Source organism: Drosophila virilis, chromosome X, assembly GCF_030788295.1.
Source record: "Drosophila virilis strain 15010-1051.87 chromosome X, Dvir_AGI_RSII-ME, whole genome shotgun sequence".
In the NCBI taxonomy this organism is placed as follows: Eukaryota; Metazoa; Arthropoda; class Insecta; order Diptera; family Drosophilidae; genus Drosophila; species Drosophila virilis.
The window spans coordinates 220285-364463 of record NC_091543.1 but is presented as its reverse complement, the minus strand read 5'-3'; the positions used below and the strand labels follow the sequence as shown (position 1 = coordinate 364463).

Sequence of the window (144179 nt, the reverse complement as noted above, 5' to 3'; positions counted from 1 at the left end):
GCCAGGCTGCCAAGTCAATCAGCATCTGCTGCTCTAATGGCTGCTATTATAAAAGCGATCTTCCGACTGTACTTGCTTCCACTCGAGCGATGGAATATCCCAAGTTGCAGCAACCGAAATCAAACTAAATGCGCATCGGATTTGTATTACAGCGCGAAGAGCAGGTCCTTAACCCCTTTTCAGGGCAGTTATAAAAAAGGGTCATTCGAGATTCCTCGAGTATCTTAATTTCCCAATCCTGCATCTGCTTGTGTCTATTTTAACTATTTCAATTATTGTTGGTATATGCCATAAACCTCGGGAGTAGACCTCAAAATCTAGGGAAGCAGGAGAGCTGTCAACTTATTTAATATGCTCTATCTGGATTGGCCTACAAAATGTGCTGTCTCATTATACAAATTGATCGCTTTTGCGGGCTAGCTCTTGAAAAGATATTCTTCCTCAATGTTCTCTAGCTTTTTTTAAATACCAAGTTTAAGTTTCTGAGGTCGCAGTATGCCGTCTCCTCTTGCCACAATGTATTATAACCTTTTTATGCGTTTGCAATGGGCATGAGGATAAAAAACGGCCAAGCCCAGACTAAAGACTGGGTCTCTGGTGTTTGGCCTGTGCGTGTTGTGTTTTGTTTTGTTAGCACGGTTAACTGTTTATCATGTAAAACACCAAGGAAACATGTCTAACATGCCAAATATGTATGACCTACAAATTATGCGAATGCGACACCAGACAACAAGAATACAAAGAGAAGGAGAAAGGTAGAGAGGGGAGAGAGAGAGAGAGAGAGAGAGAGAGGGAGAGAGACTCGCAGATGCTGTTGCCAAGTTGAGTATTATGCTGACGAGACTGGTGCAAAAGCGTGGACTCGGATGAACAGCAAAAAATCAGGGATTACCCGCAAGAGTCGAGGTGGAGGAGACAGTACTGTCCTTGATGCTGCCAGCAGGGCTTTCCTTTGGTGTCAGACAACTCAATCTCAGTCTCGGCCAGGCCCAAGCAAACACTTAAGACGCACACGCAAAACCCAAACCAAAAACCCGACCAGAAGGCCACCCATAATAAAACCAAATGTGACCGTGAAGACCACTGGACCTGACCCACCCATCCCCCCCTGAAAATAACTTGTGGGCACCCTATGACCCGGCCCGAAGCGTTCGGGTGTGAAATACTTTTGCGGTTAAGCGTGTGTTGTCCTGGATCCTCCTCCACTTGTGCATGTGTGGAGGAAATATGTGAGCATTCAAATTAGACAGAATTCCTTCCAAATAGCCGACGAGTCTATTATAATATTATTATATTATATGGCTGACAAGCAGCTAGCTTGTGTCCACAAAAGGTTCTTCCTTTTTTTTCCGCACGGCGAAGGACGTCCAAGGAAATCATAATTGGAAATTACACACATAATCATCAGACAAACAAACACACACGCACACACACACACACACACACACATACACACAAACACACACACACACACAGTGAGACTCGTTTTTATAGCGTTTCCAAAGATGGTGCGCAGCCCTCGTCTGGAATTTATTCAGAAATTCAGGAGTGAAATTCTTGGATTTCCCAGCACGTCGTCGATTGAGTGACCCCCAAATGCGTTGAGGAAATGGGCTAAAGGGCGGCAGGGCAACAGGGAACGGATTCGGTTAGCTCTGGGATTATTGCCGGGACTCCAGAGAGAGAGTACGCCTGGCTGGCGTGCGTGTTGCGTGTTGCGCCAGGCGATTTCACTCGTGGGTAAGCTTCCCAATGTAGCGCATGATGGGGCCACGTCTCGCAGGTATTATGTAAATTAATTAGCAAAGGCGGCCATGCACACCGGCACACCCCTTTGCATTTTAATTGTACGCAAAGGAGCGAAACGCAAAACTATTGGATGCGGCTGTCAATCAGTGCAAGAAGAATGGAAAGGAAGCCAAAGTCCAATCACAGTTGCCAACCTTGAGCTATTCCTAATGATGGCCACTTAAGAAGTCGCTGGGACGGAAGACTTGGAGCTGGTCCTGGTCGGGCAGACGGAAGTCAACCCCAAAAAGATTTTAACACTTTTATGATACTTTTGTTGCCACTTCCACTCGTGGGCGCCACAAGACGCACCCTCTCTGTCTCTCTCTCTCTTACTCTCTCTATATCTTCCTCTTACCACCCTGCCACATGCGACGAGCTGTGCGACTGTGCGCCTCGGCACATTTATTGATATGGGCGACCGACCCTCCGACCCTCCGAACGACCGTCCTGCTCGGGCCTTTGTGTGTTTAGTTTAGTTTTATGGGGTGTCCGGTTGCCGTTACAGACAACACACAACACACACACACACACACACACACACACACACACACACACACACACACACACACACACACACACACACACACACACACACACACACACACACACACACACACACACACACACACACACACACACACACACACACACACACACACACACACACACAACACACGCACACACACAACACACGTACAGCAAGCAGCAGGCGGAAGGACCTGAATCGGAAGCCGAGTCAAACGAAGGCGGCTGTCCGCAAATTAGCATGATATGTGCCTGGGCCTGGGCGAGCTGCGGACTCTGTGTCCACGATTAGGCTCATCAAAGGATTAGGCAATGACGCCCATAAAATAGGCAGGCAGCACGCCAAACCTTGAGCAAGGGGTAGGCAAAGGGTGGCTGCGGCTGCTTGTGCTTCCTGCTGTTGTTTGCCCGTTGGCTGCTCGCAGGCAGGGAGGCGAGGTCAAAGGTTTAAAAGTTTTGACACGCAATTACTTGAGCACATGTGGGATAGGCCTGTCTGGGGAGGGCAACACAAGAACCCGGAACAGGACAAGCAAGGGCTAGGGCTAGGGCAGGGGCAAAGGGTTGTTAATATCATTTTAAGTGATTTTATGATGAATTTGTGCCCTAAAATTCCAACTCATTTGCACACACACACGCACACACATACACACATGCACACACTCGCACATCATCAACATCATAATCAGCTCCGCCCAATTTTGTGGGTTTGGGCAAAAGTTTTAGTGTGAAATTTCCACAGTAATTTTATAGGCGCACTTAAGCGGTTTTTGCCTCTTGGAAGCACTTCTTTCTAAGCCCTGTCAAGCCCCCCCTCTTCCCTTAGCTGTTAGCATATGTGTGCGTGTGTGTGCGGGGACGTGTTGATTTTGTGGCATTTTAGCCTTTTTGAACTTTGAACTTGTTTGGTAGTTTTAAGGATTGTTTCCCCGTTTCCCGCCTGCAGGCAGGCCTGATTATGGCCCATCATAGGCTAATTCCATTTCTGTGCCTGGGCTTGCGTGTGTGTGTGTGTGCGTATGTGCGTGTGAATGTGTGAACTTGTGTGCGTTATGTTATGTGCATGTGTTTATTAGCGTGCGACAAATCATTTAAATCCTTAATCGTTTGTTTTCTGACTCCATTTAATGGCATTCTAATTGGCCCGTGTAGAGGACAATAAAGTGGGAGGGAGGCACATTTAAATGCCCTATAAAATATTAGATAGTTTTCCATACGCTTAGTATATGATATATGTATCTAATAAAGCTTCCTTTTGGGCCGAATGTGAGTTTAAGTTTGTCTGATTAACTTTAGCAATGGAGCCATTTTATAGACAAGTTCCACTGGCAACATTTCTTACATTTTTTGCGAATCTAAACTGTTGCCTGTATGTTTTCCCCATTAGAAACCACATGTGTCATATTTGCAAAATATGTTGATATTCGCCTCGAGTTATTCGTCGATTTTGCGATGATTTATTGAATTCCGTAGCGATGTTTTGAAAAATATAAAAGTATCAATACCACAAACAAGTTGATATAGCAAAAAAAAAAAAAAAAAAAAAAAAAAATAGCAGAAGTCAAGCGATAAATTTGTATATTATAATTATGTAAAATTTAATTTTAAATTTAACAAATTCCACAATTTTTAACATTTATAAATTGGCCGAATCCCGCAAAAAGTCAACTGGAGTTCCTACTTTGAGACCGTATTATTTGACTTTTAAATCAAGGCGATCAGCTGTTTATTTAGAGAAACGCAACTTTCGCCACTCACATGTTATTCAAAGAAAAAGACAATTATACAAAATTGAACAACAAAGTAAAGATAAAGAGATTTAGCAATACATTGTGGCAATTGACGATTCGCGCGGTAACATGCCTAAAGTTGGGTCCACTTGCATTCACAATACAGTCAAATTGATTCGCGCAACGCTGGGTAATTTCTTCTAGTATATTTTTAATGGCTATCATACGTAAAGGTTTATGGCACCGGGCTGCCTTGAAGGCCGGCAAATCCATACATTTGCTCATTTTTGCGAGCTAAAAAGTTGCCTAGACGCTGGAAGAGGATCACCTTGAGCTTTGTTTGACTTTTGCAACCCAAAAAGGAGTGAGTGTATGCGTAAGTGTGTGTGTGTCTTATCTTAGTCATTTCGGTTTGGTATACACTTTTTATGTATACTGAACGCTTATTTTGTTTTCTTATATTTATTTTTGCACATTAATTGAAAGAACCCTCGGATTGCCTCGGATTGCTGAACTTTAAGTTGCACTCCACAAGACACATATATGAAAAAAAAGGGTTGTAGCTCGTTGCCAGCAATCATTTCTCAAATTGCAAGCGCATCGCACTCATAGAGAGAGTAGAAAAGAGCTCGAAAGATGAAGAGAGGACGGGTGCATTGATCCCAAAGTCGCAGCGGAGAGAGCCCCAAAATTCAATTTTGAAGGCAACATCTACGAAAAGCAAGATCAAACTAAACTGATGTCTGTGTGCGTGTGTGTGTGTGTGTTTGTGTGTGTGTGCGCCCGTGTATGTGTGTGTGTGTGTGTGTGCGCCCGTGTGTGTGTGTGTGAGTGTGTGTGTGTGTGTGAGTGTGTGTGTGTGTGTGTGTGTGTGTGTGTGTGTGTGTGTGTGTGTGTGTGTGTGTATGTGTGTATGTGTGTGCGTGTGCGTGTGTGTGTATGTGTGTGTGTGTGCGTGTATGTGCCCTTGTACAGTCAACCAGGGCCTCAATCGGCCCCTAAATTCTATGTGGGAGAGCAAAAAAGAGCTTTCCGTCAGATAACACTAAGCCTAACTTTACTGGAATGCGCCTTCCCCAAAAGGGGTTCATCACTTTTGTTATATACAAGTGTACATATATATATATATATATGTATATATATATAGATATATATATATATAAGGCTCCTAAATAGACGGGGAGCGCGAGCAGCCAAGCAAGACACCTAGCAAGGATGGCCAGCGGGGAGGGGGTGGGGGCGCTGCGGCAAAGCAAAGTCACGCTGCGGTTTTTTATTGCCGCCGCTCAAAATGCGGTCTTTGAACTACCAAAAAAATAATAATAATAAAAAACTGCAGGCTCTTTTTTTTCGGGGAGATGCCAAGCGATCTATGTAACGCCGCAGTCGCTGTCGCAGTCACTGTCGCAGTCGGCGTCGCAGTCGCAATAGGCGTCGTTGCAGTCCAGGGGGCATCTAAAGGGCTGCAGAAGTGTTGGTGAGCGCAACGAAAGCGAACAGAGAGAGAGAGAGAGAGAGAGAGAGAGGGAGCGAAAGAGAGAGCGAGATTGTGTAGGAAGGCGAGAGCGAGCCAACTTTTTGGAAAAAACAATATATTTTTGGCCAATTCACTCACTTTTTCGCTCTCTCCCTCACTGCTTCTCCCGCTCTCCCCCTCTGTCTACCACTCTCCACCTCTCTACTTTACTAACTCACTCTCAATTTTTGTCGGAGTGCAACGCGCTTATTTCGTGCTGTGTGAGAGAGGGGAAGATCGCTGTCCGTAGTTTGAAATATGCAAGCGCACACACACACACACACATATGCCGCTGCAAACAAAGCTTTGAACATACATATTGCGTCCCCACCTCCCCCTGCCCACCCCACCCTTTACCCAGTGGCCTGCAGCCCTGGCAAAGCAGGCATCTACTCGTCGCACTTCCTAAATTCTCAGCGTTGCCCTCGCTAGGTCGCTGCGCTGCGATCACAGTTGTCAGTGTGTGCGTGCGTGTGTGTGTGTGTGTGTGTGTGTGTGTGTGTAAATGTGTATGTGTGTGTGCGTTGAGAAACCTCAAAAAGTTGTACTAAAGCCGTTAACCTCGGCTGTGCGTTCGTCGTCCGAGTTTGTTTTTGGAAATTATCAACTCGCCGTATGGCTGCGGTCTTAGTGGATGCGTCGACTGTTTGTCGGGGCATGGCAGGGGGGCGGGTCGGTGGGGGGTGCAAGCAAAACGCGACATTGATGATGATCAACACAGGCGTCAGGAAGAGGGGAGGAGACGCTTAGCCACCATCAAGTAAATAAGTGAAGTCATTTGCTAAAATGTTGGCAGAGGCAGCGCCTTGCACATGTGTGGGGCAATAATAAAAAAGCAACAATTTTAGTCACATACAGTGCCTGCAAATGCACATACATACACTAAGATATATATATATATAATTAAGTTTTACACGTTAGGTTACTATAAAAAAATATATTTCAATTTATTATTTTCACTTAACGGCTACTTTTGTTGAGTACATTCAGATTTGCTTCCCGAATAAGAACTGATTTATCTAACTGTTGCGGTCGCTTAGCAAACTTCGCTTTGAGAGAGTTTGAGTCAAAATTGAGTGAAGTTTGAGCTGCGTCAGCAATTATGCGTGGGATAGTACTCTGATGGGAACATTGACAGTGGCGTGATATTTAGGGTGAATTGTTTATGTCTACCAAAGGGGGACAGTTTGATCTTGACCAATGTCGATGTTATCACCAGGCTCTTTGTTTACAATATTAGAAATGTTTATAATTGTGCTTATGCTTATGTGCTAAGTTATGTTAAAGGGTGGGTGCGACTATGGATATGTCACTCCCCCAACCATTAGAAAAGTGCCTGTCCTCAGGTGTTTAAGTTTGGATATAGTGTAACATTTTCTTCTTTTACAATTGGTATATCTCCTATTATTGTAGGTGTTTCTTCTACTTTGGGTTTTTTATATTTTATAATTAATTTCTTAGGTATGCTTTTGAACTTATATGTCAAATACAGTGTTAAACTTATTAATATGATTACAAATATGGTTATTGTAATTATCTGGAATACATTGTTAAATTTTGTATGTGCATTTATAATTTGTTTCGTTTGTACAAACGAAAGTGGTTCTAATTTTATAACATCATTGCTTACGTAAATGCTTTGAGTATAATCTAACATATTGTTTGAAATTGAAATTTCATTAATTTGCAATGAACAATTAAAGATTTTTATTATATTGTTTCCTTCTATTGTTATTTCGTTATTTATACAATTATGGTTTAATATAGTTTTTGGTAAATTCCAAGTTAAAATTATATTTGGTTCTATGTAGTTGATTTGAAAATTTTGCAAAATTTTAGTATAACTACATTCTGATGTTATTTGGTTTAAAATTCCTGTTAAACATTCATTATTAATTAATTTTTTTGTTTCTTTGCTATAAACTTTTTTATCTTGGGTAAAATATTTTTCATGAGCTATTTCTGTCAAAATATTATTATTTTCATCCGGGTATGGAATTATTTCGAATACCGGGCTTTTTATTATTTCTCGAGGAATATGGGATATTATCAGTATTTCGTTTGTATCTGATTTAAACCAAGTGGAAGTTTTTGTATTCAACAATTTCTCAGAATTAACATGCAACAAATAGTCATGTTTTAGTAATTTTGGGTTAAAAATTCCTAATCTTGTGAGCTGCATTCCCATCTCAATGTCTTCTATATATTCTGTAAAGTGTTGTAAGTTAAATATAAGGATATCTAATTTCTTTCCTTTTTGTTTCTCTTGATCTAGTTCGTTCATGATTTCTATTCCTTTGTTTATAGCTTCTATTATGTAGTTTAATTCGTTAACCTGGACGCTGTTTTCTGCTAAGTTGCTTATTTTTTGTTCAATTTCTGCTTTGTCTTCTTGATCTAATGTTCCAAATAAGTATTTATATGCTGTTCCTACTATGTTAACTAAACCTCTTTTGCTACGTTTGGCTATTTTTAAGCCGTTTATTTCTCTGTTTAATTTTTCTACTAGGTATTCGATTTGTATAAGGTTATTGAATTCTTTACTTTGTTCAATTAAATTGTTAAAAGTTTCTTCGGTTTTTGTTGAGGTTATTTATTAGTTTTTCTTTATTAGCTTGAGTGTCATACTCTGGTGTACCTGCATATATGAATATGTCCGCTGGTGTTCTGTTAGTCGTTTTGTGCTTTGTTTTATGATTGTACGTGTAGAGTATAGTTTCAAATTTTGTAAGTTTATTTTCGACGTCTGAGTCGCTGTTAATGATTCTTAGTTTTTCGTTAACTGTCTTATGAAATCGTTCTACGTCGGATATACCGTTTTTACTAGTGGTTATATTAATATTTACTGCTTCTGATTTTAGCCATAATTGTAAAGCTGTGCACATAAAAGCTGAGTCTTTGTCTGCCTTTATTTCGATGGGTTTACCCATTTGGTTGAACACTTGTAATATAGCTCGTTTGGTTTCTAGCCAGTCTCTACTTTTTATTTCTATTAATGATGCAAATTTTGAATAGATATCAATGCAAGATAAAAATTGTTTATCTCCTACTATGTAAAAATCCATTACATATTTTTCTCGGATATTAGCGATTTCCGGAGTTATTTCGAAAGTTAATTTTGTATCTCTGTGTTCTGTTTTTGCGATGTTGCAAATCTCACATTCATTTATTAGATTTTGAATTAAATTTTGATAATCTGGGAAATAGTGGGTTTCTTTGAACCAATTGATAGTTTTTTCAATTCCTGGATGTAATAATTCTTTGTGCTTTTTTAATATTAATTCTTTGAATTCTGCGTATGTTTGAAGGTCTATTAATTTTGTACTAGTTTTCATTGCCTTTGTTGAATTATTCGGACTTATTATTTCTAAGTAGGCTTCTTGAAAAATTGGAAAATCTGCTTCGTTGTGGAAGTATAGCACACTTTTCTTTGTGCATAAGTATTCTTTTATTAATTCTTTGGCATGCGTATTAGTCATGTCTTTGTACGTAATTTTTATGTTGGTTTTGTGAAAGTAATTCGTAACTTTTGTTTCGTTCTCGGTTCCTTTTTCAAATTCTATTTGTCGATTATAATAATTAAGTGGTCTTTCTGTGATTTGTAAATGGTTACTGTTGTCTTCTTGAGCACTATGTATTGTTGCTCTTGTGCTAATTGTATCTTCGCCTAAGAAGTTTTCGTTTAATTGAATTCTGGACAGAGCATCTGCCACATAATTTTCTTTTCCTGGGACGTATTTAATTTGGAAATCAAACTCATTTAGCTTGATCTTCCACCTTTGTAATTTCATGTTAGGTTCTTTCATATTATTTAACCAGACGAGTGGTCTGTGATCACTAAGGATTTGAAATTGTCGACCAAAGAGATAGGACCTAAAGTATTTAGTGGCCCAAACGATTGCTAATAATTCTTTTTCAATCGTTGAATAATTTAACTCATGCTCGTTGAGAGTTCTACTTGCATAGCATATAGGCTTATGCTCTTGCGAAAGGACGGCCCCTATTGCCATATTACTTGCGTCTGTAGTTAATGAAAATGGTTTTTCGAAGTTAGGGTATATTAAAATTGGGTCGGATGTTATGAGTACTTTTAGCTTTTCAAACGCTAGTTCGTAGTCTCTGTCTTTTATATTGATTTTTGCTCCCTTTTTTAATTTAAGTGTTAATGGTTTTACTATATTAGCGAAATTTGGTATAAATTTCCTATAGAAACCACATAATCCTAGAAATGATTTAATTTCTTTTGGGGTTTTTGGAATTGGGAATTTGACAATTGCTTGTATCTTGTTGGGATTTGGTTTTATACCCTCAGTTGTGATGATGTGACCGAGAAATTCAGTTTCTTTTCTCATAAACTCGCATTTATCCAACTGTAGTTTTAAGTTAGCTTCTCTAAGCTTCTTAAATACCTTTTGTAGCGACAAAATGTGTTCCTCCAATGAAGTGGAAAAAATAATAATGTCGTCTAAGTAGACCAGACAATCTTTAAAAATTAAATCTTCTAAGAGATTGTTCATACAACGTTGGAACGTTGCAGGTGCATTCTTAAGACCAAATGGCATGCGAGTGTACTCGTAATGGCCATGTTTAGTCGAAAATGCGGTCTTGGGTATTGAACCAGGATCCATTTGGATTTGGTGAAAGCCTTTGGCTAGATCAATGGTTGTGAAATATTGACATTTTCCAAGTTTGTCTAATATTTCATCCATGATCGGGATAGGGTATTTATCATTAATAGTTAGTTCATTGAGATTGCGGTAATCTATGACTAACCGGAACTTTTGCTTTCCAGATGCATCGTTTTTCTTTGGAACGATTATTACTGGTGAGCAGTAAGGGGATTTGGATTTACGTATGATATTTTGTTTTATCATATCGCTTATTTGTTTATTTACTTCCTCATCGTATATTTGAGGATATTTGTATGGACGCTTGTAAATTGGGTCCTCATGTTTTGTTAGAATTTTGTGTTTAATTGTACTAGTGAAAGTCAAATTGTCACCTTCATGGTACTGGATATCACGAAATTCATGTAAAACTTTTTTTATTTTTTCTTTTTCTTCTGAGTTTAGGTGCTCTAGCCTAAACTCATTGTTTTCTATTAATTCATTATTAATAGCGAAGTTAAATGGTCTGTCCTCTGTTGAGGGTGGATCAAGGCACTCTTGTGCGGTCATGTCCTCTTCGACCTCTTCGTCGTTATATCTAAAACAAAAGTTAAATTCTCCTAAGGTTACGGATCCTTGTGCATAGTCTATTTTTGCTTGACATGCCTCAAGGTATTCTCTCCCAATCAGAACATCATAATGCTCTGAGAAGTCGTGAATATAGAATTTTTGTTTGCTCGGACAAATTTTGCTTGCTCCTAAGCGTATACTTTGTTTTAATTCAATAACACCATTTATGGTGTGAACCTTTAATGTTTCGTTGTAAACTGGAAAATTTAAGCGGTTTGTTTTCATTAGATTTATGGTTGAACCTGTGTCGATGACACATTTTAGAACTTCGTCATTCATAATCAATTTTATGAATGGATTTCTTCTGTTTGTTCCGAGGCTTGCTGATGAAAATTTTCGGATGTATCCATTTTCATCTGCCCACTGTTACTATCTCTTTGACGTTTAGTCGGAGGGTTTGGTGCATTCAAGCGTGAATGGGACTGATTTTGGTAGTTTAAGGGATTTTGGTATCTACCTTGACTTAATTTCTGTTGGAACTCGTGGTGAGCTTTCTGATTGTCTTCGGACTTATTATGCTGTTTATTTTGTGCGTGATAACTCTGATTCGTGTTGGAATAACCACTTGAAATGGTGGTTGGGTTAGCATTTTGCTGATAATTTCCCATGTTCCTACGATTGTTATTTGGATTTCCCTGAACATTATTATTTTTAGGTTTTTCAGTAACGCTATTTTCATATAATCCCTCTCTTTGAGCTACTTGCTTTAGTTTTTGTGTCGACGTAATGTCGTGTCTGGCTAACATCATGAAAAGCCTATCTGGTAATTTTTTTGTAATAACATCTTTGATTGTGTTATTCATAGCATTTGTATAAAGGGTTGTATTGCTAGGTATATTTTCTAGTGCTAACTTATTTAAAATAACAAAAGATTTATTCTCGAGCTCCTCGATGAACTTACGGACGTTTCCTTGGTAATTCGTGTTGTATAAGCGTCGAAGGAGTTCTTCAAATGGTGTCTGCACTTTGTATTCTTCAATCAATGCGTTTCTCAGCTCCTGCCAAGTGTTGGCTGCTGTCCTTTGTGATATTCTCTGAGCATCTCCTGTGACTTGCAATTCGATGGCTCCGTATAAGATGCTATGTTGTCTAACATCTCGGGTTGGATACAGGTGTAGGATGTAATCTATCCTTTTAATGAAGGCGTTTAGTTGATCCGTTGATCCGTCAAAGCTTGGCACCTGTCTAAGTTGTGAAAGGGCCTGGTTGAGGTGTTGTTCTGATAATTCCATTGTCATCTTGGTGTAATACACTTTTTTTTGAATAGTTTTGAGTTTGTAGGTTTGAACTTTATTGTTCTTTGATTTTGCACTTTTATTTTAAGTTAAAGTTTGTGATGGATTATTGTGTAAATGTTTTTTTTTTTTTTGTGTGTGTGTCTTAAAAAGACTCAGTAATAACGTATTGCAGGGATCAAACGATATGCAAAGCCAGTCGTTATTAACTGTAGTAGCTTTATTGCCCAAAGGGTCAATATTATTAAGCTACTAATGACCCGAAGGTTCTTGTGCGGATACGTATTCGAGAAAATTTTTATTACACTCCGACAACACTTTCGGTCGCGATTGTGCGTTAGATCTGGGAATTAATTATCCTTTAGCGATCTTTAATTTTTCCCGACGTATCCTACCGGCTGCGCCAATTAAGTTTTACACGTTAGGTTACTATAAAAAAATATATTTCAATTTATTATTTTCACTTAACGGCTACTTTTGTTGAGTACATTCAGATTTGCTTCCCGAATAAGAACTGATTTATCTAACTGTTGCGGTCGCTTAGCAAACTTCGCTTTGAGAGAGTTTGAGTCAAAATTGAGTGAAGTTTGAGCTGCGTCAGCAATTATGCGTGGGATAGTACTCTGATGGGAACATTGACAGTGGCGTGATATTTAGGGTGAATTGTTTATGTCTACCAAAGGGGGACAGTTTGATCTTGACCAATGTCGATGTTATCACCAGGCTCTTTGTTTACAATATTAGAAATGTTTATAATTGTGCTTATGCTTATGTGCTAAGTTATGTTAAAGGGTGGGTGCGACTATGGATATGTCACTATATATATATTTATATATATATATATATGTATATCTTATATATATATAGTTGTGTGTGTGAATGCGCTTCACGAAAATTACACAAAAATTACGCAAAGCAAAGCAAAAGGAAAATCAAGAAATGCACACACTCGCACACACACACAGACATACACACACACTTTCAGAAACTTGTTGGAGATCTGAAGCTTTCGTGAAAGAGCAAGATTTGTGAGTTGCAATATTTTGCACACACAAACGAGTTCCGAACATGCAACTGCGCTGCACCCATCTCCCCTCCCCGCACCCCTTTGATATACTTATTTGGTTTTTTTTGGGCACAGCTTTCTATGGCTGGGCGCAGGGCGGAGGTGCAGATGATTTCCAATTGGCATCGCCCTTAAATCATGTAAGTCTTTCTGCCATGACAAAGATCGATGCGATCCGTTGCACACACACATACACACGCACACACACACCGTTAGCAGATGAGCCGCATTAAAGCTTGTGCTTTTTCAGTGCTTTATTTCTCTTTGCATGTTGCATTTGTTGGCCGCAGATTTGTTTGCTTTGTTGAATTTGTGAGCGATTTCTCCTTAGCAAATTGTTGTTTCTATTTATTTTTTTAGTGAATCGTTTTTTTATTTACACTCCGAGCGCATATTTAAAAACTACAAATAACATGCAATATTTAGTTTAATATTTATGACTAAATTTTAAAAAACTACTTAAAGAAACGTATAAAAAGGAGGAGAAAATCAAGGGGGAACGGATAGTTATGACGAAAAGATACCCTTCTTGCGGATCGGTAGATCTTGTAAAACTGGGGCTTACGGAGATGTAGATATTTGAGGAGAAGTACTCAGTTTAGTCAAGTCAAGTTTAGGAAATCTTGTTAAGCAATTAAGATATTCAAAGAATAACGTCATTATCGAACAAAAATCTTAGTTATGGCACCTATATTATATATCCGACATACTATGTACTAGCTGCAACAGTTTGAGACTTATTTTCAACGCCGAAATCTCAGCTGTTCTAGAATATATTTTATTTTATTTATTAAGAGTTTAAACTAAATGATATGTGAATTAGGGATGATCGGTAGTGTTATTTCTGAGCCACAGTGACTGTTATGATAGGTACAACAAAATATCAGTGACAAATCACACCGACTGTTACTTGACTTTAAGAAAAATTATATAAATAAATCAAATAAAATGTATATATTTTATCTTATGATATCTATCTTCGTGTAAAATGCGTTCTAAAATACGACAAATCCAATCATATTGCTTGTCTGTAAAATCCGTATCCCTTAGCGAAATTTTCGGTGTCACTGATAAAAGCATTAACTAGTTACTTTTAAATACTTGTTACTTGTTACGCGCATCCTTAAAGGGCGTCCAGCAGAACAAAAGTAGGAACTCAAATGTAAGTTGTATTACCACTTCATTACTTCACACATTGCATTGTTAAGGTATAGGGTTGCTGGTTCTAATTTATAGTAAACTAAATTGCATAACTGTTATGTGTTTATTTTTCACTTAACTTATTTAAATATAATTCTAAGTCACTAAGTCATATGGTAGCTATATTTATAGTAATGATTGGTCGAAATTTAAGTCGTTCTTTAGAAAACGACTATATCATATAGCTGACATAAGGACGATTGACCAAAAAGTATGTTCTTGTATGGAAAACCGGTTGTTTCTGAAAATATCTTAACCATACTCGACATTAATTATTTTCCCTCTGATAGATACGACCAAGCATTATGAAAGATTCCGCGTGCAAGGGTATTAATATAATTATTAATATGTATAGTTAAATTATATATATTTATTTATTTTGTGAGCTTTAGCTTGAAGGCCTGCCTGGAGAGGCGGCAGTTTGACTGTGCTCCTGGTCAAAGGGAGAAACGCCCAGGTATTTAGCCAAGAATTGCTGAGAGAATTTCGGGAAAATTTAAAAATTGTAGCCGTTAAAGAATTTTGCCTAGCTTCTCCTTTTTTTTTTTGAGTCCTGGCCGCAGCAATTAAATTGGCCTTTGTCAGGGCTCATTTTCTGACTGCGGTTGAGGTTGACGTGGGGGTGGGCGTTGGGGGTAGACTCTGGACTCAGGTGCTGCACGTGGGGCCGGTGCAGTGCAGCGGAATCAATTATAAATGTTTATGCTAATTTTTTGCGACGCATTTTTCATTAAAAGCAAAGTAAACACAACTGCATAAAAAAGAATGCGAGGGCGTGGCCGCGACGGCATATAAGTAGCCCCAGTCAACCCCTCTCCTCTCCCCTTCCGTTCCACCATATCAGCCACAAAACAAAAAAAAAGAAAACCTTTTCGCACGAAAAGGGCTAGTAAGTAATACATAATATTAAAAATATTTAAAAAAAAAAGGCCTTCTTTTTGCATAACAGAGAAGAGGGGGCTGGCAGCAAGACAGTGACAGGGGGAGGGGCAGGAGAGGAGGGGGGCTAGCTGTCAACAGAGGCACATGCACATAGAATACTTATGTACACACACACGCACACGCGCACGCTCACACACATGCAGATGGAAGCGCACATAAAAATTGATAAATGCACAAAAATATACAAAAAGTCAAATTGCATTAAAAAAAATAATAGAAAATAATAAAAATTTAAGTAAATAGCAGCGCGTAGGCACAACAATTTGTTGTTTATATAAGCCCCAAACAGGAAAAGGCCAGAACAGCAACAAAAAGCACACACACACCCGCACACACACGCCCACGCAGACTGGAGGCGAGTTTAACATAATCCAAAGTATGTGGAAAAACAACAATAACAACAACAATAACGACAAAGCGCGCAAGCACGTATACAAATATAATAGATAAATATACGCAGGACAGTCGAAAATGCAACCACCGTGTGTGTGGAGGGAGATGGTGGGATGTGGGGGAGGGTGCGGGGTAGGCCCTACGATCGCAGTTGTATTATATTCTTCAGACCCCCTTTGAAACTGGGCTTCACTGCACGCATTTTTATGTGCTAGTGTCCAGCCTGCTCATTCTCTATCTCTCTCCCTCTCTATATATCTTTTTGTCGCGCTTTCTCTCTCTCTGTCTCTCTCCCTCTCTGTCTCCCTCACACACGCACACCGATTAAAGTAGATGGGCACGCACTTTGTCTACGGTCCATCCGTCTATCCGGTCGTCCCGTCCCGTCCTGTCCCGCCCCGTCCGTGCGTCGAATGTGCATGCCATTTTCATAACACTCCGGCTTTGGCCGTGGCGTGGGGGTCGGACGGGGCGTATACGTAATTTGCCTGCCGACGCCTGTTGCCCACCCAACAAACGCAGCTGAAAATAAACCAAAACAAAAAGTAAAAACACAACAAAAAATAAGGCGAAAAAAATGATGTCAGTAGAGAAAACGAGCAAAACAACAGACGTCAGAATAAAAATGAACCAAATGGAAAATGCCCACATGCATGCATGCGTGTGCATGCGTATGCATGTGTGTTTGTATGTGTGAGGCTAACGAAAATGCAATGGCGGCCAGCATATCCGGCCCTCGCCCCCTTTCCGCCCCCTCTCTTAACGGCCGCTGCATTTGCATTTTATTTTCGTGCGTGTAATGCAATCGGCTGGACACATGCGACAGGGTGTACCGAGTGGACAGGGTGTGCGAGTATGTGCGTATATATGTACATGTGCCTGTACATATGTATATACATATGCAAAGTTTTGGACATGCTTTTTAATTCTTATGTTTTCAGCTTTTTTTTTGTCATATTTCTTGTTTTTTTTTTTTCTCTCATGCAGTTTTTAGCCACCTTTTTTTTGGTTGCATGTACATATGTGTACGGCATGCATGTATGCATGTACACAGCTATGTACGTCGCGTTGATGTTAATGTTAATGTAATACTTTAGCAGCCCACACAGTATTAACCGTTGTTTGTATTTAGTTGCTGCCGTTCATACATGCATACATGCATACTTACATACATGCATGCATGCATGCATACGTACATGCATGCATACGTACATACATGCATGCATTCATGTGTGCATGTACAGCGTACACACGTATATATGTGTACAAAGTTAACGCCTAAAGCCCCTTAACTATTGGATTTTTACTTTTTGTAATACTTTTTGTTTCACGCAGTTTGTTTACGCTGCCAATTGCATTATGTGTATGTGGGTATGTGTGTAGTGTACGTGTAGTGTGAGGACTGCATTTTTGTCAAGTTGTCTAACCGCAGGCACATATACCTCTTAGTTAATATCTCGTCGCAAGCTAATTGCAGGCTGCGTTAGGATCTCATGATGTGTCACCCTGTGTGACTAGATGCGTCACCCTGTCAGCGAACAAGAAGCACACAGTTCTCAGTGCGAGATGCAAAGCATTTCCCCCCAGCTACAAATTTGTGATGCATCTTTCCTGTTTTTCTTTCGCCCTCATAATGTGTGTACGTGCCCCTCTGTATGTGTGTGGGAGTGTGAGTGTATAAGTGTATAAGGGTATAAGTGTATAAGCTGCAATTCAGTTTAACATGGCTGCTGTCCCTTTTTTGGGGGCATCCAATTTGTCGCCTGCGCAGAGAACGTGTTATTAATGCGAATGCGAATGCGAGTGTCAGTGTGAATGTGCATGTATATGCGAGTGGGTGCATTTTATGAATGCACTTGAGAGACAAACCCCCCTCCCCCCCAAAATATTCGTGATTATTTTGTTGTTTTGCTGTTAAGTGCACTCGAAGCCCGAATTGTTGCCATTGTCAAATTTATAGATGTCCGGGAAATATATTTTTCTTCAGCTTATCCTATTGACAGCGATGTCTGTCACGTACGATAGCTGCCACCATGCAACAAGTTGCATCATTGCGTAATGGGAAAAATTATCACAAATTGTTAATGCACCAAAAATGAGCATCTATTGTTGGGTTCTCTTAATACGACTTAACATTAATTGACGAAGTCAACAATTTATTATATTATAGATTTATTTTTATGCTTTTGAATAAATGGAGCTGTTTTTCGGTAGATGAGTTAATTAAATGAGCTGTTTTTAAAGGGAATTAATTTAACCAGACTCACATACAAATTTGGCATTATCGTAAGCGAAATACATAAAGACATAAATAGTCAAAATGTTATTATTAAAATATTAATAATACTAATTAAAAAATTAAGTTTTTTTTATCTGCCCATACTTTCTCAAATAGTTAAAATTAGTAATATTATTAATAATAATAATACTACAATTTAATTATTTTTTTATTACATACTTTCTCAAATAATAATAATTTACAAATTAATTTTAACTTTATTTGCCCATACTTTCTCACTCTAACAATCAGATGATTATGCATTTGCATTTGCGTACAAACTGTACATTTACACGTATGTATAGCTATGCATGTGCGTGTACGTGTGTGTATTTGTGTTTGTGTGTGCGTGTGTGGCCTGTTCGATGGAGAATTATATATTACTGATGTATTTGCTGGAAATTTCATTATGCACACACACGCACGCACACACACATAATCGCATCGCAGCGCAACGCAGCGGCTTTAGGCCTATTAAGCAAACATATTACCAACACACACACATAAACAACTCTCCCCCCACCTTAATCCTAGTTGAAAGCAGAAACAAACACGCATACGCCACGTTGGCTGCCCGAAATTCGCTGCGACGCCCAAAAGCAGGCAGCACAAAGCACACACACGCACGCACTGTGTGTGGGTCTGTGTGTGTATGTCTGTCTGTCTATGTACTTCGTCTAAATGTCCATGAGTACGTGTATGTGTGCGCACATTTTAGCGCATTTTTATATAATTTCCACTTTGTTGCCCCGCGCTTAATATTTATTTTGGTTGTTTTGTTCGCCTTTTTTCCGCCTTTTTTTCAGTTTTTTTTTTTGTTTTTTTAATCGTTTTTTTTTTTTTTTTTTTTTTTTTTTTTTTTTGTGCTGCTACACGCCACGACCTTGCCGCACCACACCCGCCAACAGCCAGCATTAACTTTGACTGCGGTCCACAGCTGCAGCTGCAGTTGCAGTTGCAGCGCAGCCACTGCAACTGCATTTTATAACATTTGCTTTGTTTTTCTGTTTTTGGTTTTTTTGTGTAGGCGCCGCTCATAAAAAACGCCCATAACTGCCGCAGCGACTGGTTGAGTGTTCGTTCGGTCAGATAATCGTCGCTGCATGCGTGTGGATGCAATTTTGGGGTTGTTTTGCAGACACACTCACACACAACGCACACACACATACCGTACGCACACACACAGGCACACGCACACGCACAAAAAAGGTGCAACAAAATTTTAAAAATAGGGGAATACAATTTCTACATTTCACTTGGCATATTTTTTAACTTTTTTTTGTGGGCGCTAGCGCTGACGCCGCTTCCGACGTCGACGTCGACTGCGCGAGTGTGAGAGCACGCAATAGCCCGCCCGCAGCCCCAGCTCGGCCACGTCCTTCGAGTGCATCCTGCATCCTGGCTGGCAATTGCATTCAATGTCATTGCGGAGCTGCTGCGCCTGGGTATTGGGGCGTTTGATATTGGCATTGGTGGGGGGTTGTGGGAGGCGGGGGGTGGGCTTCTACGCTTTGCAATGCCTGCCTTTTTTTATGCCTTACTTTTTGTTGTTTTTATTATTATTTTTTTTGTTTTATGGCATTGCCCACTTTTTGTGGAGAGTTACTTTTGGTCGTTTTTTGGCATCAGCCTCTGCAACGGCAACGGCAGCGGCAGCGACGCATCCGGCGTTGAGTGCGTGCGCGCGTCCAACTCCTGCGCCAGAGCGAGCCGGATGCAGTGCATCATTTGGCATTTTTTTTTTTGCATTCGCTTTGTTTTTTTATTTTTTGGACTGCACTTTTTATTTAGTTTTTATTTATTTTTTTATTATTTTTTTTTTTAATTTTTTTATTTTGTGCGTTATTTATTATATGGCTCGCGAGTTTTTGATAGGCCTACTCACGCGGCTCATTTTCGGGAGGGATTTGAAAAGCTTGCCTATGTGCGTCTGAGTGTGTGTGAGTGTGCGTGTAGTCGTGTGTGTGTTTGTGTGTGCGTGTGTGTGTGTGTGTGTGTGTGTGTGTGTGTGTGTGTGTGTGTGTGTGCGTGTGTGTGTGTGCGTGCGTGTACAACAACAGCCCACCACCAACTGCGTATACTTAATTATTGCTGTTGCTTTGCTCTTGCACATTCAGTTGCCCCACAATCTGTGTGTGTGAGTCTATATATGTGTATGTGTGTGGTCGTCTCTGTGTGAGTGCGCGTACGTGCGTATTGTCCTTAACTAAGTAAATATAATGACTTGCACAGTGAAGCAAAAGTAGCCAGCATTATCTATTTAGAAATTAACGATAAATCAAAAAAAATAATTATACACATAAAACTGACCGACTGATTGATTGGTGATTTTTATTTAATCCTTTTTAGGTTCGAAAGTGAGCAAGTTTTGCAGATATGGTTTAGATACCGGGGCGTTAGAATAGCATGCGGTAGGTCGGCGGATCGAATCCAGCAACCGGAAAATTTTGCCAGCATGTTTTTTGAAATCGGTAAACTGGGATTTGGTAAAATTCTCGCATAGGTGCGAAAAGTTTGCGGTATAATCGATCGTTTTAGAAGTTAAGTTTTGGGGACTCCAGCTCTTATTATCTACCCAATTTGCTCGAAAAAACAGAATTTCGAGATCGATTTTTATCGATTGCTTGGAAACGGAGTAAGTTACCAATTATCGGAAACAAACTCGATCTGTGCAGGCACCTAAAATTTCAGGACTCTAGCTCTTATAGGTTCTGAGAACCTTGCGTTCATACGTACGGCAAGACGGACGAACGGACAGATGGACAGACAGACAGACAGACAGACGGACATGGCTAGATCGACTCGGCTATTGATGCTGATCAAGAATATATATACTTTATGGGGTCGGAGACGCTTCCTTTTGCCTGTTGCACACATTTACATTTTGCACAAATACAATATACCCTTTTTACCCATTTTCAATGGGTTCAGGGTATACAAATATTTAGCTCCCTTCCCCCAATGATAAATTGAAGAACTAGAAAAGTAGAAAAGTCAAGTTGGGAATCGAATTTAAAAAATACGCAGCTGTCTTGTCCCAATACAAAACTGAAGAATTAGAAAAAATGTGATTTAGAATTTTATTTTAATTTTTATCAAGCGATCATTTTGAAACTAACTTGCAAAGTTTTAATTAAATGATTATTTCGCGGCCGCAAATTTTTTATTCATAATCAAATTTATTTCAATGTTTTTTCTCACTCACCCCAATGCAAAATGGAAGAATTAGGCAAATTTGATTTTGGAATTTTCTTTCAGTTTAATTCATTATTTTAAACTTAATAATCAACCGATCGTCTTTAAACTAATTTGCAAAAAAAGAATTTAATTTAAAAAAAAGTAATTGTGACGAGCAAATCCCCTTAGCGCTTTCTAATTAAATAGCTCATGATCATTTAAGTAGCCGCATCGGAGGTCCTTTGGGCTATATGCATTGCATAATAATATCGGCAATCGTGCAACATGCGGCACACACGGCGCTTGCAACAAAAGGCATGATGAGGCGGTGCATGGAGGGGGGCGAGAATTTTAGCAAAAAATGAAATACAAATTTACACCAAAAGTGTGGAACTTTTTTGCCATTTGAATAGCCGATGTCGACGTTGTTGTTGTTGTTGTGATTATTGTTGTTGTTTCAGCTGCAGCAAGACACGCACGCACTGCAACTGGTGTTTGTGCATGTGTGTGTGCAAAAAAATTATAAAAAAAAAGAGAGAAAGAAAGAAGTGTTTGCATTTATTTTGTTGCAGTGGACAGCGGCAGCGACAGCACCGTCGGCAGCGCAGTCGACGTTAGTGTCCGCATAGGCCGAAAAAGGACGAGTGCGGCGCTCATTTGCCAGCATATAAAGATACATACATAGGCATATGTATATTTCCAATATGTGTGTGTGTGTGTGTGTGTGTGTGTGTGTGTGTGTGTGTGTGTGTGTGTGTGTGTGTGTGTGTGTGTGTGTGTGTGTGTGTGTGTGTGTGTGTGTGTGTGTGTGTGTGTGTGTGTGTGTGTGTGTGTGTGTGTGTGTGTGTGTGTGTGTGTGTGTGTGTGTGTGTGTGTGTGTGTGTGTGTGTGTGTGTGTGTGTGTGTGTGTGTGTCTGTGTGTGTGGGTAGAGGTTATCGAAGGTGAGCGTGGCGGGGGGGGGGGCGCAGTGGGACCACGCAGGTATTGTGCGCACATATTTTTATAGGGTTTCCATTGCAATTTTTATTTAATTCTTTTTTTTTTTATATATTTTCGTTTTATTTTTTCCTTTTTTTTTATGTTTTTTTTTTGTGCAGCATTTGGATTACGCTTTGTTGCCTCCTCGCTATTTTGTGCTTCGTGTGTTGTGTGTGTCACGTATGTGTGTGTGTGTGTCACGTATGTGTGTGTATGTGTTTGTCTCTGTTTCGTTTAATTTCTGTTGCTTTTCGTTGTGTTTGTTGCTGGGTCGCCTTTTTTTCAGCGATTTCTTTTTGCAGCCTGTGTTTTGGGCAGATTTTTATTTTTCGGTGGCAGCGCCGGCCTCGGCTTTGAAACTGAGGCTGCGGAGCTGGCGAGCTGGTGGGAGGAGGGAGGCTTTCTGGAGGGGCAACCGCCGCCGCGGCTGCCGCCGCTGCAGTTCAATGCAGTCACGGCCTTTAGAGCGCGAGAGCGAGAGAGGACGAGTGCTCGCCACGGTTGGGTCGGAGCAGAGCCTGAGAGCGTTAAGTAGGGGTAGTCAAAAGTGCACGCACACACATTAACGAGTCTGTGGTTGTGTATGTGTGTGTGTGTGTGAGCTGGTGAAATGGACATGATGATGATGATGATGACGGTTCGTTAGTCATCATGAGGTTGCCTCCATATTATGTGGAAGCCCTGCAGCGACTCAAAACGGACTTTGCCGTTGGAGCATTGACAACTGCAAGTCGACACGCACACACACACATGGACACACACACGTACATGGGCAAACGCACATAAACGGCGGACTAAAATCGACGCGACGCCGGCATCAAATGCTGCCGCGGCGACGTCAACGTCAACGTCGAAGCCGACGACGCTGATCCCAAAAAAGTTTCTGGGCAACATTATTTTCGAATAGTTCAGATCCATTTAGATGAACATCAGTTAGCTATCGGATTGGACGTGCGTCGACGAACCAAGCAACCAACCAACAAACCAAACAACCAACAAACCAAACAACCGAACAACCAACAGGCAAACAACCGAACAGCCAACCCAGCTGGCCGCACACAACCTTTGGAGGCGCCTCTGAGGACGAGTCCTATAAAAAGGATTCCTCAGCAGCGAGCGGCAGTCAAAGTACTGCGACTGCAACTGCCATCAGGATGCGAACAACAACAACATTTTTATTGTGTTGCAAGTTGTTGAATTGCCGCCACGCAAAACGCGCTCCGATTTTTTTGTTAAAGTGCTGAAAAACAGTTGTTCTTCGACATTTTTTTTTCTCAAATGTGAAAACTGCAAAAAGTTAAAAATTTTCCCAGTGAAAAACCAACAGTTATCAAAAAACGAAAACAACAGTTAAATATTGAAATTCAAATCAAACTGTTTAAATAGAAGTCAAGTGTCCCAAGTGTCTCACTGTATTCCACGGACTATATCCCACGTCCTTTAAGTCTTTTAAACTCAAAACCCGACCACAACAAATTCCGAAAAGTGTCAGCCACTTGTCAAGAGGATCAGGATCATCGCACGATTCCCTCAGGTAGGTAAAGTCCTTTTCCCAGTTTTGTTTCTAAGTAAGAACTTATGCCAAAAAAAAAAGGTTGGCTCGGCAAGCCGAACTTTACATGCCATGTCCGTTAATTGAACATTAATTTGTACGTTAATTAAACACAACATTTCAAGAGTTCAATGCAGATAATAGTTCTTAAATGTTAATTTTCAACTTACAAGCTCGGTTTCGTTTGAATTTATTTGGATTAGTCATCATCTATAAATGGAAATAATAGAGTCATAATTAGAAAGTTAGAAAAAGCTCTATAAATGGAAATAATAGAGTCATAATTAGAAAGTTAGAAAAAGCTCAATAACAAGTAAAGGCATTATTTATTATATAACTTTTATATGCGACACACATAAGCCAGGCAGGCACATTCAGTCTTTCATCCTTAGTCAGACCTCCATTTTTCCCAACTTAAACGACGAACCCCGACTTAGGTCTCAATTTATAATCTAACCGAAAATTTCGTCAAAATGTACAATAAAATTAACTCTACAGAAGCTAAGGGCATAATTTATTTTTATTTGTGATTTATGTGCAACACACTTTAAAAAAAGATAAAAGCTTAATATATATAAATACTTATAAATTAATAAAAATTGTCGTTGTATTTGAACCGGCGACCTTACGCTTGTTAGTTCGACAAGCAGACACCTTAGCCAGGAAGGCTTTAAAAATCTTTCAAACAAACTGAGACCTTAGTTATTTTTCCCTTTCTGCCTTTCCCAGCTTGCCAGTCAGCAGGAACTCTTTTGTATATTTAGCCAATAAATAATATAATCGAATATAATCAAGTATTATTTGCAACATCAGGAACTGACAACAATATTTGCAATCAAAGCCTAAGCCAAAGCAGAAATTCCCGACTCTCATAGAAATATGCGCCGTCTGGCGTCAAAAATTACAAAGTTATAAAAACAATAAGAAAAACGTTTACTTTATAATTATTCACACCCAACGCGATGCAAACAGCAAACAGAGAAAAAGAAGAAAAATGCACAGAAAAAAAAAGAGAAAAGCGATTGCATAGAAAACTACTAAAACGACGTTTAACACGCGGAAACGAAAACTTCCCTTCCCATCCCGTCCCATCCTGCGCTCCCGGCCCGGACACGGCATGTGCTGCGGTCGCCCAAAAGTAGCTACTACCCCAAGCCACAGCCAGCCCCAGTCCCACTCTTCACCCTAGCCCCAGCCCGGGCGCCCGCTTTTGTCAATGCCGCAGCCAGAGGCGCGAGGCGAGTGGCATGGCCGTGGACACAGCGTGGATGCAGCCGCACTCGAGCTCTAGCTGCAGCATAAAAGCTGGCAAAAAAAAAAAAATGTAAACATAGACAGAGTCAACAAAGTTGGCCCGGCCAGGCCCGGATGGGAGCCCCAGTCCCAGCTCCTGGCCTCAGCTCCTGTTCCTGTTCCTGCCCCAGGGCCAATCCTTTAGCCAGGCCGAGCTCGTGGCACGTTTTCAAAAAGTCAATTGCTAAACAATCGAGTAGCCTACTCAGGGCCATCCACTCAATTTGATGGCCTAATTGTAGGATCTGTTTGGCCATTTGGGATTTCCCCAATCGTGTTTACCTTGTAGTGCTTCCCCAAAAGAAGCCGCTCGCCCCTGAGCAAGATGCACATGGGGCTGCGTGCAACCGCTAATAAGCGCTATTTAATATCAATTTGCATTTGTGCTAAATCGTTGCTTATTAATTAAACGTAAATTGAATGAAATGAAAGAAACACCCGACGCGGTGTAAATGTGTTTTGTGTGTAAACTGTGCGTGTGTAGTCCTAAGTCTCACTCTACCGCAGCCAGATCACATTTAATTATGTGGCCTTTGTGCGCGTAATTGCCAGCAATCTAATTTAATTAGTGCAACTGCAACGCTGCAAACACTCATTGCCACAGTTACAACAGTTCCCGCCACTCGTTGCCTCTTCTATTCCCAATAATGCGGCGAGCTTTACTCTGCTATATTCGCAACAAGACCTGCCTCTAAATTTTTACAATAGTAAATAACACCACTGCATATAAACATAGCCCAAGATTCGATACCAATGCACTTTGATGCACTAAATTGTGCAACTGCAAAAATACTCGTTGCTTGTGGCAACAATTACGCTCACTCGTAAGTTTCTCGGTCTGCCCCCCGGCTTAATCGAAATCTGAAATAGTTTGCTTATTAGTTAAACTTTCTTTTACTACACTCGCAGTCGTTGGCATCTCGCTACTTGATACTCGTTGCTTTTGTGATCCTAAACGTGTGCCATCTGGCTTAATTCTATTCAAAAATACTCTGCTTCTAGGCTTAACTTAGTGTTTCTGCACCTTCACTCGCAGTCGTTGGATATTCCTTACTTGTTACTCGCTACTCGCTATTCGTTTTGTCTTCATTTTTATAAACATTTTTCTGTTTTTACTCGCTAGAAACTTCTATAACGTCTATAAGACGCGAATTCCTTTTGCCTTCAAATTCTCTAATTTTTGTTCTGTTTTTATTTCTGTTCTTATACAAAAACTGGCTCTGGGATCTTAGCGTTAGACTCGAATACACTTTCAACCTACTGCAGCGTGTACAAAGTGCACTTTTTAGACATTACCCATCTCAAAATCCATGCCATGCCCGCATCTAGAGAGAACTGAACAGCTACAAGGAGTACAGTACAAAACAGAGCAGAACGAGAACCAGAATCAGATTCAGAATCGTGTTGAGGGGCATCACAGAAATTCCAGCCAAAAATTGTTCGCAGTTAAATTGACTGCAATTTTTTGTTTTTAGGCAAGAGCGAAATTTACGGCCGGTTCAATGACCTACAAAAAACTGAAACCAAACAAAAGCCCCAACAAGAACCAGAACCAAAAACCAAAACAACAACAATGAAAGCGTCGCAGATCAGCGATATTCTTTCTGTTTTTGTTTCTATATGTTTGTACAATCTCTCTCACATATACGCAGCTTATACGCGCGCGCGCGCGTGTGTGTGTGTGTGTGTGTGTGTGTGTGTGTGTGTGTGTGTGTGTGTGTATGTTTGTGTGCGTCGATCTTTAAAGCTGTTAGAGAGAGGCACAAAGGGAGAGCGCACCAATAAAAGAGAGCGACAGTGGAAGGGGGACGGCAAAGAGACAACGCGTGCAGTTGCCAAAAAGCGCACAAAAATAAAAACCCGAAATTTGCACGCACACACACACATGCAGAGACAGGCAAGCATGCATACAAAAATATCAAATAGCAAATTACTCATGCGCCAAACGACGAAGGCGACGATGACGAGAATGGAACTGTGTGGAGCGGGTTGGGGAAAGGGCGGGGGGGTTGCAGCTTGTAAAGTGCCAAAACAGGGCAGCGAGCAGCTGGAGAGGGGAAGAGGGAGTTTATTGCATGACACTGACAACTGCGTGGCCAGCAGCAATCGGGACAAGGGATCGCGACCAGCAGCTTAGAACAAGACGAAAAGAAGCAGCGAGAACAGATACCAAGAGACGAGTAACGAGTTACGAGAGCCGAGCAACGAGTTACATGTGTGTACACATACATATACACACGCATACACACACACGCACATAGAAACGAACAGCGGAAGGGGGGGCCATGCATTGGGATCAGACCAACATATGGCGCACAGACGGACTGGGCCTGCCGAGGCGGCCATTAAAGTAGTTAAGCCGCACTTGGATCTTCCTATGGGGCCGGCCTCTGATTAATGTGAAATGCACTTTCGTCCATTTGCCTTGCTCTTATCCTGGCGATTATTAGAAATGTTTCAGCATGGCATACGGGTTTGAATATGAGAGGATAATTAAAAAGCTCGCCCACACAAATTCGAAAAACAGTAACATATTCTGAAATATTAGAGATGTCATCTTTGATGACAAATAGGTGCAGGTTATAAATAATATAACATATATAAAAGGGATATGAATAATTTAACATATATATGTGTACTATCCATCGAGGAGTCTTCTCTTTATGAATTCTCAATTAGGAACTATTCTGTAGTCAGATCGTAACAACTTGACAATATACATAGATACATATATATATATTTTCGGCAGTTAGGATGCGCTCTGATCTGGCTTCAAATCTCCGCCTATAACTATATTCAATGCAGATACAATAATATATATAAAGCAATTGATGTATTGTATAAATTTATAATATTAATACTAATTTTAAGCAGCCCGGCTCGTGTTGAATTTTAAGTATATTTCCTATCAATGATAGGCAACAAACAATAACAAATATTTCATTATATTTAAATTGCAAACGTCTTGTCTCGCTGCTCTTTAACTTGTTGGGAATCGCAAGCATCAAGCAACGAAAAACGTAAATAGAAATAGACTCTAATAATATACATATATGTTAATCATATATATACATATATATATATATATAAAGAGAGAGTGCTGTATTTATTTAAATATACCTTATAGAGCCGGATATGCCAGCGTCTGCTATGTATTTGCACAAGCTTGTAGTCATTTTTTTATTTGATAAAAATAAACAGAATAAATATTGCGTACCAGGAAAGACGAGGGTCCAAACAATGCATAATAATGCAGCGAACCTTGCATCCGGTTAGACTAGAATTTCGGGTATTAAATAACAACAACAACAAGAACAGCAGCAGCAGCAGAGGGCAGAGGCAGTGGCAGTGCCAGTGACAGTGACAATGATAGTGACAGAGAAGCCATTCTAATCTTGCAAGCCATATTGTTATATATACAAACGTAGAACAATCTATGTACAAACTGACTGTTAGACGTGCACGAATATATATATATGTATGTGTGCATGCATGTGCCGATATGCATTAGCTTACAATATTTATTTTCAATTTTTTCTTTTTTTGATTTGTTTTGCGCAGTCGAACGCCTACGAAATATGCGCAACTGCATAGGCGACAACGCTGGTCCAAAAGAGTGGGGTGGGGGGGTAAATAAGAATGGAAATGTGAATGAGAACCAGAACAAGAACGCCACTTGTATGCGCACACACACACACGCAGAGCTGCACGTTGTTTGTGTGTGTGACTATTCAGTTTTGCTGCTGCTCAAAAGTCGAAAAATAATGCTGTATTTTTTTTGGCAGTCATTGACCCGAGCAGCGGCAGCGGCCCTGGCCAAGGCGTCAGCAGAGCAGAGGGGTAGAGACAGGCGCAGCGGCGAAGCGATGTAGAAAGATAGCAAACAACTTAAACAGAGAGCTATAGTCTCAGAACACACACACGCCGAAAGCTCCTGACCTGGCGGTGATCTCACTGAGCGCCTGCAGTTCTCGCTCTTGTTCCCGTTCTCATTCTCCACGCACTTGGCGTTGAGAGTAGGCAAAAGAGCTTTTTTTTTTGGCATTGCTGCAACAATGTATGCGTGTGTGTGTGCGTGTGTGTGTGTCTGTGCGTGTGTGTGTTAGCATACAGGGTGCTTAGAAGCTCGCTTGCAGTGCGAATCGGCTCGCTGCATAGCCAGACAAATACCCAAAATGAATCACGCGCGGCCCCCGTCAAATGCGTGGTGAGAAGTGCATTGACTCCGCCTTCACAGCGATTTGCGTGGCATTGACACACGAGTACATACACACATACACTCGCACACACATGTGCTTGATTATGAATATGAATACGAATACTAAATGTGAATGAGTGTGGCAAGGCTTTGACCTCGGCACTGACTAACTGCAATTAGCTGTCGTTCTCATCGCGCTGCCTACAATTTCGTAGAATACCAATCACCGATCAGTGATCACTGATCTCTGATCAGCGATCAGCGATCATCGATCACTGATTACTGCCCTGCCCTGCCCTGCCCTGTCCTGCCCCCCGCTACCCAGCTCGATCGCATTCGCTTGCCGCCCGTTTTGTTTGGCCGATAAGACACAGTTCACTGCACGCTATGCAAAACAACTGCGAAAAATTTAAAAATACACACAGCTAAATGCTGTTTATCAAATTCACACTCACTTTCACATACACACACACATGCTCAGACGAATGCTTTTAGCAGCTAGCCGAACAGCTGCCCCCGTGTGGGCGTGGCGACTGACGTAAGTTGTATTCGGCATTCACAGCCAGTCAAAGGCCTTCGCAATTTAATATTGGCGATAGTAGTTAGTATTATTAATAACGCGTTCACTTCTGAGTATTTCCCAACTCACTCAGACCTTAAATGCACTCACATTCATTCATTCTCAAATTATATATTTACTCGAAATGTACTCATACTCAAAGTATATAAGCCTGCCTGATAATATGAGACTATTAATCAGGAATGTATCCTTTCATAAAATGTACTCATACCAAATTGTGTTTTTACTCAAAATGAATGAATTTGTCTGGTAATATGAAGGTAGTATTTGTGAATATTCATAGCGTATTAACTTATTATTTGTTCCAAATATACTCTGACTTGAGATTTAGTCATACTCAAATTGTGTTTATACTTTAAGTTTGTCCGATAATATGACGTAAATATTTGGGATTATTCAAACGCATTAAATCGATAGTTTTTTTCAAATGTATTCATACTCAAAATGTAATCATACCAAAAATTTACTCACGAGTTTACTTACAATGCGTGTATCTATTGATGCTCATGATGTTGGCTTAGTGCGTGTGTATATGTGTGTGGCTATGTATATATGTGCTTCCAAGAGTTATCAATCACACACACACAGACACGCACACACATATAAGCAAACTCCCACCTACTCAGCCGCGCTCTGTCAAGTGTCTACAAGGAAATTTTTAATGAAAAGCGTTGCGCTTCTTTTCGCTCTATACACACATGTAAGTACATGTGTGTGTATGTGTGCTTGATGGAAGATGGGGGAGGGGGGCTGAGTGTACATCCATTGAGTACAAACAATATTAAAAAGTGAACTAGAAGTTATTGCAGCCCCTATTCGGGCGTCCATCCCCCAAACCCGAATGATTGTATAGAAATTTTTAAACATGTCTCAACTACGCACCCCCCATTCCCCCAACCCACACCCACCCCCGCCCATCGCACTTTCCGTTGTATTTGAGTAACTCTATTCATCATATTGCGCGCTTCCTTGGCGTCGTCCTTGCACACGTCCCTCTGTCGTTTTTTTTCGGCTAACCAACAGAGGTAAAGGAAAAAGGATAAAAAAAAAGGAAAGAAAAGAAAAGAGCAAGAAGAAGAGAAAATCAGCCAGAAGTGAAAACTGCTTACAAGGACTTCTCTCTGCAGCTAGCACTGCTTTTTTAATATGTACTTACTAAAGAGCGCACACACACACATACTTATATATAAATATATATATATATATATATATATATATATATATATATATATGTGTGTGTATGGTTGCTTGGAAGAGTTGGTGTGTTGTTGGGTGGGAGGGGGGCGCGGCAGTAGTATGCTTTGTATAAGTATAAAATTCTAAAAAGAAGTATTAATCCTTAGCTTAAACATTTGGCAACCGCAGCAGCAGGCTTCACTTGCTACTCACACACGCATATACACATAGAGGCGGCTGCTGAGCTCATGTCTTGGTCTCCCCATTTATTGTGTGTGACATACAACGCTGCGCAATATAATTCCTATAGCAAGCAATTCTCCATTTACTAGATGTGCCACATGCCGCATGCCACTTGCTGCAAGCTATGTGCCACACACACACACACACACACACACACACTCACGCACACACACGCACAAAACGTTAAATATTGATTGTAATTATTAAGCGCATCGATGTTTCGTTTTAGAAATCTAGAAACACACACACAAACACAAAAGTACACAGAGAGAAAAATGTACTTAATATTTGGTAACATTAAATAATTAATTTAAATATTTTGAACACGACTCAAGCTTAAAACTCTTGAATTAACTATAATTTGTATTTTCAGTTTATCAGCAAATGAACGTTAGAAGTTAGAAAACATTTTTTAACTCAGATAGAAACATAATTTTATCTAATATGCAAACTTTATGCAACTTTATGCACTAAAAAATATAGAAAACATAATATGTGATCCTTATTCAAGCATTAAAAAAATATATATATATAGATAAATATAGTTAACTCTTATTAAAATAATTCCTGAATATAAAGCGCAAAGGCTTAATCGAAGGGCGGAAAGCCGAATATTTTATTTCGAGGCCAAAATATTCACTCAACCAAACTCTGCTCTTATTATTATTATGTATATATATATATATATATATATATAATAATTAATAATAGTAAATAAAATAACAGAAAATCAATAAAAAAAATAATATATTTAAGTCATGCTTAATCGGTTTATGCGTACTTCTAAGACAAGCTTCACTTGCTTTAAGCACGGAAATCTGTATCCTTTTTCTCTGTGTATGTATTGGGAATCGACACACTCAAACACACACACACACACACCACAACTATATAGGCAGCCGGTAGAGGTTGATTCGTCTTTTCTTCATATTTGGTCATTTCACCGGCTTGCAGCAGCAGCTTCTAATCCATCCAAGACAACAACAACAATGGCAACAGTGTTGTTAAGCGCTGACAGAGCAGCAGCAGCGCCGGCTGCGTACGTACTTTTGGCTTCGTATCGCTTTTATTCAAATTCATAATCGCAAAATTTTTATATTCTACTTATGCTCAAAGAACGCGAATGTGTGTGTGTTTGTGTGTGTGTGTGTGTGTGTGTGTGTGTCTGTGCGTGTGTGTGTGTGCGTGTGCGTGTGTGTGTGTGTGTGTTTGTGGAGAAGTGGTTGGCGTTAAGCTGGGCCTACAATGCGGCCCCGACCCAGCTATTCGATGCTAACCGATACCGCCCTGGCCCCAATACCTACCCCGCCCTCCCTCCTCCATCTTTCTACCGTCATGCGCCGCATCATCCATCTAGGCAGAGAGTTACATCCTTAGTCCTGTCACCCCCTCCCTCCCCTGCGCCACTCCTAACCCCAACCGCCTCGCGCTGTAATCGGAAACTTTCCTCTTTCTTAACATTTTTCATCTTTTTTTTTTCTTTCCGTGCTTTAATTTTGCTTGTGCCAAAAATACAAAAAGTACCAAGGAAGGGGGCTGTGGGATGGTGCGGGTGCGGGGGGTTGTGTGGAAGGCCCAACAGCGCCGAGAATGGAATGAATGAATAATAAAAGCGAAGCACTCGATGGCGTAGAATTTGAATAGAAGCTTAGTTTTTCGCTTATACAACAAAAACTTTCTTTTTTTTCGGGGTTGTTTTCAATTTTTTTCTACTTTGCGCGCGACGTCGATGCAAACGGCGAAGCTGTTCAGGGGGGTGTCTGTATGTGTGTGTATTAGTGTGCAAGTGTGTGTGTGTGTTTGTGTGTGTGTGTATGTATGTTTAAGTTGCACAGTCAGAAAAGGGCAAGAAAAGCGTTTTTACAAAACGACACACATACAATGCCAAAAAGCAAGTGAAAGGCAGTGAGAGCGGGTGCGAGAAAGAGAGAGAGGGAGCGACTAGCACACACACACACATCCTGACACACACACACACAGACGCGCATAGTAGACGCAGACGCAAGACGGCAGAAGAAAAACTGAAAAGTTTATAATTACTTATTTTTTGATGAATTGGGTAAATATTAAAAAAAAAAAATTAAAAAACGAAACCCAAGCCAGGACAGGGAATAGAACCGAAGCGATAACTGGGTTGTCAGAGGGGGAGCGGGGAGTGGGGAGGGGCGGCAGGCTGCAGCCGAAAAGGTACAGCGCGCGCTTAAAAAGAAATACGACTACATTAAAAATTATCGATCGATTTTGTATTCCTTTTTTTTTACTGTTGTCTGAAAATTACGAGCAAAGAAAACTATGCGGGAAAAACAAGCAGAGTACGCTGTGCTACTTAGTTGCAGCCGGAGTCGAAGTCGAAGTTGGAGTCGTAGTAGAGGGGGAGGGGGGATTGAGATTGAAATTCATCTCTGAATTGCAGGCAATCAATTGTTAGCCCTGTTAATAATGAATTTGTATGACAGACCACTGGATCCTACCATGTCAATAACAGGAAGCTCTCACCCCAATAGGAAGAGTTCCCAACAAGAATTCTTAGAAATGTTGTCGCTAACTTGTTAATCAACTTTCAGCTACACCCCAAAAAGCAAATCCATATACCTGAATCGGTCCTTTAATACAATTGAATTAGATAATTTTAGAGGACGTTCAAAATGTCGATACAGGACACAACGTACCCCTCTACCTTTTGATGAATTTACTTGGGATGATTTTTCAATTGAACTGCATTATGGATCCAAACCATCCAATTATTGGACTTGTGATCCGGGGTCTTAACTGGTTGATCATTTGGACAACTCATGTACCACGAAATTCAACAGTAACTGTAAACTAATAAGAATAAGTCAGGGTATTCCAATGGATCATCGCAGGGGTCATTGTGGGAGGTTTTAAGCATAAAGCTGAGCCGACGTGGGGTATTTTTAGTTATGCAAATTGACTATGCCAAGGGGGTCAAATTGGGCAGTCCTTGATCCTTGATCGTACAGACATTCTCATAACTTCCATTCCTTAAATGAAGCTCTGGCCAGCTTAATCTGAACTTTATTTACTCAATTAATTTTATGTAATTCAATTGTGCAAGGAAGCGCCCACGACAACAAGAACAACAAAAACAACAAAAACGTAGCGACTTTTTCGAAAGACATCCTTATTAAGTTTAATTGAATTTGTCGTTTGTTTTTGCATTGCTCATGTTGCATGTTTTATGCTTTGCCTGACGCTTTTTGTTAATCAAATAAACTCTAAATAATCAAAGAGCGCAAAAGAAGTTTAACCGCCGCACCAACGCCATCCCCTGACCCCAGTGCCAAGTCTGTGTTTATTCCAAAAGCATAGAATCAGACGAAATCAGACGCGCGATGTCGACGGCAACGGGATGCCAAAGGAAATGTGCCTTATGAATTTTATTAAAAATAATTTCCCAATCCCTTTTTCTCATCCCATTCAGCCTTTCACTTGTCCCTCTTTTAGCTGGAAGTTGTTAGTATCAAGCAGGTTTAAGTTTGACTGCATTCCGTCGTGTGTTCCTAATTACAAACCGACTTCGGAAAAATCGTTTATAAGCAAGGAGCACCCACCTCTGATAAAAAACTAGACATATCCTTCGTAATCAATTCCCATTACCTTCTCCTGGCTTCCCTGTCTTCATTTGGCTTGTGCCTCTTTTTATCGCTTTGTTTACTGGCTCCGTTTATCGCATTGTTTGTCAATTTTCCTGGAAAGGCGCATTCACATATAGTTCTCGGTTCCGCCCGGATCCATGCTTATCAATGCCACACATAAGAGGCCGGCCAATATGCGTTAAGCCCCCGGCGATCGTGAGGAACGCGATACTCATCCTCCCATGGTCCCCCCCCCCCCCCTAGTTACACTAGTCCCGTTATACAACAAGAACAACAACAGTTACAACAAAGAGCCGCTCAAGAGAAGTACTTGCCATCAAAGCAACGCCCCTCCAGTGCCCCATTGTCATCTAACCCTCCCCCTCTGCTCCGACTCCGACTGCACACAAAACTTTTACCAACTAACTGTGGTACACACTGGCGTACACTAGTCAGTCTATTCCCCCTTACTCCCTCCTCTCCCTGGCCTCACCCCCTTTTAAAACGCTGCCAAGGGGCGGCTCATCAGCTATTGCCATTGCCATTGCCATTGCCATTGCCCAGAGCTTTCTTAGCGCCAGAAAATCTGCGGAATTTATAAAATTTTCATAGTTACAACTTTCTTTATGCTGCGCGGAGGCGGGGTCGAGGAGCCGTTAACTTAATGTGCAGTCGAGTCGGTGCCGCAACCAATGCTAGACCCAGCCCAACCCAGCCCATAGCCCGCCATAGCCCCCCCCCCCCCCCCTCTCTTTCCCACGCCCGCTTCTATTTTGCAGTTTAGTTTCAAATACATTGCTAGTGCTGTTCCCACTCTGCCGTTCCCACACTACCGTTCCCATACTACTGTTCCCAATGCTGGTCCCGCTGCTGCCGCTGCTGCTGCTGCTGCAGTCGTTTTTGGCAATATTTCTTCTTTCTATACACAAGACTCTTCATTATTATTATTATTATTATTATTCCTCTTTTTTTTCTCTAACATTTTTTTTTTTTTTTTGTGTAAATGGGATTAAAAGAGATGGAGAGATGCCGAAAGAGAGCGCGAGCACAGCGTAATAAGAGGCGGCTGTTGTTTCTGTTGTTGTTGTTGTTACTATGAAGCAGCTCGAAAGCGAAACAAAAAACAGCAACAGCCCTCCCCCTTTCTCCCTTACTCCTCCAGCACGTACCCCACAACTCTAGGCCCCCTTCAGCCCTCGCCCCACGCTATGCAAACAGACGCAAACTTTTCAGCGCTCTAACAGTTTTCTTCTTTACCTAAAAATATACCGTCAATGGGTAGAACGGGGCTGAGATGAGGAGAGGGGGATGGGGTCGGTCTGTCAAGGATGTGGAAGGGGGGCGAAAGGCGAGCGAGAATGAAAAGGAAACCCAAAGAAAATGTACGCGCGCGAGAAATGTTAAAAAATATTTTTATAGCTACGCGAACGTTAGAATAGTGTTGGCGTTCAAGCTGCGTCTGTGCCTGTGTGAGTGTGCGTGTGTGTGAGTGTGTGTGTGTGTGTGTGTGTATGTATGTATGTATGCGTGTGTGTGTGTGTGTATACATAAAGCTTGCGTGTGCGACTGCTTCGACTGCTACTGCTGCCAAAGTTTGAAGGTCGACAGCGCCATCAGCGACGTCGACGTCTTCTTTATTTCTACTGCCAGTGTTGCCAACTCGCGCCAAAAATAACCAAACCAACTGCTAAAAATAAGTAAAACTAAATGAAATAAGCTAGGACTTAACTTCATATATAGCAAGACGCTAAGGTTTAATAGCCTGAATTTTAGACACCTACAAATTTCCTTTTTCCTTTCATTTTTCTTTATTTCGGCTGCCAGAGTTGCCTACTCTGGCAAAAAGTAGCCAAATTTAACTTAAAGAATAGCAAAAATTAGCTAGTATTTAACTGCACATATAGCAACACAAAAGGTAAACTGGCCCAAATTGCAGGCAGCTGCGAATTCGACACGTTTCCGGCTGAAAATAGCCAAATTTGGCTAGAAAATGTTAGAATTTGCAGCACTGGCTGCTGCTGCTGCGGCTGTTGCTGTCGTTCTCGTTGTTGTTGTAAGCCAAATGGGGTGTTGATTGAACGGTTGGCTGCCGCCCCTCCTCTCCCCCCACCATCTATCCCACACAGCTTTACTGCTGTTGTATTGCGTTCAGACACAAATTTTACAGTCCACCCACACGAAAAATCCTGCAACAGCCCAGAAAAAAGTGGCAGCGGCAGCTGGGAACGGGAATGGCAACGGGAATGGGAATGGGAACGGGAGCAGGACCTGAGCAAGGTAAAGAAAAGTGAGAGCGGGCTGAAGGGAGGGGGAGGGGGAGGTGGGGGAGGGGGAGGGTGGTGGGCGGCGGGTGGCTGGTGGCAAGTTGGTAAAAGTATTACTTGAGCATGTATAGAAAGATTGGCAACTAGCGGCAAGTGTCTGCGGTGACGGGGGAGGAGGGCTAGTTGGGAGAGATAGCGGGGCTGCTGCTTCTGCACTTAGCGTAGGCAGACGTTAACTGCGCTGCTGCCGCAGCCACTCTCCCACTCCCCCACAGTCCCTGCCTCTCACACACAGTCCGCTCGCTGCTGTGTGGACTAAATAAATTGTAATACAAAGTTTGGCTGAATTATTATGTATTCAAATCGATATCAGGCCGAGAGTTCGCTCGTGTTATGTGTGTACCCGGCCCGAGTTACACTAGAGAATTTAGTGAGATTTTCTTCTTCTAGTACAGTTGTGTTCGCAGCGGGTGGAGACCTGGCCCCATAGAAAATCAGTTTGTGGCTCGCTTTTCTTTTTCTTTTTGTTTCTTATTTTTTCACCTCGTTACGTATACGCAGCGTATGTCTGACTGGCAGCAAACATTTGGCGAGTGGATCAACATTTGCCAGAGGATCAGGGGTCAACGATAAAGCTCCGCGGATAGCGCTGCGGCAATGTCAGTCGAAAAACATGGTCGCTCGAGGTCATTGGTGCAGCGGGGTTATTCCTTGACCTTGACTAAGCCAACAGAGCTGTGAGTAAATATGGGGCGCAGCATTTGCAGGGTCGAACCGAATGAGCCAGTTGTGCCGATCTGTTCAACTTCGATAACACATACTAATTTATATATACATATGCATATTCTGCCAAGTATTCCAGGCCAATAACATTTTCTTTCATTTAAGCATTTTTAACCCCCATCAATTTTTGAATAAATATCCCAGTGGGATGTCTACACACATATATAAATCAGTCAGCCAGGGCAATATAAATATTTGTACCAATATCTGTTGGTCCCCCCACTCACTTCAATCAATCAGTCAGTCTGTCAATAATAAAAATATAAGTACATATAATTATCTGCTGACCAATAAGCCGTCCATTTGTCTGATTGACGGACTGACTGACAAAGTGACTGACTGACTGTAACCGAGCAATTGCATGGCACAGCTAGCGGAAACTAGCTAGCGGAGTTAGAAATCGAGGGGCTGGTATTCGAGTTGGGCTGTGCGTCGATCACCAATCAGTCAGTCAGGCAATCAGTCGTCAGTCACTCACTCAATCGGAACAAACACTTTTATAAAAAGAGATTGGGTATTTGCGAATCAGTTGCCGGTGGCCTAGTTTTGTGGGATGAGCGTGCTGTAAGCTGAAGTCGCCTGTGACTAAATGCTTGTTGACTGCAATGCGGTAGACATGCCACATCGCGTATACTTAATATTCTGCTGCACGGAGCTTTATGAGCTTCCTTCAAGTGCCGTTTGTCCGGTTACTGTTGCGGCTACCTGTGTGGCATGTGCCTGTGTCAAAGTTAGAAAACTCAGCTTCAAAGCAAGCAAAGCCCCAGTTACAAACCAACCAAGTCCAAAAGTCCTGAAGTCCTGGAGTCGAGTAGTCGATGGGTTGAGGGCTACGGTGGATATATCTACCGAGCTTACACACAAACTCTACTCCGGCTGCAAAATCTCATTTAGTTTTTTCGTCGAAATTTAGTGCTGCTTTATTTTTTCCAAAAAATAAATTGTTCCATACCCTGTGCCCAATAGATTTGAGTAAAGAGGGTATAATGTTTTTGCGCCAATGTATGTAACATGCAGAAGGAGACACCTTTGACCTCATAAGATGTTAGCTCCTGACTGACTGACTGTTGATCCACGCACAGCCCAAACCCTACAGGAAGAGGAAGCTGATGTTTGCATTGTAGTTACCTTATGTGATAAAGGTGCACGGCGTTTTGGGAAATTCCACCCGCAAGAATGGAAAAATTGCGAAAAACGTTTGTATGAAACTATTTTGCTTACCATCCGATCTTTGAGAGAATTTATTTGATACGTGCTACGGGCCGGGGTATGCCCGCTAGTATCTAATATAATATATAATAAAATATATAAATATATAAATATATCAATATAAATAATAATATAATACACATATATATTCTTGATCGGGACTTCAACCAGAGACACAAGCCTTGAAACATTTAAATATATATTTTTCGGAAAAGAAACTTTTAACAATTTAGGCATTTCTCGCAAATTAGTTAGTATATACAGGAGTGATGTATGTGTGTGTGCGTGTATATAAAGAGGGAATATGAAATGCTTGCAACTGCAGCTTGGAGCTGCCTGCAGGGTATCTTCTAGGCGGACACTCGCAACTAGAGCACGCTTGTTTATGGCTGTTGTTTTTGCCTGTCATAGACATAGTCATAGTTCCATGACTATTTAGGGGTAGGTTGGGGTAGCCCTCTAGCTGTACGGGACTTTGGCAGAGGCAAGTGGACAGTCAGCCCGTCGGTAGCATTTTAAATATAATTATAATATAATTTGGCGCGGTATTTTTTCGCACTGCTGCCTCTAGTGTGTGTGTGTGCATTTCAGTATTAGCGGAACTCTGCTGATAAGAACAACGGTGGGGGGGGGGGGGGGTGGGGGATCAGTGCATTGTTAATGTAATTTCGCTTTGCAGCCGCGTTTTTGTTATACTTTCGTATTAAAATAATTATACAACACTTTTTTTGTTTTCGGGCCATGTGTAGGAATACTTCTAGCCGTACTGTATGTGTGCATTGTTTTGGCCTGGTTCCCCGTGCCCGTTCGTAAACTGTAAAAATTGTAAATTGTAAATTGTAAAAGTCAGTTTTGATACTTTTTTGCCATTGTTGCCCGTCGCCGTTATTTTTTTTTTCCGCCCAATTCCAGCATGTAATTTCGTGCAAAGTTTAGTAAGTGCTATAAATAAATGCAAATGCGACTGGAAATGGAAAATGGAAATGCGGAAAATAAATATATATATATATGTATATACATAACACGTTATGCCTCATCGCCCTAAGCCCCCCCCCCCCCCCCCCCCTGCCAGAAAGTGCCTGTATCACGGCTCGAATTCACAATCCGTTGAACATGCTACACCCCCCCCCCCCCCCTCCCTTCCACACACACACACACACCGCCATCCGCACCACCCTCATAGAAAGTTTTTCAATAAGCCACACAAACTAATAATATGATCGTGTGCAAATAACGCTCTTGCTACATTTATCGATATATACACACAATTTTTTTATGCCACATTTCGCAATATTTTCTTTTATTGGTTTTTAAAGCGATATTCGGGCATCCAACCAAAGTCAAATCATATTAAGTTGAGACTGGGAACCGTAGAACCAGCTACTTCAAGAAAAAAGCCTCTTAAAATTTCTCTTGCTGCTTGTCCCCATATATGTGCGATTTCATATAAAAAATAAACTTTTAGACTAGCGACTTGTTAATACACATACATATCTGCAAAGGATTTTAAATAGAATGTTCTTAAATAACTTTAGTATTTAGAAAAACTGAAGCATCGATTATTATTTTTAATGATTTTTTTTAAATATCTATAGTTGCTTTTCCTCATATGAGATTTTCTCTTTGAATGACCTTTTAAAGCATATTGCTGCAAAGGATTTTTATTAGAAAGATAATTTTAAAATATCTCTTGCTGCTTTTCCCCATATAACATATACATATATATATATATATATATATATATATATATATTCAAAGGATTTTAAATGTGAATATTCTTAAGGGAGCTTAGAAAATGAATTCTTTTTAATAATTTTCAAACAAGAAGGAAAAACTGGTGCATCGATGTCGCATAATTCGATACTCTGCTTGTGACGCGAATAACACATAACGCATAACACATAACTCGTGAGACCTAAGACGTAACCCAATGACAGACAGCTGACCGTGAAGCCTGAGTTCCAGTCTGTGTGCAACAGGTAGCTTGTTGACTGGCTGGGGTTTGGGGTTGGGGTTGGATTTGCCTTGTCTTGTGGATTTGCCACTTTTTGCTTCGGTTCGTTGCGCGTGTCGCGCCGTGGCAAGAGAAATTCACGTTGCCAACCATCTGCAGAAACAGTCATGACCTTCGTTGGACAATGTGAAACTGTGCCACATGCCTTGCAGCTGGGGGTGGTTGGTGCCCGTCTGGGAGGAGGGGCAGTAGCTGATAAAACGTCCAAGCAATTCCCAGCTCAAAAGGCAAGGACCTTGCGAAGGAGTTTTTAACAGATACAGAATCGACAAAGGAGTTTGCCAACAAACAAGCATATATTTTTCACACAGAGTCGCAAGCACAAACACACACACAGAGACGGACCCCCTCTGTTTCATGCCTGCCCCCCCCCCCCCCCCCCCCTCCGTTCTTTCTGATTGCCATTGAAAATTAAAATGCCAACTGCCCATTCCACGATTGAAGTGTTTGTCGCGGACTTTTGACTTCCGGCTAGCGCCTTCTCTTCGTCCGCTGTCTGCTCAGCTGGTGTTGGCCTTGCCGACAGACACTTGACCTTGCAGCTGGCCTTTAAATGGCAGACTGGGCATGGCTACCTGTCTGCCAATCTTACGCGTGCCGCACGGCATGTATGTGTGTGTCTGTTTGTAATGATAATCCGCATAAAATTACAAGCAAAAAGCAGACGACAAACGCCCAACCACATCTTGGGCACACTGGCACATACACAAACACACACACATATATATATATATATATATATATACAGGCGAAGCAAAAGTAAGGCCAAGGTCATTCACACCCACACACACACACACACGCACACCAATTGGCCAAGCAAGTGAAGTCGTTGGCGCGTGGCTCACTTTCACTCGCATGCCCGAAAAAAGCCAAGCAACATGCTTTCCCCCCCAAACACACACATACCTCAACCCAACCCCCTGCCATGCCCATGCACATGGCAGACAGGCAGCTAGCCACACGAAGTCCCCAGCAGCAACATATGTGTGTGTGTGTGTGTGTGTGTGTGTGTGTCAACCAGTCAAGAGCATATGTGGATTCGATGCGGCGCCCAAAAACATTTCCTTGCCATGTCCTCCTCGTAGTCCTGGCGACTGTCTTCCTCTTCCCCACCATCCTCCTCTCCGTCTTTCTCTGTGTTCTTGTGTGTGTGCGTTCTTAAGTTTTTATGGCTTGCTGACTACTACTTCCGGGTCTGGGTCCGGGTCTGGGTCTGAGCTTGGGCTTGGGTCTGGGTCTGTAGCCGGTTCTGTCATGCAGGGCAATGAATATATTAACACACTGCCACACACAAAGCAGGTCCTGTCGCCCACAGCAGACAATGTCTTATTGTACGCCTGTGTGTGACTGTGTGTGTGTTTGTGTGTGTGTGCGTCTCTGACGTCCGGCGTTAAGTACACACACACACACATACACAAACTGGCCGTGTCCGTGAATTCGTCTGTGTGTCAGTGTGTCTGCCCCTCAGCCCGTCCAAAAACTAAGTTGCTATTGTTGCGCCTTGGGGCGCCTCACGCAACAAGTTGACATACATACACACACGCACACACACTCACACACACACACGAACACCCAAATCAACAAATTATCACACACTGCCAACAGACGTCTCTCTTTGTATATCTTCATCTTTCTGTCTCTACCCAGCTGCCCTTGCCCTTGCCATTTCCACCCTCCCCCCCCTCAAATATCCCCCCTCGTCATGTTTCTATGAGGGTATCTATGTTCTAGGTCCGACTGCGATTGGCGTTTGTGTGTTTACTGCTAGTTGAGAGTTCGATAATATGGAAATTTTTTACGATTTTCTACCCCGAATCTACATACAAGCGTGTGTGCGTGAGTCTGTGTGTGTGTGGGTTTGTACCAATAAGAAAAATCCATGCACAAACTTAACGTTATTGTTGACAAGTAAACGGGACGGCAAATCGAGAAATTTAAGTGAATATAAATGGAAAAGCTGGGCAGGCAGTTGAAAAATGGAAGTTGAAGAATCCTGCCCTAACGCACACACATGAACCTTGCCTCCACAACAGGACACACACCCTTGACCCTTGCCATGGCGAAAAGGCAGACGGGGCGGGAAGTCAGCCCGTAAGACTCATGAGCGATATCACTTACTTATGTCATGTCAGACAGGTTTGCGTGAAGCGAAGGGGTTGTCGAATTTCCGGGTTGTCGGATTGCCGGATTGACGGTTTTGCGGGCTGACGGTCGGTCCCGTGTCGTGTGTCCGTGTCCATGTTTGTGTCCGTGTTCGCGTCTGGCCTGTGTCTCGTTAAGTGTTTTGGCAAAGATTTGACACATGGGCTAGAGGGTTACAGCTCTGCCAGCGCGGGGTTAAGGGTTAAGGTTATTTACACGCCAGTTGGTCGATTGGCTCATTTGCATTTGTCAGCAATAGGACATGGGGAGGGGGGGGTAGGACACCCCACCGGAATTTGGTTTTTATTTGTGGCTGTGGATAATGCCTTTTAAACTGCTGCCTATTTTGTCGCATTTGAAACGATCGCTTTTGGGACAAAAACAGCTCAGGCCAGTCCCGGGTCAGGGTCGAAGGTCAAGAGGCGAGCATGTGTGTGTTTTGATTGCCGGCCTTGTGGCATTTCAAGGCGAAGTGTTCAAGCGTTGCGCTGACCCCTATTGGTGGTTTTTTTGTTGGTTTTGATCTGACCAAAGCAATCGGAGCCCGTTTTTGAATAGGCAAACCCCATCCCCAGGCCCAGCCCTAACCCTAGCTTAGGTTAATGAAATGCTTGTTGAACTTTGAACTTTGAGTGGACAGCGGCAGCAGCACTTACTTAAGTGATCAGCATCGGACCTAGGCTCTGTGAGGCTCAGCCGAGTTCAGGTTAATTAGTAGCGCCTTTTCAGTATATTTTAACGTTAGTACTTTTTCACATGCAAAAGCCATGGGGCAGCTTGGCTCGACGGGGGCAGGAAGGGATGGGGCAGGGGCGAGGGGCGGGCAGGATGCGGTACACACTCGACGCCCGATTTGAAAGAAAAAGTTTTAAATTAATTATTAGAAAAAGCATCAGCTGCGGTAAGGCGCACAATAAAGGGGTAGCGAGTCCCAAAGGTTTTAAAGGCACACACACACACACACACACAGGTGCACACATCATCAAGCAGCAGTCGTAGTGTATGTGTGTGTGTTTGTGTGTGTGTGTGTGTGTGTGTGTGTGTGTGTGTGTGTGTGTGTGTGTATGTGTGTGTGTGTGTGTGTGTGTAAGTGTGTGTGTGTGTGTGTGTGTGTGTGTGTGTGTGTGTGTGTGTGTGTGTGTGTGTGTGTGTGTGTGTGTTTGTGTGTGTGTGTGTGTGTGTGTGTGTGTGTGTGTGTGTGTGTGTGTGTGTGTGTGTGTGTGTGTGTGTCACCTCCCTAGGCAATTTCCGTTACCAAATTGAAAAATTACGCTCGCGCAAAGTTTGGTTGCCTTGATTTGGGCCCCCAGCTCGCCCACCCCTCTCTGCCGACAATTTCACAACGCTCCTCACCGGGGAGGGGAATGGATCACTATTTAAGCGGCAAGGCAAGGCATTTTTACTTTTCATACTCTTATAACATCATTTCCAATGTACATGTGCCGCATTTTAGGCAAAGCCAAGCACCAAAGGAAAACGCAGTACGAAACTCAAGCTCGACGTGGAGCTGGGACCACAATTTCTGTTTCAGCAAGGGCAGGGGAGTGAGGAGGGGGACAGGGTACGGGTACGGGTACGGGTATTACGCATTTTTTGGCTCGTTCTATATATATGCAAAAAGAAAGCGCGCACACATACGCAACATTAAAAAACGAGTAAAACGCTAATGAAAATTAAAATGAAAAATTGCAAACGACGTGTGGTAGACGCGACAGCCGAGCGCTCTACCGGGAGAGGAGGAATAGAAGGAGAAAGCAGAGGAGGAAGGGGAGAGCAGAGCGAAGGACTGGAGCTGCGGTATTAGCAACGAGTATGAGGGCCTTCACACACACATTCTCGAGCATACGCATACATTAGATAATGTGTTGTGTGTGCGTCTGTACTGCTACCACACACCCCTCCCCTACCCCCAACGCCCCCCTCCCCACGACACACGCATGACTCCACTGACAGAAAAAAAATAAAAGTAAAAACAAAAATTTTCCATTTTTACTTTGCGCTTTGGGGCTGACACAGTTGCCGGGCGGGCCAGAGCCGGAGCCGGAACTGGAGGGTGCGGGAAGCGTGTGCGTGGTACGCTCAGTGGTTGGGCGGAACGTCAAAGCCAATGCCGAGCGCGCGTCTGCCATTAGCATACACTACTCACATTTTATAATGCGTTTTTCTGTGCGGGTTTCCCTCATTCCATTACGCCTGTCTGTGCACAGCGAGAAAAGATCGTATGTTTCGAACTTAAATCAATTGTATTGTCTTCCAAGTGCGCTAAAACGTTCTTCAATTAGTACTTAATAAGTATGACCAAACTAGAACCAAGTTTATTTTTTTTTTTTTCACTACAAAAAATTGTTGAAACAAGTTTATTATTGTTTTTTTTTTTTTTTTTAAGGTAAAAAAAAAGTAATCCGATAAGGATAAGATAAGATAAGAAAAAGTAAAAGTAAAAGTAAGTAAAATTTGTCTTAAGAGTGCGCTAAAGCTGGACTTAGCTATAAAAAGCGTGTTTCAATTAAGGCTCTTTAAGTACAAACAAACCAGAAACAAGTTTAATTTGAATATATAATTATTTTTTTCAGTACAAAAAGACTTCAAACAAGTTTCGTTTTGTTGTTGTTTAGTACAAAAAACTTGAAATAAGTTTATTTCTTTCTTTTAGTACAAACAAACTTAAACAAGCTTAATTTTTTGTTTATTTTAGCCTTATTAAGCTCATTACAAAAATCTACTCGATTTTTTACGTCTGTTAAACTGAAGAGCAACAAAAATTTAAAATAATTAACTTTAGGTCGATATAAAACTAGAACAATCTTACATTATTTGCCCAACTGCGGCTTTGCCACTTCAGTAGTCCAGCTTCTAAAATGTACTTTGAATTCTTAAAAACTTTTGAGCGCTTGAAATCAGTACAAATATTATTAAGATATCATTCTTTTCTTGCTTCTTAATTGAAGGTGTTTTATGATTGTCCCAAGACCATTTATCTGATTTGTAGAAGAATTTGTGGCTTGATTTCATTAGGGAATCAATTATTAAAACGCTTGTCAAACGGCCGCTGTTTTTCTCTCTGTACAACAACAGTGCTGGGTACTTATAATTTATATATATATATATATATATATGCACACATACACACAAACACACACACACACACACTCACTTATGTACGCTGTTTAGATGTTGTGTGTGTGTGTGTGTGACAGACTAAACTACCCTTTTGCCTAATTGTTAATCTCGAGCGTTGCCAGGCAGCGGCGTCAGCGTCTCTGTCACCGTCGCCGTCGACGCCAGCGACCTTCGGGCCTATGTCTATTAGACGGATAGAGCATTTAGTCAATGCATATGGCCGGTGGAGAGGGGCCATTCGGTCTGGGTCTTAGTTTAAGCTGCAAGGGTATTCAAGTCGTCTACTATTTGTCGTTGTTGTTGCCTTTTTTTATATTACATACAATTAAAAATGTAAATCAGTCGCCATCCTTGCGTTGTCCTTGCGCCCTTTCATTTGCCCTGCTCGCTTCTTTTTACGCTCCTCGTTGGGTGGTTTAGCGGGTGCGTGGGTTTGAGCTTGGGTTGACTGTGTGTGAGTGTGCGTAGATGTTATATATGTGTGTACATATTTTATATTTATTTATCTCACGAGTGCGTTGAGCAAAAAGCGCAAATGGCGCCTTTCAAAACAACTACAACAACAACAGAATGAGGGGAAAGTTCAAAGGTTGCATTTGTGATGTCAACAAAGATCAATCGCTAATCTGAGCTAGACAGGCCCAAAGAATGCTGGGATTGAGATTGTGAACATGATAACATTAGCTCGTTAAATGTTAACTAGCATTAAAATGTTAATTAGAAGTTAAATATTAACTAGAAGTTAAATGAAGTAGACAAGTTAATGTTTATTATTTTAGAAAAACCTTGAAAACAGGCTTTAAATCAATTTTAAATCACAAAACAAAAGTATTTCGAGTTTCCAACCTGGGTTCCATGATGTAAAATTGAACCTGAACATTTGTATAGAGTAAACATTAGGAAGAGGCTTACATAAAATATTAACTGGAAGTTTAATGAGTTAGGAATGTGAACAATATGCCTCAAACATATATACATATATATTAACACAAAGCTTTGTACATAGGTGTGTACATGTACATCAGGTTTCTCTGTCCATTTAAAGGACTTAAATGAAATTGACCTGATAAATATTAACTGGAAGTTAAAAGAATTTTAAATGAACAATATTCCTAGAATGTACACATTATATATTGCCACACAGGTATGTACATTAATGTGTATATGTACATCATGTTTCTATGCATATTATTGTAACTAGATTTTGTGTTGTTGCCGCTGCTGATCCAAGCTGAGGGTGGCAGCTGGAAGCTGTCTGTATAGGCACTTAAGCACAGTTTCAAACACACACTAGTGCACGCACACAAACACAGACATGCACTCTAACACACAGATAGAGCCAGGGCTTACAAAGCACAAAGAGGACCCAACATAAATACATATTTATTGTTGGTACAAGCAATTTAGCGAAAAGAAATCCAAATTATATCATAACTTTGTGTAGTGCGCCATCTGGGGTTTAGTTGCCTGTTCTCGCCGCCCCCCAGCCGCCGTCACCGCCGCCCGCTCTGCCACTGCCTACGCCTACAACAATGCGGCCCTTGGCGCAGGCGAGCGCCCAACAGACACGAGGCACTAGGCAGCAGCAGCACAGGCGCATACACCAGGGGCGTTGAGAAGGGGGGGGGCTGGCTGGCAATAATTCTATGCTGCCACCGACACGGCCACGTTAAAGATGTTGCCACACATTTTTGTGCCGTTTCTCAGTTTTGTTATGGTTTTTTCTCGTATTGCTTCACGTTCGCTTCTTTTTTTTTTTCAACAACAATGAAAACAAGTACAACAACAATTGCGAAAAAGCATGCAAAACGCAAGTAGAAGATGAAGTCGCCGACCGACCAAGAGAAAGAGAGAGAGATAGAGACAAGGAGGCGACGGAGGAGTCGGGAGCCAGGAGCCAGAAGCTTGAGTCGGAGCCGCAGTCAAAACCAGCTGCGACGGCGGGCGCACAAGAGAATGGGAAAATGAGAATGAGAACGAGAAAGCAAAGGCGAGGGCGAGACAGGGGGAGATCGAGAACGAGAACGAAATGTTTTCTAATAAATTTTGCTTTATGTTTGCGGAGCGGTGCGGAGCGACACGCCGCTAAAACAGTGAACGGGCGGCGGGCAAGCGAAAGCGGCCGGGAGTAGAAAAGGGAATAAATAAAAATAAAGTTTTATATTCATGTACCGCACACACACGCACACAAACACACATACACACAAACACACACACATGCCGCAAGGGCCGCAACACTTGCCACCCAATTGCCATTAATATGGCGGCTGACTAACATTCGTCTGTGTGCGTGTGTGTGTGTGTGTGTATTTGCGCGTCTCTAATGCCAACTTGCAATTTATTTTAACTTTGCCGCGAACTTTAGAGGTAGCACCCTCCCCCCTCCACAAGCAAAAAAAAAAAAAAATAGAAAAAACAAAGCAGCGGAAAAAAAGTTGTTCGCCATTTTGTTTCTTTTCTTTACTAATTCAGCAATTTTTTTTTTTCATTTTTTCTTTTTTATTCACCGACTTTTCGGCTCGGCGTTTCATAGTTACATATTTACTATGTTCTGTTCTTTACTCTCTTCACTCGTCTCTTCTCTTCTACTCTGTTTTATTTTGTTCTGTTTTTTGTCCAGAACAAAGATAAAGGATTTTTGTCTATTTATATTTTGATTCTATTTCTATTTACTTTAATTTTACTCATTATGCTTCCTTTAAGTCTATTAATTATTTCTATTTTTATTTTTATTGTTACAATCCATATCTATTTATGTTTATCTATATCTATATATTTCGGTTCGGTTAAATTTCCCTTTATTTTTATTTTTAATTTTTCCTTTTACCCATTTTTATATTATTAATAATCTTCATTTTACAATACATATCTGTCTACAATATTTCACAAGCACAAAGAACGCCTATCTTCGGCACGCCGAATATAAGTATACACTTTCCCTGTGCATTACACACATGACAAAATTACAATACCCTATGCTAGGGTATACGAATATTTGGCAACTACTTTGGGCTGTGGTCCCCTAATCCGATCATAGTGCAATGAGATGTACGTCCGGCTGCTGGGCTCGTGGTTGTATAAATGCATACTTATATGACCCTCGTAAACCGGATATGGGCGAGTAGTGGGGAAGGGAGTGATGGAGTAGCATCGTAAAGCAAAGAAAATAGAATTGTGGCCTTTTACGGGCAGTGCATTTCATAATTTTCATATTAGCTGCAATAAAACGAGTTTCACATCAGGCAGCTTGTGTGTGGCTGTGATGGAGATGAGAAAGTAGATGGAGAAGGGTAAGGGAAAGGGGGCTGCCACAAAGCAGAATAACAAAAATCGAAGCGTGCATACGTCATTATGGTGTGAGAGGTGGCAGGAGGGGAGAATGGAGAAGAGGAAGGGAAAGGGGATGCAGCTTTGTCGAGCACTAACCCAACTGTAATTGCTTGTCTGTGTGTGTGTGTGTGTGTGTTTGTGTGTGTGCGTGTGTGTGTCGGTGCGCATCTTCCTAATCAACCCTTTTCCGAACCCTAAAAACGAAGAAAAATTGTAAAACAACAACAACAACAACTATAACGGAGCATAACAATAAAATGTAAAATTAGAAGCTGCGGCAGCGCTGCTTGCGTCCGTCGTTAGGGGCAGTTTTCTGCCGTCCCCCCACCTTCCGTGTTGCCCCTCCCATCGCGACCCATCGCGGCCGACTTCAACTACAACAACTATGGAAAATAACAGATTAGAGAGTCGGCCGTGCTCGGATAGCAGCTACCCATTGAATTAAATTCTATTAAATTTAAGCCCAGTTTCCCTTTATAGTTTTATATTCATGGAACTTTCAGTACTAAAATGTGACTTACGAAAGTTAAATTATGGGAAGAATGGGAAGAATTATCGAAAATGTGATATATGTGCAATATCTATACAATATCCGACGCCTAACATACCAAGTTTTGTATATCTAGCCTTCCTCTGGCTGTGACATACATGTGCACATGCACATTATACCCGCTTTCAGCCGTTTCCAAGGGAGGAAGGGTGTGTGAATAATCCAAACAAAGCTAACAACCTGAGCATCGATGAGGCAAAGTTGGCAATGAGCAAGAACCATAGCACAGCATTAGGCGGGCAGGGTCATATCAAACAACTCTCTCTCTCTCTCTCTCTCTCTGTATGTGTGCTGGTGTATGTGTGTGTGTGTGTGCCTTAAAAACTACATTAAGCGCATGATCAGCGGTATTTTTGCCCAGCCAACAACTTGCAGCAGAGCCGTTTTTAGACGCACAAACTCACACACACACACTTACTCACATACAAGTAAAAAGAAAAGCGGCAGCAGCTTCCGCGGCATCATTAAGGGTAGTTTTCAGCGTCGTAAAAATATAGAGAAATACAATTGAAAAAAAAAGCACACAGAAAGAAAAAAGAAAGCAGCAATAACAAGTTCGGAATTTGACGACGGCGTACAGCAAAAAAAAGGACGACTACAAAACACGCTGAGAAAACCAAAAGCAAAATATCAATATAGGAAAATTGGCGCACGAAAACAAATTGAATCGAAACTACAATTTTAGAGCAGCAAACGCAGCCCCCGCCACTTGGCTGACCCCACAGTTGCAACCCCTAACCCCCCCCCCCCCCCCCCCCCCCCCCCCCCCCCCCCCCCCCCCCCCCCCCCCCCTTAACATCAATGAGCGGCATTTGAGCGCCTGCAGCTGGGACTGGGACGGGAACTGGAGCTTCGACTGGGCCGGGAGCTGGAACTGTAGCTGAGACACTCTTCGGCACATCCCTTAATCTGTAGGTGGATTCGAAAGTACGTAGATACTTCGCTTAATGTATCCAGGCATAGTTTTGGGCGGCATAGTGTAAGCTCGCCCATCCTCCCACCAGCCCCCTTTGAACAAAAATCTCGGGGAATATGTTTCTGGCACAGCCGAAATCAAACGATGAATGTTACCGTTGCTCAGCACAGGCCCAACCCTTGCGCGCCTACGCAACACTGTTTACAACAAGGCGTCGTGTCTCGTCTCTTAGTCTTCATCTTCGTCTTCGTCCTCGTCCTCGTCGTCGTCGACTTTGACGTCGGCTTCTCTGTTGAGCGTCTTCAGCTTCATGTTCCCTTTCCTTTTTGCGCCTGCTTCTGCTTCGCCCCTTCCTACTACCCCACGCCTCATCATTCCTGCAACAGCCATTAAGTTTTCTCGCTGTAATAAAAAATTTTCCTCTTTTTTGCCGCGCATCACGGTGCGTTTATGTATGTATATGAGACTGTGTGTGTGTGCGCGTGTGTACCTTTGTATGTATGTATGTGTATAGATACTAAATTTTCTAGTTTTTTTTTTTTTTTTTTTGTATTTGCCTTTTTCGCTATGCTTTGCTCTGCCTTGGCATTAGTGTTTATTTTTTGAAAAGAAGATTTATGTAAAACGTTTGGGGAGTTAGCGGCAGAGCAGCCAGCAGCCAGCAGCCAGCAGCGACGTCGACGTCGACAGCTCTAGCAAAATAGTCGCAGATGCTGTTGCTGTAAGTTTTCGCCGAGTCAAAAAACAAAACAACCGAAGCCCATCGACCACCAACACACCCTCTCCACCCCACCCCCATACTCCACACCGCCTTTCGCCTACCTCAACCTCTCTGCACGACGGTCCACCACCGCTTGCCACAGCCACTACAAGACGCCTGCGGAGCCGCTGCGCTTGACTGCGACCGGCAAGGCCTTCGCTTCTGCCCTCAGGGTTGGTCTCCCTGCCCCTGCTCCTGCCCCTTGTCTCTGGCCCTGGCCCTGCCCCCGTCCTTGGCCCCAGTTCACGGTCCTCGGCCAGCTCAAGTTTGGCAAGTTTCATGTTTAGATTTCTAAGTCGCTTGCCAACTGCGGCCTCGGATTTTCCACTATAAATATACATTTTCCGTTTGCCCCGACGCTTTCCATAAGGATGTGCCCACCGAGTCGGACGTCGACTGGCTGTGCCCTGTAATTGTACTTGTCAATATTTTGGCTGCAAAAATAGAAATTGGCTTTTGAAAAGAGGGAACTCCCCATTGCAAGATACCCTGTAGCAAGCGCCGAGTTGCCGTTATTCCAACCTGTTGGCCTTGGCCGAGGGGTTCAATGCACATTGCATTGCATTTAATTATTGACAAACTGGCAAACAGTCGATATGAGCAAGTGTCAACAGCGCGTCAAAGAATGAAAAACCCATCAGAAACAGCTCAAGAACAAAGAGAAACCCGCACACATTCAATATTTGTTCAACAACAAACCGAATGTGGCCCCAAAAATGGGGCCTTTGTTTATGACCATGTTTTCTAGTTGGATGGCGATTATTGGATCAGCTGCGAATAGGCTCAGCTGATCTCTGACTCGACTGATACCACAGCGATCTTTGGCAAATGGCCTCATTGTGCGACAAACATTTCTGCCACGTGCCACAAAGCTGCTCACAAACACACATACACACATACACACATAAAATGACGCGGTGGTGCAACTGATTGGAGGGGTGCGAAAAGAATCTGAGATAGATTTCATTCCTGGGCAATTAAAGCAACTGCTGAACGCCGCCAGTGACCAGGTATTCCCCGGATAGCGAGAGAAGGCGACTGAGACTGATATCAGGACCAGTAATGTCTTAGTTTGTGAAAACTAGACAACCCTATAAGATTTTACGAGCCAAGGGCCGACGGTTGACAATATTCCATCATCTCTGGCAAATCATCTCGCACGCTCGTCGACTTGTCGCCATTTAGTTGGGAGTATAGGTTCGCGTGTAATGTTCCTGATTGGCGCGGATCTGGCTCTTAGCACACGACTCTATGAAGGCGGTTGTCAACCCTCGCAGCCCTGAGATCATATTGCAACCAAGCACAACGTCTCAGGAGTTCGGATCCAACAAACTGGGTATAAATCTGACCCCACTGAACTGAAATTTGAATAGAAGTTTTCTTTCGAGTGAAAGTAAGCGCTAAGCTGGAGCTTGGAAGAACTTGATCACAAATTGGGATTAGGGATCGAATCTCTATGATAACAATAACTATTTTCGTGGTGTCAATTGAACGATTTTGAACGACATACAATTTCGTTATCACATGCATCTGCAGCAAAATTCTTTTAAGCCGTGCGAAGCGGGGTAATTTTTTTTCTAGACCAAGTGTAAGCAAACATACAGCCACAAAATGCTGCAAATCGAAGTGAACCAAACTTTTCTTTGGCTCACACACACACGCACACACACAGAGTCTCTGTCTCAGTCGCGTTTTGTCTCTCATAGTTGAGACTAACAACAACAACAATAACAGGACGAAAGCGACGCGTAGCAAAACGAAAAATGCCACAAAACGTGCTTCTAAGTTATTTTTCATTTGCCTCCGCTGCGACGGGGGTAGGGGCAATGGCAGAGGCAGAGGCAAACCAACCCTCCTCCCCACTCCCAGCGTGGACAACAGCGTCTTTGACGATTCAGCGCCACTTGCTATTGTGCCTTGTTGTTGTTTTATATGTATACACACACACACGCACACACACACGCACAACAACACTGAGTAGTTAGGTAACTGTAACGGGTCAGGGGGGGCAGCAGGTCAGGGTGGCTGGGGGTGAAGAGGCATTTTAAGATTTATGTCGGTGATTATTTCTAAGTTTTTGTGCGCTTAGCAATGCGCCGGGTCCGTGGCCCTTAAAGGTAGCACGTAGCCGAGCCAAATAGTGAACCCAAACGCCTAGTCCCATGCCCAGGTCCGGGCCCAGCTCCAGCAGAAGTCCTGGTCTTGAACGTGTTTTTTGCTGGGCGATATAACTCATACACCGTGTTGTCGGGCTGCCAATTTGCCCGTTCGCTTCTTTTTAGCTGTTTTACCCATTTTCCTCTACAGCTGCACTCGCTGCATTCCTTCAAGTGAGCTAGTCGGGAGTTACCAACTAGGAGATACCCTGAACTCTGTTTTTTTTTCTAATTTGTTTGATTTTGCGCTGGAATCGATCAGTACCTTCTGATCTCTACCAAATTAATGAGGGACCAATAATATTGACAATAATATTAAGGAAAATTTACAATGATGGGATATTTACAATGAAGAACATAACGTAAGGTAACGACAGAATACTGTAATGTATATAGATGATTCGCTTCGTATAAACTTTAAGCTCTATGTCTCGAAAAAATATATAATTTCACATGAACACCATCAACCAGGCGGACATGGCTAGATCGGCTCAGCTCATCGTTCTGATCAGGAATATATATTCCTTGTCTGCCTCTGCCTGTTACGTACGCATTTTTATAGGATTCAGACTATATCAAAGAACCTTCCAATGATTAAAGTCCGATTTTGGCTCAGGACTCAAGGTCTCTCTCATCCTCGCCTCATAGTTGCAGTTGATTTTCTGCACGCAGGTGAGGCCCAACTAGGGGGTCGAGTCAGCATAAAAAATGTATCTAATGTTTGCTCTTTCCTTTCCGTTCCGTCTCGTCCGGTGTCTTTAATTTATTTGCTTTCCTTTCGTTACTCTCCTTTTCAAGTCCATTCTTTTGCTCCATTGTTGCCGCTGCTCGTCGCTTTTTTCTAAGCACAATACTATTTTCTTATTTGCCGTTATTGTTGTTGTTACATTTAAAATGTTTTATTTGGCCATTTGTATGTTTTATGGTAGCCGTCCTTACCACCGCTACCTTCCCAATCGGCCCACGCCTTGTTCGATGCTACCTCACCTCTCCTCTCATCCCCATCTACCGCTGCCCCCTCGTTGTGCCCCAGCGCACAGCTCAAGTTATTTCTACACACATTTACACATGTATTCAATCATGTGTGCATCTATATCTCGAATGGAAATTAATTCTAAGTTTGACCAGGAAACTGATAGCAAATAGGACCTCACATTGAGAGATCGCTGGTTCAACTTCAGCAGCATATTGTAATTTTTGTAATACCAATTTTTATTTGTTATAGTTTAGAAATGAAAAAAGCGTTTATAGGAAAATTAATCAAACTAACAATTGAGAGGTCGCCGATTCAACTTCTCGCATTTTCTCACTGTGAAGGCAACTTTCATTTTTCTTTGGCCTACGCTTTTTTAACGCACACTGAAAAACTAATAGCCACTGCTTAAAAGGAGCAACACCCAGCAACAATGGATAAAAAGGCACACACACAGACACAAACACGAGCGTATTCTAAATTAAAAGTAATAATAAGTATGTTGTGCTCGAGTCAAATGGGTGCCATGGGCGGAGGGTGGGCGGTGGCGGGTGGGGCATGTTACAGAGAATAACCACCCTCCAGGCCAACTGCCGCCGCGAACTACCGACATTGAAATGAAAATTTTTAAATATAAAAGGATGCCACACACACGTACGCAATATGCATATGTATATTACCCCCCCCCCCCCCCCCCCCCTCGAGCATCTACTTACAACAACAACAACGAAAGCAATAACAACAAAACATCAACTAATACCAGAGAGCCTGTTGGTTGTAGCTGGTCGACGTCGCCTTCGTCGTCGCCGTCGCCGTCGGCGTCGGCGTTGACGCCGACAGCGCAGCAGTCTAAAGCAATGCAAAAGAAATATTGCAACCCTCAGCACAGGGTTGTATATGCTTTTTATTTTCTAAACTTACTGAAGTTGTCGGTTTTTTTTCTGTTTTTGTTTTTTTTTTTTTTTTTTGCTGCTCTTTGAATGTTTTTTATGTGTGCGAGTAGTACCCGTACTTAGTGGCCGGCATGAGTTTCATCGTAATCGGCGAAGCTACACTGCGCGAAATGATGGAGAGAAGGTGGGCTGACTTAGAAAAAACGAAACGAAAAATCAACTAATAGCCAGATTCCACTGTGTTCAAACTATGTTACATTTGCAAACTTCACATTCTGCGATTCGGTAACATGCTTCTTGAAATACACACCTGATCGACCTTGAAGTAGGCGCGAATACCAGCGTTTTTAGCAAATGTTGCTTTTTTTTTGCAAATGTGAACAATGTCATTTCTTATGGGAAAACGTACAGACAGCATTTTTCATATTAGAAAATAATGTTACATACGCAAAAAATCTAAGAAATATTGACAGTGGAATTAGGCATTAAATTTAATAAATATGTCGATATGCGATCTTCAATTTATATTAAAGTATTTTTTCATATTAAAAAATGTCAAAAATATGAAAACCAAATTTCGAACCGAAGATTGGTTCACTCTATGGAAAACCGGGTTCACGAGCCTGGCCTTAAGGCGAGGCAATTAAATTTACAGAGTTATTTATTAATTTAATAATTAAGTTATTAATAAAGAAAAGAAATGTATACTACATATAAAAGTGTTAAATGGATAGGATAAAGAGAGACCCAGTGGAGGAATTTTATAGCCTGTCTGACAAGCTTGTTTCATAGTATTTCATACTTCATACGTAATTGCACTACGTTAATCTAAAGTGCCCCACAATATTTCTCACCGTGTACGCTTTGTTTGCCTTGAATGGGTGTGTGTTGAGTCTGGCGTTGTCGTTGTCATTCCGTCTAAAAAGCACATTTTTTCCACTACGATTCCGCTTATCCGCCCGCCGCTTTGCCTTACAACAGGCGGCACAACAATTTACAACACACACACGCACCCACACGCTCACCCGCACACACGCACACTCAAAAAGCAGCCGCCATAAAAACATAATATGTATGAGATTTTTGTAACTACGAACACGTAGTTAAAAATGAAAAATAAAAAACTTTAGAGCTGCAAACGAAGATGAAGATTCGGCTGTGTAAGTGTGCGTGTGGGTGGTCCCTGCTACCTAGAAGCAGCGGCAACTGCGGCATCGACGTCAGCGTCTCCGTCAAAAATTGAAAAAATACAACTACAACGCACGACGTCTGCCTCAGTCAGCCTCATCTGGCTTTGCCGCAGCCAAGTCGCAACACACATACACACACTCACAGGCACGCACACACACACACACACACACACACACACACACACACACACACACACACACACACACACACACACAAACACACACGCGCGCACACGTGAATATAAACCACCCTCGAAAAAATTTCGCGCAGCAAAATCTAAAGCAAAAATGTTGCGGGACAGACGAACGAAGTGCAAAAGTATAGAAAGAAATGTTGAAATAAAAACCTTGTTTCCGCGCAAGTTACAACAGACACCCCTACCCACCCCCCTACCGCTCCCACAGCTGACAAAAAAGCTAAGCACACACACACACACTCACACAGAGAGTACAAGCCGTCGCCCACCTTGAAGAGAAAGTACGATATTTGCTAGCAATAAAAGTAGTAATCAGTCGCGCGGTGCCTAAAGAACGGGTGCTGAGAGCGGGACACCCACACACGCACACACACACACACACACATACACACACAAACACACACACACACACATACACACACCCCCACTCACACACACACACACACAAACGAAGCGCCGAGGATGCTCTGTCGACATTACCGAGTTAGAAAGAGATGAGCATTAGAAGCAGCAACAGCGTCAACAACAACAACAACGGCATTTGCTAGGGAAGCCAGTTTGAGGAGGAGGGGGGCGGGTCTGGGAGGGGGGTGGGGGGCGTAACAACTGCGCCGCGTAACGAGAACTTTTCATTTTATGTAATTTGAGTTCGTTTTTTTCCTGGGCTGCTTCGCTTTTTTGTGCTTTGCTCATTTTTCTATAACATTCGAATTTTTAAGTGAGTGTCGTCCTCGGCGTCGCCGTCGACGTCAGCGTTGGCATTGACTGCGCTGTCGCGCTGTCACGCATGCCGTTGCTTCTGTTGCTGCTGCTTGTGCTTTCCCGTTGCTTTACTTCACTTTTGCTTACCCCCTTATTCGCCCCTAACGGGCTGCAATGCTTTTTGCTAACTAAGACATTCAGTCGCTGCCCGCTGCCGCTGTAAGCAGCGCTGCTTTGTCGCGAGTTTTTGTGTGTTGAAATTACGAAAGCGACATTAATTTTTTAGAATTGCGCTTATGCGTGGAAAAGCAGTTAGCCTAGTGCGAGGGAGTTGGGGCCGGGAATGGGGGGGGGGGAGGCTTTGGCATTGGAGGATTGGCGTGAGGACAGAGACAGCGGCTGCGACTGCGGCTGCGGCTGCGACAGCGCTGCTTGCCAAACTTTCACTACAGTCGCGCGGAGGTTCGCAAAGGGAAGCTGCGCTTTAAATGGGTAGTAATCGCGCATGTATGTAGTTATATTATTTTTTACGAGCACGACATGTTGTGTAAAATGGCATTCTGCCTCAGTCAACCCGCACCGCGCATCGCCACGCTTCCGTCGACGGACTCCAGCCCCAACTTGTCGCAGCAGATATATATATACATACATACATACATACACATATTCATACACACATACATACATACATACATACATATGTATGTATGTCTGGCTGTATGTTTTTTCTTATGACCCAGGTGTATGCCAAGAATTAAGTTTCTATAAAGACGTTCGATTATTCGATAGGCCAGCATTAATAGTTATTCAATTAGTTACGCAATCCTGGTGCCTAGCTTAATGAACACTAGTATGCTAATAACTAAGTTTGAGCGAGGAAGACAGAATTTCTTCGTTGTATATAGAAGTTCGATAAAAAAAACTATCGAGCAATGTTATCGATAAGTCAGCGTCAATAAATAATTAATTAGTTATGCAACACTGGTGCCTAGTTTAACAAGTACAAGTCAATATAGGAAGCTATTCTGACTAAAAAAAAATTATTTCTATACACATATTGCACTTAATTTATGGCTCCCCCCTATACACACATACACACACACATGCACACACACATACATACACACATACATACACACATACATACAGACACACATACACACACACATACACACACACACACATACACACACACACACACACACACACACACACACACACACATACAGACACACATGCAGACAAACTGTCTACTCGCTCCTGATTGTTGGGGACAATGTGAAATTATTTACGCGACAATCGAAATGGATTTTTTTATAAATGAGGAGAAACCTCATGAATAATAGCGAAAAATATTTGAACGTCACATGCTTTTTATATTGTAATTATAATGGCAAACTTTTTTTGCGGCAATGTTTTGACAGGCACACACACATACACACACAGGCCAGCACACACGGGTCGACAAAATTTATATTTGCCTATGTAATGGTTTTTTATTGCAGAAGAATGGATACATAAAATTTTTTTTTTAAATATACAAAAAATGTGAAAATATTTGTGTGCTTGGGGTTGGCAAATTTATTGATGAAGCGAAAAAACGCAGCCAAATGAAATGTTAATTTTACACACACACACACACACAGGCAGACTCTATCTGTGACAGCTGCAAACAATGGAAATCACAATGACTGACCGATCCTGGCCTTGTCCCTTGTCCCTTGCCCAGCCCCGGACCCTGGACCCCATTCCCTAGGCTCGTTCTGAAATCAAAATAAATATCATGCTGCCAAATCGTCATAACAACAACATGACTTGCCATTGCCGGAGCGAAAGCTAGATATGGTCTATAATTCAACCGTTCCTAACATCGTTGCATGCCCCCAACAAATATGCTGCATGTGTGCCTGTGTGTGTATGTGTGCCTGCGTTTGCCTAAAAACAGTGTTTGCTAACGTCAACAGAAATCGAATGAGCACGTTTCACAGACAAAAGAATCCGAGTGCCCAAGTGTTTTTTTATAATTTTATTTCGATGCCCTTGCAAAGGGTATCATAAATTGCCTCTTGAAATGTGTAGCTGATAGAAGATAACATTCCAAAACTCCAACAAATGAGTCGTTGTTGCGCAAGAAGTCTCTAGTCGCTTATTTTAAACGCTATCGTTACAAGACTTTCCCTTTTGCTATCTGACCAAATCGAACCACTATATTATGGAGCTTTTTTAGGAATAGTCGGCCAGAAATACGCTTTGATGTATTTCTAAATATTTGACATGTATTTTCCACAAAACCCCTTCATGGCGTGCAACTCTTACGTTTGGCAATCTGATCAAAGACATGACTACAAATATTTATCCGGCGTTGCCCGCGTCAAGTTTGAAATGGCTGATCAATTTAAGCCGGTGGCTAAGGGAAGAGACTTTTATATAAAAATAATAAGAATGTGATAATATGGTGAATATCGTCGTCAAAAACCTAAAGCCTATAGACAACTTGTACAGTCAAAACTCCGAGCTGGAGCACACACGCATGCCAACACACACATGCAGAAGACATGCATACATAAATATTTATTTACCATACTTGTTGGCAGTCAAGAAATGTGCGCACAGTTATATCTATATATATTTATATATATATGTATATATATATATATATATATATATATATATATATATCATATATATTTGTGTATGGGTGTAAGTATGTGCACACACACACACACACATGACCCCAGCAACATGCTAAAAATTTGTATAGAAAATTAGTTAAAAAATTACTCCGCAGACACGCGCACACACACAGACACACTTTACATGAGCGTGGGGTGGAGGTGGCGAGGGTTTATATATGTTTGTGTGAGCACACAAGCTCATACGCCCACACACACACGTTCAGCATTAGTGGGCTGCGTTAGAAATTGCGTGGATCCTTCCTTCCCCATTGTAAACGCGACATTACTACCTCCACACTTACACACACACTCGCACACACATCACACCGTTCAGGGCTACTTCTACTTTTTTTTAAGCACTCACACACACATACACGCACGCATACATGTGCCGAGTGGCGCGAGTTGAAAGTTTGTCATAAAGCACCCCATTAAAAAAGAGGCGCACAAAAACGGAAAAGTTCTGGGCGGGGCGGAGGAGCGTGGGGCACATAACAACAATACCCCTCTACCCCTCCCACAACCCGCCGCGGGCAGCTTCGGTATGGGCTTCGGTTTTCGCTGGGGTTACGAATTTGGCGTGGCAAAGCACGTGGCAAAGCGAGACAGAAAGCAAAAGCTCCCACCAAATTAAACATAAATGCGAATTAGAATAACTTTTGCTACACATGAGAAGAAGCAGAATAAAAAGCGAAAAAAAATAAATGAATTGGCCGCTGCCAACGCGACGCAAACCGTGGCGCCACCGCGCTGCCGTTGCGAAAGCAGCGCACATCCGAAATAAATTTGAGGCGCAGCCGCGAGCTAAGGCCTCACAGAGCTTGTCACAAGCCCGGCTTGCAACTAGCCAGAAACCAGACTCAACTGCAGCGGATCTGTTGCAGCAAAGACTGAAGAAAAGGCCCAAAACGAAGGTAGCTGACTCAATTCACGATTCGAACCATCAACTTATCTTTAAGTTCATTTCGTGAACCTGCTTTTCCACATCAATGAAGAACGAGCTGTTCGATTCAGAATTCGAACCAGCAACTTTTCTTTAAGTTTACATACATAAAGCCAGATTTGGCATAAATCTTATGCTTTTACAACTTTTTAAAACTTTATTCAAGCAATTGATCTCGAATTTGTATGGTCCGGCTTTGATTCAGCTGTTTTTTGTTTGTTTCGGATTCGGTTTATGTTAAAAGACAAAGTGAAATTTTGGGTTCAGACTGATTGCTTTCACATTCCCTTGTGGACTATCGATTAGGTGTGTCAACTGCGCGCTCAGCAGAGGATCGGCTCCTGCGCCTGCTGCCAACTACTCTCTCTCTTTGCCTCCCCTTGCCCCAACTTCGAATCCTACTCCTTCTTCTGCCTTGCAGTTGTTTTTGGCAATTAACCAAGAGTGCGAGCTGTTGCTGCCGTTACCGGCTACACCCGACTCCCGCTTTCCAGCCCAGTTACAAATAAAAGGTACACATACGCACAGTTTGGATGGGGCTGGGGCTGGGCTTGGAGCTAACCGCCGACAACTGCGTCGCCCTCCACATTTTTAAATATTTTTAGCCGCTGCGCATCATTTCATGGGTGGGTGGGTTGTGTGTGTGTTGGTCGGTGGGTGGGGGGACTGGCGGGGAGTTAGGGTTGATATCCGTTTTGGAGCTTTCCTCTGTTTGGTTAATATTTTGGCTCGTTTATGGGCTATGCGTGCGCGTGAATGTGTGCGTGTGTGTGTATCTGCGTGTATCTGCTTGTGTGTGTGTGTTCGCGGCCCCTTTGTGGGTTCGCTAGTGTTTGTCGGTATGCGTATGTGTTGTAGGAACGTGTACATAAGTATGCGAACATACACACACACTCACACCCAGGGATAGGTGTAGGCTTTTCGCACACTCGCGAGCTCCGCCCCTCACCACCCGCCGTCCTTCCCTTCCTAGCCAGAAACATGTGCGTAATATATTAACCGAAAAACAACGCAATACAAAAAAGTGGGTGGAGCTGTAAAATGAGCGCTGCTGACACTTTTGGCTTACTCTTTGCCGTGTCCACATGCCCCACCCCACCCCACAGCACTGCAGCCCACTTGACGCCTGCCCCCATCCCCTCCCCAAACTCCCCCTCTCGCAGCTCATCCGTATCGACACACACACACAACTGGCATCAATTCATATAAACGCAAGCATATATAGAACGAAATTAAAAAATGAATTTTCAATAGACTGCAATGCATATATTTTTTATTTTTTACTATTTCTTATTTGCATTTTCCTCCCCGAATCATAATTAATAATGGGCAGACACTCAGCAGCAACAATAACGGTAATCGGCGAACGCAGAGAACTGGAAAATGAAAAAATATAAATATATTAGTCGCCATTTATTAACATAAATAAAAAAATATATATAAAACCAAAAGCAAATACTGCATGGAACTAATTAATATGGCGAAGTCACAAAAGAAATTAAAATAAAATGAAATAATCATAATTTATAATGACACGTACTCGTCCCTACCCTGCCCTACAGCTCTGACTGATTGACTGGCTGACTAAAGGACTGACTGATTGATCAATTAACGCGAGAGCCGAGAATTATAACTTTTTATGTTATGACTGAGTAACTGATTGAGTGACTGACTGACTCACTGCCTGACGGTCTGACCTGACTGGTCAATCAGCGAGAAACCCCAGCTGTCAGCGGCAACAGAATTATTTTTATGTGTGATCAATCAACGTACAGCCAAAAGCCGCATGAGCCGAGAATCTTGTATATATCTTCTTATATATATCTTCTTATATTGGTAACATATTGACTTTTCGGAAAATCCATGCGTTTGATTATTTATTCGATTGGCTTCAAATTAATTTTTAGAAAGCTTTGCGAAATTTACATCAGAAACTCCAAAACAAAGCTGAAAATATAGTTTGTTTAACATCGGAAGCATCTTCCTAAATATAAGACAAAGGCATCATATTGACGTAGTCCCACCCAAAATGGAGACCTCGAACTTCAATGTTCAATGAGGTTTAAAAAGTATTTTAGGCTTTGGGAAACCGCAGACGTGTTGCGATCTTATGTCTCAATTTGATATGACACCAAACATGCCACACACACACACACACACACACACACACACACACACACACACACACACACACACACACGAACACACGTAAACATGGACGCACGCACTACACAAGCGGAGCACACACCCCCCGTTGATACACGCCCACCACTACACATGCAAAAGCTATTCCTATTGGCTAATTACTACGAGCTGGAAAATTATACACGGTGAATAATCTACATAAGATGTGCATGCGTACATACATATATACCTACGTACATCAATGCCAAGCTTATGAGTGTGCGCGCGTGCGTGTGCGTGTGTGTGTGTATGTAAAAACACATTCGAGCTGCTCTGTCTAAGAAAATATGCTAAAAGTTTTCCCCAGGCAGCCAGCGGAGCAAAGTAAAAGTTAAACAAATTCAAAATCAAGGCGCCGCCCGCCTACCGCCTGCTGCCTCCCTAAGCACAGACTTACAATACACATGTACATATATGCAAGTGTGCTGAGGATGCTTGGAACTTATATGTGTATGTGTGCATGTGTGTGTGTGTGTGTGTGTGTGTGTGTGTGTGTGTGTGTGTGTGTGTGTGTGTGTGTGTGTGTGTGTGTGTGTGTGTGTGTGTGTGTGTGTGTGTGTGTGTGTGTGTGTGTGTGTGTGTGTGTGTGTGTGTACGTGTGTGTGTGTGTGTGTGCGCTGAGTAAATCAAAATTATGTGCACCCACACACAGAAAAATAAAAAAAAAAAATTGCTTTAAAATATCGCGATTCCCCTTCGAAAAGTTGCCTGTGCAATTTGGCCTATTTTAAAACTAGTTGTAATATTCGTACATTTTTACTTAGGTAATAAAGAAGTAAAGAAAAGAAACCCAATATATGGAAAATATTTCCTAGGACGTAGCAAATTATATTTATAAAAATATTATGTTTGAATTATTTTTTTAGTTATGATACTTAAATTTGTAACAACATTGGGACTCTATATTATAGATATGCATAACATATATCCAACTTTTAGGACTCTTATTCAACACAATGCAATTATTCGAAAGTTTTTAATAAATTAAGAAAAGATTTCGAAATTTTTCAAATTTAGAAGTGGTTCCAAACATTGAAAATATCTGCTAAGACATTGCAAATAATATTTATTAAATTATGTTTGGGTTATTTTTTCTATTTATGATACTTTAAAAACAAAAACATAACAAAACTATTTTGTTATTGGTTTTTTAAAGTGCAAAGTGAAAATATCTCCTTATATGTTGCAAATAATTTGTATAAAAATATTATGTTTGATTTATTTTTTCTAGTTATGATACTTCAAAGAGAAAAACAAAAACATATTTTTTTTAGTTCTATCAAATTTCGGGACTCTTTTTTTTGAAGTGCACGCTGCCTGCGTCACTTTCTTCAATTTCATGCAGCTGTATATATATATATATATATATATATATATATATATATATTTGTGTGTGTGTGTGTGTATGTATAACTTCTAAGATTTGTATTCGACACAATGAAACTGGCTGCAATAACAACAAAAAAAACCTCTAACAAACTACAAGTATTTACAGCCTTCTCGTGTGCGCCGCATGCAGCTCAAATAATTTGTAGCGTTTGCCAGCATCTACCCCCCTCCCCCCTAACATTCTCTTACACTACCCTCCCCACCCCTAGGCAGCCATTCGTTTTGTCTAGTACGTCTCCCCAGAGCGCTAAACAAAACTAAAACGAAGACACCAGCGACCCGACGTCGCGCCGATTGTGTTACACTGTCTCTTGGCCTTGCTCTCCCACATACACACACGCACGCAAACGCACGCACACGCACACACACAGCAAAAAATGTCGGCGCACTTGTTGGCATCTTGAAGTCGCCGCGCCGTCTAAGAGTAAAGCGAAGAGAGCGCTGCGAGCGAAAGAAGCTGTTCGCGTAGCATACTTAAAGGAGAGGCGCCCGAGCAGGGACGATTTCGCAGCAGCAGCAGCGGCGGCGGCGGCGGCGGCAGCGTGGCGCTACTGGTGGGTACTTTACTTGATGATTATGGCGACGATAATGATGATTGGAATGGCTTTGATGGCGTTGAAAATGAAGATTGCGTGTAGTAGATTTCTTTGTGCTTCTGTGCTTGGCCGGTCCCGACACTGCCCTGCCCACCGCCCCCTGCCGCCCCTGCTGCGTTCGTTTGTGTGCGTGTGTCCTGCTTTTTTGCTATTTTGCTGTTGCTTCATTTGGCGCTCTGCTCCTGTGTGTACGTGTGTGCTTGTGTGTGGTTGGGCGGTTAGGTTAAGGTAATGCTTACATCTACACACTATCAACATTTGATTTTATTACGCTCATTTGTATACAGACACACACACACACACACACACACACACACATGTCTTGCTGGCGCCCCCTCCCACTTTAATAGTGCCTGTATGTGTTGTGAGCGGGTCGATGCTGTACGCCCGTTCAATTTGGCGCCCATAACCACTAAACTAAATTATAAGAATAGATTCAAGCAACAAGAGAGTTGTCGTTGCCGTTGCCGTCTTCCAACTTTGACCTCCTACTGTGCCGGACGCTCGCAGCGCAGCCGGCGCAGACGTCGACGTTCACGTTGCCGCGGCAATGAAGGCCACACGGCGACTTTTGCCGGCTGGCTGAGTTTATTTTTTTTTTCTTTTTTTTTGCAAGTCTGGCCACCGGCTATGGCGGGGCCAGGACCTGCGGGAGCAACGGGAGCTACGGGACCAACACCAAGGCGAACCAAATCGCCAGCTTCTTTGAGCAGTTAGTAACTGTTAAGACGTCGTGGTCGTCTCGTCGTCGTCATTCTCGCTTCATTTGTGGGTTGCCCTTCGCTTCGCTTAGTTTCGTTCTCCTTGTTCTTGTTTCCATTCTGTTTGTGTTTTGCACATTTTGTTGTTTGCCGGCTCGCCTCAGCCATTCGCCGGCCGCAACAACAACAATAACAGTTATTTGGCTTGGATGATCGGACGGCTGGCCGACAGGCCAGGACGTGTTGCTTGTGCATGTCCGCGCGCTTGTAACGGTTAAGCTAACTGTAACTGTAAGTGTAACTGTAACTGTAACGGGAACTCTCAATTCGAATGTGATTCGGAATGCGAATGTCCATGTAAAAGTAAACGTGAATGGTAATGTGAATTCTGAATGCGAATGTGGTTGCTGTGATTTACTAACTGATTTTTGATGCGTCTTGTCTTACCAACATTCGATGCAAAAAGTGGAAAGAGAAAGGGGGCATCTATCTATCTAGTTAATCTTCTTTCGCAGACCTTAAACAATAACAACAAATTCAAATTCAAATTAAAAATAGAGTGCATGCACACAAGCAAATAAATACATTCACAAACACACGCACACACGCACGCACACTACTCGCTGGTTTTTTCGGCTGGGTATTTTTGTGCGTCGCCCCGTCGATTTCCCCTTTTCGACGCCAGTGGGCGGCAGTTCAACCTCAACCTCAACCAACCCCCGCCTGCGCCCCACACTTACTGCACTAAGTTGTATTTTGGATTTTTCTCTTTATTTTTTGTTTTTTGTTGCCCTTTACAATTTGTTGTTGTTGTTTTTATTATTTTTTATTTTTTTAATTTCGTGCCATCGCACGGGGGTTGATTGTGTGTGTGTGTGTGTATGTGTGTGTGTGTGTGTGTGTGTGTGTGTGTGTGTGTGTGTGTGAGTGTATTTGCGGCAGAGCAGCTGACGGCGCAGCAGCAGCGGACGCAGCATGCAGCGGGGTTGGTTACGGGTTTCTTTTTTTGCTCACACACATGCAAACACACACACACATACACACACACACACACACACACACACACATGCGCGCACACTCTTTTATTTTTTTGTTTCTGTGCGTTGTTGTTGTTGCTGCTGCTTTTGGTTTTAGCATTTTTCGTTTTTACTTTTTTGTTTTGTTTGCGATTTTCCTTTTGCCGCTGCCGTCGCAGTCGCAGCCTTTTTTTAACGCCGCACGCAGAAAAAAAATATAAAATAAAGCTAGTTGTTGCTTTTGGGTGGCGGAGGGGGTGGAGAGAGGGTGGTAGGGGGTGAAGCTGGCGAGAGGGCGGCTGTTGCGCTGCACTACGACTATACCACATGACATAGGCCGCAAAGCAGGGTGGCAGCCGAAAGGGTAGCACGGGTGGGCAGCGGACGGGCAGCGGGCGGGCAGCGGACGGGCAGCGGTCGGGCAGCGGTCGGGCAGCGGCAATGCCATGGAAATGAGTAATGAGTGTGTTTAGTTCTTGTGTATAGTTTAGCGGATGATTTCGATGGCATCACAGCCAGCAGCGGACAGCGGCGGCAATTATTGCGTTTCTTTTCCGCTCGGCAGATAAAATACCGGCCACCGTCGCAGTCGCTGTCGCAGTCACCGTCGCTGTCGCAGTCGCGGCGGCCCAATAGAAGCATTCGCTTGTGCAGAACCCAAATCATAGCACAACATTTGGCGCACTGATTAGCGGACCCAGACGTCGCTGCTGACGTTTCCCTCTGTCTTCACTCTATCAGTGTGTGTGTGTGTGTGTGTGTGTGTGTGTGTGTGTGTGTGTGTGTGTGTGTGTGTGTGTGTACGTATATAATGGCTTCAATTGTGTGCTAAATTTTCTATTTCATTGTCGCGCGTCCGTCGAACGACGCCGACAGCGCGCTGCCTCAGCCGAGGGCACAGCATCAGCAGCAACAGCAGCCGCCGCAGCAGCAGCGTTTCACGGCATCGTCTTGCAGCTTCGTGCGACGAAGTCTGTTGCTTCGTGTCGGCTTCGTGCGCTCGCTTAGTCCTTAAGCTATGGGCAAAGCCGACAACGATAACAACAACAGCAACAACGACCACAACGACGACTACAACGAGCGCGACTCTTTAGCCGCTGTCGCTGCGCTGTCGCAACGCTGCTGCTGCTACTTCTGCTGGTGCTGCTGCGACGGCGGCGGCGGCTGCTGGTGCTGCCGGCTCGTCCTGTGGCGGCTGCTTTGCCGTTACTTGGCTCACTTCAATTGAGTTCCGTTTTTAAAAATAACGTTAGTTGCTGTTTGTTGCTCGTTACGTGCGCGTGTTGCGACGCGCAACTGAAAACAACCAACAGTAAAAACCAACTCAGAAAAATATACAAACAGAACAAGCAAAGGACATTCCCAATTGACCAGAAACAACAACAAAAAATATTATAAAAAAATATATATATATAAAAATACAAAAAAAAAAAAGGAGAAATTGAATTTCTGCAAAACGAACTTTTTTGTTTGTTTATCGCGAATTCTCGAAAATAGTTAACAATTTTTTTAATGTGTTTGTTTATGCGAATTTTAAACAATCGCCTGCAAGCAACAAATGCTTATCAAACCACAAAAATGTGCAATATAATTATTTAAATTGAATAACAATCTAATTGAGTCTAAATTGTAAATCGAAGTTAATTCTGGTTTCCCTAGGGAGACAACGAATGCGCCTGGTCCAGTGATTGAGTGGGCCGAGCCGAGACAAAAACAAAAACAAAACCCGCGAATTTCAACTAAACTCCAAATAGTCCCACACACACAAGCGAAAGCGAAAGTGAGTGCAGCTCCAGCACCTAAGGCGACCAAGAGAACGACGACGACGAGAGAAGGTTACGAGAACGGAAACGAAAACGGGAACGAGAACAAGAAAAACAACGATAACAAAGTGCAATCTGCAACCGGAAACTGAAAGCGTCTTTCACCGGGCCACACAAACATGTAAGTCCTAACATAGGCTAGGATATATCAGATCCCAAAATTGATTCCAGATATGATATACATGTAAATGATATATATTCGTTATCCCCAAATGACACGTTGTCCTCATAATGTTCACCGTGTTTTTAATGTAAGCCCAAGGAAATTGTCGCTGATTCGGTTCTCGGTTCGAACCAGCACCCTGCATTGAGGTTTAGTTCTTTAAACCAGGTTTTCATATAATATGCGTAAAGTGGAATAAGAATATAACTTAGATGTTCTTGATCCCAAAATGATTTATTGTGCATATTATGTAAGTCCAAAGAATATACCGCTGCGGTGTACGCTTTGAATCTGCATCCTACCCTAAAGTTCAGTTCTTAATCCCAGGTTTCAGTATAATATGCATAAAATTTGAATCAAAATATATCATATATATCCTTTAAACAAATATCGCTAGTTCGAAATACGACATTTCCCATTTTTTAATGTCCGTATCACTGAAAATACCACATTTACTACATAAATTCTTGAATAGGATGGCGACCCCAGGCGACATTTCCGATCGATCTCAAGAGCTATAGCATCTTAAAACTTGGAAGTGGAAATATATATTCTTATTTTTCAACCGCAGCAGGAATTTATCTTACTTTCAATATAACCTCCTATTTTTATATTATCTATAAATATGGATTTTGAAACTTGTTTTTTTTTTTTTTATATCTTAAAAATTTCCCGCACGTGTGGAAAAATCCCGAAAACCTTTGTATTTAAGTTTTTGCTTACCAGCCGATCGGATTCAAAATCATTTTCAAAGCTATTTGTGAGAATTTATTCTTCGATACCAACACTTGCTTTTTATTCGATGCTCCTTAAACATATTTGTAAATGGATGCGGGGATCAAGATGGGAAAGGTAATACCTAAAAATGTTTAGAACAAAACCTTCCACAAGCAATGCCGGGCAATACCCGCTAGTATATTTATATATAGATTTCACTTTTCTGGCCGTCTCCTTCCCCATAATGGGACGATATCCATCATTAAGGTTGAATCGTGCACTTTAGCATGCAAAATTTTATCAATATTTCAAATATATCGGACTATAAAAGCCGCAACTATATATATTCATGAATACATTATTTTATTGTTTCCTCTTATCGAAAGTATTAAGAAATCTTACCACAGTCAAAAATACCCTAACGGACATCTCTAATATACAGACATCTCTCTTGGGCGGTATTTTTTTAAATATATTTTAAATAAATTGTGAAAAATTCCGCGATTGAACAAAATTCAAAGCATAAGCCGGAAATTGATTATATGAACAGCGATATAGTTAATTTAATTAACAACAAAGAGAACACAAATACCGCACTAATGTTTATCTAAGGGTTCTTTAAATACGCTCGAATCTAAGCTCATTTTAGCATAAAAATTAAAATATTATTCCACTGCATTCGAACACTTAACAAATGTAGAAAGCAGGAGAGACTTTTGGAAGAGAAACTACGGCCCGGATTAGCTTAATGGCTTGGCTGCAGACCTTGAATGTTCTGCCGGTTAAGTAATTTCTGGTAGATTTTATTCAACCTGTTTGTAGAGGTAATAGAGATAAACCATTCTCGCAATCACGGAGGATAAGCTGAATGACTCTGCCTTTCCCTTTCTTCAACCTCTTCCCTTCTTGGAAATTGGACTAATACTGAATTTATATTCTCTTTCACAATTTCGCCTCTCCCTGTCCAGCAGGAGTGTAGAAGGGAGTGAGCAACTTTATTCAATCGATATATTTGTGACATTCAATTACATTTTTTGCCGCCACACATTTGGCTCTAAATGACAACAAAAAAAAACTATCGACCATGTCAGTATTTTTAGGCTGCAACTAAAGCTCATTTGAATTTGCGTTATTTTATGAATTTTGCTATGTGAAACATTATAACTAATATTTTCGTATGAAAACTGATATGATATCAGTATAAATAACTGATAACTGTAAACGTAAAATGTATCTACAATTTTGATCTCTCTAATAGCCTGATTCCACTTCACTTATATTTATGTTAAACTTACAAACTGCACATTTTGCGATTCCATTAACAAGTGTTCGTTGTCTGTATCATGTGAATGGCAAAAAGTACCGCACTTCTTTAAATAAACAGCTGATCTTTTTGATTAGATTAGATGCTTCCAAAAGCTAAATAATACGATCTCGAAGTAGAGGCTTTATTGAATAGACTCTTTTCGGAATTTGGCCATGTTTCAATTATAAAAACTGAGGAATTCATAAAATTTTAAGTTATAATTTAAAGTTACCGCTTACCTTCGTTGCTTTATCCGCTGCTTATGCTAATGATACTTGCATGTTTTACATAATATTGATACGAAATTCGACAACTCATTGCAAAAAACATGAACTCGAGCGAATACACACATTTTTTGCAAATTTAACATTTATGGCAAATGTGAAAAATGTGATTTCTTATGGGAAAACGGACAGGCAACATATTGCACATTAGCATGAAATGTTACATTTGCAAAAAATAAAAGAAATGTCGACAGTGGAATAGGGCAAGAAAATGAATAAATCCAGCCGCACCCGTTGCCCCTTCATTGGGAGGCACTCCTTATCCTCTGTTCTGCCACATTAATCAAAGATAATGAAAATGCCTAGAGGTCATATAGCTGCCGAAACGATTGGAGTAGCCGAAGTTTGGGTAGATGAGCTAATCTTGAAGCCAGAACATCTGAAAGTAAGCACCAATAGGCGGGTAAAGGGAACGATCGCAATTGTCGTGTCTCGCGCTTAGTCACGAGACGAATACTAGGTGCAACTGGGAGTGCAGAGTGCAGGCTGAGGTTGAGGCAGAGGCAGAGGCAGAGGCAGAATGTGAGCCACTCGCTTTATTCGAACGCACTCATTCAGGAGCGTAAACGAATAGCGCGGCAAGTCGTTGAACTTTTCCAACGTTTTTGGGCTGTTTTTATTCGCAAGATTATCAATGCTTGTGAGTGTCTACTGTAAACAACTACAACAAATGTATATCTAATGCCCAAACTGAGCTGATACGATCCGCGAGAGAGAGCGGGAGAGAGGCACAGAGAGGGAGGCAAAGGGAGAGCCAGCTAGAGCAACAGTCAAGCAGAGGCGGAGGCGACAGCGTGAGCTGAAAAACATTACGTATACGCCGCATTTAGCGGCGGCTCTTGTTATTTGCCTTTTTGAGAGCCACAGCACGGTCAATGGACGGCGCGCTTATTAGGCCTTCAGAGGCGAACTTAGTATATATCTGTGTGTGCATGTGTGTGTGTGAGTGTGTGTGTGCGTCGGTGTCAGTAACCCAATGCAATCTACAACAATTAGAACAAACAGCAGCGGGTTCATTGCGATCGCATTGCGATCATTGCGTTTGTTGTCATTGTCATTGTTATTGTTATTGTTATTGTTATTGTTATTGCTATTGTTATTGTAATTGTTATTTGTATTGTTGTTGTTGTTGAAGTTTTTTTTTTTTCACGAGGTCACGCAATGGGTTAATGTTAATAGCTCATCAGCCGAGTAACTCTCAAATAGGAAGGGAAAAGCGAAGGCTATTTCAATTTGAGCTTTTAGTTTCTCTGTCGTTTTCACTGATCTTGAAAAGATCAACGAGTCGGTATATCTGGCATGAGCTGTATTTAAAAGAAATATAAATATCGAAAAAGTGTTGAGTGCAGTCCAAAAAAGTGGCCAGATTTCATTCAAGCCGCTGGCGGCATCTCCCAAGACCGGCGCAGCCAAATACAAAAGGTCAAAACAAGTGCCAAAAAGCCATGGCAAACAGCGCAATAAAAAAAGCGTAAAAAACGTTAAAGAAAACAGAAAAAATATGCGTATTCTGAAAAAATTGGCAACGCAAGTGCGAGACAAGCACAATTAAAAAATTAAATCGCCACGCATGAAAACAACATGACTGAAACGAAAAAAAACAACAAAAAAATTGAGTTCAGCAAACAGACAACACACAATAAGTACAAAGACGGGATAGCCTCAGTTGCATTCAAGAAAATATTATATAAATAAAAAAAATCAGCAAAAATGGCACAAAAAAAACCAAACCAATCGCAAGATACATTTGCAATCCGCAACTAGTTCCAGACAGGGTCACACTGAGCGCTAAGCGGCTTGTGGAAGCAGTGGGGCGAGGGACAAAGCCAAATTCAAAAAAATCACATGATGCACTTGCGGGAGGTGGGTAAAGGTAAATTCAATTTCAAATTATTTTAGGCCTCGAATTAGGTTAGGCTCTAAACCCACACACACACACTCACACACACGCACACAAGTACAGTGTGCTGCGATGCGATAACCAATCCGCAATCGCCAATCGACATCAGCAGAAATTCAGAAACTGCAAATTGCGAGTGCATACACACACACAAATGCACGCAGTATATATCTATATATATATATCTATATATATATACATATATATCTATATATGTTTGTATATGCACATATGTATGTACGCAAGCCGAAAACAGGGCCAAAGAATTTGGTGGGCTTTGTAAAATGCGAACAAAATGTGGGCTACAACTTTCAATTGGCGGCGATTTCAACAACCTCAAAAAAAAGAAATAAAAAAAAACACACAGAATACGAACGAAAAACGAAAGCCGAAAACGAAGCTGATAAACGCTTTGATATGCCCGTTGATCGTTGTATTCTATGTTTGTATATATTCACATATATACATATGTATGTACACATACATATGCCATGTCTCTTTCACACACATACGCACGTCTTTGGCGTTTATGGGGCGCTGCTGCACACACACCAACACAGTGAAAGTCGTGCAACGCTGCAAGTGCGCCGCTTTCTTGTTGTTGCTGTTGCTGTTGTTGTTCTTGTTGTTGTAGCGACGAATCTGCAATGAACTCAATTCGCCGCAGAGCAAAAGCAAACATTTTTAGCTGCAACTGTTCCTCGACAATAACAATACATGCAAATAATTGTCAACAATGCATAGCAACTTTTTGTCTGTGTGCGTGTGCCCGTCAGGCAGCGGCCCCTAATTTTTGTAATTGTATAATTAACATTTTGCGTTAACATTTTGCCCAATTTCTGGCAGGGAAAAATTAATTTAAGTGAAAGAAAAAGGCCAGAAAGCAGCAGAAAAGCATTTTCGTTTGCTCTCTCGCTTAATTTTATTTTTATTTCGCTTTATTTTTTTTTTTTTTTTTTTTTTGCTTTTTGCTTATGTCAAAAGAAAAACGGGGAGAGAAAAAACCGCATGCGCTGGCGCTGCCCTGCGCAGCAAATTTTTGGCGACTGCGCTGCCTTCTGCTGTAATGTGCGCCGACGGCGACGGTCGACAGTTGACGGGCGATGGCGACTGCAGTGACGCGTCGCTGATCGTCGTGCTTCGGTTTCGGGCTGACGTTGACGTTGCCGTTGCCGTTGACGTCGACGACGACGTTCGCGTCGCTGCACTCCAATGGCAAATCGCAAGCCCAAAAAATGAAGGAAATATGTATATATATGAGTGTGTGTGTGGTGTGTGTGTGCATGTCTGTAAAAAAGTTGTATTTAAAAAAAATAAAAAAGAGCAAACACAGGCGGTATATATGCACACACAGACACACACATAAAATGTCAGGGAATTCTCTGATTCAATTGGGCAGCACGCACACACACTCACACAGCACATACACGCACACGGTGGCGACGGCGGCAGCAGCAGAAGCAGCAGCAGGGGCACACACACAGCAATATGAACACATTTAACTGCATTTTTCGGAACTCAGTTGAGCTTTTTAATTCGATCGGTTCAGTTACTAAAGTTAGTTCAGCCAAAACGCACAATTTCAAATTCAAATCGAATTTCACTGTTAGCCGCTGGAAAAGTTCAGCCGCCCCAGCAGCAGCAGCAGCAGTAGCATCAATTGCGGATGCGAATGCGGATCAGTCATAGACAGACAGAGCCTAGATAGAGAACGTGCGTCAAGTGCAACAAGTGCAAGGATCAAAAGCTCAACAATTGCGCCTTTTCCTTTGTTTTGTTTTGATTTTTTTTTTAAGTTCATTAACAACAAAAACCAAAAAAAAAATAAAACAATTTTTATCAATTACTTAAAAAGTGTGCAAATAATTCAAAATCAAACTGATTAAACGAGTCCTGAAGCTTCAAGGATCTCAAGAACTGCTGAGAAAGACAGCGTAAAGAATACGAATTTTTTCATATTGAATTTTGTGTAAAGTGGAAGCAGAAGAAGAAGCTGCAGCTATTTAAAGTTCGCAAATGTCGCGCCATGTGAAAAAATAAATTAGTCGACTACAAGAGGCCGCATTCTACGGCTACAGCTGCAGTTGCAACATCAGTTCCAGCTCCAGCTTCAGCTACAGCTCGAGGTCCAGCTTCAGCCGCAGCTTCCAGGTACGTCTTAATTCTATGCAGAGGTTGCCCGAAATTGGGCCCAAAGAGACAGACAGAAGGAGCAGAGAATGTGCTCGAAAGCTGCAATTGCATTCGTAGCCTGTTCAAGGAAGTGCCGCATTGGCACGCACACACGCGCACAACTGTGTGTTCGTGTATGTGTGTGTAGCTCTTTCGTACATTTGGCAGGCTGCAGTCTACCCCTTTCCCCAACAGCCCGCCCGCATGCACAAGAGAAGGACATTTGACTCATACAATGCGGGAGAGCAAGTTTGAAACAGAGAGAGAGAGAGAAAGAGAGAGATATATATAGAGAGACATATATATAGAGAGAGATATATATAGAGAGAGATATATAGATAGAGAGAGAGAGAGAGAGAGAGAGAGAGAGAGAGAGAGAGAGAGAGAGGCGGCTGGCTGAACAAAGCAGCGAAGCAGGGAGCGCAATGCATCTGATCGCAGCCTACATCTGGTCCTCTGCTCTCAACGTCTCGTCTCAACTGAAGCGAGCACAACTTGAACGTCAGTTCAACTCCCCATTTGCGCTCTCTCAGCTTTATTTTTTTTTTTTTTCACTTTTTTTTCTGTGCCAATTTTCTGCATCAAACTAAGCAGGCGATGGTGCTGTTGTGCGAGCGAGCACGCATGCGTTTGCCCTTCTCGTGCGCTCTTCGTCCCAGTTCCAGTAGCAGTTGCAGCAGTCACAGTTCCAGACCCAGTAACAGTAACAGTAACAGTCGCAGTCTCAGCCGCCGTCGCAGTCGCTGCCTCATCTGCTGTTCCACTTCCAGCGCTTGATCATTAGCACTTTGAGTCACCGGTGCCCTTCGCTGGCGACACAGGCGTATTTTGAGTGTCTATGTGTGTGTTTGTGCGAGTATATTAATGCATTGTGTGTGTTGTGTATTTAGCATTTAGTAAGAGCAGCATTTCTCAAGCGCTTTGTAAGGCACACACATTTTGGCAAAGGGCGACAATGGACATAGCTCGATGAGGCGGGGTGGGGTGGGGTAGGCGGGGTAGTCGATATGCAGGAAGTCGTTTCCACACACAGTAGCCCAACTACAGCAACAACAACAACCGTTCGGCTGTCGCTCGTGCGTTCGTGTTGTTTTCGTGTCGTTCGTGTAGTTTTCGTGTTGCCTTCGTTGCCTTTTTCTGCTGCTGCTGTTGCTGCTGCTGGTGCTGCGCGACGGAGGATCTTTTGCGCACTTGCGATCGGGGCGTCGGTGCTTTGGCTTGGACAATGCCTGCAGTTTAGTATTCAGCGTCGCAGCGTTCAAACGTCGTGCGGCAGCAGCTCGAAGTGCAGCAAGAAGAGGAAGAAGAAGAAGAGCATTGCATTCAGTTTTGAGTTATATCCCGATTGGAGCAGGACGTAGTTTATTGTTGTGCGTTCCGTTGCGTTTTATGTTTTAACCTTTTTTTTTTTTACCACATATTGTTGTTTTTCTTTGTGTTTTATTTTGTTTATTTTGGTGTTGATCGCAATCTCAACAGCAAATTGTTTAACTTGTGCACCGCAACACACCTCAGGACTTGCGTACGTTTTAAAAATCAGTGAAATATATAAATGTATACAAATACATGCACACATACATATACATATGTGTGTAGCTAGAAGATCTTTAAGTACCTCAGCCGCAAAAGCAAACTCAGGACTCCGGACAAAACATTTGAATTTACCGTTAACAGGTAAGCGTTAAGACAAGTGCCAAAAACTAAGCTAAATGCCTGCACACCCACACTCATATTCATGTGTGCGTGTGTGTGCATGTGCATGTCCCCAGCAAATGATGCGGAACTTTCGCTTTTTCAATGCTAGCGGCAAATGCACTGGAAATAGAAATGGGATTATGCTCGGGCAATTGCTATATAAGAGATGAGACGAGGGGGGGGGAAATAGAGCATTAAGTCAAACGGTCGTCGGGCCTGACAGCCAAACACGGCACCGACAAATCCCGCCTGTCTACAATATGAGCATGTGTTAGTTGGGGCGACCGAGACCCCAAAGCCCGAGACCCTGAACGCGAACTGCAGCCAACATAGACCGGTATACACACACACATGCACATGTACATGTATGCATGCATGCATGCATGTGGTATGTCGCATGTGTGTATGCATGCATAAAGGCATACGCATCCAGACGCGCACAGATGCACACGCAGACACTCGCACACTCATACACACACACACACACACACACGCGCGCACACTTTTGCGCAAAGGTGACGTAATGGCAACTACTCCACTAACACATTTTTCTACATTCCTGTACCACATGCCCGGCACCCACCCGTCCGCCCCTCCGTCCGCCATTCGCCTATTCGCCAGAGCCACCGGCGACGAAGTCGTGGAGATGGGAAAACCTGAATGAAAATTGCAGGCGAAGCATGCCTAGCATAAAGAGCGGGCCAGCGGGACATAGTTGGGCCAGACGCAACAGACAGACACAGACACAGACACACACACGCACGCACACACACATACACAAAAGCACAAACACACATACACACACACACAAGCACACTGGCACACGCACACAGACAGAGAGCGTACGTGCTGTTGTTGCTGTTGTTGCTGTTGGGGCTTTCGCTCTGCTTATAGGATGATTCTAGGTAAATGGCTGTCGCTGTGGCTGTGGCTGCTGCGTAGAGGGCACTAGAAAGTCTGTGTGTGTGTGTGCATGTCAGAGTGTGTGCAAGTGCCCGACATTCAAGGTTGGCGGCGCACAACTTGATTTCTTGTTATTGTTTTTGCTGTTGTTGCTGTTATTGTTATGGTTCTTTATGTGTATTTCTGTGTGTTTGTGTGTGTTGTAGCTTCAGTTACAACAAAGCAAAAGGCAAAAGCAATCACAAACGCAATATGCACAGCGTGGCAAAGCGTTCTGCGACCCGCTGCGCCCGATTTCCAGGAACAACAACAACATCGACGACAGCAGCAACAAGAAATGAGGGGCAAAAAAAAGCCAAATGAAAGAAAAAATGTAACAGTAAAACTGAAGCCACAAGTCACAGCGGAAGCCTGCGTAAGGCTTCACTCGCTCTCCTATCTCCTTCTCTTTCCCTTTCTGTTCATCTTCTCGGTCACTTTCGCAGTCGCAGCGCTGCCAGCGAAATTGAGCTGTTATTTACAGTTAATCAAAATGACAGAAGTCGGTCGCTGCCATCATTCTTTTTTCGTATGTATGTGGGTGTGTGTGCGTGTATGTGTGTGTGCGAGTGTGTTAGTGAGTAATTAGACGAGTCCCTTTGCAAAGCCATCAACACTTCCGCTGGCCTTGAGAGACAATAAACAATAATAAACTATCAACTGGCTTCAATTGAAGGGCAGGGCAGCAAAGGGGACGACTGCGAAGACAGCCGGAGTAGGGAAGCAGGGCAGAAACCGAGACTCGGACCGAGACCTGAGCCGTCGGTATAGTGTCTTTGCCATACACTGCAGACGATGAGTCAGCAATAGGTACACACAAACACACACGAAGACACACACACAATGCAGGCAGCCCATGCGTATGGATATAAGAAGTTCTAGCAAATTCTACGCACTTGCAGAGCACACACACATACGCATACGCGCACACACACGTACACACACGCACATTGATGATGACGGCGATGACGCTGCCATTCAAACCGCTCCAAGGCCGCATTCATGGGCCGGCGAGAATTGCAAAATGCAGCCAAACAGAAAAGATAGACAAGTGCGTGGGTCTGTGTCTGCGTCTGTGCCTGTGTCTGGGCCTGAGACTCCAGACTGCTGTCGACAGACGGTGGTGGGTACGGGAAGGGGGCTGCATTTTGTCGCGGCTCTCGTTCTCCGAAACGGTTACTCCAAGGCCAAATAACAAGCAACAGAGCGGACTGACAAACAGACCTTGCATAGACCACTAAATGCGGCCAAAGGCGTTGCCATAGTCAAGATAACGAAACAAAAAAAGGAAAGCAAAAAAAATATGAAAATATGAAGCAAATATAAAAAAATAACTGTACCCGATAAGTCGTCAGCTCAGGCTCTGATACTCGTCGCCTTTTGTTCTGCACACTCACTCCATCCTCCCCCTCCCCCAACAACAACAACTCCAATTCGAACGAGAGCGAAAGCGAGACTCAAGTTGCACTTTTTCCATTATTTCTCCCCCTTTTTATTATCTCTCTCTCTCTCTCTTTCTCTCTCTCTCTCTCCCTCTCTCTCTCTCTCTCCCTCTCTCTCTCTCTCTCTCTCTCGCTATCTATCTCTCTCTGTTACGTCTGATTGCTTTTTCTATTCTTAGTCTTTGCTCAGTCAGTCAGTCAGTCAGTCAGTTGGTCATTGGTGTCATGTGCATAGCTCACGCAGTCTCCTTCTTGGTCTTCTTTCTTTTCCATTCGTGGCCTATTCTCGTCATGGTCTCAGTTTACATTGCCCAGGCTGGCAACACTGGCGAGGGTATCTTTCCCCCCCTCGTCATTGCATGCATATGCATGCCAGCCACATGGGCTGTAATATGAGCTGAGTCTTATTAGTAACGGTAAATGCAGGCTTCTCATTGACCATGTGGCGTATACGTAACACATGCGTTCCCTCACCTTTGTTGTACGTACTAGAAAATGCGATTTTCAGACAGAACGACAGACAGTGGGAACTAGAGAGGGACGGACAGGAAGGCAAATCCAGCAAGTCAGCAAATCAAATGATCATTGAACTCGTTCACACTTAGTAATGCATTAATCCCGCTCTCTCGCCCAGTGTCAATCAGAGGAGTAACGGCATTTGACAGCCTCAAAAAAGAAAAAAAAAGAAAACAGCCCAAACGCGAAGCTCCAGCCATGAATAAGTCACATGGCAGTCAACCTGGGCATAAATACATTTTGTATACATGTAAGCATATATGTACATATATAGATACATATTTACATATATGCAACAGTATGTATTAGCTGTAGCTTTAGCTATAACTATAGATATAGAGCGAGCGAGCAGGCGAGGGAGAGAGAACCGGTCAAAGTCATCCATTCCATTCCATTCCCCTTCCCAATCTCCCAATCTCCCACACACACAGAGACACACACACACACACACACGACGATCGTAGTCGCTGTCGCAGTCTCAGTCGCATTCGCTGTCGCTGTCGCTGAGCCGAGTCGATTCATTTCCATTTCCCAGTGCCGAGTACGAGCGAGCGCATATTTTTGCTCAACACATTTTTATCTAATAACCTTGTGCAATGTTATTAAACCCAAAAAGTTTCTTAACCTCGCCGGCAGCAGAAGCGCAGCAGCAACGGCAGCGCAGCTGCGTCGAGCAGCTTTTTATAAGAAATGCTAATACGCGCGTACGATCTGCGTTTGTGTTCAAGCATGAGCGCATGCATATGTATATATATAAATATATATTACACACAAGCACACACACACACACACACACACACACACACACACACACACACACACGCATGCAAACACTGAGCAAATAATCAACGACAACAACGCACAAAGCTTACGAAAAAATAGCGCGCTCACAAATACAAATGCAGCTGTGTGAATGCACACGAACAGCGACAATTCGGCCGGTTGAAAGGGCAGTAGGAGAGGGGGAGTGGGAGTGGGACATGGCGAGGCAACTTGAGGCCTACTCTTAATGGTACTGCCCCTCAACGCTCGCCTTGTATGTGTATATCTATGCACATGCGTGCATATACATACATATGTATTTATTATGTACAAATATCAAAACTGTATGTGTGTCAATTGAATACAATTCGTCTTGCGGCGAGTTGGTGTTTGCTTATTTGTGCAGAAATACAGATGCATACGGACATACATATGTATGTAGAATACACGAATATGTAACACATATGTATGTATATACATATGTATATACATACGATTTCGTATATACATACATACAGTTTCACCCAAATGGCGAACGCTTTGTAAATTGAAAGGCAAACAAGCAAATATAATACGAGCCATGTAATGCGAATTAAATTGTGCATAAGCATGTATGTATGTACATGCATCCATAGACGCGTGCATACATGCATGCATGCATACGTATATATGTACGTATGTCTCCGCACACAACACTCAAGGACTGACGGGCAGAGCACGCGCGCGCGGCGAAGCGAGCGCGAGAGAGAAAGAGAGCGCGCGCATGAGCGAGACCAATGCGCAGCTTACTTTTGTTTTAGCTTTTACTCTCGCCCTGTGGAGCAAACACACACATGCACAGAAGGGAGAGCGCAGTGTTTTTTCTTCGTTTTTTTTTTTTTTTTTTTTTGGGTAGCTGTTTTTGCAGGGCACTGCGTTGTAGACTTCATGCATGTTCATGCAAGCAATCGTGCATATGTATGTGTGCATACACACGCACAAACATATGCACATACATATATGTAATTATTTTAAAATTAAATGCATTTTTACTCAGAGGCGAAATTTCGCCAGCTTTGCATTACTTTTGAAAGTGCCTTCTTGCGTTTTAGGCCACACGGCGACTGTCACAACTGCTGCGTCAGCAGAATAACAGTCCTTCGATTGGCACACGAAAATAAATAATTCCAGAAATGGGAATAACTACAGCTTCTTTGCTTGTGTGAGTGTTTGTATTGTTAACTAACCTCAACATGGCCAGTTAATTTGGCAGCACCATTTCTCATGTTTGTCTGCCAAATGCGCACGTTTGTGCAGTTCGCAGTTCAATGCTCATTGGAGAAGCTCCACACGGCGGGCCAATAACTGATTGTCGCAGTCGGCCAGTGGCGTCGGTTATCAGGGGGGGATCACACGATAATGGGCCGCACTTTGTTTTTGTTACACTTTTCACATGCGCTCATACAACGCAAACGGGGTGGGATTTGGGGTGCGCTGCTGATGCTTGCCGAGACGAGCCGTTGATCGAGTACGCGCAACGTCACGAGTTCAAAGCCCTCTCGGCTGCGATGACAGCGACCCAAAATTGCCGCGCACAAATCACTTCCCCTTTCCTTATTTGATGCATGCATGCCGATACACTCGCATTCATGCATGTCCATGTACTTGGACTAATCGGAGAGGCAAGGGTTACAAAACTATTGACACTATTTAACGGAAGGCGAACAAAACTAACGACAACCAAAGCCAAACGCGTCGCACTCTCAACTAAACGGCACTGGAAAATTTGCGACTCGATCTAGGTCTAGCCCAGAAACTATTTGCGCTCAAGAGCAGCACTTGCTCAACTGTTAAACTTACATTGCTAGTTTTCTTGTTGTTGTTGGCAGCGAGAGGCGCTAGATAAGCCAAAAGCGCTCAAATAGAAACGCGCCAACTACAAAAACTAGTTGAGCGAGAGCAGAGCTTTTGAGTGAAAGCTACAGACGACAATAGTTGTGATCACTGCGGATCATGTTGTCTATGAATGTATGTGTGTGTGCGCTCATAGAGTGGGGATGAGCAGAAAGTGCACTTGTGTGTATTATAGAAAAAAAGCTCTATCAAAACTTTGAATTTCTACCGTTTGCTCCCAGTTGTATGCTCATACACAAATGTACATGCATATATGTGTGTGAGTGTGTGTGTGTGTGTGTGAGAGAGAGAGAGTGTGTGTGTGTGTGTGCCTGTGCCTGTGTAGCTTGCACACAAACTAACGATGAGTGTTTTTTTCGACTTTGTCATGGGGTAAACGACCGAATGTCCGACAGACGATGACTAGGTTAAGGTGAAGGTCAAATTAGCGCAAAATGCTAAAAACGACAACTAAGGCAGCCGGCAGTCGCTGCAGCCAACCGCGCCGCAGCGCTGCGACTGCGCCGCGCACCAACAATAGAAATCAACTTTGTCAGCGTTAAAGCGAGCGAGCGCGCGAACTGGCAGCTAAAATAATAAAAACAACAACAACAACAACAATAAAACAATAAGCGAACAAAATAAACGAGAAGAAGAAATTGAAGCGTAGACAAACGTGACCACGCGCAGGCAAGAAGACACAGGAGTAGGCACACACACACACACACACAGTCAACATATGTACATATGTCCATGCATACATACGCATAGAAAGTTACGAACTCCAGACAAAAAGCTTGGCGAGTCGACAGACAGAAAGATGGACAGAGAGACAGACATTTGCAGTTGTCTTTTATTTGTGTCTGAAGAGACGCTCGCATCTTGCCCCCCACCCCAGCGCCAGACTTGCAGCGAGTCATAGAACAGTCCAATTCTGAGCTCATCCAGGCAGCCAGGCAGCCAGCTAGCCAGCCAGTTCCCAATTCTAATTTTGCGTGGTATGTCTCTACATCCCGAAATACATATATGTACATACATCTATACATATACATATACATATATGTAGATAGATACATATACTCTAACAAAGGAAACAAACAAACATACACACAGCAAAAACGTGCGGACGCGTCTACCTCTGTGTTTGTGATTGCGCTTGTGTGTTCTGTGTTTGCGTCTGCGTCTGCGCCTGCGTCTCTTGCGCTGCGCTGCGCTATTTGAAAGTGTTTGTTGAACGCCACGCGCTCGCTTACACGCCATGCGCTCTCTCGCTCTCTGACAGACACACACACAACACACACACACACACACACAGGGCAACAATAGCGCGAGAAGCTTTTTCTGCAATCTAATGGCGCATCGGTCTCAACACACACACACACGCACACACACACACACACACACATCTACCGTCTCTTTGGCTAGTGCGCGGACCAGGCAGCGGCAGCGGTAGCTGCAGAGCCGGAGCAGACGTTGAACGCATGACCTTGAACTTGGACTCAGTTTACGAGTTGAAAAATTGGGTTTTGTTTTGAATTGTTTTGCAGGTCGCTGTCGCTGTTCGTTCTTGTTCTCTCTTTCTCGTACTCTCCCTCTCTCTATCTCTCTCATGGACAACTTGGTCGTTTCTAATGGTCACAACAAGCAGCTGGCACTTAATTAATCTATTTGACTCATTAATCACTCAACATTCTACACAAATATGCAAGCATGCAGTTCTATGCAATTGCATGCAACGTTCTTCCTAGCCATGTTGTTGTTGTTGTTCACACAGCTGGCATCTGTCTAGCCTTTGTCTAGCCCACTAGCACACACGCACTCACACATACAGGCGCACACACTCGCACTATGCCCCGCATACATGTGCAGACAGAGCTTTCCCAGTCCACGCTGTATTTGTAATGGTCGTCGTCATCGTCGTCGTCATCGTCATCGCCATCGCCATCGCCATCGTCGTCGTCGTCGTCGTCGTCGTCGTCGTCGTCGTCGTCGTTGCCGTCGCCGTCGTCTCTCGTTCTAGTTTTTACATAAAACTTTCGCTTTCGCCGCTGTGGCTGGGCTGACTATGTATGCATGTGTGTATGCGTGAGTGTGTATGCCGGCTTGTGTGTGTGTGTGTGTGTTTTATTTGTATGCGGACGTTAGATTTTACATTTGACCGGCATTATGTGTATGGCAATAGCAATGGCAGTAGGAATGGGAACGGTAAATGGAGGGATGAGAGAAGGAAGGTGGAATGTCAATTGTAGGCACAGGGTGGCTGTGTTGATTCTTGCCACTTGCCACTTGCTACTCTGTGCTTCCATCTGTCGGCAACAAGTGGCGATGTGTTTGTGTCTAACTCCACGTCTACGTCTATGTCCGTGTCTGTGTGTGTGGGTGGGACTGACCTTGTTCAATGAACGCTCTGTAAACAATCGGCTGCCCTATTCTCTGTGCTCCTCCTCCCCCACCCCGCACTGCTACGTATTTGCGCGAAGTGGAATTCGCGTTGCTAAGCGCCTGGCGAACAGAGCCAACTGATAGAGAACTACTAGAGGAGACTTGGGGCCATGTCTGTGTATATATACATATATATTAATATGTGTATTTGTGTGTGCACACACAACTAACGCAGTCGAAGCTAACCTTGAAAATAGCAAACGCCGCACACATGGCGAACAGGCCAAGCGAAACAAAGACAAAGAGCACACGAAAATGCAGCATATATGACATGGGCGACTGATAGATACCCATTACACACGTACACATGCATTTGTTAAATCTACATGAATAAAAAAGCAATAATAAAATAATTAAATAAAATAAAATAAGAGTATTACAAGAAAAGGGAATGGCCGGGGAGGGGCAGGCACAAATACAGAAAATAAACCAGTTCGATAACGAACCAATACACATAAAATGCGTGTAGAGTACACACACACACACACACACATATGCATCTATTGAGAATCGAATAGAAATAAGTTTTAGTTTCCAACCGAACAAACTACTTGTCTATCTAATCTCATTTGCTTGGCGTTGTTGCTGCTGCTTTTTCTTCGCGCATTCAAGCAAATAATTGCTTTGTTCAACTATATACACACACGCACACGCATACGACGGCAAACAAAATTGCAAAAAATGATAAAAAAAAACTGCAATGCCAAAAAGCGCGCAGCACAAAAACAAAAAAGAATAAAACTTTTTTTTTAGAACTATTTTAAAAGCTGTTCGCCAGCAGCGGCTGCGTCTGCAGCAGCGCCACCAGCAGCGGCATCGGCAGCGGCGTTAACGGCAACGCGTCGCCTGCTCTCACTCTGTCCCTCTCTCCCTCACACCCTCACACGCAGCCGGCTAGCGGCTCGCCGGAGAGTGCGCGGCGAAATGCGCCAAACAAAATTTAATAATAATACAGCAACAACAAATACAGCGCAAAAAATGTAGTATTTAGCCTTGAAAGTTCGTAAACACTACGAATTGCAAATGCGAGCGAAGACCTCTTATATTTTTATATATATGCACATACATACATATCTATTCTACTTTTTTTGTACAAAAAGTCACATCAGAATTGAAAATAAAAATCAAATTCATTTCGAACTTGAATGACATAAAACGACAGATCGAAGAATCCCAATCGGAGAGAGTCCAACAAAGCTAACGAACACATATGTATGTACATATTTGCTTATGTAAACAATACATCAATACATGCACACATGCATACATAGTAGTTGCGAATGCCAACTAGATTCCGCTTAGTGTAGCTGCGTGTTATTTTGTTTACAGCCGAAAGTTTCGAGTTCGAATTCGAACAAATAACAAGGTGCAAATATACGAACTAACGAAATATACTGTAAATTGAAATGTGAGCCGAAATATAAGACTACATTTTATGTTCCATATTCCAATATTCTATAACTGAGCAGCTGCTAGGGATCGGTCACGGTCACACGCTCCCCCTGTCACCCACTGCACCTCTCTCCACAATGAGTGTGGTGCTGTTATATTCTATTTTTTATTTTATTATTATTATGCATAAACATTTTGTGTATAATTTTTTGACTTGCATTAGAAACCTGAGCTTTTCCCACCGGCTGGCCCACCGGGGCTCCATTTCAAATGAATTTGCGGATGCTTTCGCTGCAATTACAATTGTAACGGGATATCTGCCGGCAGGCAAACGGAGGCGCTAGCTGCGCCCGTTTGCAGGTGAAACTTCTTGCCCGTCATGGTAATTAGAGGCGATCCACACACACTCACACACACACGCACTCACACACACATGAGTTGAGTGCAAGTTGAAAATGTCAAAGTTGTCGAGTGGTTAATCTCTCGGCCTTTTAGTTTTTTTTTTTTTTTTTTTATAGCTCTTTTCTCTATTTCTATATATAAAACTGTTTGTCCTGACTGACTGAAAATGTTTGTATGAAAGCTGTTTATTTACCGTCCGATCAGTTTCAAATCATTTTCAAAACTTTTTGAGAACATTTACATATTTAATACGGGCCACGGGGAAAGCCGAGCTATACCCGCTAGTATATGTACATATATTTGCCTATCCAATTTGTCGCTATTAGTCAGCGTTCGCGTTGGCGTCGCAGTTGCTGCGTCGCCGACCGCAACGGAGTTTTGTTCTATGCACAAAAGTCACAGCTACACACACATGTGCATACAGACAAGCGCTATAAGCTAATCGCGAGCGTGAGAGAGAGAGAAAAGAGAGAGAGAGAGAGAGAGAGAGAGAGAGAAAGAGAGAGAGAGAGAGAGGAAGAGAGAGAGACAGAGCAAGAGAGGGTGAGAGATCGAGAGTCACAAATTTAATACTGGACTGTGCCAAAACTTTATTTGGCACATGCATGTGTGTGTCTGTGTGTGAGTGCGTCGCTACTGCAGCGGCACTGTGTGTGTGTGCACGAGTATGAGTTAATACATGTGTGCGTATGTGTGTGTCTGCGCTCGGTCTGGTCTGTCGTGGTGGTGGGAATTGAAAGCATAACACATTCTAATTCTCAAGTTCAGGTTCAATTCACTGTGCTCCCCCCACATACATGTATACGCACAGATCGCTGAGAACACAGGCACATGTGCACACACACACACACACACACACACACACACACACACATGAACATATGAATCTTTAATGCCTGTCCCTGTCTGCCTACCTGGCGATCCTAGCGTTTGAGTGGCGTGGATCGGGGCACTGAGACTGAGACTGGCCAGAAATCAACAACAACGACACTGAGCGTTCGCTCGTTTGTTGTTGTCCCGCTCCCTCTCCCGCTCTCTCACACACACACACACACACACACTCACACTCACACATGAGCGCGACTGCTGCTGCTGTTGCCAAAATTTCGGTGAATAGTTTAGTGTTTTGTGTGTGCTTTCGACTGCCGTTGCCCCTGTCCCTGCCTAATGCGCTTTTTTGTGCGCTATCGCTGCCGCTGCTGCTGCTGCTGCTGAGCGCAGTCGGCGTTGCCGTCGCCGTCGCTGGCGTTCTGCCTGCCAGAGGCACTCGAGCACTCTCTTCTTCTTTAGCACGAATTCAGTTGAGTTTCTACGCTTGCAATCATCAAACGCAACAAAAAAGCCCAACACGCTGGTTGGCCGCCAACTGCTGCTTCCAGCGTTCCCCGTTTTACCGTTTCACCGTTTTACGTTTCAGTGTAGTCAGTGTGTGCTTCCCAGCCAGTAGACAATTCGGGGCGATCCTGCGGCAACGCGATGCAGCTTTAAATGAGACAACTAAACAAATCTCAAATGCATACAAACACATAGATATATACATATGTAGCTAAATAGTTATAAGTGCGCGTTGTTCGGTCGGTCGTTCGGTTCGGTTCAGTTCGGTTCGGTAATTGATAAGTGTGTGTGTGTGTGAGCGCTATTATTTTTTTTTACTATTATTTTTATTTGAGTTGTTTCGCCAAGTGCCAAAAGTTATTTGCATTTAACGTCTAAGCCAAGATCTCAAGTCAAATCGAATAGCATTATTCTTCTTAAATTACCATATTACGTATACGCAAACAAATTTCTACCTCAACAACAACAACAACAACAACGCCAGCAACAACAAAACGAAGCCAAAGCAAAAAGAAGAATAGCAACAAAAATAATAACACTTAAACAACAACAATAAAGAAAACAAATATGTTTGCTAAACAAAATTCACCAACTAATTGCATACATAATAATCTACTTCTGTTGGCATTCGCAAAAATAATTAACTATTAGAGTTTTGCTTAGAACCACAAAAAATATACATATTTATATATACATACATACATACGTACAGAGTAGGATGTTAAGCTGAGCGCCCAGCTTTTATTGAGCAGGTATGTACTACATATGCAATGCGGCAGCCTTCTGCATTTCACATTTATCATGGAATAGAGCGTTCAACAGTCGTCATTAAATAAAGACAACACTGACACACACACAGCCACACACACACCGTTCCATGTACATATGTGTCCATAGAAAAGTTTGGTGATTGGGGCTGACTGCGTGCTATTATTAGAATAGCTAAAAAGTGCAACGCACACAACCGCACGCCTTGACTTATCTTGATAGTTTTCACTTTCAATGTCACAAACACACACACACAGACTTACAGACACACATAAGCAAGCTTTTACGTGCGCGTCTGAGCGTATGTGTGTAGGAAAGAATACGCTCTTACATAGAGAGGAGACTTCAAAGCAGACGAAATCTAGAAATATCCTCGCTTACAGAATAGAAATTAAAGCATGGGCAGTAACAACTTTAACGCGTGTGTGTGTGTGTGTGCTAGCGCGAAAGAGAGCAAACATGTATGGACGAGAGGAGGGAACCGAAACTAAAGCAAGATATAGAACCAGTTCATGAACCAGAACCAGAACCAGAACCAATGCGAATATCAAAGTGTTCGCTAGTACTTAGGTACAGAATATAAGCTTGGGCAAAAGCAGGAACAGGACTAGTTTTGAAACCAAACCAGAGCCAATCAGAACCTTTTCAAGAACCAAAACCAAACAGAACCAGTACAGGAGCCAGAAACAACTTAAGAACCAGAACCAAAACCAATGTGAATGCAAATAAGATCTAGAATTCTCTTCGCGAATAGAATGGAATCTTAAGCAAAAGCAGAAACATAACCAGTTTAGGAACTAGAACCAGTTCTGGAACCAGAACAAATTTAAGAGCCAGAACTAATGCGAATGCAGACGATATCTGTAAATATCCTCCCTAAAATAATATAAGCTAAAGCAAGAGCAGAAACAGAACCAGTTCATGAACCAAAACCAGAACCAATACAAAAAGCACATCGAAAATTGTGCACTACAAGTGTTTTATTTATTTGCGATGCGTTTGCTGTTTTCACTTTGGTTCGACTTGGTTCATTTGCTTAGCGCTGACTTTTTTCGAAGCACGCGTTTTGGGTGAATACAAAAAACATATAAAATTAAATTGTACTCGTTTAAATCGTAATATTTGTTGTCTGTTTGCGATTGCTTCGTGCTGCTTCTTTTTGTCTAGAGACTAGTTTTTTCTTCTTCATTTCAGTTTTGTTTCTATGTCACACAAATTGTCGCCGTGGTTGAATATTTTAAAGTGCATTTGTTAACAATTTTCGAACATTTTGCATTGTTGCGTTTGTTGCACAAAACAATCGACATTTTTAGCGGCTGCAGCAGAAAAACCCCCCCCTCAGAGAACGAAGACACACACATATGAGTGTGTGTTTTGAAAAAATAATGAAAATAACTCGCATGAATTTTGATCAAACAAGTTAAACGAGTTGTATTCAATTTACATAGAATAATATAATTATCTTATACTTGCTCAAATGATTTGTTTACATTGCAGCTCTACAATTTAATGAAAATTTCAAGATTTAGATTAAATTGCACCTTGACAATAGAAGACCACGAGCTTTAAATTAATATATGCATATATATATATATATATATATATATATATATATATATATATATATATATATATATATATATATATATATATATATATATATATGTGCATATATTATATATATATATATATATATATATATATATATATATATATAATATATGCACATATATATATATATATATATATAAATATATATATGTGCATATATATTTATATATATATTTATATGCATATAAAAGCTTATCCTGACTGACTGATTGATTGACTGACCTTTCTCTTCGATCAAAAGTCAGCACACTGGTGCGTCTTAGGTAAATCAGACAAAAACGTGACGTTATCAGTGTGCGTGTCCTAGGTGTCTGAGAATCGAACCAGCTGGCGGTTCGAATTTGGCAATTTAAAATTTATATATTTGTTTAACTTATATGTATTAACCCACAAAGATAAATGCAGGACAAATATATTAATATTATTATAATATATTTAATGTATTGACAATCAAATTAATTAATTGCTTATCCATTTGCTTCTCTCTCTCGCCTTTTCCAATTGCAGTTATTTAAATATTAGTCAATAGTCAACCGATCATCACAGAATACAGGAACAACATTTACGTAAGCAACAAGGAGTTGTGGGCGCCGCTTTTCACTTGTGTGCGTGTGTGCGTGTCTGCGTGCGTGGGTGTATGTGTGCGTAGGCGTCACAAACACGAGGAGCAAGACGAACTGTTTCTTCCCTTGGTGCAATAAAGAGCCGCCAAAATACGCAAAAAGGTGACTACAAAGAAAGCCAGCGTTGTTTCCGCAGTTGAGGACGACAACAACAGCAACAAGAATTGTAACAACAGCAGCAATAACTACAACTACAACAACGCTAGGCAGCTAAGAACAGCAACAACAACAAGTCCAACTCCAACTGTAAGTCGAATAGCCACAATCGAGCTGAATAACTTCTACCCGGAACAAGAACAAAGCAACATGGACGAGACACAACATTTCTGTCTGCGGTGGAACAACTACCAGAGCAGCATCACATCGGCGTTCGAGAACCTTCGCGATGACGAGGACTTTGTCGATGTGACGCTCGCCTGCGAGGGACGCAGCATTAAGGCGCACCGCGTGGTGCTTTCCGCATGCAGCCCCTACTTCCGCGATCTGTTGAAGGTAAGTCCAAAATCATGACGAGTACACGAAACTGGCTTAGTCTGGGTGGTAATTAAACATGTTAAATGGCCCGAAATCTGTCGAATCTGAATCAATTTCTTGGCTTAGGATCTAGATGTGTCATTAAAAAGTACGAATGCGAGATTCTTCACATTTAAAGTGTCTAATAAGTTAAGGAAGCATTTCCGATTCGTGATCAGCCGAGTTAATATATAAATTTCTCGTTGATTCCGAATACTGAAACTATATAGAGTCTCCCCTTTAATAATACGCGGAATGATATCGATATACTTTTCGAATTCTTCCCTTCTTGCCGTAAAATAGATAATAATCGATTAGGAATCAGATATATCTATAACTAGATCCTAAACTCATACTTATTTCCGATTCTTGATCAGCCAAGTCAATATTCCATTGTCATTGATACCGAAAACTATTAGAGATAATATTCCCCCATTTAATACCCACCACCCACCAGTCGATACATCGATTATAGCAGCTAGATAAACCAAACTAGGCACATACCTAGACCCCATAGTAGAATATTAATTAGATATTATATTTGATTTGGTTTAGAATTGTGAATTGGGGACATGCGAAAAGAATTTTTATTAATTTGCAATTGAGATTTATGTTTCGCAATTCGAAATACATTTTCTTTTGCCTTTGTGGTGACCTACATAAGCCGAGAATAAATGAGATAAAGGGCGAAAAAAGCGAGGAGTGTGCATCAGCTGCCAGTCAAGACGCTGCGTTGTGCATTGTGTTCGCCAGCTGCATAAAGATAAACAGATTGTACAGCTATATATCTGAGGCATATGAAGAGATGGCTTGGCTGGAAAAAATGTGGCACTGGCCACATGTGTCGCATACGCAGCGTGCAACCGTCTAAACTGTGGCAGAGTCGGGTCTCGACTGAATCGCTGGGCTGTCTCACCTGCTGTGCAGCACAATTTTTAATGGCAGCCTAATTAATAAAACGATAATTGTATATATGGATGGCTAATTACGTGTACAGTTGACTAGTTTATGTTTGTGTGCTGCAAAACGTTGAAATGTCTCGTGCTCTCGTGGTGTAAACTGGCAAAGGCGAAGTTCTTAGTTCTTACTTATTTTTGTGCTTTTAGCTAAAATATTACGGCAATAATGGGCCCATGCCGTCTGCTCGTCTGCCTTTGCCTTCAGTTTGCATTTTAATTTATTTAGTTGCGCACGACGGCAACATCAACAACAGCAACAACTCTAAGTAGTACATTTAATAGCAACAAAGGCAAAACAGACGACAACACGCCAAATGTCGACAACTGCCGGATAGTATAAGAAAGTTCTGCATTCTGCGAGGACAGTCGCAGGTACAGTCAGGGCCATCGTTCCGTTTGAAACTCCTGTAAGGCAATAAGTTCTGCACTAAATTATGAGTCCAAACTGGCTCAAATCGGGCAATTATTTGGCCAAAACATGTGATTCATATGCCAAACTGGACCTCAGCCTAAAACATATTCACATTTCTACGCAAAGCCTCTGTCTCTCCCTCTCTCTCTCTCGCACTCTCTCTCACTATCTCCCTCTCTCCCTCTCCCTCTCGCTGTCTCTGCTAATTTGCATTCTGCCTTCAAACCCAACAATTATGAGTGTTCTACGCGGAAGTGACCGACTAGCAAATACCCTGAACACAGCGCTAAGAGTCTGTCAATATCTTTTAAGCTTATCATTATATACAAACGCGTTCCTGAATAACATCAGTGTTAACCAATTCTGCCCATTTTAAAAATAATAAGAAAAGGTATCTGAAAAGTGTAATATTTTTCATCTGTACGAGTACATGGCAAGTTTGGTGTAGTTTTTATAATTTTCTAGTTACATATGTGTGCATATACATATAATGGAAAGAAGATATCGAACAGGCTTAAACCAGATTCCACTATGTTCAAAGTTACGAATTCACGAATTACTCGCGTTGAATTCAAACATTTTTTTCTAATGTAACAAATGTGGTTTCTTGTGGGAAAATGGACAGGCCACATATTTGATGTGATGAAAGAAACGTTGCAACTGGAATTAGGCTGTTACAGAAATATGCACATAGCCGATATACCCGTTTATATTCATGTTGCAATGGGTTGAGGGCATGAAAAGGAACATTAACTAGAACTTTGAAGCTGGGAATGGGAATACAATGCAGCGAATGACGTCTTGTTGCCTGCTTGTGTGTGTTTGGTTGTGTTTGTTTTTTTTTTTTTTTGTTATTATTTTATTTTTATTATGACATTAAAATTATGGAAGTCGGTGCCTCGTTTACCTGCTCGCCAAAACTTGTGACTGCATTGAAAATATTTGCACGCAATTGCGGTTTTTAGGAGGACTTGGCCAACGTCTCCGTCCCCCCATCTCTACTGCCCTCTACTCTCCCCTCGCTGGCATCGCAAAACTTTGCCATTTGCATTGTTTGAGCTGTCATTGGCGTCACGACGAAGCTGGTGAGCCCGGGTCGGGATTGGGATTGGGATCGGGCCCGGGCTTGGCTGGGCTTAGTAGATTGGTTACCGAATTGATTAGTGGGATGGTGGCCCCCTTGCCGTTGCCGTTGCCTGCTTTTTGCCATTGCAGCAGAAATTATATAAATTACAAACTTCTCAGTTCTTAGTTTTGTTGGCTGGTTGGTCGTAAATATTCGCTCTTGACGTGATTTGTTAACATGATAGAAAACTTGGCTTTGTAAATTTTAGACGCAAAAAAATAACAGCAACTATTTAATGCAGGAACTTTGAAAACAGGAAAATAGGAGAGCAAACACGCAAAAATGTTGCGGCCGGGCGGCAACGACTGCCCAATACTCACTTGGTGTCATATAAGATTTATTATAATGCTACCCATCAAATCTATTGACAACAGCTGATGAGCTGATCAGTGTGCGTTTCATATTTGATCACTTTCGCGCTTTAATTTTGCAAGAGCTTTGCAGGATGTCATCAGGGGCCTAGCTGAAAGTCTTACAAGTTTTCCAACAATTTGTCTGACGCGTGACTAAAGGAATATATATTGCCTACCTATCAAATCTATTGGGAAGTCCCGACTTTCAGAGCAGCTGATTAGTCTTTTTTTTTTTATTTGATCTTTCTTGCGCTTTAATTGTGGAAGATCTTTGGAAGATGTCACCTATTTGACTGACGTCATGCTGAGGAATATATATTCCAACTTTCAATTCTCTAGCTCTGAAATTAATTGCAATTTAAGTGTGAAAGATGTAAATTTGACCGATTCGATATGCCAACGAAACTACATACAGACGGGCAGCCGGACAGCATACAACCAATATACTCTTTTAACATTTGGGAAAGAGTAGAAAAGAGGGGGAGTCGGGGATTATTTCTTTGGCCATTTAGTGGCATTGGCGTCGCAAATGGTTGCAATGCTTACTTTTGACAATACGTCACATTGTGTACCTGGCATATTGTGTATACGGCACGGGGTCCAACTACAGATGCCTCATTTTACAAGGTATCCGGCCAATAAATTGCAAAGTTACAGGCGGTGAGAGCAAGGGACAAGGGGGGGGGGGGGGGGGGGTGGGCTATGATAATGAAGATCCAACACAATTGCAGACAACAGCATGTCGGCATTTAATTTAGTAAAAAGGCCAACTAACTGCAGAGCAAAAAAAAAAAAGACAACAACTGCAACTGCAACAATGCCAAGCAGGGCAGGAGAAAAGAGGGGAAATAATGCTAAAATAATTATATACCAAGAAATTAGTACAGAGTATACAAAACTTTGTTGGCAGTGCAACAATACGAGAGGCAGGCAGCGAAGTTTGTAAATTCAATTTGAAAAACATGCAACAACAGCAACAGACATGCAAGCCAGAGTCCAGCCCAGCCCGAGTCCGAGTCCGGGTCTGGCGACACTTTGGGTGCGCTCTCTGTGCTTGATCTTCTCGGCGTCGCAATTGTGCACGCCTTGTGCCTATGCATAAATATTTAATTAACTGCAGCGCATTATTTTAATTAGGTGTAAAACTGCAAAGCCCCCCTCTCCCCTCCGCCTCCCATGCTCAAACAGACAACAAGATATGAAGTGGCAACAACTACCAACTGCCAGCAGTCCGAGCGGGCGCCAACCAATGGGCCTGGCTAATGGGCGTCCGAGTTAAGCGCTTCTAAAAGCATTTTGGCTTCTGTTCAAACTGACACTGACACTGTGACTGCGACTGTGACTGCGACTGCAACTGCGACTGTCCGCGACAGGCATTTGCGGATGTGTCGGGACACGCCCACTGAGCAGAGTGCGGCTGCAAACATGGACTTTCACAATTTACACTTGATGTAACAGGGTTGCCAACTAAGCTAAATTTTGCTAAAGCTAAATTCAAATATTTACAGAGGTCGACTGTCGAAAACCCTTCAGATTTGTAGCTGCTTGCTTTTCTTGCTATTTTGAAAGTGATTTAGATTTATTGTGATTTATTTAAGCTATGTTCCTTTCCAAGCAGACCCTATTACCACTGTGGTCTTCCAGCCACTTTCTCTAGCCAAATAGCGGTAGCCGTTGCAGTTTCTGTTTTTCATATCGAAAAGGCAATTTCTGTAGGTCAGAGTTTTGCAACACTGGTCGGCATAAAAGCTCCCTTTTTGGCACCGACAGTTGTGCAGCACTGGCGACACAGTGCTCCTCCAAACTCTTCATCTAGCCGAATCTCGCCTTTGCAGTTCCTGTTTCTTATATTTTCCCCACTTCTTTTTTGTACGTTATTTCTTCTTCTTGTTTTTTTTTTTTTTTTTTTTTTTTTTTTTTGGCGAAAATCATGCACATTGGTACTCTTTGGATGTGACGATCACTTGATCGCTGCCGTCTTGACCTCAATTTCACAATCTGCCGCTGCGCCTGTCCGCGTCCCCGTCCCTGTCCCTGCCTCTCGCCCCGTCTCTGTACACACACACACACGCATACACACACAATCGTGTGGGCACGGAGTATGTGCGAGATTATATGTACATGCATATTTGCACATACATGTACATGCGTGTACAGATGCATGCAAGTACATATGTGCATGCGCGTTTACATCACTTCATCTGCGAATGTGATAATAAATTGCAAGCTCGAGTAAATAAGGCGCAGAGACAAGACAAGACAACCAACTGTCTGTCTGTCCGTCTTTTTTTCTGTCTGCCTCTCAATGCACATCCACAGAAATGAACATGGGATCGGGCATGGAGCTGCGGCTGAAGACGAGGCTGGGGCTGGGACAGGGTCTGAATCTGAATCTGCATCTGTATTTGTAGACCCAGTGAGCGCAACCGAAATAATAACAAAGATCCCGTAACTTGACCTAATTTTGATGCATTTCGTTGGGTTGCCACTTGATGATATAGTGAAATTTACACACGCGAACACACACAGAGATAAAAGTGGAGACTGCAGACTCGAAGAATAAAAACGACGTGGTTGGCATTCGCCCTGCAACTGGTTTGGGGCAGGGGAAATGGGGTCAGCTGCAAGCGATGCGTGTGCAAAAGGACGGCAAATATTGAATCAAATTAATCTAGTCTTGCAATTCGGCTGAAAAACATCAGTTACAGCTTGATTCAAGTTTTTTCGAACTAAATTGGTGCTTGAATCTGAATATTTGATACTGAAAATATTGAATTAAAACTTGACTCAAGGATTGTTTAAATTGCCAGCTTGTTTTAGAGTTTGAATTAAGTAAAAAAAATTATCAAGTATTATATTATAAATATATATATATATATATATAGTATATGGAGGGCAGTAACAGTAACGAGTCTTAAGTGATTCGCTTAAGTGATTCGCTTGTGGGAGTGGGTAGCGTTGACATTTTCGAGATAGTTGAAGGTTACCGACGGAGTCCGTTGAGCCGTTAAGGAGGGAAACTTTGTTTGGCTCACAGCATGCTTAGTGCTTAAGTAAATCATCAGAGTTGACTAATGCCCCGGCATTGTTGTCTTTTTTCAGAGCACACCCTGCAAACATCCGGTCATATTGCTGCAAGATGTCAATTTCATGGATCTGCACTCGCTGGTCGAATTCATATACCACGGCGAGGTAAACGTGCACCAGAAGTCGCTGCAGTCTTTCCTGAAGACCGCTGAGGTGCTGCGCGTCTCCGGTTTGACACAGCAACAGGCCGAGGACACGCACAGCGTAAGTAGACACACGTTTGGTTACAACAGGCAGGAAGGCAGGCAGATATTGCAACTGTCTAACCTTTACAGCACCTGGCACAGATACAGAACCTGGCCAATGCCGGCGCACGCACGCCACTGAACACACATCCACATGCACATCATGGAGCGCTGCAAGACGATGGGGCTGGAACGTTGTTCAGCCGCCAGGGAGCCGGTTCGCCACCACCGCCGCCGCCGCCTCAGCTGCCGCATATCAATAACAACCTGCTGAAGCGCATGGCCATGATGCATCACAGCAGCGCCGCCGCCGCCGCCGCCTCCGTCGAGGAGACGTCGCATGCGCTCAAGCGTTTGCGTAGCGCCAACGATAACGGCCTGTCCGCCAGCAGCAATAACAACAGCCCGGACTTGCAGCTGCACACGCGCAGCGCCTCGCCCCAGCTGACGCCGGCCGACTTCAGCACGATCAAACACCACAACAACAACAACACGCCGCCGCTCAAGGAAGAGAAACGTGAGTAGCCACACCAGCCCAAAGCGAGGGGGGGGGGGGAGGGGCAGCTTGATTGATTTTGATTATCTCATCCGTCCGCTTGCAGGTAACCGACCCACTGGCAACGGCAATGCTGGCAACTCGGGCAATGGCAACACCAACGGCAACGGCAATGGAAATGGGAATGGGAACGGCATCTCCATCAGCGAGAAACTGGGCAGTATGACACCCTCGCCGTTGGCCCGCGGTGTCGACGACGTCAAGTCGGAGCCAATGGAGCTGGTCTGCTCCAACAACAACGCCAACCCGAATGTCAATGACGAGCACAGCAACGACTCGACCGGCGAGCATGACGCCAATCGTTCCAGCAGCGGAGATGGTGGCAAAGGCTCCCTAAGGTACTACAACAACTTGCCACAGCACAGTCTCCGTGCAATATTTAATACCCCACATCCTTGCCCTTGCAGCTCCGGCAACGATGATGAGATTAACGAGAATCTAGCCGCCCATCATGCCGCACAGCCGTTCATCATGTCGCCAGCCGACAGCAAACTGTTTCCGGGCGCCGCATTCAACTTTCCGATGACCAATCTCGATCATTCAGCTTTGATTGGTGCGTATTTCCAAAGATTTACTCTTTTTACTTAAGATAATCGCCATCAATTGAAAATCGTTTGAAATATTCCGAAATTATTTCCAAAAAATTAGCTAAAGTTAAAGCTAGATGTGATAATAGAGTATGACAAAAGCCTGCGAGATTCTTTAAAAAACCAAACATATACGGCAAATTATTCAAAATATTCCAAAATAAATAGCAAACAATTAGTTAATGTTTAAGCTGGATAATTTGCTTGAGCATAGCAAATGTCATGGAGATTCTATAGAAAAAAATAAAAAAAAAAACAAAAACAAATATATATTGTAAATTCTTCAAAATATTCAGAACTTATTTCCAAAAAATAAGTTAAAATTAGAGTTTGGCAAAAGTCAGAGATTTGCATGAAATAACCAAACATAAATTGAAAATCGTTCAGTTTATTCAGAAATAATTTCCAAAATTAAGTTAAAGTTCGAGTTTAGCAAAAGTAACATTGACATTGAACTTAAAAAAAAAAAGCAAGAGCTTGGTAACAGTTTTAAAAAGTTTTATTTTTTAAGGCGATTTTCTAAATGTAGGCAATATTTCTATTGACTGTACGCAAGACACACAGCGACACACACACACATATATATGCACTTACATTTTTATATCTAAAAACTCTTTTCTTGATTTTTTTTGATCATATATCCAGGTCTCAACACACAGCTACAACAATCTGGCGAACTTGCTGTCTCTCCACAAGGTGAGTCCGAACATTTCTCTATTTGCTCTATTGTTTCGCTCTATTTGCGCTCAAAAGCTCATTATTACATTTTTTACATCAAATGCAAATACCAAGAAAAATATATATATATATATATATATATATATATATGTATCAAAAAAAAAATATATATATATATATATATATATATAGATACATATACATATGTATACATATATATATATATATATATATATATATATATATATATATATATATATATATATATAAAATATCAACAAAACAAAAAGAAAACCCAAATAAATTAATATCAATGAAAAAGAAAAAAAAAAACAAAAAGGAAATAATCGAAATCCAAATATTTTAACGTTGAAGAAATGTGTCTGTATCATTTGTTTTACTTGAAAACATACTTACATACTTTACGTACCATGCATATAAATCGGCTATATATGTGCGTTAAATACAGTTTGATTTAACTTTTGATTTATTTACCTACACACGAATATTTGATAATTTCATTCGCTAATTATTTCAGTCATTCAATATTTGATTTAATTTTTCAAAAAGTAAACCAAGATACTAACGTCCCCATCAAAGGTGGCCCAGTACAGCCGGATGGCACAGGGTATCTAATGCAATAGGTACCCTATATACATATATATATATATATATAAAGACTTCCAGTCGCTGAGCCAACTTTGTCAAGGGGTATTTTAGAATTGCAAGCACGTAAAAGCTAAAACAAATTAATGCTGAAATACAAAATAGTTACAAAACAGTTTTCATTCCATTTTTTTGGTAATTTTTATTTTCTAATAGTTTTTTTTTTTTTTTGTTCTGTTTGCATCTTTAATAAGTCCAATGAGAAAAGTGTATAAATTTCTTTCTTGTTCGATTGTTTCGATGGTAAATGTTTTCATTTATTTCCGATACACGTCAAAATAAACAATTCGAAAAAGCAAATGCTTTGAGTTTAGGCAATGAACATCAGTTAGCATATGTATAACAAACCGCCAAGCTGATGTCGATGATGACGCCAATGATGCTCATGATTATCACATAATGATAATGCATAGCAATGTGCTAGCTATCCGAAATCGAAATCAAAATAATAATCCAGCCAAATTCATGTTAGCATCTAACAGCAAAAACTGAACCCAACATTACGATACGTGAAACCGTTGCAAGCAATCCTTGCCACAGACTCCTTTTTTCTGCCCAATCATGTTAGTGTGTGTCTGTGTGTGTGTGCGTGTGTGTGTGAATACATTAATCTAATTAACTTAACGAACGCACTTTGAGGAGAAGAAGTGTTTAGCAAAATTGACTGTTTTGAATATGTGGCGCACATTTTAATTGCCGCTGTTATTCTGAGGTTAGGCCACAACAATTTGCCACACCCCATTTGCAACCCTGCCTCGCACACACAGAATGTGTGCGTGCCTCAGCACATGCTACAACTAAAACCAGTTTCGGAAAAGCTTTGCGGCTTTGTGGCCTGCCCCAACATGAACATGAACAGATACACTAAAAAAAAAGATGTTCATGCATTTTAGAAAATTGCCATAAAACAATTTTTTCTACTAAAAAAAACGGATATTAAAAAATGAAAAAAAAAAAAATTAAATTGAAATAGCTTTTTAGTAGGTAGAAAAAATATATTCTAAAGAAAATGCTTTTTAAAGTTGCTTAAAGAAAATCGGAGAAGTAAAAAAAATGAAAAAAATAACTTAAAGTTAAAGTTTTTTTTTTAGTTGTTATGAGTAATATATTCCAAAGAAAACAGAACAGAAAAGAAGAACATTTTTTGTTAATAACGTGAAACTCAATAAAAAATTTGTATTTATGGCGATTTTCCATAACCAAGAATGAACATAGAATCAACTATTTGAGTTTTCTACAGAAGAACTTAGCTCAGCTCGTGTTGATAATTTATGAATTGGACACACTGAAACTGGGATGTGCCTGTGTCTAATAAGCAACAATCCAAATGGGCAACACGCTTTCCTATTAGCAAGGTTCCAATAGGAAACGTTTTTTGATTGTTGGGTTCAGTGTTTTGGCTGCTTTCTGCTATTGCGAGAAGTGCGTTTTTTTTGTTAAATTTCAAGTTCATTCGGCTTATTTCATGTCCACACATGTTCAATCAGATTCAACTATATACTCTCAATATGTCATAATGCCGCATTCGATCGCTCTCAATATCTTTCCTATTCTCTCTGACTCTCTCTCTCTCTCTCTCTCTCTCTCTCTCTGTCTCTCTCTCTCTCTCTCGCATACACACCGCTATACAAATACCGAACATTTAAAGTATTATGAAATCGGTAAACAGTCCAATTCGAATTCTAAGCCGAAACCGAGTTTAAATTAGAATCAATATTGAAGCTAGCTTTTAACAAAATATGATGTTAAATATATATTTTCCATAGTTTTGTTTCTTAAACATTTGTTCGTTCGTTCATTTTAACGTTTCAGTTTCGTTGATTTGTGTGCTAATTTTGTATTAGTATTTAAAAGCCATAGTAAAAACCATCAGCACATGTGCAACCAATTACATGCATACTATACACACACACATATATCCACACGCATACATATCAAACACAATTATCAAATGCGTTCAATTACCTATTTACGCTTATATCTATTTATTGTATACTTATATGCCAAATGAAGTAATTATGTTTGTTTATGTTTCAATTCATGTTCCCGTTTCCGTTCACGTTTATGTTTTCATTTCCGCGTTAAATCAGTGTGCTAAAATGAATACTAAAATTTTTTGGAAAGTAATTCAGCTTTTTTCTTTAAGCTATTAGCTATTAACACTGGTCTTAGCAACTTTTTTGCAACTACATTGACAACACTGTTGCCAAGCAGCGTTGTCTATTTAGGTTTTTATCGTCAGTTGGCAGCACTGTTAGCCAGCCTCCTGGTAAGAGAGAGAGAGAGAGCTAGAGAGAGATGGAAAGTCAAGGAATAGTTGCTTTTGTTGCTTTAATTTTCTTAAGTTTAGTTCAGTTCAGTTCAGTTCAGTCGAGTTCTTTTGATTTGTTTACAACTTATTTGTCAATTCATAGTATACATAACAGCCACAACAAGTACATTATGCAAACCACCCTCATTTGATGTAACTCTTCTGTTTCGGTAAAATGCAACGCATTATAAGATCGATCGAATATATACTTAAATATATTATGTATTGAAATTTTTTATTTACTTTGTACGTCGTCGTGCTTGTGTCTAAAACTAAGTATACCAATTCTCCAAGCCATGTTCCCCTTGCCACTTTCCCCAACATCCCAACTGACCCAATTAACAGCAAAAGCAAAAGAAAAGCTTCAATTATATATATTTGCGTTCAAAAACCTAAAACTTAAAAATATGAAAAACCAAAAAAAAAAAACAAAAATATTAAAACATCAATTGCACCGTTGTTTTTAATGTGTCTTTCTTTTGAATTGTTTTTTTTAATTACTTCAAATTATTTTCATTTCCAATTCCATTTAATTCAAATACGGCTGCCAAACTAATGAGCAAAATTATTCTCGAATATGAAACAAAAGCTAAACGCATATCATTTTATTTGCACATTCAGACAGCATAACACGCGCGCACATATTTATCTACATACGTATATGTACATATATTCATCAAAATGTGTGTATGTATATACATGTATATGCGATACATATGCTTACATATCATCTCTTCCCCCTTGATGTACTTTAGCGTCTATATATATCCCGATCATCCGTCCCGTCCTGAACGTAAATTAGGCAAACATAAACGATAGTATGTACATACATTATGCCCGATGTATCTGTATGTATAAATATCAATAATTGGTCAGGCATTTACCCTAGCATAGCATAGTATGCGCATAAGTCATGCCTCATTTATATGTATGTACATCAATAGTTGGCAACGCATTGTGCCGTGGTTTCCCCAAATTAGATAATTTAAAAAAAAAGCGCACACTTTCCCAACAAAACCCCAACCCCAAAATAGGGGCAGCAGCAAACAACTGAGGTAGGCTCCATTGGCTAATTATTTAATTGGCAAATCGAATGCTTATTTGAAAACAGAAACAGAAATGTGAAGAAAAATGCATAGAATCGAATCAAAGCTGCACAACAATTGGCATTTGTATACATATATACCTACATCCGACATCAGGCGATCGTGTACATCATACACGCACACACACGCATACTCAAACATGCTTGTGTGTTTGTGTTTGCATGCTTGTTTGTTTGTATGTATGCGCATAAAGGAAAGCCTATATACTTTACAACACACAAAAAGTACGCATACGCACATACGCACACCAAAACACACTCATACGCACACACACAAACAATACACTACGTTGAAATAGTGAATCATATTATAGTCGAGCAGACAACAATAATAACTCAAAAACAAAGAAAAAAAAAACAACACACAAACACACAATGGTATTGGTCCCGCCCCCAAGAAACACAAAACCGCACACGCACGCACTTCGATTAAGTATAAAAACACAAAAAAAAAAAAAATACTAAATTAATACAAAGTATATCCTTAAAGTGTAACGTTTATTAGCGATTGCGAGAGCCAAGGTCCACACAGCCTTAACAATCCGAAACTCAAACTTTAACGAAAAAGAAAGCAAAAAAGTCAAAGCTGAAACTGAAAAAAGCAGCAAAAAAAACAGCAGCACCAGGCGCTCGAGATCACTACTAATACATACATAAGTACATCTGCATACCTACCACCCACTTACACACATACACACACACACACACACATACATACGCCACAAACAGCTGTAACAGCTAAGAAACTAACCTAAATGATAACTAATGCTATATGTACCTATTTACTTTCCAATAATACTAACAGTATTTACAAAATACCACATTACCAACAAAATGATGTTAGAGAAAATCAAAGAGTACAATTAGAAAACTGTTTAAAACCCTGAGAGATGCTCGATTTTATCAATACACAACAACAATAACAAATACAACTACATATACAATCACAAATACAATTACTATTACAATTACAATTACAATTACAATTACAATTACAATTACAAATACAATTACAAAAAGGCTACCATTACAATTACAATTAAATTAAGTAGTTTATTTACAGTAACAATTATAAATATTTTACTCATGTTAATTGTGCTTTACTCCACGTGTGCTCTTCTTGTCTGCAATGGAGACATGCGTACACACACACATACAAACACAGGCAAATATTAAGGGTTTACACGAATTCAAAACAAATACAAATACATTTACAAATGCAAATACAAATACATATACAAACAGTTAACAGTAAAAGGTCGAAAGCTTCACGTATATAATTGATGATAAAACGCTTTAAATTACGCTCCCTAAATATGTTAATTGTCGCTGTTCTTTTTCACGCACACACACACAGATACACGCAAATACACACACATACATGCGAAATAAATACACAAGGGCTTAGTATTTAGTTTGATTTAGTTGCGAAATTACCTAATTTTAAGTTTAATTAATTGGTGAAAAACTTTTAAGCAATACTGTACATTATTTTTGTAAGTTAAGTTTTAAGCACACACACACATATTGGCAACTTCAGAAAGAATAATCGCAAAATCGATAACTATCGATAGCTATAATTAACTATACCCTGTACCCAACGAACAAAGAGGTTGCACAACACCCACACCAATTTACACCATGAAATCATTCTTGGCGAAATCCAAGGGTTAGTCCCCTTCCCTACAAACAAACATTCTCACACACACTCACGCACATATGTATATGTGTATGTGTGTGAGTTTGTTTGAATGAAAATCGAATACATTAAATTCATCTAGTTCCCGTTAAAAAGGCAACTATCAAATTTGACATGAAATATAAATTCAGTTGTGCATCAATTAAAAAAAAATTGGACAATTTTTACCTTACATTTGTTTAAGTTGTAAAAATTCTAAATCAAATTCGATGTGCAATTACGATAAGAGAAACACCCATTTGTTGTATTATTACTGAGCCATAATTCGCATCACTTTATATATTAAATATTATGAAACGCAAATGAGGAACCAACAAAAATTTCCCAAAATCCAAACAAAACATAAAAAAATACTCAGTCCCCATGCCCAAAAATAAAATAAAAAAATAATACCTAAACATTTCGAAATGAATGTAAACAACAACTTTTTATGGACAAATACTTAAATTAATATATGAAAAAAATTGCTAATTAAAAATTTTCAAATGGCCTCGCCGTCGAAACTGATAAACATGATGAAGAGACGATGATAATGAGATGATGAAACGAATTTGGAAATGGTTTATTTTTAGTCCTTTATTTAAGTGACACACAATCACATACACACAACTACACACACGCAATACATGTAAATATACACCACAAATACAAGAAACTAAACTCAACAGCAACAACAACAGCAAACTGCAGAAAGAATTATTATGGTGATGGTGTTTAACCTACACACACACATACACACACACATATAGATACAAATACAAACACAAACACGCACACAGACAACTAAAAACGTACACTGAAAAAATAAAATGAAAGTCTATCAACACACACACGGCTCTGTACCTTTTTACGTTTGATTTCCTCTACTCCCCCTCTCTCTGTATATTGCCACACACTCCGCCACACAACGGTAACGAGTACAACAACAATAACAACAACGAAATTACATACAATACAATATTAATCCCAACAGTAACAAACAAGCGTTCTAAAAATACTATAACAAAACAAAGAAGGAAAACAAAAAAAAAAAACAAAATTTCAATTAAAAAACAAAAGAGTATCAAATAGAGTCCAGGTCAAAATTAAAGAGAAAAAATTAAGCACACATTTGTGATTGACTGTAACTATAACTGTAACGGTAACTGTAGCTCGAAGCTGGCAGAAATCTTCAGCTAAAAACGTGATTAGCTTCGATCTGCAGCCAACCGCAGTATAGTTTAGATCGGATCACGACAGGATCAGGTCTATAGTCAGCTATTGAAACGTCGACGACAGCCATGCACGAACAATCAGAAGGGAAATAAATTTGTCTACTTGTTAATACAAAATTCTCTTATTTATTCACAATATATACTACTTATATAACAACGTGACTTGATCTCTCCTCCTGAGAACCTCCTCAACTCTGACCCCCAATTTCATCTGATGCAAAAACAGTAAATAAATCAAAATCAAAAACAGCAACAAAAAAAAAAAAAATAAAAAACAAAAGAAATGAAAAATACATTTTTTTTTTGTACGTAGGCCACTTACCAAATTGTAATTTACCATAGATATCAAATAAATCCAAAGTTAAATTAAAAGTTAATAACAGAAAAAACGTTAGAGTATGTGAGCGGCAATCTAGAATTGCAATATGCATATATTTGAATGAAACAAAACAAATCACAACAAAAAAATATATATATTATATTTGATGAAAAAAATGCTTGCGAATTATTAATGATAATTTTTCGATAAAATCCTCAACTAAAAAAATATCAAAATCCTAATAAAAAAAAAGCCAACCAACTACAAAATTCGATCAATCAAAAACAAATTAAAACTCGTTGTCCTTGGGCTAATGCGACGTTTTCTGACTTTCTTCCCTACTTTGTCGTCAGGTCAACTGACGACAAATGCTACAACTTCTACAACAACAAACAACAACAACAACAATTGCAACAACAACTTCTACTCTGAACAAACATACAACCGTAACTCAACAACAATAAAAACCCCAACAATAACAACAACTCAAACAACTACAACGCCAACAACAACAACATCAATAGCCATCACAAACGCTTCGGGCATCTGTGGGCTTAATCTCTCCACATTCGCAGCGAATTGCAACAATATCAGCGCTGGCAGCACGGGCAGCGGCAGCGGCAGCAACGGCGGCATACTTACACCCTCGCTGCCTCAACAACAGCAACAGCAGCAGCAACAACAGCAGCAGCAGCAGCAGCAGCAGCAGCACCCACAACAGCAGCAGCAGCACCAGCAACAACAGCACCAATTGAGCAATGCAGGAAGCGGCAGTCAGTCAAGCAACGGTATTCTCGGCTGCAGTCCGCCCGCTGCGAACACACCAACAACAGCGCAGCAGCAAATGTTCGCCGCGGTGATGGCCAATATGGCAGCCACGGCCAACGCTTCGGCCTCGACCAGCGGCAACAGCGCCAACAGCTCGCTGAGCAACTCGCAACTGAACACATCCGGCGGCAGCCTGAACGCCTCCAGCGGCGGCGATGATTTTCGCTGCAATCCGTGCAACAAGAATCTGAGCTCCCTCACCCGGCTCAAGCGGCACATACAGAACGTGCACATGCGGCCCACCAAGGAGCCGGTGTGTAATATCTGCAAGCGGGTCTACAGCTCCCTGAACAGTTTGCGCAACCACAAGAGTATATACCATCGCAATCTGAAACAGCCGAAGCAGGAGCCGACCGGGCAACAAGCCGCCAGCACATATTACCATCAGCAGCTAAACCATCACTCCTCCTCATAGGGTTTCATGTACTTTGACTATCACCAGGGCAATGTGAACTTTTGAAGCAGCTGCTAAAATGTGGGGTGTGTAACAAAAGGCAACTGCAACTGCGCAACAGCAACCGCAACTGCAACTGAAAACTGCAACTGCAATCACTCCTGGCTAAGGGCTATTCGCATAGTAACTACAGATTAGATGAAACCTTTGTTAAGTTTGTCTATTATATGAAAATGCGCGATACACATTTGCAAATGACTGTAATCTTAATCAAATTAAAGCAACATTTATACTTGCATACACACACACACACACACACACACACACACACACACACACACACACACACACACACACACACACACACACACACACACACACACACACACACACACACACACACACACACACACACACACACACACACACACACACACACACACACACACACACACACACACACACACACACACACACACACACACACACACACACACACACACACACACACACACACACACACACACACACACACACACACACACACACACACACACACACACACACACACACACACACACACACACACACACACACACACAACGGCGCTTCTGCACGTATGTATGTTTGTACAACAAAAGGCACATACATATCTGGGATATTCATGGTTTCCTGCAAACCTATACATATAGTAGATTTGGGTTGAGTCTCCAGAGAGCCCAGAGCCTAGTCTAGCTGTTAACTGTAGACATGCAATGTTAGTGTTTGAAAATGGAATGCATTTCATTAAGATTCATGCAACTCTGAATAACCAAAATACACGTTTATATGCAGAGCAAAATAATTACATTCTAGGCTAGTAACACTTAGTTGCCTTTTGTAGTTTAAGCAAATCAATAAAAACTTAATCAGAATCAGAAACAGATCTAGATATAGAAACAGAATTTGTGCTGGTAAGCGGGAGGTGCTCTAAGCTATGCTCCAGTTATCGTTCTATATATAGATAGATATACTCCACATAAGTATATGTGCATTCGTCTCCTTTTACACACATACATATTATACACGCACACACACATATAAGTAGCACGTGGGGCCGAGCTTCGCTCTTCTCATCAATTTTTCAAAAGTGTTTTTTTTTTTTTGTCTCAAGTTTCATATTATTAATCTAAACATAGAAGAGTAAAAAAAATAGAAATGAAATTACAAAGGTGCCGGTAGTGAATTCTTCAAATGGCTTTAATAAAATACAATTTAAACAAAATACAGCTAAATAAATACATAGACTTAGGTAAGCCTAGGCACAAATGGAATCAATTGTGCAAATCGTAGCCTTTATAGCTTTTTATACACAGATTAAGGCCAAGCTAAAGTTTTTTTTTGTTTAATACATATATATACATAAACAAGAATGAGAATAAGTTGAACATCAAAAAGCGACCGACCGAACGACCGACCAACTGCGAAGTTATGCATTTATATGAAATGCAGCATAAATGATAATTTAATTATGTATGTTAGGCTTAAGCTAAGGAACCAGGAGAAGTGCATACCATTTATATATGTAAGCACACACACACGCTCCCACATATATATATATATATATATATATATATATATATATATGGATACGCACATTCATATGATATTTTATAGACATACAGTAAATAAGAAAATATACAACATAGTAATTACTACTTAAAAGTTTATCATATACATTTGTTAACATCTAGGCTAATCCTGGTTTTTTTAAATACATATATACTTTTTTTTTGATATTTTGTAAGAGATGATAAAAAACAATTGTAGATATATACATGGAAAATGTTAACCGGATACTTTATGAGTGCACCTGTGTTCGTTAGTTTATAGTTTTAAGTAAGAGCAATGCCGAAAGCAAATAAGTACATTCACACATCCACATTAATAACACACATATATGGTATATAAATATATATGTTCAAATTCGATATATGAATGTAAGAAAGCAATTGCAGTACCGGAGTTCTTTGATTATAACAGTGTAATAATAAAAACCTACACATAAAACGCGAATATATTTCATTTACCCAGCTCGAAAGCTGTCCCACAACTAAGTTGCATGCTAATAATAATCGAGTATGCGCTATATATTTGTTCAAATGTCAGGTAGCCGGTCAATGAAGCATTTGATAAATCAGTCAATTAATAATAATAATAATCTATCCAAGAATCCATCACTATGGCATTAAATAGCATTCAATCAGCATCAATCATTACATACACACACAAACACATCCACCACATACACATACACACACATTTTGTATCTCTCTCTATCTCATTATCTTTGTATATCTCTAACATGCCGCGAAATATATAAAAATGTATTTTAGAGCGAAAGTCTGTCGATATAATTGCGTTAGTTTTGCCACACAAAAACAGAATTCAATTAATTTTCCCAATTTTTGTGTGCCAAAATTCAAGTTTGTGTTTAGATTGGGTGGAGAAGCTGCGATCGTAACACATCCTCCTACATACTTTTAAATAAGTTAACATAAACACCGTGAGAGCAAGCACATTAGATGAAGAGTCATTTTTTTCACTTAATATAAGTATCCCCTTGTTTACAAACAATAGAGGAACAACAATTACTAATACGTATAATATACAAACCCCATCCGAAAAACGCAACTCCTAATCATTCATTACTCCAAGTCCCCCGCATCAGTGTCCTGTATTCTAGTATCCAATCACTGGTAACCAGCTAACCAGGTGTTCCTGTGCCCGATCCTGTCACCACCAATAAACAAGACCACAACCAACAGCTGTTACCTGCGAAATGTTAAGTATCAATCCAAATGTCTTTCACATGCACACACTCACACATACACACACACAGACAAAAACCCACAAACATACACACCTGCGCACACACACCCTTCCTTTAAGTCCCCCCGGTCCAATCTATATATATAACATATATATTTGTCTAATGCGTACATCTAATTGTGTGTATTTACCTACTGTTTACCTATAAAGCCCAACCTGGCCCAGTACCCACAGCCTCCTCCTACCATAACCGCCCCCAACAATGCCTTGCGCTCCCTCCCCCCAAGAGCACATTTGAAAAATGGTATATTTGGTTCGTTTTTAAGCAAACCCAAATTTAACCAACCGCATCACAAAGGCAAAGGTGCTGCGTTTGAGTTGGAAAAAAAGAGACACTAGTGACAACAGAAAATAGTCGAGATACTTGTCAAAACTTGTCAAGTAATCAGAAATAACTATTACAAAAAATTATAATAAAAAATATAAAAAACGAAAATATTACTAAAAACATTTTATATACTACAAATCAATCAGGCCAAATATGTTTCAAAATTTTGCTAAAACAAAACGAAAAATTGGTTTTAAAACTATACAAGAAATTTCCAAAAATAATACATTTCACAAAACACTCAAGTTTTGTTTCAAAAAAAAATTTAACAAACAGACACAGCCATTGGTACAGATATTCAAGATTTGCCGAGGAACAAGCGAAGATACAAAATATCTTTTGTACACATTTTTTGGTGAGTTCTGATTAACTCATCTGCTTGCAGCCTTGTGGCATGTTTTAACTCTTAGAGCAGCCACAACTGCGAAAAAAATGGTAAAAATAAAGTTGAAAATTCCAAATAAAGATGAAGCAAATAACAACATTTCGCATTGCAAGAAAAATTTACTTAAAACTGCACAAAATTTGTCCAAATTTGACAAAACTTGTGCAGCTCCCACGAGCCGCAAACACAAATTTCAAATTAACATGCAACAACTAGCCAAAAAAAAAAAAACAAAAAACAAAAATTTTTTTTTAATTAAAAAAAAAGTTAAAAAAAAAAAACCGAAACAGAAAAGTTTTGTTAATATTTTATTTACACACATGTTTTTGCGAAAGGCGACACAGAAAAAACAACAAAAATTTTTGCAAAATTTGCCAAATAATCAAATTTTAGCCACATTGATTATGATGATTTTTTTAAATTAAATTCAAATGAAACAGAGACAAGCGAAATTGAAAAAAAAATATGAAACATATAATCACATCATATATAATTCCAATATTAGCAAAATCAGCAAGTTTACAATTGTTTTGAGCCTGGATTTGTTAGTGTAATAATGTAAAGTAAATAATACAAAAAATACAATACGAAAACGAACACCAAAAACACAACAAACAGAACACTGACCACCAGTTATAAAACAAGCAAAACAACAGAACACAAGGCAACAGACGCACACAGACATCGAACACGCAACAACAACAAAAATAACAACAACAACAACAACAACAAAAACACACACACACACACACACACACACCTAGCGTGCTTCGTTCATGCATATGTGTGTGTGTGTGTGCGCGCGTGTGTGTGTGTGCAAAGTCACGAACTAACAGACAAGCATGAAATGCATACAAATCAAATAACAAAAACAAACTAAACAGCAACAACAACAACAACAACAGCAGCAACCACAAAAACAGCAACAACCACAACAACAGCAACAACAACAACAGAAACCAAGTCAAATATACAGAAAAGTCACTATTGTCTCTTTTTTTCTTCTCTTCCTATATGACGTATAGGTGGCAGCACCAGCCTACTCGGCGGCGTCATAGTGCCCGGCGGTAGTGACAACCCTAGTAATAGTAGTAGCAACAACCAACAACAACAAGTAGAACAACAGCCAACATCACAACACCACCTCCAACAACTCCAACAACAACATCATTCCACACTACATAACCCACAACAACAACAACAACAACAACAACAACAACAACAACAACTGCACCAAGAACGAGAACGCGAACGTGAACGAGAACGTGAAAGAGAAAGAGAGCGCGATCGGGAACGTGGCAAGGCCAACGATCTGCACAGCAACAGCGAGCGCAGCCTGTCGCGCTCCTCGCAGTGCGCCGGCGGCGACGGGATGCCACTGCACACCGTCAGTGTGACGCCGTCACCGTCGCCGACAGCGAACGCGAGCGCCGCATACCATAAGCGCGAACGGGAGCGGGAACGGGAACGGGAGCGTGAGCTAGAAGGAGCACATATCACGCCTGGGACAACACCACCACCGCATCACGGTCTGTCCGCGCCGCCGCCGCATTTTGGCCAGCATCCGCTGACAATGCTGTCGAGCCACCATCAGCATCAGCTGCACTCGCATCACGAGCTGTCGCCGGGCGCTGCCGCGCACGCGGTAGCCGCCGCCCATCATGCGCATGCCATGGCACGGGCCGGCTCGCCCCTAGAGCGCCACCATTTGCTGCACCAGCACCATCGACGCGCCTCGCTCTCGCCCTCCGCCTCGGGCAGCGGCAGCGGCGGCGGCGGCGGCGGTCGCGGTTCCGCGGGCAACGCGGCCAGCAATCTGCTGAACTCGGCGCGGGCCAATGATGTGGCCCAGGCCAATCGGCTGCTGTTGCCCCTGCCTCTGAATGCCTGCCATCGGTGCGATGTGTGTGGCAAGTTGCTCAGCACAAAGCTGACGCTAAAACGGCACAAGGAGCAGCAGCATCTGCAGCCGCTCAACAATGCCGTGTGCAATCTATGCCACAAAGTCTTCCGCACCCTCAACTCGCTGAACAACCACAAGAGCATCTACCATCGCCGCCAGAAGAATCATCATTCGTATTTCCATCATGGCACCGGGGTGGGCCAGGCTGGTAGCCCAGGTAGCCGGCTGCATCAGTCGCTCAGCTCGCTAACCGCTGCGGCGGCGGTTAACAATAGTGTTGCAGGGGGCGGGGCTGGGGGGAATGCTGTGGCCGCAGCAGCAGCTGCCGCTGCGGCCGCTGCTGAGCTGCTCCTCTCGCCAATTGTGGGCGCCGCAGCCGTGGCCAGCGGCACGGCCAGTTCCACGCTGCAGTTGGCAGCGGCGCACCAGCAGCAGCAGCAGCAGCACCATCACCAGCAGCAACAGCAGCAGCAGCAGTCGTCGCCGAACATAGTCAAGCCGTGCATTGACTTTTTATAAGATCAGCATCAACTCTTGCAGCAGCTGTTCCATGTTGCACTCAACAACTCAGCAGCAGCGGCGGCGGCGGCAACGGTGGCGGGCGGCAGTGCGTCACCGGCAGGTGGCCCCAGTGACTACGGGGGGCAGGTGGGTGGAGTCACGCCAACAGTCGATCTCACGCAAATTGATCAGGGCAGCGGCGTTTATGCGGCGGCAGCGGCGGAAGGGGTGGCAGATTTGCGAGCCCTCCATCTCCATCAGCAGCATCACGGCGGGCATCTGTCACATTTAACGGCGCATGCCCACGGACACGCACATCCACACACCCACCCGCACACCCACACACACCCACACACACACACACATACACACAGCCACAGCCACGCCCACCCCCATCATCATCGCTATGAACGAATGAATTTATTAGACCAATAAGCGGATCGCTGAAATGTATGCTACACAAGTCCGACCAGTGTTGCCAACTGCCATTAAAAATAAAGGAGCTAAATCCAATATTTTAAATAGCTAAAAATAGCTAAAGAACTTGCCATTGGGATGTGAATAAAATAACTAAATCAGTTGAAAACTAACTACTTATTTCCGGCTGACGACCTTTGAATATAGCTAGAAAATAGCTGATTTGGCAACACTGAGACACACACGCACACAGGAAGGTATGCAGCGATCGATCCGAACCAAACACACACACACACACGCACACGCAACGAAGGAATGATCAAAACGGAGGATTAACGGCATAGCCCGGGGCTAAGCTATAACTTAATATATAATATATAAATAAACACACGCATACACACACACACATACATGCACACCTGTATGCACTTTGGATCTCAACCTGGCGAAAACTGAATGGACTGTTTTGGCAAACAACTGAATGCGAAAAAAGTTGACTAAAATGAAGATATAACATGTTTAGGCAAATGAATGAAAAACTGTGATTTTTTACAACAAAAAAAGTGAAAAAGAAAAAAACAAAAAAATTGATCGAATTGCAAATCTTTTATGAGAATGAACGCGCATATAATTGAGCAGGTGTTCTTTTTTTTTAACGACGTCGGCATAGCCAAAATGCAGTAGAGTTTAGATTTAACTGCATCGAGGAAAGGTCCGTAAAAATTTGACCCAACCGAGCGAAGCATCGTAAAGCAAAGCATAAAAGACTGTCACACACACTCATCTATAACAATAATATTTACCTCTTGAGTATTACCCATTGTAAGCCGACAAACAGACAGACAGACAGGTAGATAAATCGGTCTTCATAAAGCACTTGTCTGATAGAGTTCTTCATGCAAGGCATCTATTTTGAAATTAGGTTAACACTCTTACTGAATTAACCAATTGTTACCAATTAACCAACCACTAATTGCATTTGCGCACACACGAACACATATCCATATAACATCGACATCCAGCACGGAACCATCTGGACATATGATAAAACTGGAGTAGAGTATATTGTGCCCTACGATGTAGTCCTTGTATTCCTAGCTCTAGCACATTAAACTAACTCATCGTACATACAACAAAGAAACAATTTATAACACTACTTTAACACTTTCTGTTTGACAATACTGCAAGTTGACCGGCCGGCAAGCGCAACTCATGCAACATAACCTAACATTCAATGTACAACTATCCATGCGTATGCTCGTGTTTTTTTTTTTTTTAACTTAACTAGTGTATTTTTAAACAAACATACTCTGATTACTACGCATATGTACATGTAGTCAATAAGTATTCATATAATGAGTAGGCAGGGTCTATGTAAAATACCACTCATGGCAGTGTAAAATCTAATCATAAGTAAAACTATGTGTGAGTGTTTTTTTTTTATAGTTGTAAAAAAGGTACAGTTTATGTATATGTACAATAATATTATGCTTAAGTCAGAGCTATACACATATGTATACAATACATACGTTAATACATATGGATATATGTATATAACTATGACTTAATATCGCTGAAGAAGCACAAATTAATTTGAAAATTATTTAAAAAATAATAATAATTAAAAACAATTCAATTTATTATCAACCCATAAATATACACACACATATATGTATATGTATAAGTTCACATAAATATGTATCTGAATTAAGAAGTCGAGGGAAAACACATTGTACATTCGTATTTGTACATACTCCGACGATTCGTTAAAGTCGACTAAAAAACAACTATTAGCAATGATGAGTCAAAATTTGTAGGCTCTCGTACGTTACCTTCCACTTTTATTGATTTACACAGATTTGAATAACTATTTCAAAATTCGTAGAAAAACATCAAAATGCGTATTAGTTACAGTTATTTTACAAAATTACAATATTGTATGGGGTTAGTTTAGCCTAGGTTAGATTAACCTAACTTTTTGGTTTAGTTTTGCCTAACGTGTACTAGGAATTATATTAAAATCGGAAGGAGAAGGACTGATAGTTTTTAGGCACAAAAAATTGCAAATTTTGCAAATTATCCAAAATTAACTGTCTGACGGGCAATACTATATTTTTTTTATTTATTTTTTTTTTTTTTGTGACAATTAGTACTTGCAAGGCAATTTAATTGTTTGTCCCGGACTGATTAGTCGATCATTATATACTTATAAATAATTTTACCATTTGGGATATATTTTGTGAAACGAGAAAAATTTGAACTTGTAACGTATAATCAAAATTTGGACTAAGCGCAGTATTTAAGATTTTCATTTGCATTACATTGATTTTCAAGACTGAACTTTTGAAGTATCCTTAAAGAAGAAAAGTAATACAAAAACAAAATGGCAATTGAACGGTATATTATTGATAAGCGTGCAATTTCGAAATTATTGACGACCAGCGCGAATACTAACATAATTAAAATAAAAGCTTAAATAAGTACATACAAGCGTAAATATGTGTATGGATGTAGTGCGTGTATTACTCAGTTACATCAGACTTTGCTTAACTGCATACCGACATACATATATGTGCATCAATGTTGCCATCAAAAACTTTAATATAGCCGAATTAGCTTGCTGTTGGCACTTGTCATTTAGATATCAAATCAAGCGAATCAATTACAAATTTCAACTGTTTCCTGCGGACAGTCTCCAAAAATAGGCCAATTTAGCTTGAAAATAGCTAATTGGCAGTACTGATGCATATACACTCTCACACAGAAGTATGCAGTGAAATTTATTTTTTTTTTATTTATTTTACCATTTTTGCATACATACGTACATACATACATATATATACATCCATACATATATGCCTAGATGCGCGTATAAATGTACTCGCTTAGAAAATGGAAGGAAGTTTTTTTTTTGGCACAACGAAAAGTCTGAAAATCATTTTAATTTATATATATACCCATCTGATATTTACACTATTTTTTATATTACCATTATAATTCATTTTTTGTATACCAAATTTGATTAAAGTGTTTCTTTAGACTTTATAAATAAAAAATGCGATCTAAGCATATGCAATATTCACATCAGAAAAAAAAAAAACAAAAAAAAAACACCCATATGCATTATTTCATGTTTACGAATTCGATTGCACAGCAATTTGAACCTAAATTGTTGACTGACGGCTCAACCATTATAGCCTTATCGAAAGATACTACTAATTATTCTGACATTTTCAATGAATTATGATTATTGTGTCATACATAAGGATTAAAGATTTAAATTAAATTTTTTCTTAGCAAATGCGATACGCACACACCCAAATATAAACAGCCACAACTAAATAAAAATATTAAAAAAAAAATAATTGTAAATACCTAAAATAGATAAACAAATAACCCAATCTAAATATGAAAGCAATGTTTATACTACAAATAAAACAAAACGCAAAAAACTAGAAATTTTATTTAAAAAAAAAAAAACGAAAAAAAAATATTTAAGGAAATGTCATACCGAAGTTGAAAACAGTTTACATCAAGTACATACAAAGTAATTATGTACATACATATAATTATATTTGCACAATGCTCTCCACTTTAAATGTTGTTTATATTATTAAAACCTAATAATACCGCTCTAAACCAAGAAAAGGAGAAGTAATCCAGATAAATTTAAATTGTTTGTAATTTTTTTGATTTTCATTCAGTGAAGCAACCAGATTTCCCCGGTTACTCCTATAAAACATATATAAAACAGTATTGAATTTGAGCTAAAATCCAAGCATAGCCAAAACCATAGCGTACCAAAACAATTAAGCATAGTATCATATCGACCACGTGTCAAACAGTAACAGTAATAGTAACAGTAACAGTAACAGTAACAGTAACAGTAACAGTAACAGTAACAGTAACAGTAACAGTAACAGTAACAGTAACAGTAACAGTAACAGTAACAGTAACAGTAACAGTAACAGTAACAGTAACAGTAACAGTAACAGTAACAGTAACAGTAACAGTAACAGTAACAGTAACAGTAACAGTACAGTAACAGTAACAGTAACAGTAACAGTAACAGTAACAGTAACAGTAACAGTAACAGTAACAGTAACAGTAACAGTAACAGTAACAGTAACAGTAACAGTAACAGTAACAGTAACAGTAACAGTAACAGTACAGTAACAGTAACATAACAGTAACAGTAACAGTAACAGTAACAGTAACAGTAACAGTAACAGTAACAGTAACAGTACAGTAACAGTAACAGTAACAGTAACAGTAACAGTAACAGTAACAGTAACAGTAACAGTAACAGTAACAGTAACAGTAACAGTAACAGTAACAGTAACATAACAGTAACAGTAACAGTAACAGTAACAGTAACAGTAACAGTAACAGTAACAGTAACAGTAACAGTAACAGTAACAGTAACAGTAACAGTAACAGTAACAGTAACAGTAACAGTAACAGTAACAGTAACAGTAACAGTAACAGTAACAGTAACAGTAACAGTAACAGTAACAGTAACAGTAACAGTAACAGTAACAGTAACAGTAACAGTAACAGTAACAGTAACATAACAGTAACAGTAACAGTAACAGTAACAGTAACAGTAACAGTAACAGTAACAGTAACAGTAACAGTAACAGTAACAGTAACAGTAACAGTAACAGTAACAGTAACAGTAACAGTAACAGTAACAGTAACAGTAACAGTAACAGTAACAGTAACAGTAACAGTAACAGTAACAGTAACAGTAACAGTAACAGTAACAGTAACAGTAACAGTAACAGTAACGGTAACACTAACGGTAACACTAACGGTAACACTAACGGTAACACTTATAGTATGAGCAACAAACAATAGTTAATGTTCTCTCTGTTTTTAAATTCAATATGGGTATTTACGTTTCAGACCTAAATATTTAGCTATAATAAAAAATCCCTTTCCAAAGTCCTATATAAATGAAAACACTATAAATACATACATTATTCAATGAAACATTAGCTCCAAGCCGCACTTCTACCATATTGCTTACAATATTATAATTACAATATGATACATCAAATAAGAAACCGGCACACGCAACTACAGTAATAGGAACAGTAACTAACTACATGGGTGTAAGCAATATGCCAAGCCGACAAGAAAAAATAATATCGTAATATCTGCGTAAAAACATAATACACAGATTACATAAACAGTAAATGTAAGACTCCAAACCAATGGCATCGAGTGAGAAGTAATTAAAAATGTAATAATAGTATCCTTTTCGGATCCGAAAAGTTTTTTTTGAAAACTTTTTGGGCATACTCGTATACTTCATATATTCAACATAACTTTCTATCCGCATAAAATGAAATTAATAATAATGTCGTCTTCGGTTCCGGAAAGTGTTCCCGAAAAGTTTTTGGACATACTCGTATACTTGAATATATATACCCAACATAACTTTCTATTCGCATAAAATGAAAAGTAACAAAATTTTAAAAAATATTTTCTAAATAACAAATTTTACGATATTTTTTTCAAAGTAAATTTTAAATCAAAATATATCAAGTATACGAGTAGAAAAACTTAGAAACTATGATTTATGTACGTTCCACTGTACACATTCACTTTGACAAAAAATTATATTATTATACAAAAAAAAAACGTTGCTATCTCACTCAATTGCCAATTCAAAGACCATTGCTACAATATGCTTACATACTTATGTATCCACATAGTTGTATTTATAAATAAAGTAAACAATATCAATAATAATTAATAACAAGTTTCTTTACGGATACTTGGTACACTTGCAATTTGAATCGATAATTTTAAATAGTGAGCATTGTTCGACTTTCATCTCAACTACTTTAAATGACAACAACAAGAACTCTTAAGTTGCATATTTAATGCTTCAAACATAAGAAAACTTAATAGGTTTTGTTTTTGTTTTCTTTCTTTTTTCTCAAACTTCTACTTGTATATAATGGTGTTAAAATGTTTAACAAAGTCATTTGGTAAATGAAATGCGTAATTACGAAATTATAAATATTGATTTCGAATAAGGAATATGCATAATGCATTTTATGTAAATGTCAAAGAGACGAACTTAAGCAAAAAACACTAAAACTAAATGAAAATCTTTTTATTCATAAAATCGTAAATCAAGCATAATGTTTATAATGGTGAGGAAAATACACGAATCGAACACAAGCATTCATATATAATACAAATAGAAAATGAAATATTTTCATAAATAAAACAACAAAAACTAATGTGTTATTATTTAAATAAAACTAACGTATATAAATGAAGATGCTGTGCGTGCTTAGAATTCCTTTTATTATTACATTTCCCGCTGCCAAGCTCAGCTCTGCTGCTTTTTAGAAAACGGGCTCAAAAAGGAAGATCTGTTATAACTCGGCCAATTAAAAGATTTCGTAAACCACGTTTCTATCAACTCTCAGCTGTTGGATATGTACTTGTACTCGCACATACCAACATAGGCGAGAGGTACTTTTTGTTGTATCAAACTCGGAATACTTAAACCGACTTGAAATTTTAAATAATGACCTGTTCGAGCATTCGATCAGGGTTTGTGTTCTGCCAATGCGATATATACTATATATATATACATACATATTGTGATAAACAAACTTGATTTGGGATTGCCAAATCGAGTACATCTTTAACCCAGCTCTCTCTCTCTCTCTCTCTCTCTCTCTGTAGGAAACATAGGTTTTTCTCCCCGACAAAACCATGCGTCAAGCTAATCACCAAATAAACCACATCCAAGATGTGTCATTGTATGTGTGTGTGTGTGTATTTAAAGTGAGTTTAACTGGAGAGCCATGTATACAGATTAGGAAGTGCATATGTATGTATGTGCGAATGCATACATACGTACTTTAATAGTTACATCTCACATATTCATATATTGCTCTCTACATGCACTCAGAAAAACAGCCCAAAAACGCGATAAAATCCGGAAAGTTGCTTTGAGTTTTCATTAAAAAAAAAGAAAAAAAAGGAAACAAAAATATCCAGAGCAAAAAGGTTGTAAAAATTATAAAACATTTTCAATTTATGGCGATTTGTTAAATTTTATTTTGAGTGTACTTGTTGACCAGCTACGAATCAGCAGGGCACAGAAACAAAATCGTACAAATACTATATCTAAAATGCACTAACCCGTCACCATCGCGCTATCTATGTATCTATTCTGTCTGTGTCTTCCTTCCATCTATGTTTGTGTCAACTTGTCTAAGTGGAATGGTGTGCAGAGCCTAATCTAATCTATGCACTAAAAAAAGAAATATAAAACAGATGGTCTGAAGCGTCCCTTTGGGTCAATTTATCTTACTCTGTATCGAATCTTCATTCATTTTTATCACATATATTACATATATATACGAAATACGCACCATTGCCCATTATGACATAATGCCACGCCCACTCAGAGCGCGCCTGCTATTCGATAGCGCCTGAAACAATTTTTTTGCAACTAAATGTTCACATTGTGCTAAATGAATTTGATGCATAGCTGCCGCCCCCATCATCTTAGAGGTACAATGACAGTTTTATTTTATTTAAAATTTAAATTTGTTATATGTTATCTGTACTATTTGTTGCATAATTATATAACATAATATTTGAAGTTATAATTTTAAACTAAATTAAAATATATTTTGTGCAATTCAAGTCATTCAAAGGAAAATGATTTTTATTTTACAGAAAAAGAAAAAAAAAATTAATTAAACATATATGGCTATACACATGCAGCTCCGAAGTGTGTGTGTGCATAGCTATATCATTCACAATCATCTACACTTTTACATACATGAGCCTACTACACTATATCTTAATTCATAGTAATTTTAAGCCAATCTAAAATCGTACTAGTATACTATAAACTAAAAGAAAACTAAATGAAACCCAAATACCTAAATGAAATATCAAGCAAATATCAATATACCAACCATCAAACTCCAATCAAACCAATTTACAGGAAATTCACCCAAGAAACTGTTCTCATGCCAACTCTGCGGTAAGCTTCTCTGCTCGAAAGCCTCACTTAAGCGACACATTGCCGATAAACATGCCGTACGCCAAGAGGAATACCGTTGTGCCATCTGCGAGCGGGTCTATTGCTCGCGTAATTCGCTCATGACACACATTTATACCTATCACAAGTCGCGGCCTGGCGAAATGGAGATAAAAGATATCAAGCTATATAACCAATTTAATTCGTCAATCTGAGACTTAACGCCTTTGTCTGGGTTAACAGTGGTTCAGACTGCGAAAAATGCCATGACAAAGAATGAAATCAAATCTCAACAGTATAAAACCAATGCGAATCAATTCAATAACAACAATAACAACAATTACAATCACAAAATGCTTAGTAGCGATCAAAATAACTTCAACATTGATGAGCTAGAGTTAGATTACTTGCCACACACTCACTTAACGTCGACCAAAACTCAGCATTATAAGCGACCACCAACGACAGTGATGCATAACGAACAATATCCGCTTTTCATACAAGAAAGACATATCCTGACATTATATGATTACTATTTACATCAGCGTAAGAATACGACTAACGGTAACAATATATAGAACAAGCAACAAGAAAACTAAACATTTTCACGACTCGAAACTTAACTTAAACTTAAAGCAATGCCATTCTGTAGTGATACAAAACTTTACAATTAAAAAAAAAAAAAATTAACAAAAAAAAAAAAAACTAAAAAATCATGATTTACATACATTTACATAAATATTTAACTATGCGTACCTAGCATACTATATATACATTAACTTATAATGAATAAAAAACAAAAAGACATTAGGCTCTAAGTTTAGAATTCTTTACAGTAGATACACATAGTATGTAGTTACTATGAATTGACATAAAAGTTGACCCAACTGAGCTAACTTGCTGACATCTAACGACTCATATGCCTATGGACCATTTACACACATACTTATACATAAGTACATATACAGTACATTATTTACTGTATATGCAACTGTTTATACTCTGTGGCCTTCTTTATACCTCATACAACGTACTTGTAGTCAATTTTAAAAATTAATCTTCTTGTTAATATGTATATATATGGTGTATATGCATATATAAATATATACATACATATATATATATATACATATAATTTTGTTGTATTTTTCTTTAATACACAAGTTGCCTTTCTCATAGCTTACTCGTAATCTTCTCTAATCAACTTATTGACTATACGCAACATACATTCACTCAAATTTTAGATATAGAAAAATAAAAAGATATATAAATTAAATAAAATATAAAAGTATAACAAAAGATAGCTACAAATAATTTGCCATTCGCCGGTCCACTTGTGCTTAGTGTTATAAATGCTGCCGCCACAACGACTAACAACAACAAGCAGCACATAATACACAATTTGCCAATTGGAGCTAGAGAAAGAAACAGGCAATACACCCCCAAAATTTACCCAATATGGAGAGATCTGAGCTGAATTCACTTGACTTCAAAGCCATCCAAAACGTCACAGCTACAACTTTAACTCGGTACTCTTCAGTATCCCGCTACCGGGTACCCAAACGATATCCCCGGTACCCGTTAGTCAGTCAAAGTACACGCGCTTGCTAAAGGTTAGCCCAACATCTAAACTACATTGGTAGCCAAAAAAAAAAAAAAAAAACAAAAAAATATATTTAAAAAATAAGAACAAAAAAAGAGAAGATACGTAGTTAGTACATATACAACATGCTATGTCTGTCATGACCTCTCCTCTATGCAAAACCGTTTCTCTATATCTCCATACCCCGCTCTAGCATACACACACTCTCGCTCTCTCTCTCTCTCTCTCTCTCTCTCTCTCTATCTCTCTCTCTCTCGCTCTCTCTTTAACTTTAAGTGCCCTCCTTTCACAGTCTCCACAGTCTGTAAAAAGTCTCTCTCTCCCTCTAACCTCACTCTCACAATTCACCACATTTACCATAGTATCTCTATCAGTTGAAATAGACTAAACTCTAAAATGCATATGTAGAGAACATGCATCGAACTATTTCAGTTCGACGTGGTTATCATACCGCTACTGTTAAAAGTATTCCTACACTTAGTTTAAAGCATAATACCTCGATATGCAGCTTGTTGGCAAAACACTTCCACATTCTTCATCTAGCTGTGACTCTCTATATAAATCTCTCGCTCTCTCTCTCTCTCTCTCTCCCTCTATCTATACATATCTCTCTCTCTCTCTCTCTCTCTCTCTCTCTCTCTCTCTCTCTTACTCTTACTCTTACTCTCACGTGCCGTTTCTGCTCCTGCTGTAGCAATACATAGCTATATTTCCTGTATAAAGAAAGTGTTGGCCCTGTAAAGTATATCAAACACCGACTTTAACACCATCTAGGAGGTACCTCTTATACTCACGCACTATCTATATAGAAAAGTAAACTTCACATCTGTATTGCAAAACTGACCGGTATTCAGATCTTCCGCGCTTATACAGACAGACATATGTATGCGCTTCTTTCTGCTGGCCCATTTAATGGGTTTCTATATAGAACTCCATCTCGTCTATCTGTTCAATCTTAACACCAGCCGTACTCTTTCTCTCTCTCTTAATCTCTCTCTCTCTCTCTCGCTCTCGCTCTATATATATATATATGTATATGTATGTATATATATATATATATATATATCTGGCTTAAATGCTTAATACTATAAACAATAACAAAAGCTTATGTAAAAAACACAAAAGTAGTTATTTCTAATACTTATGTAGCGAGCACAAATAATGAGTCTTTTTCGGAGAGATTCAGATACTTTCCGATGAACTCATCTATGAGTTTGTATATATGTACATTTAATTCATTGACACTAACATTTGTAAAGCTTAAATACCATCTGCATCATTTTAATGCAACTAATTAATGGATACGCAAATGAACAAACATTCAATTCTAGCTTATACTGAATCTTACAGTGCAAAGCAGTCGCTCCACGAGCTTAGCTCGCGAATGCCTGTCAACTAATTATCAGCAACCCGTCCTCTTTCGCAAGTATGTTTTACCTTAGTTTCCTCTACGTTTTCTCATGGCTGTCTCCGCGTTGTTAACTCCTCCGTGTCGTAGGTGTCCTGCGTCCCCGTCTTGAACTATGCACTTGCCAATTCTCTAGTTCTCTCAACGTTGATCTTTCCACTGCGTTTTACTTATAGTTTTACTGTATTTCTTCTCTTTGTCTGACTCTCTCTGCCTCTCCCCCTCTCCCCATCACTCTTTCCCTCTTTGTCTGTCTGTATCTCTCTGCTCTCATCGCCTCCAGCTTTGAGTCATATAATAATTTGTACCATATAATAATCAATGAATAAAAATAACAATATATAAAAAAGGCAAAAGCGTAAAGTTATATATAACCAATTACTTAAGTGCTTGTATACTTCATTTTTCTTTTTGGTAAGTTTGAGTCATTAAACTAAGAGATCTGATAAATACTCATATGAAACCTTGTGCTTATACCGCTACATACTACAACAACAATATTGAAATTAGTTTCTGGTTGATTCAATCAGGCCATGCTACTTAGCTAGCATTTTCTAAAAAATTTCCTCAGTCAATTTATATCACTAATTTTATTATACTACATAAGTATGAATCCAGCAGCTGACTTTTCAGTTCCTAGTTCATTACTTTAAAAACACACATTATTTCCACTTTAATTTCGTTTCTGAACTCGCAACGATACATTTAAAATAAACTTAAAGTTACGTTCCATTGATTTTCCTTGAGATTCTTGATAACTTGCTTTTTGCTTTTGCTTAAAGACCACTTTGCTACCTACCTTATTATTAACATCTGAGCATGAGCATTAAAGTGTCAACCTATCGATAAAATCGATACTATCGATACTTTCATCAATATTTTGACATCTCTAATGTGCAAAGTAATTCATTCGCATGATGTAACCTGTACATAAATACAAGTTTGTGCATATGCTTTTGTAGAGTTGCTGTTGTCGGCTTAATTATAGTTTTTTGTTTGCTTTGTTAATGTTGCATGTTTGTAAATACTGTAATTAGCTATGTACATACATATATATATCATTTGTAACTAGCCTGATTCATTAGTAACATTTTTACAGTTTCGTAAAGGCGAATATTCAAGAACAATTGGAAAATATATATTAAAATGCAAATAAACCCATTGTTAGACCAGGCCAGTGTCCCAAATGCATGCATTCTAATACTCTGTAAATTCTACCAGCTTTATATTTTGACAGTGGCCCAGCCTAGCAAATACGTATACCGTTTTTAAAAAAAAGTCAATGTATTCATATACATATGTATTCATTAAAAGCCATGCTAGGAAAAACTTACTAACTTTTTAATTTAAGTTCTATCGAACAACTGAAAATATAAGTTTTTCTTATGCATATTTTATCAAAAAAAAAAAAAATAAATAAAAATAGACACAACTACTTTTAGAGGGCACATTAAAAGCCTCGATTTTCAGTTTTAAGTATGTAAAACATGCTGATTATACGCATATTATTTCTATATAAATAGCAACCTCTATAACGCTTACCCTACCTCCATCTAGCAACAAAAATATAAAAAAAGAATTGAATCTAGAAAATATACATGTATTAAAAAAATAAATTTCAAAAAAACACACAATTATATTTTGAACATTTCCTATCCCTGTAAAAACATATATTTTAAAATTCAGCCTCGAACTTTCATCTTTTAACTGCACTTTTAGTTTCATTTTCTCAACAACAAACGCAAAAAAAAAAGCTATGTATTTCGCAAAAAATAATATACATAAATTAAATCCAAATGCTAGTTAATTGACAAACGCTCTTCACAAGCCTCGACTAATATATGTTATTTCTCTCCTTATGAAGGACCGCTCAATATAAAACGCCCCGCAGCTACCTCGCCAACCAGTTCTACCTCATCGCCGCCGTCACCGCCCACCGCGATGACATCGCCGACCTACTCGCTGAATGGCAGCTTGGCCGCCGCCGTCTACCACTTGAAGATCTCACCGCCACGCCCCGGCAGCGTTGGCAGCAGCAATGCGAGCAACCTTTGCGCCCCATCTGGCAATGGGTGTGCCATCAGCAATGGCATCAGCCCAGCCCAGTCCAATGCTAGTGCGAACCTGACCACATCTCCGCAGTCCGGGAATGGGAATGTCGGTGTAGTGCCCGTGCCCCAGTTGCCGCTGCGCATGCCACCTCCGACCAGCGGCGGCATCAACGAGCCACAGGAGTGTCCCTACTGCCGGCGCACATTCTCCTGCTACTACTCACTCAAACGACACTTTCAGGACAAGCACGAGCAGTCCGACACTCTGTATGTGTGCGAGTTCTGCCACAGAAGATACCGCACCAAGAACTCGCTGACAACGCACAAGAGTCTGCAGCATCGCGGCTCGAGCGGCATGCTCAAACGCCTGTTGAAAACATCGGCCATCAAACACGGCCTGGTCGGGCATCATGTGAATCCACATCATCATCAGCTGTCGCATTCGCGCACGAGCCTGTTCGACTTCAAAAGCGAGCTTGGCCAGCCACCACCAGGCATACAATAGGATTTACGTTGGAATGCTATTTTTTTAGAGAATTTCTGTGGCCAAATGCAGTCAGAGACCAGCTACAAATACTTTGCCCGTGGTTAATTTTTACACCTTGTGACGACTAGCCATAGGCTCTTAATTAGACCTATTCCAGTCACTGTGCTCACAATTTTAGTTATTAGTTTGTTTTTTTTTTTTTTTTTCGTTTGTAATTGTATTTCGTTTAGGGTTTAATTTAATTTTGTCGTCGTCGTCAACTGTTTGGGTTATTGTATCATAAAATTAATTGTGTGCTGCTCTCCAACTACTTAGTAGTTGAAGCATCGATGACATCGTTGCTTCATGTGCAATACCTCAACAAAAAAATACTATATTGTGTAAATAAGCTGTACGCATGCCCCATAAGCAAATAATAAGCGGTCTGTAGTTTCAAATATAAGTATATTATACCATTATTTGAGACCACTTTTTTAGAATTTACAAACATTAAGTTACGTACGTTTTCACAACAACAAAAAAAGGAAAGAGAGTGAAGGACTAAAACCAAGCTGAGGGCTAGGCAAGCTATAGGGCGGGGGACAGCTTTTGGGCGCGTGATCGAAAAGATTTACTTTCATATGCGCATCACAAATAACGGCACATATCAGGGCGTATACGCAACATTCTTCCATAGCAGGAATGATGAAATTAAAGCCAAAAACAAAAAAAAAAAACATTTTTAAAAACTAAATAAAATTGCGCCCAAACCAAGCTTCCATATTTTGTACTCTTTTTAAATGCCCAGCCTGCCTATCATTGCATTGGAAATTTTCTTGTTGTTTTTTTTTTTTTTTTTTTTTTTTAATTTTAATTTAGTTGTATATCTATAGTTTCAAAAATTCTCTAAAAAGTCATATTCCAAAAACGAAAGAAAACAAAAAAAAACCAAGAACAACCATATGTCGTCAAGCTGCAAACATATGCATTTTTTTATATACGTATATAAACATAGTTATTTCAAACCAGTTTTTAAGAACAAAATATAATCGTATTAAAACTAAATTAATATAACTAACACAGGAAATGTTATAAGTATGCTAAACATAAAGGTAGAGAGAAAAATTATGTAACAAAACACAAATTAAAACGTTATCAGGGATAATATATCAAGTATGTAGTCGTAAGTCTTTTTTTTTTACATATACCATATAAGACGAATAAAAGATAAGAATTGGAAAAATAACAATTTTAAACACGATATGTGCATATTTACATACATGCAAGAAAACAAAAAAAAAGCTTTCCAACATATGTATATTTATACGAGCCACTCACATTTTTTGCGAAACAAAAAACAACAGCAGCAAAAACAACAACAAATACATTACACAACAAAATGAAACAAACAAAAACCGCAAAGTAACTCAGTGATTTTCTACCAGTGAAGTACAAATATTCAGAAATTAAAATAAACAACAAAAAAATTTAATAATAACAATGTCAGCGTAAATGACAAAGAGTAACAAAAAAAAACAAAGTTTTTGTTTGGTCGCCACAAAGTACTAACTTTATTGAAACAGCACAAGCAAAGAATTTAACTCACACTTGTACTTTGACGGCATCATATTTTGTATGTTTATAGTATATACTTCAACACAACGTATATATAACATATATATCAACATTTTACAACATATAACTATGAAAACATATTTTCAAACGGACACAACACAAAAATTAAGGAACGCTTAGTTAAAGGCGCAGCATCCACAAAATGTAAAAGAACTGCCCAAATACAAAAAATGAGAAACCGTACAAAAAAAATTGTCCAACTGCTATTTGCACATATCCGTAAACTGTCTCAGGAAATTCTTACATGAATCAAATTTTAAGCTCAAAACATAAATTAGGGAACCTAGTTCTACTTGCATACACAATATATGTATGTATATGCATAAAAAAAAAAAAAAAAAACTAAAACAACCACCAAAATTATGAACATAACAACTTTCAAATGTGTGGGAGATATTCATGTCTGTGCAATCGTAATAAAAAGGGAAAAATTGTTGCAGAAAACAGGGTTTTTGAGTTTGGTCTGATCCCCTGCCAATAGTTAAAGTGTTCAATCAAATTATCAATCCTTGTATAAAAAGAACCAGGGTATTTTAACTACGAGGCTACGAAGCTGCAGACGCACGTACACAAATTTTTACTCAATCGACCAGTGTGTCCAATGGCATCTTCAAAATAATAGCTGAATCCAGTGTTAAAAATAGCTAAAAGTAGTACAACAACAAAAATAGCTGAATTAGCTTTCTGAGCCAAAATTGAGCCCGAGAAACAAGGGCATTGAGAAGTAAGCAAATAGCTTAATCAATTTCAGTTGTTTTAGGCTCGAAAATATACAAATTAAGCTAGATTTATGCTGAATTGGCAGCACTTATCGAGGATTTTACATGCGTTGCACCGTATCAACAAATATTCATCTACTGCACTTAAGCAGCGTTCAAATAAATATTCCATCCAATGTACCACGCATACATATGTATGCATTGATGTACACATGCATACATATTTTTGCAAACAATAAAGGCATACATATACAGCGCAATTAGTCTCTGCCGAGCCTTAAGCAAGTCTGTGCTCAAGGCAAAACCATATACTACCTCTGGTGTGAGCGGTTTATAGTTTTAAATAATTTATTTAATCTAACCAATATTTAGTCGCATGGTCTGGAACATCAAAATAAAATCATTTTTAGCCCTACTCAAGAATATACATATTCAGATATTTAGTACATAAGTACTTATATAAGTAGGTATCTCACTCTCCCTTCCCCCTCTATCTTTCTCTTTCTTTCTCTATCATTATCTCTCTCTCTCTCCCTCCCCTACCCTCTATCTCTCTCTCTCTCTCTCTCTCTGCGTTTGCTAAAGTCTCTGAATATTTGTTAATTATTGTTTTTAAACAAATTGATTTAACTTGTTTTTAAGATTTTGCAATACAACACATTAACATATTTCTTTATCTATCCATTTAAAAACTAATACAAATCTTTTTTTGCTCGTAAATAGCGTTTTAACTGCGATTTGAAACTTGTAGAACTTTCAGAAATACGAAACGAAAAATAATGCAAATGAAAAAACAAGCTGTGATTTACAAAAACATCTTTATATGAAGTAAAAAGTGAACATTTTTGTTTTCTTTGTACAAAATTATTTTTTGGATATTAAATTTATTTAACTAATTTTATTTAGTAATTTACTGCACAAAATTATTGTTTAGGTACCCCATGTGAACTGTGAATGCAAAGAAGCAAACTTTTGTATTATTTTTTGTGAAATTTGTATCTCTATACATGTATTTAATAAAATGCTTGAATATATTGCCTATGTTTTTTAAAATCGCTCAAAATTATAATTTTTGCAATATTTGACAAAAAGAAGAATTTCGTTCTATCAAACAAAAATATACAATAGCTAAAACACTTATTGAAAATATATAATAAATAGTTTACTCATTTTTAATTTTTATTTTTATTCTTGATTTTTAATTACTTTAGTTTTGTGTTATATTGAACCGCTCAAGGACGTAATAGACGTGCCAAAATAAAACGTTCGTAGGCACACTCTACACTCAGTATCTGATTATTTGGCAACCCAGGATATGCATATGTATCCAGCACACAATATAAGAAAAAAGGGCTTATAAGTTATGTTATAAGCATGTAGAGCTAAGACACAAGGCCATCGGATGGACAAGTCATTCAAACATTATAATATTTACCAAAATTTATGTAGTTAATAGCTTAAACTTAATATGTAAGTTTACAAACATATGTATGCTTGCATACATTTACTTTTGAAATGAAAATTATGCTTATAGACATGTATTTTACAAGTTTATTACACTACCTACAGTATGAGAACTTTGTTGGGGCCATTTATTAATATTGAATACTTTGCTAACGAACGTTATAAGCAAAAACTACCTTTCTAAAGTCTCTGACTTCCAGTCTCCCAAAAAAGAGCCTACATTTGAAAGTCACTGAGGAGTGCGCCCGTTATATCTACATTTTTTTTTTAAACAACCAAACATAATTACTAAAACAATTGTTGAAAATGCAACGCATATCAAAAAAAATTTAAAGAAATAAAATACAAAAAAATGTAATTAAAAAAATAATAATAATAAAAGTTTATCTATCACACTTGAGACAACTTTTAGATAATTGAAAATTATTAGTCAAAATTATATATATATTATCAAAAAAAAAAAAAAAAAAAAACAAAATTATTTTGAAACTTGCTGTTCATTGATTTAAATTTAACTTTTCGGTATTTAAAAACAAAAATCTGTGATTACCTACAAAATTTAAAGATTACAAAATTTAAATGTATAGCACAAGAAATGGCTACTGCGATGTTTATACTTAATAGCGACAACCGTTATTAACGACTTTAAATTAAATCAGTCACGAACTTCTTTTAATCTTACAAAATTATAAACAACACGATTTTTAAACACAGATCTATATATATCTATATAGACGAAATATGTTTGTACATATACACACATCTATGTATATGCTGTTAAATCTTTTTTATTATGCAGTTGCATTTTTCAAGACTTTTGGCTTAATTACAAACACACTTTTCTATAGAGAAACTGCGAAATAGTACATATATGTTTTTTCATAATTCTCACATTTTAGCGCATGTCCCGCAATATATTTTACTGCAAAATAGTTTTAAAGGCAAATACATAAATATATATATAAACATACAACTACGTATATATATACATATATATATTTTTTTTTTTTAGATTTTACTAGGATAATTTAACTGTATCTTCGAACACTTTAAAAGTCCGAATTTATAGATGAAAAAAAAATGCAAATAAAATCTAAAAATGAATATTACTACAATTAGCAAATAAATTGCACTCACACAGACAACAATTTATTGCGTATGCATATATACATACATTCATATAATATTAATTGTAAATTTTTTATTATCAATATATGAATGTATTTGAGAAAGGCCAATGTAGCCAATAAAGCAAGACCCTCCCTAAAAGGCCTGCATTGCTGGCTGAAATTGAAGTAAAGCCGAAGTCAAAATTATAACTACGGGCGAGGCGGTTGATGTCGATAAGTATGAGTACATATATAAAAAATATGTGTTGAATATAAAGACGAAGACAAGGAATTATGTACGTTGAAATATACTAACCCCATATGAATTATTAAAAAAAAAAAAAACGAAAACAAATTAAAACAAACAAATCTAAACTGGCAATAAGCGCGCAAAATTGAATATACATATACCTTCACATATATGTATACTTATATATATTATATACATAAATATATATTATAATATTATGTATGTATATATTTATATATATATATATATATATATATATATATATATATATATAATAATATTACACACTACAATTACATGTATACAGACAAAAACACAAATTATAAATAAAAGTTCAAAAAATCTTAGATGTCTACAAGTGTTTTACTGTCTGCGCAAAATGTTCGAATGCTTGTTGGGCAACGTTCCCATTTCATGATCCCCGTACAACTAAGAATACTATGTTCCGGTTTAAATTATTTTTTTTTCGCATCTTCAATAAAATAATTTATAAGTTCTGCTATAAACACGGACTTTTCCGTCATTTGATGCCATTTGATGATTGTTTATTATATTGAATCAAAAATAGCATACATTTTTATGCACACATTTTATATACAGTTGACTTAGCTGTGTCAGTGCAAGCTTTACTTGTATCGATTAGCGAATGCTTCGACTTGGCTGTCTATAGTTTCCATTTCGAGATCTCTGTGCAAGGTAGAATTTCTGACGTACCAGTCAGCACCGGTCATTCGGCTCAAAGCCAAGTCACCGATGGTACGACACTTACATGTCCAAAACGGTATTAAATTTGCCAACATATTCCAAAAAATCATCAGAAAAGGTTAACTTTTCAAACGAATCAGTTTTTGGTCAACCACTTTTTCTAGTATGCGCAGGCACTAGGAGCACCTACATCTAAAATTTCAAGTCTATAGCTCTTATATCTTCTGAGATCCTTGCGTTCATACATAAAGTTTCGATTTTCGCACCGACCTCGATCTTGAAAAAAATCGTGATCATTTGGAAGGTCATATATCCGCGCGGAGTTATGTCGGTTTGGAACGTCATATCTCCGCGCGGAGTTATTACCCGAAATATTAAAAAAAAAACCATCGAAAAAGCTTCGATATTCGCACCGACCTCAATCTTGAAAAACAACGTGATGATTTGGATGGTCTCCGCGCGGAGTTATGTCGTTTTGGAACGTCATATCTTCTTTCGATTTTCGCACCAACCTCGATTTTGAAAAAAAACGTTGCCTTGCCATTTTGTCGATTTGGGTAAAAATTTTGGATTTCATTTTTTTGATGCCAATCGATAGAACTGATCGTTACGAGTCAAAAATTATACAAAATTCCAAAATCGGACAGTATTTGACGAAAATATTCCAAAAAATCATCAAAAAGATGGAATTTACGAACGAATGGGTTTTTTGTCAACAACATTTTTCAACCCATCGATGATTAATTTCTTTGAATGCAAATTGATGGTAGGGATCCGTACGCTTTCGAAAAGGTATAACATTTTAAAATCAGACATTATTTACCCGAGATATTAAAAAAAAAAATCATCGAAAAAGTTTCGATTTTCGCACCGACCCCGATTTTGAAAAAAATCGTGATGAAGGTCATATCTCCGTGGGGAGTTCTGTCGTTTTGAAACGTCATATCTCCACGCGGAGTTATGTCGTTTTGAAACGTCATATCTCCACGCGGAGCTATGTCGTTTCGAAACGTCATATCTCCACGCGGAGTTATGTCGTTTTGAAACGTCATATCTCCAGGAAAAAGTTTCGATTTTCGCACCGACTTCGATTTTGATAAAAATCGTGATGAAGGTCATATTTCCGCGGGGAGTTCTGTCGTTTTGAAACGTCATATCTCCAGGAAAAAGTTTCGATTTTCGCACCGACCTCGATTTTGAAAAAAATCGTGATGAAGGTCATATCTCCGCAGGAAGTTCTGTCGTTTTGAAACGTCATATCTCCGCGCGGAGTTATGTCGTTTTGAAACGTCATATCCTCAGGAAAAAGTTTGGATTTTCGCACCGACCCCGATTTTGAAAAAAATCGTGATGAAGGTCATATCTCCGCGGGGCGTTCTGCCGTTTTGGAACGTCATATCTCCAGGAAAAATATTCGATTTTCGCATCGACCTCTATTTTGAAAAAAAAAGCGTGATGTAACCCCTTGCCATTTTGTCGATTTGGGTCAAATTTTTTGATTTTCATTTTTTTGATGCCAATCGTTAGAACTGATCCTTTCGAGTCACAAATAGTATGAAATTGCAAAATCGGACATTATTTGACGGAAATATTCCAAAAAATCATGAAAAAGGTTGAATTTACGAACGAATCGGTTTTTTGTCAACAATATTTTTCAACCCATCGATGATTAATTTGTTTGAATGCCAATTGATGGTAGGGATCCGTACGCATTCGAAAAGGTATAACATATTAAAATCAGACATTATTTACCCGAGATATTAAAAAAAAAATCATCGAAAAAGTTTCGATAATCGCACCGACCCCGATTTTGAAAAAAATCGTGATGATTTGGATGGTTTCCGCGCGGAGTTATGTCGTTTTGGAACGTCATATCTTCTTTCGATTTTCGCACCGACCTCGATTTTGAAAAAAAAACGTGATGTAACCCCTTGCCATTGTGTCGATTTGGGTCAAGATTTTGGATTTCATTTTTTTGATGCCATCGATAGAAGTGATCCTTACGAGTCAAAATTTGTATAAAATTCCAAAATCAAACAGTATTTGACGAAAATATTCCAAAAAATCTTCAAAAAGATGAAATTTACGAACGAATGGGTTTTTTGTCAGCAACATTTTTTAACCCATCGATGATTCATTTGTTTGAATGCCAATTGATGGTAGGGATCCGTACGCATTCAAAAAGGTAAAACATTTTAAAATCAGACATTATTTACCCGAGATATTAAAAAAAAATCATCGAAAAAGTTTCGATATTCGCACCGACCTCGATCTTGAAAAAAATCGTGATGATTTGGATGGTCTCCGCGCGGAGTTATGTCGTTTTGGAACGTCATATCTTCTTTCGATTTTCGCACCGACCCCGATTTTGAAAAAAATCGTGATGAAGGTCATATCTCCGCGGGGAGTTCTGTCGTTTTGAAACGTCATATCTCCACGCGGAGTTATGTCGTTTTGAAACGTCATATCTCCAGGAAAAAGTTTCGATTTTCGCACCGACCCCGATTTTGAAAAAAATCGTGATGAAGGTCATATCTCCGCGGGGAGTTCTGTCGTTTTGAAACGTCATATCTCCACGCGGAGTTATGTCGTTTTGAAACGTCATATCTCCAGGAAAAAGTTTCGATTTTCGCACCGACTTCGATTTTGAAAAAAATCGTGATAAAGGTCATATCTCCGCAGGGAGTTATGTCGTTTTGAAACGTCATATCTCCAGGAAAAAGTTTCGATTTTTGCACCGACCTCGATTTTGAAAAAAATCGTGATGAAGGTCATATCTCCGCGGGAAGTTCTGTCGTTTTGAAACGTCATATCTCCGCGCGGAGTTATGTCGTTTTGAAACGTCATATCCCCAGGAAAAAGTTTGGATTTTCGCACCGACCCCGATTTTGAAAAAAATCGTGATGAAGGTCATATCTCCGCGGGGCGTTCTGTCGTTTTGGAACGTCATATCTCCAGGAAAAAAATTCAATTTTCGCACCGACCTCTATTTTGAAAAAAAAAGCGTGATGTAACCCCTTGCCATTTTGTCGATTTGGGTCAAATTTTTTGATTTTCATTTTTTTGATGCCAATCGTTAGAACTGATCCTTTCGAGTCACAAATGGTATGAAATTGCAAAATCGGACATTATTTGACGGAAATATTCCAAAAAATCATGAAAAAGGTTGAATTTACGAACGAATCGGTTTTTTGTCAACAATATTTTTCAACCCATCGATGATTAATTTGTTTGAATGCCAATTGATGGTACGGATCCGTACGCATTCGAAAAGGTATAACATATTAAAATCAGACATTATTTACCCGAGATATTAAAAAAAAATCATCGAAAAAGTTTCGATATTCGCACCGACCTCGATCTTGAAAAAAATCGTGATGATTTGGATGGTCTCCGCGCGGAGTTATGTCGTTTTGGAACGTCATATCTTCTTTCGATTTTCGCACCGACCCCGATTTTGAAAAAAATCGTGATGAAGGTCATATCTCCGCGGGGAGTTCTGTCGTTTTGAAACGTCATATCTCCACGCGGAGTTATGTCGTTTTGAAACGTCATATCTCCAGGAAAAAGTTTCGATTTTCGCACCGACCTCGATTTTGAAAAAAATCGTGATGAAGGTCATATCTCCGCGGGAAGTTCTGTCGTTTTGAAACGTCATATCTCCGCGCGGAGTTATGTCGTTTTGAAACGTCATATCCCCAGGAAAAAGTTTCGATTTTCGCACCGACCCCGATTTTGAAAAAAATCGTGATGAAGGTCATATCTCCGCGGGGAGTTCTGTCGTTTTGAAACGTCATATCTCCACGCGGAGTTATGTCGTTTTGAAACGTCATATCTCCAGGAAAAAGTTTCGATTTTCGCACCGACTTCGATTTTGAAAAAAATCGTGATGAAGGTCATATTTCCGCGGGGAGTTCTGTCGTTTTGAAACGTCATATCTCCTCGAAAAAGTTTCGATTTTCGCACCGACCCCGATTTTGAAAAAAATCGTGATAAAGGTCATCTCTCCGCGGGGAGTTATGTCGTTTTGAAACGTCATATCTCCAGGAAAAAGTTTCGATTTTCGCACCGACCTCGATTTTGAAAAAATCGTGATGAAGGTCATATCTCCGCGGGAAGTTCTGTCGTTTTGAAACGTCATATCTCCGCGCGGAGTTATGTCGTTTTGAAACGTCATATCCCCAGGAAAAAGTTTGGATTTTCGCACCGACCCCGATTTTGAAAAAAATCGTGATGAAGGTCATATCTCCGCGGGGCGTTCTGTCGTTTTGGAACGTCATATCTCCAGGAAAAAAATTCGATTTTCGCACCGACCTCTATTTTGAAAAAAAAAGCGTGATGTAACCCCTTGCCATTTTGTCGATTTGTGTCAAATTTTTTGATTTTCATTTTTTTGATGCCAATCGTTAGAACTGATCCTTTCGAGTCACAAATGGTATGAAATTGCAAAATCGGACATTATTTGACGGAAATATTCCAAAAAATCATGAAAAAGGTTGAATTTACGAACGAATCGGTTTTTTGTCAACAATATTTTTCAACCCATCGATGATTAATTTGTTTGAATGCCAATTGATGGTACGGATCCGTACGCATTCGAAAAGGTATAACATATTAAAATCAGACATTATTTACCCGAGATATTAAAAAAAAAATCATCGAAAAAGTTTCGATAATCGCACCGACCTCGATCTTGAAAAAAATCGTGATGATTTGGATGGTTTCCGCGAGGAGTTATGTCTTTTTGAAACGTCATATCATCTTTCGATTTTCGCACCGACCTCGATTTTGAAAAAAAACGTGTCGATTTTTTTTTGTCGATTTGGGTCGATTTGGGTCAAAATTTTGGATTTCATTTTTTTGATGCCAATCGATAGAACTGATCCTTACGAGTCAAAATTTTTATAAAATTCCAAAATCAGACAGTATTTGACGAAAATATTCCAAAAAATCATGAAAAAGGTTGAATTTACGAACGAATGGGTTTTTTGTCAGCAACATTTTTTAACCCATCGATGATTCATTTGTTTGAATGCCAATTGATGGTAGGGATCCGTACGCATTCAAAAAGGTAAAACATTTTAAAATCAGACATTATTTACCCGAGATATTAAAAAAAAATCATCGAAAAAGTTTCGATATTCGCATCGACCTTGATCTTGAAAAAAATCGTGATGATTTGGATGGTCTCCGCGCGGAGTTATGTCGTTTTGGAACGTCATATCTTCTTTCGATTTTCGCACCGACCCCGATTTTGAAAAAAATCGTGATGAAGGTCATATCTCCGCGGGGAGTTCTGTCGTTTTGAAACGTCATATCTCCACGCGGAGTTATGTCGTTTTGAAACGTCATATCTCCAGGAAAAAGTTTCGATTTTCGCACCGACTTCGATTTTGAAAAAAATCGTGATGAAGGTCATATTTCCGCGGGGAGTTCTGTCGTTTTGAAACGTCATATCTCCTCGAAAAAGTTTCGATTTTCGCACCGACCCCGATTTTGAAAAAAATCGTGATAAAGGTCATATCTCCGCGGGGAGTTATGTCGTTTTGAAACGTCATATCTCCAGGAAAAAGTTTCGATTTTCGCACCGACCTCGATTTTGAAAAAAATCGTGATGAAGGTCATATCTCCGCGGGAAGTTCTGTCATTTTGAAACGTCATATCTCCGCGCGGAGTTATGTCGTTTTGAAACGTCATATCCCCAGGAAAAAGTTTCGATTTTCGCACCGACCCCGATTTTGAAAAAAATCGTGATGAAGGTCATATCTCCGCGGGGCGTTCTGTCGTTTTGGAACGTCATATCTCCAGGAAAAAAATTCGATTTTCGCACCGACCTCTATTTTGAAAAAAAAACGTGATGTAACCCCTTGCCATTGTGTCGATTTGGGTCAACATTTTGGATTTCATTTTTTTGATGCCAATCGATAGAACTGATCCTTACGAGTCAAAATTTTTATAAAATTCCAAAATCAGACAGTATTTGACGAAAATATTCCAAAAAATCATCAAAAAGATGGAATTTACGAACGAATGGGTTTTTTGTCAGCAACATTTTTTAACCCATCGATGATTCATTTGTTTGAATGCCAATTGATGGTAGGGATCCGTACGCATTCAAAAAGGTAAAACATTTTAAAATCAGACATTATTTACCCGAGATATTAAAAAAAAATCATCGAAAAAGTTTCGATATTCGCACCAACCTCGATCTTGAAAAAAATCGTGATAAAGGTCATATCTCCGCGGGGAGTTATGTCGTTTTGAAACGTCATATCTCCAGGAAAAAGTTTCGATTTTCGCACCGACCTCGATTTTGAAAAAAATCGTGATGAAGGTCATATCTCCGCGGGAAGTTCTGTCGTTTTGAAACGTCATATCTCCGCGCGGAGCTATGTCGTTTTGAAACGTCATATCCCCAGGAAAAAGTTTCGATTTTCGCACCGACCCCGATTTTGAAAAAAATCGTGATGAAGGTCATATCTCCGCGGGGCGTTCTGTCGTTTTGGAACGTCATATCTCCAGGAAAAAAATTCGATTTTCGCACCGACCTCTATTTTGAAAAAAAAAAAGCGTAACCCCTTGCCATTTTGTCGATTTGGGTCAAATTTTTTGATTTTCATTTTTTTGATGCCAATCGTTAGAACTGATCCTTTCGAGTCACAAATGGTAAGAAATTGCAAAATCGGACATTATTTGACGGAAATATTCCAAAAAATCATGAAAAAGGTTGAATTTACGAACGAATCGGTTTTTTGTCAACAATATTTTTCAACCCATCGATGATTAATTTGTTTGAATGCCAATTGATGGTAGGGATCCGTACGCATTCGAAAAGGTATAACATATTAAAATCAGACATTATTTACCCGAGATATTAAAAAAAAAATCATCGAAAAAGTTTCGATAATCGCACCGACCCCGATTTTGAAAAAAATCGTGATGATTTGGATGGTTTCCGCGCGGAGTTATGTCGTTTTGGAACGTCATATCTTCTTTCGATTTTCGCACCGACCTCGATTATGAAAAAAAAACGTGTCGATTTTTTTTGTCGATTTGGGTCGATTTGGGTCAAAATTTTGGATTTCATTTTTTTGATGCCAATCGATAGAACTGATCCTTACGAGTCAAAATTTTTATAAAATTCCAAAATCAGACAGTATTTGATGGAAATATTCCAAAAAATCATCAAAAAGATGGAATTTACGAACGAATGGGTTTTTTGTCAACAACATTTTTTAACCCATCGATGATTCATTTGTTTGAATGCCAATTGATGGTAGGGATCCGTACGCATTCAAAAAGGTAAAACATTTTAAAATCAGACATTATTTACCAAGAGATATTAAAAAAAATCATCGAAAAAGTTTCGATATTCGCACCGACCTCGATCTTGAAAAAAATCGTGATGATTTGGATGGTTTCCGCGAGGAGTTATGTCTTTTCGGAACGTCATATCTTCTTTCGATTTTCGCACCGACCTCGATTTTGAACAAAAAACGTGATGTAACTCCTTGCCATTGTGTCGATTTGGGTCAAAATTTTGGATTTCATTTTTTTGATGCCAATCGATAGAACTGATCCTTACGAGTCAAAATTTTTATAAAATTCCAAAATCAGACAGTATTTGATGGAAATATTCCAAAAAATCATCAAAAAGATGGAATTTACGAACGAATGGGTTTTTTGTCAACAACATTTTTTAACCCATCGATGATTCATTTGTTTGAATGCCAATTGATGGTAGGGATCCGTACGCATTCAAAAAGGTAAAACATTTTAAAATCAGACATTATTTACCCGAGATATTAAAAAAAAATCATCGAAAAAGTTTCGATATTCGCACCAACCTCGATCTTGAAAAAAATCGTGATAAAGGTCATATCTCCGCGGGGAGTTATGTCGTTTTGAAACGTCATATCTCCAGGAAAAAGTTTCGATTTTCGCACCGACCTCGATTTTGAAAAAAATCGTGATGAAGGTCATATCTCCGCGGGAAGTTCTGTCGTTTTGAAACGTCATATCTCCGCGCGGAGCTATGTCGTTTTGAAACGTCATATCCCCAGGAAAAAGTTTCGATTTTCGCACCGACCCCGATTTTGAAAAAAATCGTGAGAAAGGTCATATCTCCGCGGGGAGTTATGTCGTTTTGAAACGTCATATCCCCTGGAAAAAGTTTCGATTTTCGCACCGACCTCGATTTTGAAAAAAATCGTGATGAAGGTCATATCTCCGCGGGAAGTTCTGTCGTTTTGAAACGTCATATCTCCGCGCGGAGTTATGTCGTTTTGAAACGTCATATCCCCAGGAAAAAGTTTCGATTTTCGCACCGACCCCGATTTTGAAAAAAATCGTGATGAAGGTCATATCTCCGCGGGGCGTTCTGTCGTTTTGGAACGTCATATCTCCAGGAAAAAAATTTGATTTTCGCACCGACCTCTATTTTTTGTAACCCATCGATTTTGAATTTCTTTGAATGCCAATTGATGGTAGGGATCCGTACGCATTTAAAAAGGTGTAACATTTCAAAATCAGACGATTTTTACGGGAGATATTCAATAAAAATCATCGAAAAAGTTTTGATTTTTGAACCGACCCTGATTTTGAAAAAAAAACGTGATGATTTGGAACGTCATATCTCCGCGCGGAGTTATGTCGTTTTGGAACGTCATATCTTCGCGCGGAGCTATGTCGTTTTAGAACGTCATATCTCCGCGCGGAGCTATGTCGTTTTGGAACGTCATATCTCCGCGCGGAGTTATGTCGTTTTGGAACGTCATATCTCCGCGCGGAGTTATGTCGTTTTGGAAAGTCATATCTCCGCGCGGAGTTATGTCGTTTTGGAACGTCATATCTCCGCGCGGAGTTATGTCGTTTTGGAACGTCATATCTCCGCGCGGAGTTATGTCGATTTAGAACGTCATATCTCCGCGCGGAGTTATGTCGTTTTGGAACGTCATATCTCCGCGGGGAGTTATGTCGTTTTGGAACGTCATATCTCCGCGCGGAGTTATGTCGTTTTGGAACGTCATATCTCCCCGCGGAGCTATTACCCGAGATATTAAAAAAAAAAACATCGAAAAGTTTCGATGTTACCCCTTGTCATTTTTTCGATTTGGGTCAAAATTTTGGAAAATCATCAAAAGAGGTTGATTTTGAAAACGAATCAGTTTTTTGTCAATCATTTTTTGTAGCCCATCGATATTGAATTTCTTTGAATGCCATTTTATAGTACGCATCCGTACGAATTTAAAAAGGTATAACATTTCAAAATCAGACGATTTTTACGGGAGATATTCAATAAAAATCATCGAAAAAGTTTTGATTTTTGAACCGACCCTGATTTTGAAAAAAAAACGTGATGATTTGGAACGTCATATCTCCGCGCGGAGTTATGTCGTTTTGGAACGTCATATCTCCGCGCGGAGCTATGTCGTTTTGGAACGTCATATCTCCGCGCGGAGTTATGTCGTTTTTGGAACGTCATATCTCCCCGCGGAGCTATTACCCGAGATATTAAAAAAAAGACATCGAAAAGTTTCGATTTTCGCACCGACCTCTATTTTTTAAAAAAAGCGTGATGTTACCCCTTGTCATTTTGTCGATTTGGGTCAAAATTTTGGAAAATCATCCAAAAAGGTTGATTTTGAAAACGAATCAGTTTTTTGTCAACAATTTTTGTAGCCCATCGATATTGAATTTCTTTGAATGCCATTTTATAGTAGGGATTTGTACGAATTTAAAAAGGTATAACATTTCAAAATCAGAC

The 144179-nt window shown here is 40.2% G+C and overlaps 1 protein-coding gene across 6 annotated transcripts; it reads left to right on the top strand.

Moving 5' to 3' along the window:
- The first annotated feature begins 22981 nt into the window (after positions 1-22981).
- Positions 22982-133845, top strand: br (broad-complex core protein). 6 transcript variants are annotated; one of them, XM_032433346.2, is made up of 9 exons: positions 22982-23603; positions 69070-69354; positions 91462-92069; positions 98043-98231; positions 98303-98729; positions 98815-99106; positions 99176-99321; positions 100001-100051; positions 113179-118106. In XM_032433346.2, exons 3-9 carry the CDS (start codon positions 91884-91886, stop codon positions 114573-114575), a joined length of 2688 nt encoding a protein of 895 aa, XP_032289237.1. In that variant the 5' UTR covers positions 22982-23603; positions 69070-69354; positions 91462-91883; the 3' UTR covers positions 114576-118106. The 6 variants fall into 6 exon arrangements, with proteins under 6 accessions (XP_032289237.1, XP_032289240.1, XP_032289238.1 ...); XM_032433349.2 differs by lacking the exon at positions 113179-118106 and adding an exon at positions 127879-133845 and having other exon boundaries at positions 22986-23603; XM_032433347.2 differs by lacking the exon at positions 113179-118106 and adding an exon at positions 107701-108970 and having other exon boundaries at positions 22986-23603.
- The last annotated feature ends 10334 nt before the right edge of the window (positions 133846-144179 follow it).

What these genes read in the sequence shown, in the direction of transcription:
- br (XM_032433346.2), top strand. Translation starts at nt 91,884, where the DNA reads ATGGACGAGACACAACATTTCTGTCTGCGGTGGAACAACTACCAGAGC. An exon ending in ACTTCCGCGATCTGTTGAAG is followed by an intron (nt 92,070 to 98,042) that starts GTAAGTCCAAAA and finishes GTCTTTTTTCAG; the next exon opens with AGCACACCCTGCAAACATCC. An exon ending in CGATCATTCAGCTTTGATTG is followed by an intron (nt 99,322 to 100,000) that starts GTGCGTATTTCC and finishes TCATATATCCAG; the next exon opens with GTCTCAACACACAGCTACAA.